At 39.2% G+C, this 141,747-nt stretch overlaps 5 protein-coding genes across 10 annotated transcripts; 1 reads left to right on the forward strand and 4 right to left on the reverse strand.

Moving 5' to 3' along the window:
- Window positions 1–16,508: 16,508 nt before the first annotated feature.
- Window positions 16,509–57,199, reverse strand: map7d1a (MAP7 domain containing 1a). Of its 6 annotated transcripts, none has more exons than XM_085423472.1 (19): window positions 56,781–57,199; window positions 41,199–41,399; window positions 38,453–38,521; window positions 37,802–37,822; window positions 35,164–35,327; window positions 34,769–34,880; window positions 32,083–32,187; window positions 30,904–31,026; window positions 30,638–30,759; window positions 30,403–30,533; window positions 28,787–29,025; window positions 27,995–28,271; window positions 27,169–27,349; window positions 26,230–26,334; window positions 24,054–24,104; window positions 23,898–23,958; window positions 22,185–22,266; window positions 21,568–21,803; window positions 16,509–20,017 (listed from the first exon to the last, which is right to left on the reverse strand). In XM_085423472.1, exons 1-19 carry the CDS (start codon window positions 56,848–56,850, stop codon window positions 20,007–20,009), a joined length of 2,361 nt encoding a protein of 786 aa, XP_085279598.1. In that variant the 5' UTR covers window positions 56,851–57,199; the 3' UTR covers window positions 16,509–20,006. The 6 variants fall into 6 exon arrangements, with proteins under 6 accessions (XP_085279598.1, XP_085279596.1, XP_085279597.1 ...); XM_085423470.1 differs by having other exon boundaries at window positions 30,638–30,783; XM_085423471.1 differs by lacking the exon at window positions 37,802–37,822 and having other exon boundaries at window positions 30,638–30,783.
- Window positions 57,200–63,618: 6,419 nt separating this feature from the next.
- Window positions 63,619–84,516, reverse strand: LOC146659444 (mitogen-activated protein kinase kinase kinase 5). The gene is made up of 28 exons (XM_085423465.1): window positions 83,834–84,516; window positions 83,595–83,734; window positions 82,898–83,085; window positions 82,558–82,726; window positions 82,046–82,152; window positions 81,692–81,862; window positions 81,484–81,596; window positions 80,257–80,416; window positions 79,965–80,115; window positions 79,655–79,759; window positions 79,281–79,330; window positions 78,756–78,851; window positions 76,339–76,423; window positions 74,844–74,977; window positions 74,316–74,443; window positions 72,890–73,026; window positions 72,685–72,790; window positions 72,418–72,575; window positions 71,630–71,816; window positions 71,366–71,534; window positions 70,244–70,409; window positions 68,681–68,866; window positions 68,442–68,547; window positions 67,963–68,206; window positions 67,598–67,710; window positions 66,377–66,474; window positions 66,178–66,254; window positions 63,619–66,055 (listed from the first exon to the last, which is right to left on the reverse strand). Exons 1-28 carry the CDS (start codon window positions 84,171–84,173, stop codon window positions 65,959–65,961), a joined length of 3,981 nt encoding a protein of 1,326 aa, XP_085279591.1. The 5' UTR covers window positions 84,174–84,516; the 3' UTR covers window positions 63,619–65,958.
- Window positions 84,517–85,942: 1,426 nt separating this feature from the next.
- Window positions 85,943–88,602, reverse strand: snip1 (Smad nuclear interacting protein). The gene is made up of 4 exons (XM_085423488.1): window positions 88,288–88,602; window positions 87,960–88,086; window positions 87,064–87,605; window positions 85,943–86,873 (listed from the first exon to the last, which is right to left on the reverse strand). Exons 1-4 carry the CDS (start codon window positions 88,494–88,496, stop codon window positions 86,621–86,623), a joined length of 1,131 nt encoding a protein of 376 aa, XP_085279614.1. The 5' UTR covers window positions 88,497–88,602; the 3' UTR covers window positions 85,943–86,620.
- Window positions 88,603–88,735: 133 nt separating this feature from the next.
- dnali1 (dynein, axonemal, light intermediate chain 1) lies at window positions 88,736–90,776 on the forward strand. Its single transcript, XM_085423489.1, has 6 exons — window positions 88,736–89,193; window positions 89,472–89,608; window positions 89,677–89,846; window positions 89,948–90,126; window positions 90,381–90,545; window positions 90,632–90,776. Exons 1-6 carry the CDS (start codon window positions 89,113–89,115, stop codon window positions 90,665–90,667), a joined length of 768 nt encoding a protein of 255 aa, XP_085279615.1. The 5' UTR covers window positions 88,736–89,112; the 3' UTR covers window positions 90,668–90,776.
- On the reverse strand, window positions 90,767–101,656 carry gnl2 (G protein nucleolar 2). The gene is made up of 16 exons (XM_085423486.1): window positions 101,440–101,656; window positions 100,728–100,812; window positions 100,534–100,628; window positions 100,190–100,329; window positions 97,333–97,517; window positions 97,156–97,222; window positions 96,917–97,075; window positions 96,706–96,819; window positions 94,975–95,103; window positions 94,223–94,327; window positions 93,628–93,786; window positions 92,711–92,818; window positions 92,136–92,617; window positions 91,680–91,762; window positions 91,366–91,445; window positions 90,767–91,209 (listed from the first exon to the last, which is right to left on the reverse strand). Exons 1-16 carry the CDS (start codon window positions 101,501–101,503, stop codon window positions 91,072–91,074), a joined length of 2,193 nt encoding a protein of 730 aa, XP_085279612.1. The 5' UTR covers window positions 101,504–101,656; the 3' UTR covers window positions 90,767–91,071.
- Between the last annotated feature and the right edge of the window lie 40,091 nt (window positions 101,657–141,747).

A 141,747-nucleotide genomic window follows, 5' to 3' on the forward strand; every position in this document is an offset into this window, starting at 1 on the left:
ATACTATAAAGCAGATGTTGTGCTGTGATTCAGCCCTTTCAGAAACTGACACGTGAAATTTCCATCCCTTCTACTGTGAGAAAAAATGTTTCAGCACAGCATCAAAGACTTTTTTTCCACTTTCATATCATCTAATTAAAGACACATACAAATGATCAGACTGAAAGAGGAAGTGTCTTCATCATTTTCATTCGTTTACTTCTGGTAAAGATACGGGGCTTAAAGCTATGACTGTCGTACTGTTCATCTGGGGAGGAAACTATTCCCTCCTGCATTTGTTTATCTGAAATGCACCTGGAGCTTTATGGTGGATAAGAGAAAAACACTCCAACTTCCATCACACCTGCACCTTCTCAAACCCAAAGGAAACATCCCTCAGGGCAGCTAGATGCCCAAAGGATGATCTTTATTTAGGAGAGCAGCTGAGGCCGCCGCTCTCCATCCACAGCTTGGCACAGTCCCTGAGAGCCAGAGTTTGTGATGTTGTTAACTCAATAAAAAATATTACAAGCTCTCAAATCCCCAGCTGCAATCAACAGGACTGTTTGTGTTGAGGTAGGAGGACAAAGACTTGACCTGCTTTGACACTCATGCACGCACCGGGTAAAATTAGTACTTGTGCAAAGCCACCCAACTTTTACTGGCTCATCCTCCTGAACTGTCACTCAGTGTTACAGGCTGTCAACGGTTTCAATTACAGTTAGCGTTCCAGTGGATCACTGGTAACCTGAGAACATAACCGGGAGACAGGCAGCGTAGAGAGCGGCTACATATTCCATCATAAAACGTGCATATATCACATAAATACACCTGAGAAGTTGTTCCGCTTTTTTCCCTCATTGCTTTTCACCCTCCGGTGGTTTAAGAGATATACACAAAACCCATTGGAGATTAGAAACTGCAATATTAAGCAAGAGCTAATGCAACCATGCGTATAACTGAAGTTCAGTGTATCAGTTTTAGTATAGTGCTTTATTTAAAGGCCATTTCTAGAGAAACAAATGCTATCTATGGGTGTATAAGGGCAATTGGCATGATCTGAATTATTTTTATTTGTTGATCTTTTCCTGATGGCATTTAAGGTCATCTTAGTAGCTGTAACTTAATCATAGCAATGAATGTGTGGCGTATTTTATCTTCTGGAGGTAGAACCCTAGGGCTCATGGCCAGACCCTTAAGGTCACTGTGGCAAATGAGTAACATAGAGAGCTGAGGCATCAGAGTTCAAGTGAATGTTTTAGCTACAACAGCTGTCATTTCCTTTAATAATTCTTCAGTATACATCTACTAATGCTTGTTAGTTTCTCTAAACATGAGAAAGACTTAAGATCATATAATTCAAGGAAGGAGTACCTAAAACCTTCTGCTTTTAATATTGCACAATGTTTTGTTTGAAAGCAACAGCCCCACTTGGAGTAAATAAAATTGAATCTGATTCATTAAGTAAAGGCAGATGCCTGCTGCAGGGTTCCCATCAACTTGCACTACTATGAAGAAGCAATAGCAATAGTGCAAGTTGATATGAAACTGTTTGTTCCTGGTTTCCTAAAGGAACAAACTGTGTGAAAATAAAACAAAAACAACGTTTCCCATAATGAAATAATTTAGGCCAAAAAATAGGATTCAGCTGCTTTTAACTGCTCCAAAACTCTTCGAAAAAAGGAATTCAGGAAATGGAGGGCAACAGAGGAATGCTTTTGGAAGACCACAATGACTCACTTTTGGTGAAAAAAAAAGAAAGAGAGAAAGAAAGAAAAGAAAAGAAAAAAAAAACAGAAAAAAAAACTTTGCCATGTCTGCTCTCTTTGAGACAGGGAGAGTCAGTGTGACCGTGTGGCATACATTTCTTTTGGAAGAATTTTATTTTACACTATAAAAATATTTTCAACTTCTGCATCTTTGCTGTGTGTTTTTTATAGTGTTCTGCATGAACAAACCAGGCTCATGCACACTTTATGTTGTTCTAATTTGCTGTTTTCCAGCCTTTTTGATGTATTTTATCTTTTAAAATTTTTCCAGGATGAATATATGTGTTTATTCTACACTGCCCAGCTTCTCACTGCCTGCTCAGTTATAGAAGTGGTAACCTGGGAAAAGTAAAATGGGACTTTTCACACTCAGTAGAAAATGGACCGATGTAGTAAGGTCAAAGTAAAACCCACAGCATGAACTCTAACAACTGTGTCAACCTCTGTTTTGCCAGTAGACACTGTGTTTATGGACAACACTGCTTACTCTTAAGTAATACATATGTTCTGTTTGTTGTCATTTTTAAAATTTTGTCTTGGGTTTTTGGGCAAATTCATTATGCGGAAATATTAACGGGAGGATTTAACCTTAAACAAAAGTATATTTTCTCACTCATGTTGCATGTCGGCAGCACGGTGGCACGGTGCAACGGTGCAGTACAAAGACATGCAATTAGTGGGGATAGGTTAATTGGAAACTCTAAATTGGCCATAGGTGTGAATGCGGGAGTGACTGTGAGCGCGAATGGTTGTCTATGTCTATGCGTTAGCCCTGTGATGGACTGGCGACCTGTCCAGGGTGTACCCCATCTCTCGCACTAAGACAGCTGGGATAGGCTCCAGCGCCCCCCGCGACCCTGAAAAGGATAAGTGGAAGCGAATGGATGGATGCATGTCACATGTCAACAAGCCATGAAGACAAGGTTTCATGTTCTAAGATTTTAGAACTTTGTTTGGGGCATGGAGTGGAAATGTCCAGTTAAAATTATAAAACTCTTTCACAGTTAAAAGGTGAAAATCTTTCAGCATGGCATTTAAAAACATACCATTACATAAAGCAGGGGAAGTACAATGCTCTTTGGTACAGTCCATAAAACAGCACTCATATGTTGGCTGTGAGATGGGACCATGTGTTATTGTACACAGTTGTCAGGCTTCATGGATGACACTGAATGTAAACATAATTGTTCGTTTAGAAAAGAAAAAGCAGTTTCTTTTTCTTTTTCACAAAAAATGTGATCGACACAAAAAGTGTTAAAGAAACCATTTCAGTGAAAACTGTTTACAGTGTGTTCTTTGACTCAGTAGGAAAAACCTCACATGCAACACATTGGGCAGATTTTTTTTCTGCCGTGAGCAACACAGCAAACATTTCTATTCCCTCTTCCTTAACGGTAGAGCTGCAGAAATTCTCACAACTTGTGCAGAAAAGTCCAAAACCACCTGCACAGTTCAGTGCCATGTTTTTTCAATTTACATCCAGCAACCGTTCCAACTCTTCTGCTGTCTTCAGACATCCAACTTAAACCTTCTGCACAGTGTGTGCCGAACATTTAAACTCAAGCTCATTTAGATACTTTCCACTCTCATTAGTAGTCTCTGCTGTTGTTGTTCCATTTACTTTGGCTACATTAATGTGTCATGTAGCTGCTGCAGATTATTAGCTGGAGAAATAACTGAGGTTTCTTTCAACGGTGAAAACTCCGACAGCAACTAAAATAAAATAAACATGAAATTCTGCATCAACTGAAGCTTTACGCAGTATACTCTAATGCAAATATCTGTGCCACAAATTTGAATCATGTGTACCCCCCTTCCGCTTCACATGTTTTACATACATCTGCTACATCCTTTTATGTCCTGTCCTCTTAAAACATCCAGAGCACATTGTCAGTTGACGAGTGTTTAACAGCTACAGACTGTGTGGTTTCTCCTGTCCAGATTAACCAGCGGAGCAAACCTCTCTTCTTAAAGGCATGTCAAGACATTGCACCAGTTGCTGGTGAAGAAACGGAAAATTGCGTTTATTCACTTTGCTTCCAGGACATTTGCAGACTGTTTAAAGATTGAATGCAGCCACCAGCTGGTCACAAGCCCTCGTTTCTGCTTCTGAGGGACGCTGAGTGATTTGCAGGGTAACTTGCAAATTCAGCAACAGAGTTAAGCTACCTTTACACAACGCTGCTGAAAGATCACCATTACTCACCATATAAAGTAATTCTCTGGAGTCACTGAAAGAAACATGCATAATTCAATAAGTCCTTCTAACAGCTAATTTTAAATCTCTGCAGTTGAAATGAATTGAGCAATGTAGTAGAAATTGCTGACTGTACAAGTCAAATGCTTCTGTTGCTGAAAGCATAGCAACCAAATGTAGATGAAGACTGACACAAGGTAAATAGAGACGAAGAGTGATCCACAAAGAATCCTTTTAGTCAGCAAAGAAAAGAAAATCTGGCCTAAATAATCACCTTGGAGGATGTACACATACAGCAGCGCCTGCTTAAACCTCTATGTTGATATTTGTCAATCAGCTGATATTCAAGTTGATAATTTTCCGTGTTATGCTGGGATTTATTTGTTTCCGCTCCCCTCCAACTCCTGTCCTCATATGACTTTGTATTGGCTGTTGATGAGAGACATTACTAACAAGGGACTGACTGTGGTTTGTTAGGACAGAAGGACACCAGTGACTTTAATTAATGTCACATGTCTCAGTATGATAAACTGAATGAAAAAGAACTGGCAGTGTTGAACTACTGGATGTCTTTCATATGGAGCAAAAAGACTCCCAGATAATGCTAAAAAGCCCAGAGACGCGCTCTTCAGGTGGGCTGGGAGAGTTTAAATGCTGAAAACAGTTTGGTCAGTTAATTTCTGTTATTGGTGTCAAAATCATTTTCAGAGTAGCAACATTTATTAACCACAGCTGTTCCCAGGCATCAGATAAGGGGAGTTTCTGAGTGTCAGGGGTGTCGCTGTAATAAGATCAGTCATGTAATTGTTTTTCAGTGTTTTAAAGCCCCTGAGAGGAGACTCACAATGCTCTGGATAAACAGCTAATGAGTAAGCTCTGTGGGGAAATCATTATACTGTATCTTCCATGTGTCTTACACTATCACATGGAGATGCACCAACTTAATGCATGAGGGCTGAAAGGAGTCCCTTTTAATGATTTTTATCACCATGGTGACCTGTGCAAACCTGAGTTGATGTTATTTTATGTTTAAATATATTTTAGTAGATAACTTGGACCAGTCTTTTAGTTATGTTAATAAACTGTAATTATTATCTCTGTGGTAAATAATTAGGAGAGATATGATTTGTGTTTTACCGACAGTACTGTGCTTTATCAAATTTATTATGCGCAAAGAAATTACATTAAATGAACGATGTAGTTCCCTGGTAAAGCTTACCGAACAAATCATTATCCAAGCATATATCAGTATCAGTAAGATGTGTTTTCCAAAGCGTGCTTTTAAAACATGCCCAGATTCCTTTAACATTACTAAACTTAACCAAAAAGCCAAGAAATGTTCAAATATGGACTTGGAACTTGAAGAGAAGAAAGGGAATATTTAAAAGTAGAGGAGAGGGAGCGCTTTGTAGCGTAACAGGACCTCATGGCCTCAAGTCTGCATTCTACATGTTCAGACGAGTCATTTAACCTGTTCAACAGCACTGATTGGAACTAGTTTTTAATGGGCGCAGGGAAAAAGGCGTCTGGGTGGTGCACAGAAAGAAATCTTCAGTTTGGTCAGGAGTACTTTTCCTGGTTTGTTCCCAAATAGTGTAACGTGCCAAAATCCCATCTGGGTTTGATTCTCTCTCACCCACTGTTACTTAACAGAAGATAATTGTCTCCAGGAGACCTATACCCTTCATGCAAAGTGCATAGGGATGGCAAAAAAGTAGTAATTTGCTTCAGATGTATGATAATTACAAAGCTTTTTGTAATAAATGTCATTTATGGGATGTAATTAAATGTTTTAAGTATTATTAACACCAAATTTGGCATTTGGAGTTACAGTTTTGGAAAATTTCTTGGTTGTTAGGACCAAATAAATAGTTAACATCCATGAAGAATTGTTATATAAATGCTGCTGGTGGTTCTTGTTGTTGTGTGAATATAGGTGTTTTGGCATTTTAAGATGGACGGTGGTGTTTTTAAAAGGGACCTTGGTATATTTGTATACTGCTTTAAAGTGTTTCCTGAGCTTCTCTCCAACTACTCATTCAGTTGTTATATTTAAATAGTTGAATGATTTCTAAAGGAACGACAAACAGTACAATTTGTGTGTTTCGGGTGAGTGCAATCTGGGAACTGAGCAGTTAGTCTCTGGAGGAAATGAAAATTTTTTTCAGGTCTTCTCGTTCTAACTGACTCATGTTCAAGCCAAGGCTTTCTAAGTCACTGTCAGAAAATAGATAAGCTTATCTCATGCAATTTGGTGAATGCACTTCCTTTTTTGCACGGACTTGTAGGCTGCTGATTGGTCTGTCACACTTGAAGGACAGATAGAAACCAGAACACTCAAGTAGTGAAGATATATGTGCCTCAAAACTATTTAAATTTACACTCAACTGAATGAGTGCTCTAACTTAGAGTTTTACTTTTTTCTCCTAGTGGTCATTGATAGTATTGCATCCATTATATTCATGCACTTGCAAAACTAGTTCACCATGGACAGGTAAGTCTCTCCACTGTATAAATCTGCTGTTTGCCACTGAAGAGAGGAGCAGCCAACCTAGAGGCAAAACAAGGATTGCAGTGTAAAAAAGAAAGCGACTGAGAGTGAGGATAAAGAATAATCACCTCTGCAGGTGAAAGAAATCCATCTAGGATTGGCCATGACTCGATGACTATAGTTTTTTATTGAGAAAGGTCACTTCAAAAAAGGGGGGAAAATGTTCTTTCAAGAACTCTAACCAAATTGTTTTTGCTTAAACTCAATTATACTCCGCAGACGTCCCACCCATAGTTTTCCCTCAAACACGTCATTATCTTCACTCATCTCCTTTTTTTTAAGAAGTCATGCAAAAGTAATTATTTTGCAAGAGCAAATTTATATTAAGTTAGATTTTTATGTGTGATCTTGTGCCTTGTAATGTGTTTTTAGCTGCCTAGAGACTTTGAAAATGGCCCATAATGAAAATGTATTCCATCAATAGAGGATTGCAGTGGAGCTGGACCCTATCCCAACAGTAGGGTATACCCTGAACAGGCTGCAAGTCTGCTGCAGGGCTAACAAATAGAAACAGACAGCCATTCACACTCACATTCACACCTACAATCAGTTTATAACTTCCACTTAACCTAACCACATGCATAGACTGCTGCAACACACCCAGACACCTGAATTTGCAAACTCCAAGCAGATTAGAATGTACCAGTAATCGTAAAAAAAACCAAACTTGCAGCAGAAAAATAAATACTAATTAAGGGAAGACACTTAAATTGAGCAGTGCTCATTTTATGAAGAATATAAGCAATAGTGTCTTTCATTTGTCAATAAGTTTATATAGGTTGGAGCCATGCACTTAACATTATAACATGCTTTGATAGACCTCAGATATCTACTGTACAGCACGACGGAATGTGCAGTATGCGCTGTAGATGTGTTTATAGCTCTAATTATATATTTGTATGTGTTCTATGCCATCCCGTCCTCCATGCACTTATCTACGTTTGTTGTTTATTGCAGGCATTTCCAAGCCATATTTATTTTTTCATGAAGAAAATGAAATCATTCGTATTTCAAACAAACTCTGATAAGTCTAAACATCTGAAACTTTTAACTTATGACTGAAATAATTGAAAATATAAGGATGTGATGAGTCAGAACCCCTGCTTTGTTTTGGTGCTTATTTTTCTTCATGGGGTCAGTTTAATCAGGAAAATGTGCTTTTTTTGGCTCCCTCTGTGGTTGTTTTTTTTTTTTTTTGGGGGGGGGGGGGGGGGGGGGGGGTCTGATGGGATATATGACTTCAAGATAATATTCTCAGGTAGTCAGTAGTTTTAACTGACAGTCCTCTGTTTGTAGAAGAATGTAAGAGAAGGAGTGACAGAAGACAGGCAGAGTAAAAAGGGTGAATTGATTCTTCCAGTTGAGGGAAATATTTCCAGTCCTCTTGACTTCCGAAAAGAAAACAATCCCACCAGGAAAAAGTGAGGCTCTATCATCTTTAACCCAAACACTTTTTTGTAGCTGTAGAGTAAAATGAAATCTTGTTGCATTCGACTCTAAGACACATATGGTCCGAGGCTACTGTTATAGAAGGAAGAAAAATGCTTTCCTCTCTGTTTTCACATTAATATTTTTTTCTCTGCAAAATCTATGATTGTAAAAAAGAAAAAAAAAAGTGGTCTCATTTTATACCCATTCAAACTTGTGCCAGGGAAAAAAATGGTTTGGTTTGAATAGAACCACTGTTCTGTTCAGCTCTGTGCTGTCCTGCTAGACATCTCTACACGGCTCAGAGATGCTGGATTCAGAGCTACTTTTGTGGCTTTTGGTTGCGCTCCAAGGTTCGGTTAAGCGGTATTTCCCCCTTCTCTGTCTGACTTGTGCTGCAGACACATGCACAGCCTGTCGCTACACACTCTCTTACACACAATGCAAAGAGCAGCCACGTTGTCACACATGTTCCATCACTCTGCGTCTCTCATGTTGACACACACAGCATCTTCCAGCTCACAAACATTTTTTTTTTAACACGACAGTGACGTTCAGAGCTTACTTCCTATTTCTGCGTAGAGAGGAATGACTGTTGAGGGGCAGAGGGAGAGAGCAAGCTGTCTGTCAGCATTACATCCAAGGCTGTAGAGCTTAGAAAGCTTGTGGCGTTCAAGAATAGCAATGGTGACATACTGCACTTTTGTAAACTCGCAAGGCACTCTGAAATTGTTCCTCTCATAAACAGCTTAAAACTCTGAGTGATGAAATCAACAGGTTCATTTGGAAGGACACAAACTTTACCTCCTCTTAAATTGTCTAACCTCTGCACCTATTAAATATTTCTTGCATACGCTGTGCTGCTTTGACTGTTGCTCAGAGTGTTATTGGCACTGCAATAAAACACTTTTGCGCCACTGTATCAAATACATGAAGTCTTGAGCTGTTATATTATAACTGTTAGATTATAGATAGTGTCTGAGAAATAACTTGTAAACAAGAGCAGCCAAATTATGCAATAGCTGTGTGCTGTCCGCAACCTGACCATCAATCCATCACTCAGAGGCTTTGTGGAGCGATCTGGCTTTGCTTAACATTCAGATCAACATGATTCTTATTTTCATCCCGTTGTTAAACTTGTGTATTTTCCCCTGGTCCTTTTGAAATCTAAGATGCTGCATAAGTTTTACATCTTCCGTGTCCACATAAGCAGAAATAGAACTCAGTCTTTGGGAAATATTTGTTTATGATCATTGTGTGCAGAGATAGTTGGCTTTACAGGGCTTGGACACTGGACAAGTCCTGGATGCTGGACCTCGAGATTTCCCTTTTTCTCCAGCTTTTTTGCATCCCCTGCAGCTTACTGAGATCATCTTTTTCTTTTTTTTCAGTTTTTACTGAAGGTTGATTTAGGGCCTTTTTCACACCAGATGACGAACACATGTAGAGTACTTTCAGTTCTGGTGTTCCCCTTTCCATTGCTTTTTCTTTTTTTCTTTTTTGTGGAAAAGGAAAGACAGGACAGTTCTCTTTTGTGCAAAAGGGTGGATTTGTCATGCAGGTTTTTACAGGATACAAATAAACATCAGTTTACTGAGTAACACAGCAGGGGGCGAATAGTATTGACTTGACAAAGAAGTGAATTTGAGTCATGATGACATGCAATTATGTCACTTAGTAGTGGTTGGCCTAGTTCAGAATAAGCAATGTTACTAACGCTACACTCTTATAATTTCACTAAATCCAATCTAGAAAAATTCAATGCTTGAAGTCATTTAATGTGTTTAATGTGTGTTTAATAAATGTGTGTGTGTGTGTGCGTGTGTGTGTGTGTGTGTGTGTGTGTGTGTGTGTGTGTGTGTGTGTGTGTGTGTGTGTGTGTGTGTGTGTGTGTGTGAGAGAGAGAGAGAGAGAGAGAGAGAGAGAGTGAGTGTAGACTACAAAGGCTTGCTCTCTGGCTCACTCCACTCTATCAGGGTTATATTAATTGTTTTTTGGAACATGCAAGTTTGTGAACTAAACTGAGTCCAGTGCCCTTTTCTTCCAAAGTAACCCACAGCTTTGTTTATGCCAATCATCAGTATTTATTTCCTTGTTTGGAAATATCACAGCAAGGACAAAAATTTTGAAAGACTCTTTAAACCCAAGCAGTATCAAACTACTTGAAATAATTACGCAGCGTGCAACCTGACATTATTTTACAACAAACACTGATGTCTTGGGGTCTTTCTTTTAGGCCCCATAGTCTCAGAAACAAATCCTGTGTCCTTGTTTGAATACTGTATGCAGCTCTTTTAATTATTCCTGATTTGCATAGAGTGAGGAGAAAAAAAAATCAAGAAGTTTTTCCTTAATTTGAGATGAATTCGTCTTTTATTATTTTAAGCACGATAACAGCCAAGGTCAGCCAAGGCACTGTCAGTCTGTCAGTTGGTCTACCTGCTCAATCAGCGGCCATGAAATTCATGGTTCCCAGCTGAATACTGCTAAATTTGGCGATCCATACACCATTTTTTAAGTAAGTCCTAGCATAAGGTTCACATTTGTGCTCTTAAAGTAAAATGTCAATTGAAGGATTTCCAGGAAGCATTAATGCTAAGAATGTAATACCGCTGTTGATTCCTTGACCTTTTATGTACTGCCAGTATCACAGTTAAATGTCAGTTTGTTTAATTTTGTCATACATTTTTATACCAGTGGTCTAAGTGGACAGCAAATGTAGGCAAGATACTGGAAAAATACATCAAGAGAAAATGTTTCTGGTTTGTCAGCACCATGTGGTTATAGTAACTTTATAGATTATATCCATCTGCACTGTATGTTCACAGTGTGTTTAAGACATCAACAGTTTAATATTCAGCCAACAACCAGTATATCTATATACTATATCTGGATTTCCTCTTTTATTTCCTTCACTTGTTTCTAAACCATGTGTGCACTTATTTCTGTCACATTTGAACTCTATTTCTTTTTATCTTAGTGTATGCTTGAAGTCCAAGATCCTAATGCTAATTAATAAACTAAATATCATGTTCTGTCCAGGTGGGAGGAGCCCCTGACAATTTCAAGATAAAGTAAGTCAGTGGATGACACCTCCAAAAGGCAAATTTTCAGCCACGTCACACCCAGCAGCAACAAACTGAAGAACCAGACAGTCAACTATTTTGGCAAAGTGGTTTTCTCTCATGTGTGAAGGAAAGAGCAAGAAACTGAAAAAATAGATGAGTACAAAGATGCACAAAGGGGGACTTTCCAACTCAAAGCGAGAACCAGCTGGGCCTCAAGTCCCCGCAGGGAAAATGGACAGAAAATATTCAATAAATTGGGACTTTGGTTGGTTTCTTCAAGATCAGCAGAATTTAAAAAGATTCTTGTGTTTTGTGGTTTAAGTTAGTCACCATACATGATTAAAATGATCATTCATTCTTACAATGTGGACTTGTTGTGTTATGCAAAAGTCTTGAACACCCTCATAATCTTTATATTTTGCTTACAAGGAGTCTGATTTAGTTTTTTAAAGTGGTTTTGAGCAACAGTTTCCTTTCTGATGGTCTTTTTTCTTTGGACACTGGCACATTTTTAGGCAACCTGACTGTTTACAGAGGATGTTTTTATTGTTTGTTAAACCACTTAATACTGGCCTACAAATCATTTGAGAACAAAAAAGGGATGAACAGTGTTTTGTCTACACATAATAGACAAATTAGCATTTTAAATTGTATCTTTGGCACCTTGTTACTACCATTCTATTATAAAAAACACATAACTTGTTCCCACTTAGTTTAGCTGAATCTGTGAAAATTGCCAACTATAACACAGTCTCACAACATAAAATAAATTTTGCCATTCCCATAGAGCTGTTAGCCAAAAACTTGGCATATCTCAGAATCATTTGCAGTGTGTCCTGAAAGAAGTCGAGGAAACTGGACAAGCAGAGAAGAAAATAATAAGTGGCAGGCATAAAAGCAATCTACAGTGCACAGACAGTATCTGAAAGTCATGTTCTCAGGAAACAGGGGGAAAAACAGCAAAGTCTCCTTTTGTTAAAGTTCCTTCTGAAATGGTCCCAGTGGAAGGCTGGCTATCAAGAAGCCACAATTGGGAAATTGAAAGAAAAGGCAGCCAAATTAAGACACGTAGTGGAGACTATCAGTCATGGACTAGCTATGGATTGAGCAGTGTCGAATATCAGAACAAAGGGCAGCCAACATACATAGAAGCGCTTTTTCAAGCAAGCTCTGTTTCCCATATATACATTAATTCCATGTATGTTTGCACAGTTCATAAAGTCCCTGCACTTTTTTCCATTTTCCCAGCAAAGTATAAAGAAACGAGGGGTGATTCAAGACCTTTGCACGGCATTATATTACCAGGAAGTATAAGGACTACAGCAAATATACTATACATGTAGGCACACACACTCTTTTTTTTATTATTAGTTTTGCAGTATAACAGCTGGTAAAAATGTCCTGTGTTTAGCTTAAAACTTTGCTTGGAGAACAAAGGAAATAAAGCCACCTTTCATTATTCTAAGGTACTTCATCTTCTTTCCTCTCATAGCTAAAGAACAATACATAATCTTTGAAACTAGCTCACTGCAATTTGGTTTCTTTTTGCAGCCTGTTCAAATTTTCCTTATATTACATGTGGTTTGTGAATTCAAGTCAAATGAAAGCTACTATTAAGCTATTGTTATACTAATAATGACCAAGCCAAAAATCTTCAGAAAGCATCCACAGACAAATATCTGTAAAGAAAAGTCAGGAAACTTTTTTAAAAACAGGAATGTTATTAACTCCTTTAAGAATAATTGTATTTATTTCTTTTTAACAGCAAGAGTTGCACCAATGCTGCGAATGACACATCTGTCATTTTCCACATAATGAGCCACACATTTTTATCATGTGTTTTACTTCTGCGAAAGATGATCAGGTTTTTTTGTACCTTTGTGAGAACAAAGACGAAACCCGTTGCATCACGCTCACAGCGCATCATTAATTCTCGGAAAAAACGTGGTTATAAAGTTCTTCTTAACAGCGGTTTTTTCAGCACAATTGAAAACTCAAACGCAGGTGTTAGTTGTTGTTTTTTTCTTTTCATTCAGTATCTAAGAAGAATGACAGTTTCAGTCTCTTTTTCACTAACACTGCCATCGATGTGACTAAGTGTGGCTGATCTTTGGCCCTGTGTGGTGTGAAACAGAAACATGTCCCTTTGTGTCCCTTTTTCCCCCCGTTTACATGAATCCTTTTACTGTGAGAGCGCTGACAACTCAGGGTCACTGTGGTACCGAGCGGTCACTGGTTTCACCTCCCCCTCTTTCTCTCTACACACTCTTTACTCTCCAGGGTCCCAACAGCTGTTCTCACGTATCATGCAAATAAACTTTCTTGGAACCTTTTTCACACATTCCTACACTTAAAAAAGCATCTGCGTGTTCACATAAATGCAGGTACAAACAGAATTTGATAGTAAAGCAAAATCAAATTCACAGAGAGAGAGAGAGAGGATGGCTGAAAAATGACTGTCTCAACAACATTAAGTAAACTGACAGAAACCTGATGGAGGGAATTTAGTATTTTCAAACAAAACTCTGTCATTATTATGGAGAATAATAACTTTTATAGAGAAAATAATGTGACAAACCACATTTTAGTTCCAGATGTAATTTCAAATCTGGGAAAGTAGCTCAGTAATATATCAGTCACATGAAAATTCCCAGTGGAAAAAAACTAGTCGGTGTGGCTTCCTCTGATTCCTCCTGTGGCTGTGATGTTCCAGTGTCACAGCAACCAAACACAACACATTAGCAGGGTGAGGATATACTTCACAGTGACATTAGACACTGCAGGTGGTCTATCATGAAGAAGTCATCTATAAGGGTCCTACCTTAGTGAGCCAACACTAACACAGGCCAACAGCAGATCAGTTTTCTGCCTTAAACATATTTACATCCCTATGTTGTGCCTCATGAGCCACCGTATTAGCCTCTTTTTTTTTTCTTTTTTCCAAAATGGAATGAAAAGAAAAGTGCCAAAGGCACATGCTCTGGCTGGTAGGGATTAATTCCCATTTAGCAAATGAACTGAAAATAACCAACACTGCAAGCTAGCAGAACTGAAGCTCTGCGCGATGATTAGCAGGGAATGCTGTAAAACTATCAGCTTGAAAATGAAGAGATAACAGATCTTTGAAATCAAACCTGTGTGCCGTCGAAATGTGAAATCTCTGGGGTGTAATTTGTTACTGCCTTGTTCTAGCCTCTCACCACAGTAGTTGCCGAGCCCTGTGGATGCAGTGTAGGCTGACACTCTGTAGAGACATTTGTGGCCTCAAGAGGATGACGTTTGCTGGTAATCCCCTAAAGTTTCCCATAGTGTCACTGTGAGTTTTGCATTTTTGTGCCGGTTAGTGCAATGTTAAAAAAGTACACCTCATAATCCAGGAGCATGTAGAACCAGAATCGTAGAACCACTTTTAGCAGCAATAGCTTGTGTTCTGTGTGACTTTAAAAGTCTGTTGCATTGTTGTGGAGGAATTTTGATCAGCTCTTCTATAGAGCGTTGCTTCAGTTCATTGCACAGTTCTCTTAAGGTCCGGCAAAGCATTTTAATGAGGTTAAGTTCTGAACTTTCATTGCGCCATTGTAGTACCCTGAGTCATTTCCTTTTTAGCCATTCTGTTATAGATTGCTGCTTTTCTTGGGACCATTATCCTGTTGTATGACCAAATGTCAGCCAAGCTTTAGTTTTCTGATAGATCGTCTCACATTTGACTCTAGAATACTTTGGCCGACTCGGTGACAGCAATGTGCAAAACAAGCCCAAATAATCCCTCCTCGCCATCATTGCTTGACACTTAATATGAGGGGTGTTTGTGCTGATATGTTGTGTTTGCTTTTTGCCAAACATGGCTCTTCATTATGGCCAAACATCTCCATTATGGTATTGTCTGTCATTTGAGGACATTGGCCCTCATTTGTTAACAGTGCATATGCACAAACCTCTGTGTGAATAATCAGAAGTGTCTCTGACTATGTATATTAAGAAATGAAGACCTGGCTAATTAGATTTTATTTGCATAGCACATTTATGACGAAAGTGCAAAAGCTTGAAGGAAGCTTATATTTTAAGCTTAGATTAGACCAGAGTTCTGGTGCAAGGACACATAAGGCTTTGACTGAAACATTATCAGCAGTAATTGAGAAGCAGGCGTTAATGATCTTGAGGGAGTATATGGGTGCAGCATATCTGCCACATATGCAGATGTGAGACGTAGATGTTGCAGATGTAGACTGCAACTACTACAAGTAGTAATAAAAAGATAAACAAATATATTTTTTCCTTTTTTTTTTTTGCCTTTCTTCAGTTGAACTTTCTCCTCATTTCTTGCCTTAGGGGTATTTTTAAATCTACGCCGCATGTATGAGATCAAAACAAACTCCTCTGAACTCCTATGACGTAACCTACGCTATATTCATCACTTTCTCCGTTTCACCTGCAGGTAAACGAGTAAACGTGGCAGGTAGGATGCAGACTGCACAAGCCTGCTGGTTCAGAATGATTACAGTGTGGTAAGATCAAAATAGGCCGGTGCGTATGTTTCATAAATCCGAGTGTCATGTTGTGTACGCACTTGTGGGGGACAGGTTAAAAGCTTTCCACGCACATTATGGTAAATAAGTGCTTGTGGTTTGCTCACATGCATCTTTGCGAGCTTTAGTCGTGCTGCCATGTTGTTTTATGAGAGAAGAGGCTTTCTCTATGTAGCCCTTCCAGCCACTTCTTCAGTCTTTTTCTAATTGTACTATTGTGAGTTTTAATATTTAACATGCTAACCGCTTCCTGTAAAATCTGAAACGTAGCTCTTGGGGTTTGTATTTTTTAAGTTTCTCTGAGGTTTGACCTTTGGGGTGAATTTGCTGGGACATCCACTCCTAGGTCGTCTGTGGAGCACACAGCTGAATGCTCCAGAGCAGCAATCTTCCTTAACCTCTGCGTTTATAGAGGTGCTTACACTTGTTGATGATCAGTTAATCAAGTGTATTTGATTGGCAGCACCTGGCTGCTAGTCGTGACCTCATTTATATTGGAAGTAGTGTAGTTTTTCTTAGGACTGCATAAAGTCCTGTGGAAACTTCCCCTTTCACATAAATTCAAATAGTTAGCATCATCATATGTTCTCCCCTGGGCAATCATCTCAGAAGAAGCAAGCAGTTAGCTTGGCGGCTATTCGTTTTTCAGTTTTTATGTGGAAACTGGATATTCTCTCTGGTCAGTCTGAGAGGGCACGTAGTTGTACGTATACTAGGAGGAATGGAAGGAGTAAGCAACCTCATATTTTTACTGGTCGTAACACGGCAGCGTTTATTTTAAGTATTTGAAGTGCATCTTCACAATATGGGACCTTCATCAAGTCTGCAATTAGCAGAGTTTGCTACTTACAGTCTGCACAGTTTATTGTTAAGCATTTGTTCTGGCACAAATTCTTGACATTAAAAGCCAATAAAAGCCTTCTGTTAGCAAGTCAGTTATTCAAACCTTCATTTTGTTATTAGCTGTTAACAAAAGATTCTCAGTACAAGTTGACCACAAAGCAGATGCTTTATTAAAGTTAATGCCTACTTGTCCAGTAAATCTGTTCCCACTTTATCGGAGCATGCTTTTATTCAGGGGAAACATTGCATGCCCTCAGCTCAAAATAACACAAATGCAGAGTGCAACACAGAGGCCAGACTCTTTAAATACTTGAGGTTTGATGAAACGTCAGAATCTCATCAAAGAGCTTCCATCCGACAGTTTGTGACAATGATCCAACAGCTGTCCATGTAGGCTCAGCTGCTACTTGTCCTCAAAGTCTACCTCTGATGCGATCCAAGTCCCTGGGTCCTTTCTGCAACCTCAGAAAGTTCCATGTTATCAGTTCTCTAGGGGTGGGGGGAGTAGAAGGTCTAGAGCCTGGTTACCCTTAAAACTTTCCATCTCTAATCAGAATAGCTAAGAGGTTGCTCTGCTCCCACAGTTCTGCCAGGGATTGAGAAGCACGCTTACTGTGAGTGCTGGCCATTGTGTGGCCTTTCATTAATACTGCCTGCCATCTGAGAGCAGCTCAGAGAGAGCTTGTTGCTGAGCAGATAAAGATAGGGGTGAGTATAAACACTAAACAGAGGTTAGGCACATGAGCTTTGATGGTTGCGATTGGTGGTCTTATCTGGAGTGGGACGCCATCGTGTGATCCCCTCCCACCCCCCACATCTTATGCGAAATAGAGGTTGAGCAGGCACACTTGCCATTCAGAAACATTTGCAAGATTCCATACAGTCCTCAAGTGCAGAGATTTATGACAGGAAAACAGTCAATGTATGTCCAGTGTTTGGCTGGCTGCATTCTCTACATGGAGCACCTTTCATTAAACGTTTGACACCATGCTTATAAAGTCCTCAGGCGACTGAAGCTGGTTGTTTCCTTTTTGCCGTTGCTGTTAATATGAGCTTTAACAAGGCGTTATTCACGCAAGAGAGTAAAAATATCGTCAGAATTGTGACACCTCCACCTCCTGAGCACACTTGCAGAGGAGATAATACACCCATCATTCAAACAGGTTTGAACACCATATGTTGGTGGTGGATTTAACACGTGGCCTGGCTATTCCAGGACAATCTGACTACCTCAACTGGCACAAAGTTGCTTTATTCATTTACCACTCTTGGCTTTCGGATGACCCTTCCCATCCACACATTCAACTCCTTCAGTTCCTTTTTTTTTTTTTTTTTCACCCCTCATTCTGTGAGAATTTATTTTGAAACTTGGCACTAATCAACCTGTAACTGTCCACTGCTTTGCAACACCTCCCTAAAAATAGTCCCCACTAATCCTCAGGTCCCCTCTGAGAAGTACGGCACATTACCAGGGATTGACTGACAGATCAGCTGCACAAAATGGCAGAAATCTTATCATTATTATTAATGGAAAAAATATAGAGATTTTTAAAATGGGGACATTTCAGTTTGTGTCCTCTTTTGACACACTGCAGTAATAAAGTTTAAAGCCTGAAAACAGAGAAGTCAAATGTGCAGTCCATGCTGCGGTGCTGCACCCTCTTGTGGGGTCGATGAATACAGCTTTTAGCAGCAGACTCATTTGGACAACTTTAGGAACAACAAAGTGAACTAATGAGGAGATGTGGTTGAAGTTAACATCCTGCTCATGCAAGTCAACTGTCTTGCAGATTAAAGCTGTGTCGTATACGAGCTAAAGATGTGTGTTATTTAACACGTTTTAAAAAAAGTTTGAAGCAGTGACGCAGCTGTAACTGCAAAAACTGTTGCTTTAAGAAAGTTTGCGAGCATTAGCTTGACTTAAGAGGCAATTTGTAGCAATAATGAAACCGTAAGAAAAGCAGTTCCCAAAAAAACGTCGGTGTTTTATCAAACAGTTTGAAAAAAATAGATTTTTTTTTTACTTGCATTAAATCTTGATCAGCTACTCCTTAATCATGAATCAGAGAGTTTTCCGTCTTTGGCTTTCGGTTTCATTTTGGTGACAGTTTGGCTGTATTTACCATAGTGATTTCATCTTATGTAGCCCACTGGGGGTCTCTGTTACAGTTTCAAGTTGAAAATCTAATCCCTCATTCTACCAAGGTTAGAACATAGTCACATAATTTATATGATCAGCGTGGCATGTTTTCACGTGTGGTAGAAGGAGGCATAAATTGTGTTTGTGTGCACTTCAGCTGCCTACAGGGCTGCAAACACAGCGTGCCAGATCTCCCACAGGCCTGCAGAATATAGTGAAAGAGGGCCAGCAGATAGAGTGGCATGTACCCCCTTGTTGAGATTTTGTAAAAGGAGACCCAAAGAGAAATGGACAGCTGAACCAACTTGCATGCCTAGCACATTAGCTGCACAGACTGTAAGGCTTGTGGTCCCGCTTAGATGTCGGTTTTCCTTTGCTTAGCATGTGCTCTCTTTTTACTTTCAGTAACAGTGGGCCACTGTTGAGCGTCTGAAGTAAACAAAGCAAATGAAAGTAGAAAACTATTCAACTGATAACAAATGAACTATTTCTTAAGTGTACTAATCTGAATCAGGCTAAGAATAATCTCACAATGCATCAAATCCTTAAACGGTTGGGACATAAGGACGATTAGAACAGAGACTGGACCACTTGTCTTTAATAAGACTTGAGATATTCCCACTGGCCTTACATCGCACATCAAAATATATCTATAGCATATACACGCGCCAGAATTTCAAATGAGAAAAAAAAAAGTCATGCTTGCACATGTGGGGGAGGGAAACGGCTTCAATTGTTAAATAGTGGAGGAGATCTCCGTTTACAGACATTTGACCTTTGATGACTTACAGTTTCTTAATTGTAAAGGTTGCAGATTTATTATTACATCCAGTTATGCATACAATCAATCATAGCTGAGGTTTAGACATGAACCAACAGTATGTTTACACAAAGTAACAAGCCATTCTTTGTGACGTTTAATTTCAGATCTTCTGATTTCTCAGTCTACCTTTTTCAAAAACCGGTACAGGTAGTTTTGTACAAACCAGGATGTACAGTATCTGGGTTTTATTCATATCTACTCATGATAGAGTAGCATGAAATGACTCCCTTTCAAACAGCTTTAATCCACTGATCCAACCTTCCTTTTCCCGATACGTAAAGTTCATTTACATTATACACAAAGTTGTACCCAGTCTTAATTTTTTTCTTTTAGTTAAATAACTAAAGAGCAAAGAAAACAGTTCTTTTTCCGTATACTGTAATCATTACTCAGCTGTACTATAATGTACAAAGGATGATACTGTTGAGTAGCAAGGTGCATGGAATCGGTGCTGCAAAGAGTTTGATGAACGATAGCAACGGTGCCGTATGCGGCAACACCTTTCATCCTGTTCTGTCAGTTGTTTTGTCGTCATCTTCTTCTGTGACCCACTTTATCTTCGGAGGGAAGTATGCTTGCTTTTTTTTGATTGGCACAGGTCACAGGGCTCGCAATGCGAGCTTTGGCAGGACTAGGAAAGGTCAGTGGCCTAAGGCAACAAGCACTTCAGCGCTGGAATATGTCACAGGACCTCTGTGAATGAGGCAGAGAGAAAAGTGTTAAAGGCCAGATGGAGCAGCAGTCATACAAGCTTAATGAACATGCTAACAGACAAATTAAACTATATATTCAACCTTGTTGAAGTGTGTAATGGCAAGGTCTGCAAACCTCCAACCTGGTGACAATGATAAATGCAAAAGGATGCAAAACATGTTGCAATTGGAAGGCCCATAAACCTTTACTGTCGTCTTTACATGCAGCAAACAGAAAGCTCGCATGACTCAAAGAAATGAGATGGGAATGTTACTGTTAACAGCGGCTACCATATAAAAACTCGATCTGACTGACAATGCCACATGTGGGACCGATGAGGGCCATATCCTCAACAAGTATGAACATTCAAATAAACCCTGGAAGCATGCCTCAAAATAAACCGGTCTCCTGAGAAACTGCTGTGTAAAATTAAATCAGTCTGACATACTAAAAGTCATCTCACATATCCAGATTTACAAGAGTGCATATAAGAAGTGAGAATGTTCCCTTTTTAATTACACACTTACCAGAAGTATGCAGTAGTTAAAAAAAAGGTAGTGAAATATTCATTAAAGTAGGGGCAAACAGAGGTAATCGTTCTTTTTGGTTTACATAGTATTTCTGATCACTGGCTTGCTTTCAGGATAACAGGTGAAAGTTAGGATCTAGCAGCAACGGGGAGGACAGGGTGCTGCTGACGTTGCTGCTGGGAAGAGGATGAATGAGGAGTCATATGAAGCTTAATTACTCCAGAGTCCAGTTTCTAACCCCTGGCAGTGAAGCACTTGTGGATAGGGTCTCATCACCTCTGTCATTCTTGGAATTCCTCACTGGGTCCCGGTCCAAGTCAGTGAGACACTTTGAATAAAAGCTGTCAACAGTATAAAGATACCCTCCTTCTCAGCACCCTTCCCAACACTATTTCTTTTATATCCCGTCTCCACCCCCTTGTGAGTGTAGGTATTCTCTCCATGCCACACCTTCCTCTCCTCAGGAGGGACTCGCTTTCACCGGGGTGATGACTTGCACCTTATATTAAGTACACATTCAGGTTCTCTTGCTCCGTGCCAAGGACAATAACCCCATTTATGGTACCTTGTACAGCAGTTTTCAAATTGGGTGATGGGAACTAGGTCGATGCAGATGAATCATGCCTGAATCTGCATAATTTTCATTGGAGATATATTTAGATTTAGTTTTTACCTCTGTCAATAAAACCTCATCTTTTATTTTACAATCCTGAACTCTAGCCTGAACGAGGACTTAAAAAGTTAACTAGAAGGAGAGAAGTGGACTCTCATTACAAAGCACAGCCAGACCTTTTCAGCATGGGTCAGCCAGTTGTGGAAAACACTCCATCAATATCTCATTTCAACAGTGGTGGAACGATTGCTATTGTAGCTTTTTCCCCTGCATCATTTCATCTATTCTATTTATATTTTCATGAATCATTTCAGATTGTGTTAAGTAAATTGTCTTTTCCATGTTTGTGTTACAAATGTTTGCGCTGTTGTCACTTGTGTATATTAAAGCAGTTTGTAATTCTGTACCCGCAGCATGCTGAGGCTTCATTGGGCCTGCCTTTTTCATGAATGACTCCTCGCTTTCGAAAGAAAGGATGGGCTCTGTGGGCATGCTGGTCTCAGACTTGTCCAAGGCTCCGTTAGTGGAGTTGCCGTGATTTGTGAGATGGATGATGTCTTCCAAGTGGACAGTGTCTTCTTTTGTCGAAAGACCGTTTTCAAGCTTCGTAGCCTGGACCCCATTAACTGCTTGGATTGAGAGGCTGTTGGAGAGGAAGACATAAATCATGGTATGGTTCTAGTCAGGATGGGTCCGAATGACTCATAAAACAAATGAGTCATCCCACCACAATAGGAGGATTCTTTTTTTTTTTTTTTAAATGGTCCCAAGAAGCATGATCAAATGCAAAGAGTAAACATTTTTAAATACCAAATCATTCTCCCACTGTTATAACTGTTTACTGTTGGCCAGAATCATGGGGCTTCTTGTGTTTTCTCTTGAGGTTTACAGCAACGTGAACCTCCTGCTGATTTGATTCGTTGTCAACTCCCAGCTTGGTCTCCTGGCACAAGTTTTGTGCTGTTCATGGTGGTCTTGCATCAATGTGCACACAAAGAAGAAACGAAAAAAGCTTTAGTTTTACCTTTCCTTGACATCGGCCTGTCCGTTTTCTGTTTTGTTGTTGGGAATGCCGACCTCAGGCGTTGGCTGGTAGTCAGCAGATGCTAGAGAGAACAAAGCAATACAGTCATTAAGTGTGACCACAGAGATAAAACATCCCACCCCACACCGTGTGTTAACCCTGAGATGTGTCAGGCTAACCTCAACACACACACGTGTGCATCCTCTTTTTACTCTCTTAAGGAGAATCAGCACTTTTGGTGCTTTTCAACTGTTGGTGATAGTACCCACATTTTTTCTGCGTCGCAGTAACAGGAGACTAGTGTATCTGTTAGTAGTTATTTTTTATCGTCTTATTAGCTCCTATTACTGAGCTGGTACTTTCCTGGTATAGGAGGATATTTGATTAACGTAGGTGTACTGCATTTGATTAAACACATGCATGCTGCAGCTGCAACCACCATTAAAATAAATAAACATTAGCACTGTCAAACTAACTGTTAGAACCAAACACAGAAAAAAGAACTAACATTGAAGACCAGGCTTTATCTAGCCTACATGACTCTCTACAGAATAATATATTTGCAAGCAATCCTGATCTTGCTGCTAAATATCCAAAACACTGTAAAGCAACATAGAGAAAATGATCAGGCTGGACCATAATGCTAAGTAAATAAAAGACATTTTTATTTTCTTTTGACATTGCACACCAGCTGCTAACTTCAGAGTCTTAATAGCTGTGGAGAAACACCTCCCGAGTGGGTACTCAACCCCCAAATCTGCATCCTTTTCAAAACGTTCACAATAAAATGCCAAACTCTAGTCATCATTTTCAAATGGTCATTTAAACATTTGGGTTCGAACATTGAGGTGCAGACGTCCAGTTTTCTGACCTCATGTATATCATAAAACGAAGACATTCACACTCACACATGACGAACTAAAAGGCATTTCTGCCAGGTCTCAATCCACTTAATGGCTCGCTAGTGTCTCCTTGCAATGTGAAATTTGTGAAATTTGACACAAACTGCATTTCCATCTTACTCATTTATAACGTGTGATGTTAAAATTTCGCTAGTAAGGATATTGTTAAGTAGGGAGAGAGTAGTTTATGTCTGAAAACTTTGCAGCAACACATGTATCACTGTTTTATTCAAAGTCTCTCTAATGAATGTAGACTGCTGCAGGCTGTTGCCATAAGCTGACTCTTCCACTCAATTCTCCTCAGTCCGAGGGATTGGACAACAAACTAAGGCCACATGGGTCCTATTCTGCAAAGAGCAACTCCAGCTGTACAGGATATGAGGGGAAATGTATAATAGGCCTTTTAAAAGTGCATCCCTCTCTGAATCTTACTCACAGGGGAACTGATAACAAGCATATGACATATCTGTGCTTTGTTTTGTGCAAGCTATGGAAGAGGTAAAAGAGGTAGACTGATATTTATGTGTACATCAGTGGAAAGTATTTTATAGACGCCAGTAGAATCTACCAAAATTGAGTTCTTTTGAGTTTAATCGAAGCAGTAAAAGTCTAAGAGTATTCTGAACACCAGCTGGCCAGAAGACGTCCACTTTGTTTTAAATTCCTTCCTAGATAACACATTAATGGGAGATGAGTTAAGACAATTATCCTTTGTAATTCAAGCAGATTAAAGGCTAGTAGTGGGTAATGATTTCACTCAGGGATGTTTTGTAAAAGGCTGAGGGGAAGTCCAGACTGATGCTTGGCTTACCTTTGCTACTCTCTGCCTGTTTGTCATTGACATGTTCGACTGGGGAGGACTTTGTCTCTTTCTGTGAAAGTGGGAGAGAATTTCAGTCACTTTTGCAGCAAAACTAAATTTTATTTTTTCAATTTGTAAAAGAAGTTTTGGTTTTTTTAAATGTACCTTGTCACTTCCATCTGTCTTCCGTGTCCTCTTCATGATCTCCTCCAGTCGCTACAAAAGGAAGACAAAATGAATAAATAAAGGAATAAAACAGATAATACCCCACAAGGAACCAGATGCTAATAAGCAGACGTACATTTTCTGTGCACTGGTGGACAACAACGCAATGATACTGGCACTTGTGTTATATCATATTACCAGTAAAACATAGGCTTCATGCAACATCTATAAAAAATATTTGGTTTGACTTGATGAAAATTTGGCTACGCTTATTCGGCTGGACTAGACCACACACCTTGCCGAATTGTTTAGATAGAAGCTAAGGGTTCAACTTTCCCTTTTCATTAGTTCTTTAAAGCAGTCAGGTTATTATGCTCAAAATAAACTGAAGCACATCGGGTGGTGGGTTAGACTAATGAGGGTAAAAACGCTGTTGGTGTACTGAGCTGAAACAATAGTGAATACTGAACAACAGGAAACACAGAAAGGGTAAGCGTGTGCTACACTGTGATATAGAGAACGCTGCATGGGTAATTTGTATGCACAGAGGTTTGAACAACATGAAAATTTTATTTGAGGACACAGCTAGCCTGGGACAGCTAGATCATAGCTGCAGCTGCCACTCATAAAAGTGAGACATTTTTAAGATCCAAGATCATATATGGAGCGCTCACACGCTCACAGCTTTGGTATCTAGTTTGGCATCAAAATGTCTGTTTCAGGAGTTGTTGTGCTGCTCGAGGTACCTATAAACACCTGTGCTGAGGTAATAAGACTGAGTCACTTAGGTTTGGTAGAGGACTGTAAAAGGAGTTTTGTGTAGTGCGACTGCGGTGCAAGTCTTTGGGGCAGAGGACATGCTGTTCTTGTGGGCTAATTCCTGCCAACAGCAAAACTTCAGCTGGCGGAGCTAGGCCTGACACGCCTAGATAACAGCCTTTCACACATGGAGAGAAGATGAGGAGAGGGAAAGAAAGGCTTAGATAGCCTGCAGAGGCACGATCTTATGTGTGTGATATACTTGAATATATGTTCACCAAAGGCCCAGGTATCAGTACACATGAGAAAGGATCCACACACAGATGACTGACACAGCTAGCTCGCTGTTATTAGTTTTATATATAGCTTAATGCTCATTCACATTGTAAGCCCTATTAAATCATGGCATGCAGACAGCCGATCCAGGATAAGCCAAAAAACATCATTCATCTTGTTTCAGGGATTCAACTTTCTGCGTTTGTCATGTAAAAAGGGCCGACCTCAGGATGAATGTATCTTGGAATATACCACCACCGGGGGAGGAGAGCTTTTGTAAACCGACTACAAAATTGATTTTGGCATTACTCTGTATCGTGCAAGAGAACATTTTCCTCTTTTAAATCAGCCACTGTTTGGAGATGCTGTATTTCGAAAGGAAAAGTTCAACTCCAAATCGAATGTACTTGCATGTAATGCTACTGATGCATTCAGATTGTTATGTCTTGTCATCAATATAAAGGAAAACGATCGATGGCACATGCCTTGAGGTTTTCAAAGTGCCAACAAATGCGTTTTAAAAACTCAGTAGCAATGTCTCCTTCCAGAAATAATGACTTTTAAACATTGTTGTGAGCAATTTCAACTTCTTTTCATCGTCTGCATTTGGAAGGAAACCAAACATGCAGCACAGCTGAGTATGGACACCGTTAATGTTTTCATCTGGTCTTGCTGCCACTAGCATGAGACTGTTATCATAGGCACATGGACACTTTCTTCTGCAGAATGATATCTCAGTGGAGCTACGTGAAACTACTCACAAGTTGATTTATTTATTTATTAGCCACTTTGTCATGATTGCTGTAAAGAGACAATCACTTCTGAGTTTCTCACATGTATTGCATATATTGAGCACCAAGCACGAGTGTTATTTAGTTCAGTTATATTCAAAAGAAGACAGACATTTTTACAATCTACTACACAATCCAGCTCCCACCAAAAATAGATAAACGGCACTACAGGACAGTTAGACAAAAAAACAACTTTGGACTTTAAAAAAAAAAAATTATTCCAAAAAAATCCAAGCTGGGATATTTTTGCATTTATGATCCTTTACAACCCATAAATATCCATTTCCTTTTTGGAATTCAGTTACTTGGCTGAAAGAAACAACATTGGCAGGACAGATGTATGGCCCTACCTTTTTCCTCTCCAGCCTCTCCTGCTCCTCCTTCTGGAAGTGTTTCTCCCTCTCCAGGCGCTGCTTCTCCGCCTCCTCCCGAGCTCTAGCCTCAGCCTCCTCTTTCTGAAACACACACAAGCAAAAATCCAACCACAACTTTAATGGCAGCAGAAGAGGGAAAAAACATCAGCCAAAATAACATGCCTTTTACGTAACAAGGGTGTGGTTGCTCCCTGCAATTATTGTCTACGACCACAAAAGGGATATTTTTCTGTACCTTTGAGCCAAAAGGATCTATTTTCAACATTTACAGCTTCATGGGGGCGATTCAAAGTGAAAGACAACACTTAAGTCTTTGCATAATTCTACTGAAACGTGTTTGACCACAAATGCCACTTCTATGACAAACCACAAGGCGCCCTGATCTGATAGCAACGTACATACTGCAGTGACACAATTAATCACGACCCCAGAATAATCGATCACTCTGATGAATGGCCACATTCTGTTTTCTGCTTATCAAGCTTCATTGTCATCTGGTTCTCAACAACCACTTCCGCAAACACAAGAAGAATCAATACTGTTCGGGCGGATTATCTGGCAGACTGAAAGGTTAAAGGGGCCACATTCAGTGTCGCTCCATGTTCACCAGATCAGATTAATATTTACCTTTAAAAGACAACAACATCCCAAAATAGGTGACTGGGTTTGTAGGATGAACATGATATCAGACAAGGTCAATGTGAGCAGCACCTGAAAGGGTCTCATTGTTTTCCGTGTACGTTTTGGCATGGTGGGAAGAGTGGAATGATGTGGCAATACAGTGAGTTATCAGCTAGTTATGACTGTTGTCCTGTTTTATGCTCGTCTAACTAACCAGACCTGATGAGTGACTACAAGACTCCTTTAAATACACTTGATACTCTTCTGGAAACCAGGGGCAGGTTGACAGCATACCTGTTTCTGCAGCCGTAAATTCTCCTCCTGCTCAGCTTTGGCCCTTTCCTGAGCCTCCTTCTCCTCTTGCAGCCTCTTCGCTTCATCCCTCTTCCTCTGCTCCTCAGCCATGGCCCGTGCCTCCTCCTCCCTGCGTTGTCTCTCCTCTGCTTCCCTCGCTAAGCGTTCCTCTCTCAGGATCCTGAAGTGTTTGAATACAAGGTTGAGATAAGATTTTTTTTTAGTTAACCATAAAGTCTCTTGAGATTAAAATCTCTTTTTCAAAGACATTTTATCTACAAAGTCGTCTGCCAAATGCTCCGAATGTCATAAACAATTTAAATTGATTTACTCGTAGTGTAAGCAGTGTGAACGAGAAAGGAAACAATTGGAATTAAGAGTGCCGAAAAAAGATCAAATCAGTTTCCAGGGAGTAAATAGTTACTTGCTGTGGTCAAAATCAAAAATGGTTACACATCTGGAGATAATGCAGAGTCATTCATCTTGAATATGCTTGGATAGTCCATCCAGCCCTTCATGATTTGCCTTACATGTAACCATTTACACAGAATTTGCCCAGAAAATAGCTAAATGTCCAGAGTGGGTTTATTCTGCTGCATAAACAACTACTACTCTATATCTACAGCTTCTTCCTCACAATGATATGCAAAATGTTGTTTTTGCCCAAGTATTTTTTAATATTTATTCCCACTTATAACCTTTTGTACAGGTTTTGGCATAGCTGACAAGAAAAGGAGAATATTACATAGTTCAAAAACTTCCCACAGCTTACAGGAGTTGCATAGTCACCGTTTTGTCTTTGCATGCATTTTAAAAACCAGCTGACCTCTCTTTCTCTTCCTGTTCGCGGCGTTCCTGCTCTTCCCTCTCCCTCTGCTCTCGGGCCTGTCGGCGTTTCTCTGCCAGAATACGAGCCGCCTCTTCTGGGTCATTCGTGCCTGCCATGGGCTTAGCGGATGGAGAGGGTGCAGGTGACACTGCACGCACAGAGGGAGAGGAATTGGCTGGCTCGGGCAAGGAGGAAATGGCGCTGGCTGTGACTGGTGTGCCTGATGCATTGGCAGTAGCTGAGGATACAACAATGGCAGGAGCCACAGGGGAACCTAAAAGAAATAACAGTATTGTAAGCGGAGAGTCACAGAAATGTATTTGCTTTCATAAAGAGATGCCTGTTAATTATTATTAAACTGTAAACAACCACAGCCATTCACCCTACAAATGCAGTAATTATATATTTAAGACTGATTAGCACAGCCTCTTAGCTTTGTGCGAGAGAAGACCCCGACCACGATCTCTGTGTGGCTCATTCAGTGTGCGCCCTTTATTTCCATGACTAATTATGCTTGACGGTAATCTTTGACCACTGTTTCAATTTCACTGCATGTGTTTTTCTGTTCAGTCACAGGCAGAGGGAATCTCTTTGGGAAGACAATAAAAATAGAGAGAAGCTGTTCATAATTGAACTATGTCACCAGTCTGCCACAGGGCTAACACAGAGAGACAGAGTCTACCATCCAAACTCACTTTGGACAAATCATTTCACTAACTGCTTGAATTGATTTGAAATTAATTATAGTCCTGTCTGAAGGACATGATTATCACTCCTTTTTGTACTCACTCTTTTTTTCTTCTGGGGTGGCTGGCCTATGGGGCTGTCTCACTCTCTCAAGAGGGGCAGGTGAAGAGGTCCGGTGGTCTATCCTGGCAGGGGTCCTGGCTCTTTTGGGCCGGGCCTTCGGGGTTGACGGGCTTCCGCGTGCTGACGGAGGCTTGGGGGAGGCAGCAGGGCTGGGAGAGGCAGTTCTGCCCTTGGGTGTGGCAGGGGACGCTGGCCGTTGTCTTGATAAAGGACTAGGACTGGAAAAAAGTAAAAACAAAAGCTGAAGGATGGAAAATTGTGTCAACAGTTCTCAGCGTTGTTCTCTCGTACCACATTATATATTTAGACCTGGCCTGAAATGCTTAAAATGGCACATGTCCTTAAGAAACTCTGACATCGGCACAGGATCTCAGCAGTCAAAGCACTCAAACATTGCATCATGCCTTATAGTGCATTATCAGTTAGCATCCCAGCAATGCAGCACTTGGAGGAACAACATCCATTATGCTGAAGATTTTTTCCCCCCTTGAGCCTCTGGCGCTGACTGCTCTGCCAAGCTCTTTGCTGCCTTTTTGTTGAGTCAAAAGAAATTGATTTTTTTTTTCTTCTTTTCTATCCCTTCTGCCATGGATGTCATTTATTCTGGGACCAGGGGATTAGAGGGTAAATTCTTGGGTATTCACTCAATGCATATGCTCAAGCAATGCATGAAATGTGAAGTCTTTGCAGCACAGACCCAAACCAACCCAGTCATTGACCAGAAACAGGCTGCAGGTCAGGTGCATCCAAGGCTAATCTGGTTTACAATGCAGTTTTTGTTTCTGCGTATTTAAAAGAGTAAAAAGGGTGCGTTATTATAACTTAGATTTCTTAACTGGTTCTAAGGTTATGGAATAATGTAAACTTTAAACTGAGATGGTAGCTTTGACATTTTGACTTTACATGGGGGTTGGAGCTTTTTGCTAGGTTTCCCAGAGGCCAGACATTTATTGAAAATGTTTAGCATTGAACTCAGGTTTCTGTGATTTATTTTTGTGTATATGTGCCAAATGTGGATGCTTCCACGCATGCACTACATGGTCCAGGGCCTGGATTAACTGGTTAGCAACATCTGAACTTTAGTAGTATATATGGTGAATATTTTAATCCACCGATAAAATAAATAAGAATAAGAATATATGAAATTGGCCACCAAATATGCTTAACTCGAGACTGTTGCTGATATGCTGACTATCCAAGAAAACTCTACTGTAAATAAGTTGCATGCTAGCATGCTATCCCCTCACTGATTTCTATATAGGTATGCTATACAGTCTGTTGAGTCTTTATTGTTAGCTTCATTTTGTCTTTCGTTTTTGTAATTTCACTGGATTATTCTTCATCATAAGTTATTGATAGCACCAGTTAGATGATTAGATGATTTACTAACAGAAGATTGATCTGTGAGCTGATATCTGACTAAAATGTGAAAAGCTTAAATTTCTCTGTTCGACTCAAAACTTGTTGATATTCTTTTGACATTTTGTAACTAAATGGAATAAAAATGTTGCACTGCAGCCATAAAATATATATAACTCACAGTACTGATAGTGGTGAAATATTCAAGCCAATATTAAATCTGTTAAGTGTTTTACCTTGGATCAGGTCTATGTCTCATACTAGGTAGAGACTGTCTCTTCTTCAGCACTTTTTCTTTAGTGATGGCACTTTTTTCCATTTCATTCTCCCTTTCTTTGTCTTTCTTTTCCTTCTTGTTTTTATCCATCTGTATAAAGATGGAAAATATCAACATGCAAAGCAAAAAGAAGCAGATTTGAAACGGCATATAGATTATATAATAATGTCATATAGGTAATTATGCAGACTTACAGGTGTGGAGCTCCGCCTGCGTTGACGCTGGGTGATATCTGGTGAGCTGGACGTCACCCTCCAGCGGTCAGAGCAGCGGTGGTGCGGCTGATGGCCACACAGGGTCAACGGACTTGCTGAGGCTGAACGAGGGCAGAGAGGAGAGTCTAAAGAACAGAGCAACAAATAATTAAGCCTTGCCAACATTTATATACTAATAGTATTCACTAAATTCACACTGACGGCAACAACTCATTTGAGGCTTTTAAAAAAAGAAGAAAACTTACGACCGTCTTTTCCATTTGTGAGGACACTAGCAGCACTGCGGCTCCGGGCGAGGAAAGAAAGAGTTGGTGTCATCAGCCGGTCGACTATGCTGCTCTCCCACGGACTCAACGCAAGGCTGCGCGCTGCAAGAAGGAAAAATAAAATAATTCAATTATCTCCAAAGATACATGATAATGGGATGCCGTGAACCAGAGGAAGCTTTGTTATATCTCAGCTCACATTCGTGGTTAAACGGGAAATGTTACTCCTCACCCAACACCAAATGTAAAGTGTAGAAGTGTAGTGTAGAACTGCATCTGCAATCCAGAAGAACCATACAATAAACCAATAAAACACCAGTACCACTTAAAGAAGAAAAATAGGCCAGTATATGTGTCCACTGTAACCTTGACCTGCATGGGTATGACCAAGGAGAAGAGGGGTTATTGGTAATTCTTTTGTAGACAGCCTTGTGCACAAACGGAGAAGAAGCAGAATCCTGCGTCTCATTTGGGTGTAAGATGTAGAATGAGTAAGGTTTGGGAGTTTTAACTGTGACGGGAAAAAAGACAAGTGAGGAAGTTACCCGTCGATTTTTTTTCTACCAGTACAGAGGAACAGTACCTGCTCCGAGGAGAATACATTAAGAAAATGCTGACTCACTGACTAACTTTCTTCTCTGACTGTGTAGAAGTATGCAGTGGCCTTGTTAACTGTAGAGCTATAAAAAGCTATACTCATCTTAAGCTTGGAGACACAAACTCGATTTAAAGAAATCAACAAAAACCAATTAAATCAATAAAAACATTTAAGACAAAAAGACGGCTGTGATTCAGTACGTTATGGTGACAAATGGACACAAAAGGACTGGGCACATCAGGAATGAAAAGGCCATCACCACACAATTAACCAACCAAAGGACAGTAAAACGCCACTAGGAATACTCCCATATCAAAATATGAGCATGCAGAGCATGTCAAACAAAACCACAACCCAAAGTTTGGAATGAAAAAAAAACAACTTGTGATTTTTGGAAGATGGAAATGGGTCTAATATCAACCATCAAGCAAGAAGAGGATTGAAATCAAAGGGGAAGAAGTAACTGAAAAAAGACAATGATGGACAGGTTCGGTAGTGCTGGCAGTGTCAGAATGATGGACATTTAAAACAGGAGCGGGGCATTCCAGATGTAGCCTTACTTCTGTTGGGCGAGTTCCAGAGCGTGGCGGAGGACTTGGAGAGTCGCTTGTTTATAACAGAGTCCACGTGTTTGGGCAGGTTGACCGTTGAAACAGAGCATCTGCCTAAGAAGCCAAGAGAGCGCCACACAGATGTTCACACAGGTCACATGGTTTGAGAAGAAGATGTGGAGCTTGTGTGACGTCATGGGCTATGCTGAGGTGATGCCTTTACAAATTTATACCCACTCACTGTAAAGGCAACGACACCAAGTGTAATCCAACCCAATCCAGGGCTATTCTTGTGTGCTGACCGCACAATACCATCCATTGATTGTAAACATGCACACGGGAAGAGATCTGTTCACCTCTGCAAGCCTTCAAGTGTACAGACAGACCACCCGTGGCACAAAACATGCATTTAAAGAATGATATTTCTTTGTGGATACTCCTAACAAAGTGTCACATAACCAAACTCTAACTGTACTGTAGCACAGTATTATTACTCTTACAATCAGATATTGTTTCTGCGAGCTCAATGAAGTGGAAGTGAAAGAAATATTATTTTTGTTTTGCTTCTTCTTGTTTCTTTTCCAAATAACTCTGTACCACTTCCTCTGCACAGTTTCTATCAGCACAATTTTGTTGGTGAGCAAGTAACTCCAGTAAAACTACCACCAGTGATGTTTGTGGATTCTTCAACGTAACCTGGACATGACTTCAATTTAAAAAGTTATGTTAATTTTTAGGTGTTAAGAACACATACACTAAATTTGATACAACTTATAAGCACTCAGCCTCAATTTATATAATCTAGTGCAAACAACTCTCATAGCTACATTAACTAACTAAGGAAATATCTGCATTTATCTACTATTGCAAGTCAAATATAGAAGGAACCTTTAAAAGCCGCCTCTTCAGGCCACTAAAACAAACCCAGTGAAAAGAATGGCACATTAAATACAACCCTGACAAGGAAACATGTGATGGGAAGTGGCTACAGGGAAATGTAAACTAATTTCAAAGCTGCTGACGTAAACTGGCGCTTCAAAAGAGCAACCATCCATGTGCAATACTTGTATCTGTCCCAATTTCATATCCCTTAAACACAGTCCAATCGATGGATAACCTTCTCTTTCTCCAAATGACTTGGACAATTTAGTGGTCACGGAGGTGCAGCATTAAAGTCGGCTGAGCATGACTGTGGGTTTAAACACACAAATCCAGCACATGATGCAGTATGCTCTTTGATTGAGGCTAAGATGTATACATCTGAGCATTTCCAAAGGACAAAAACAAACATCTAGAGCTCTCAAATGTTCCACTGGCGCCTATTTACACTTGTTTACTCCCATCATCTGACCGACAGCAGGCTGGTGAGTGAGGGAGGAAAAGGAGATTGGTTTGAGTGTCCATAATTCCCCTGGCATATGGCTGAAGCGATTACATGGCATAAAATGGAACATGGGACACTTCATGTTCACAGGAGCTCACGGTACAGAAGCATTCATCAAAGCGTACCACCAAGGCTCTGATCTAATTGGCTGTTGGACTGTCAAGACACTTATTAGCCCCAAATTAAGCAACTGCATACAACAAATTGAATCTTGTTGCTAGTCAGCGGTGCCGTGCTACTTACTGCAACACACATACACTTTGTGCAATCAATATAGTCTGGTCACGATCAGTGGCTAAGAGCCGTGTAACAGTGTGTTCAAGAGACAAAACAGTGTGTACTGACAGAAATGCGTTCAAGGAGGAAAAGCGTGACTGATGTAGTAAAGACATATCCAGTTTAAAATATAACAGAGTACTGCTGGCATCATCTGCCTGTCATAACACTGCAAATGTCTAAGCTATTGATTACTGCTGGGAATAAGAAGCAGGCAATAAAATTTGTTTTGGTGTATCATCTAAACAAGGTGATAATGCACCAATTTCATACTGCAGCACATCTAAATGCTTTGGCGGTGTTACCGATATGGTTTCATACTATCAAATATTTGTTTGGTGTTAAATCCATCAAACAAATATTGATGTCTGCTCCATCAAGAGAATGTATGCCAATGTAAAACTGACCACCACGCGAATTGGAAAACTATAACAGCTGTAATATTTTACAGGCCAAATGACCAACTTTAGCAGAAAAAAAGAGAAAGCGAAGGAGAATTTGATGTGCAATTATTTTAAACTGCATCATTAAAGCAGGTCTGTTATCTGTTTCTTTATTTTGTCATCTACATAATGTTGGCCAAAGTTTGAAATGGGATCAGCCAACAGCCCAGACTTCAGGCTGCTTTAAACTCTTAATTTCATACAGCTTTTCTGCTACTCTTTGCTATGAATGATGTCATTGACCACAGATATCTTTAATAAGGCCATCTCAGACACACGGTTCTGAGTGTGAGCGTAGATGACAAACAGCTGCTTTTCCCATCTTCTGTCTATAAGAGGCAGCCAATCAGAACAAAGCTGACTAAAAAGGAAGAGAAAAAGACTTCAAATAGTTTGTTTCAAACAGCAAATGAAACAAACAAAGGTTAATAGGGACCATTTTGAACAATGATCATGCAAAGTTGCTATAGCTGAAACATGAAAGTCCCATTAAAAAAACCAGATCCAAGTATAACTGATATAAGTAATACTGAGGCAAAATAATTTTCTCCTCAGAAAAACTACATTATCTAGGAGGCACCAGTATACTCACCCTCTTTCTGGCTTGAGTTCTGGCTTAGTGCACCAGCCCACGACCATCTCTGCTGTCGGATTTCTGCCCACGTCTTCTTTGTTGACCTGTTGATGGCCGCCTGATACCGTTCCTGAAACAGATACCAGAACAGATATCAGTCTTTAGCATGTGAATTCATTTTAAGTCTATATGGAGGGATGGCATGTATGTCTGTGAACTGAGCAGCCTGAATCCTGTGTAGCTGATGAGTCCCTGACGAAAATCCTAAATCCCTAAATTGAAACTAGCAGCTGACCTAGTTCAGGTGCTCTCCCACAGACAGAGTGCATTGAAATTTCACCTTAAAATCTAGCAGTCATCACTTTCAAAGGTGCTGAAGCATCACATTACATGTATTGCTTTTCCAAACATACTTTGTTTTTCTCTAGTTTCTGTTTTTGTCTCTCCTCCAAGGCCGTTCGCCGCTTTTCCGCCTTGATCCGCTGCTCCTCGAGCTTCCTGCGTCGTTCCTCCAGCTGTTGCTCCCTGAGCTGCCGCGCCTTTTCCTCCTTCTCCAGCCACTGGGTCTTTTTGGCCGCTAAGAGAAGGCAGATAATATAGTCAGGAGAGAAGATATTTTCCAGTTGAGTGCTGAAAAAGTAAAGTCCTGTCTCCCTCCACTGTTCGATCAGAATAATATATAACACCCCAATTCTACTCTCTTTGAGAGTCACTACTTGGCATGTTGGGAGAAAAAAAACCAATAATCCCAACATTGAAGCAATCCCAAAATCAAGCAACTCTGATGTTTTACATTACATAAAGCAGTTTTTGAAAAAGAAATGTTGCTCTTCGCATCAGACCTCTTTTTGAGTTTGGAAAAAATAAATTCAATACTGCATAAAACCAAATTAGATGGATGCAGGACTTCTGAACTGACATTTTTATGTCATCGTAATCGCATACAGCTTACACTTCAGCTTCAGTAAACCACACACTTTGATATGGAAATCACCTCTTTGTCACAGAGCCATTCAAAAACAGCGTGAAGGAGGCTTTTGCAGCTGCCTCTGTGTACACAACTCTTCGTACTTCTTTAAACTACAAACCTCCACAAACAATCGGCTTTTCAAAGAAGTAAAGCTTTGCGCCCTGAAGCACTTGATGCACCAAAATCAACTGATAGTGGATTTCAGACTAGAGTGATGGATAATTGCAGAGGCACTGGAGGCTAGGGGATCTGAAATTTATAAAAGTTATACTGAGGCCCTGCATGTCAGCATCTTGCAGAAAACACTTCTAACTGCTGCAGTGCATATATCAGAGTTCGATGGCCCCGATTTGAGACGTACCTTAACTCTACCTTCCACGGACTTAAAGCTTTAGGGAACTTTAAGTAGAGCACAGTGGAAACTGTTTTATAATTCACCTATTGTGCAGTGATGAGACGAGTAGGGGGAGGAAATAGATCCCAGCGCCTACAAATGCAGTTTTCCACATCCAGTTTTTCCTCCCTTCTCAGAAGGGAAACCTTTAGGTCACACAAGTGTTTCCACTCTTTCCATGCAAGTCAGGTCTGTGACATTTGATGGTTACGTTTTTAAATTTGATTCTCTCACAGTTGCAATGGTTCTTCAGAATATAGGTGTGGGTTGCAGGAGGAAATGAGCTGGATACTGGCTGGGGTCTTGACGGTTACAGTGTACCAGAGTGACACTGACATTCCTCAACTCTCTCCTGACAGTGATCAGCGCTGACAAGCAGCATCTAGACCTGCTACAGTATGGCCATTAAATAGTCATTGCCAAAGGGCTGCGCTAACCCTGGTACATTAAGTATTTATACCTCCTCACCAAAGATGGACAGGGTATGAGAGTAGCATCTATCTATGCAACTATAACAGAACAAATCCAATAGCAGATGAGCTCGTATATGTAGATTTTTTTTCTACTTATACCTCTGCTACTAGAAATGGTTCTGGCGATATAAGATCCCTTAAGCTGATATTGTAAACACAAGCTTTAGCAGGATCGCATCTTTTATCCCAAGCTGGCTGAGAGTATTAGATCAGACCCCTACCATCTGGCGTACCACGGTGATCACCCAATTAGACTGATCCACAGTATGAAGTCTGCTGACCTCATCTTACTGCAATCCAACACAAATTTGGATTAGACAGCAAAGCTTTACAGAAAGTACGAGTGTGACAACAACTAGCTTTAAAAAAAGAACTGCGTTGTGTGACTTTCACGCAAGTATCGCGGTGCGTACAGGCTGGGTGATATACAACTCGGCTCAGTATCTGAACACTAATTTACATATTTTCCCTTTTAAGAACATTTTGAACTTTTTTTGTCCTGTTTGGCAACAAAGTTGTTTATATATAATTTCACAGCCAAGATAAATTCGGCAGCAAACCATCAATTCATCCAGTAAGATGATTATCATGGTGGTTTTGTGGCTTGGTGTTTGTACTTTTTTTTTTTTTTTTTTTTAATCCAAAGAGTTTTGTGGTGACTGCTGTTAGAACGTGGATAAACAACAGTCAGTGTAAGGGCGGGCTTCTCGTCACCCACAACTTCCTGTTAAGTAACAGGGTTTTCACACATAAATGATGATTTAGTGAGTACATGATTTTTGTTTAAGTCATATTTATGATGTTCAGAGAAAGGGAGGATGAAATTTTAAATTTTTGTCACAGGAAAAGAGGAGGATTAAAACAAGAAACATGGGGATTAAATAAATGAAAAGGCTCTAGGGCTGGGTTTTATTACCAAAAGTCAATATGCAAGTTTTGTCTTTGCAGCACTTAACTTGATTTTTTTTTTTTTTAAAGTGTAATTATGCTTTAAAATTTACAAAAAAGCTTTATTTTTGTTACACTATTACTGAAACAGTAGTCATTATTCTACATGCTGCTTCTCTTTATAGGCAGGATAATTGAGCTTTTGGTGCATTCCCCAGCTCTAGCTTTTACTACTGAACTTTATTAAGCTGAAACTGAATGATCAAAAGGGGTATTCATTGGCACCACCACCACCACCACCACAAAAACACAGGTGAGTGGCTTACCTTGCAACTTGCTGAGCTCTTCTGCAGGAGTAAAGGGTGAGAGAAAAGATAGAGGCAGCTGTCAATCATGCAAAGCAGTGCATGGCAAGTAGGCAAGTGATAATGTGAGAGCCACGTGTTAAACAAAAAGAGAGACAACTCATAGGTGCTGAGAGAGCTGTGACATTTCTTGAAAATGCATCAGTGTAAGTTGGGGCACTTTCTCGGCTTTCACAACTCGTCATAAGTTATAAAAGTTATAAAATATTCAGCCCCATCAACGTGTACGTTTTTGTCATTCGTGCAGCATTTTTGAACAATGTAATGTGTATCAGTTGAGCTAAAGCAATGATTTTGTTCATACAAAAACAATAAATAAGCGTCTTGATAGTGCTCAAGACTGTTTCAGCATGCATGCAGAAAACAGATGCTCACTTGTCTCTGGTAAAATGGTGGCTTGGCTTTTACTGATTTTGGCCCATTTTCTGTAGAAGTCCAAACTACCTTTTTATCCTCTCCAAGTGTCTGTGTGTATAATGTTGAGCATGCCTTTTGCAGCCTAAAGCCAACCCAGTAGCCAATCAACTGCTAACAACCTCCTCCACCCTAACACCAGGTGGAGCTCTCTATCCATTTAAAAGAAATGGCCTCCCACCCCTGGTTTTTACTTACCTAGATATTTCGCTTTCTCCTCTCGCCGCTCTTTTGCAAGCTTCTGCCTGTCTTCTGACTTCATGGCATCTAAGATTAGAATGAAGGCAGAAGAAAGAGGATTAATGATAGGTATCACCTTGCATCATCCAAACTGATTAAATCATCTCCAGACACTTTATATATTGGAAATTGTGGTTATTATATAGCGTTTTTCTACTCTACTTGGGGACTCAAAATGCTTTATCCAGCATGTCTTATTCACCCATTCTCTCTCTCTCCCTCACACACACACACACACACACACACACACACACACACACACACACACACACACACACACACACACACACACACACACACACACACACACACACACACACACACTGAATCATTCAGTATCTGCAGATTTCTAGCATTGCATCTCCCAGTACTTAAAATGATACCTATTTGAAACACACCTACTAAGATATCAGTTAAAGCCGACTAGTCAAGGGCACCTTTTGAAGATATAGAGAATACATCATTTAATCATAAGTTCTACAATCTTCTAAAAGCCCCACAGAAAACCACTCCATTTCAAACCATCCTCAGCTGCAAACTGACTTGAGGCATCAATGATGCATCTGACCTCATATAAATAGAAATGCAGTAAATGCCTTCTTCACTGCTATAAAGTCATTGCAGCGATGGCTTTTTAATCTCTAAATGGCTCCACAAGAAAATCCATGGCATAATGCATTGACAGGAAACTTACTGACTGACTGACTAATATCACAATTTCAACACTAATGCACAACCTAGGGCTACAGATAATGTGTATTCTATTATCTAGATTAAGATACAACAGGAAAAAATTAAGAAAATTCTGCCAGCAAGCCAATCCCATCAAAATAGAAGCAGTAGCATGTGGCAAATACCAGAAATCTCGTAGTGTGGGTGACTTGAATATGTTATAACTAAATTATATAAACATAGCTTTCTGACACAGTAATTTAAATTTTGGGCATGTCTAGTGAAAAATGCTCAAACAAGCCAAAGGCACACTTTGTCTTGGTATGTGAGCCTAAGAATATATCAGTAAAGATCATTTACAACTAACAAAAACAGTCAGTGGAACAGTGTGTTGAGATGTGGTTGGTAACCCATATTAAATTAACACTTATAGTTGATGTTAAAACAGATTTTAATTGGGGAAAGGTTAATTATTTTTTTCTGTAATTGCATGTTTTTTTCTCAACAGTATGTATGCAACTCATTTCTGCAGACTTACTCCAAATGAATTACTGTGAAATACCATTTCTACCACAGCCAACATACCCTAGTACCACCCACTGAGAACAGTGACACGGAAGGCATTCTTGAGCCTTTAGTCTACATCATCCTCCTCGATCTTTACGGTCCAGATGTTCAGCATCAATCACAAAGGAAATCACTCCTCAGCAACATCGAATAGGGGGAGGTGTGAATCATGAAGACGAAAACAATCTGCCATGCAGCCTCCCCTAAGAACAACTCCTGACCTACATTGATATTTATAGTATGTTGGAAATGCCATGTGCGTGGCCTTGGTAAGTGTTACTTGCTGATGTTCGCAACTCACCACCATGTTAATCATAAAGTCAAATGTACAAGGTGTCCAAGAGGAAAACAGACTGGCCTAGAAAATACTACGAGGTGCGGCATCTGAGTTTCAGACTGTTCACGCTTGCTCTTAAAATGTCAGTTCTGTTATTTCTTTGGCTCCGATCTTTACAAATGGAGCAGCACAGGATATACGGATTACTGGGGTAGTAGTCAGGATGCAAGAAAATGAGCATGCTTAAGAGACTTTCACTAAGATAACAATTTGGCCTTTGCCACCATTAACATCTGGCATAATCACAACACTGAAACAAACATTGCAAGAAGCGACGCAACCAGAATCTTTTGGACAGAAGTCAGACTGAACCGTCTAGCAAAACTGTTTAAACAGCAAAGGCAGTTTCCTTAAAGAGTCATTTGCATGATAGCTGTGTGTAAGGTGCACACCTTACATAAAGTTTGGAGACCCAGGACAGGGCAAACTTTGGCAAATAAACCAAGAACTCTCAATGAGGTATCCAGCTGTGCAGTATTTTCTAAGATTGGGAGACACCTGGAACTTGTGGGGGTGTAGTCCTGTCACTTTACTCTAAGAGAATAAAGATCATGACCACAGTAAAATGTTATTAGCTGAAAAATAAAAAGAAATAAGGTTGGGGTTTTTTTTTTTTTAAGAGAAAGGCACTTCTTGTACAGAGTCCTAGTGGAACAACTACAGTGCAAACGGCACGTAAACCTCAATGCCTTCTTGGAAAAACTCTTTGAAATGGAAATTTCAATATAGGTTCCATCTGCAGACCGTTCATTGGAGATTAGTGCATAGCAGTGATCACCAATAGCTATCCACTTACCAAAAGCTAATTTGTTCATATTCTGCAGAGATATTTTCCATGCTAATATAGTTCAGGCTAAGCTGTTCTCACATAACATAACATCCTGTGCAGCGACTGTTCCAACACATAAAGATAACCTGCAGCAGCACTATTGGATTTTGCTTTGTGTCTGAAAGCCTGTGGTCACTGTGACTCCAATACTGGCCAAAGAGAGCTGAGTTCACTCCAACTTAATGCAAAAGTGTAATTATACCATTACCAGTCAGCCAAATTCAGCCTCCATTAATTTTAAGCAGCTAAATGCTATCTAAGGAACACCTCAAAAGATAAAATCTTTCATTTTTGCTCACCTCGTTTTGACTTGAGGGCTGGTGATGCTGGTGACGCAGGTGATCGAGAGATAATGTCAGATTTTGAAGGGGTCGTCCGTCTTCGGTCTGTATCTTTCTTAGCTGGAGAATCCATCCTCTCGGTGTTGTCCGTCTTCAAAGGACTGCTTTCCCCCTCTGGATCAGGTCTCACAGGGTTTGTGTTTAGAACTGGGCAGGGAGCTGGTAGAACAGAAAAATACAAAATAAATTTAAGTTAGTAAATGAAGAGCCAAAAGGTAACAGGAATCCGTAACTCAACCTGTTTATCTTCATTCCATGTACTACTGAGCCTACGAAGTAGTTCAGTGTGCATGATGTAAATTTCTTGAAGTGTGAGGTGGAGCCGACTGATGGGAGAGGATCTTTAAGAACAACATTCTCACCACCGAAAGAAAATAATCCAACTGAACACTGCAAAAGTAATGAGTGAGATGTCTCTGTTTCTGTACAAAATTCTTCCAAAGACTGAAAAATATTATCAATTGCAGACATTGCTCCATTTGTCAAGAAGCACGAGATGATAAGTCCAAAGCCTCCTTTTCTGTCTCTACACATAATAGCATTTCTACTGTGCTACCGATTTATTGACAGACTGGCCTGTACAAATAGCCTGAGTCTCTGGCAGAGCAAAACACTGTAATTGCTTTTTGGCATCCTGACGATTCTATTGAGTCACTGGAAAACAAAATCAGAGTAATCATCTATCCAAAAATGGTTAAACTTCCTGTTTTTAATGAAAACGACTCAGGAGCACACAGTTTAGGTTCAGCAGTCATCTGTAGATTTTTTTTTGGGGGGAAGGGGGCTGGGGTGGCCTTTTAGGGCGGCAGCTTCACTAATAGCACTATGACTCACATTTGGCAGGCTGCTGAACTTGAATCTCTAACTCAAACATTAGTTTGCCCAGGCTTTGACGGTCAAACAAAGATCCTCATGGCAGGGACACTTGGCTTTGTCCACTCAGCACTGTATCCCTGCACTCCCCGTGGAACCATGTTGGGGAACAGTGTTTTCTGTATAGTGTCTGAAGGTACACACTGGGGCAACATGCTGTAAATTATTCAGACTTATCCAAAAACAGCACAGACAGTTGGGGGCTGTCACACAAAGACAGTGAGTGCGCTGAAGATTTACTATAGAAATGCTGTGCTGTTCAACAGTTTGCACAGAAAAGGAACAATCAGCAGCGAGGCCAATTCTGTGCAGCTTCAAAGGGAATTGATCAATTTTTGTGTAAACTGTACAGTGTGCCTCTTAAGCCTTAAACGGACTGTGGAACTCAATGCGCGCACACACACACGTCTGTACGTCTGCTGCCTTGTCCATAAAAACCTGAAAACAGTCTGTATGGATGAGTGTCATCCAAGAGCGTTGGTCAACCTTCAACTACTGCAACTGCAGACACTTGGTAGAATTCAAAAAGTAATAAAGACATGGGGCAGAGGTTGTCTGAACTCTGCTTGGCACATAGGCTATGTAAGCAATCTGGGAAATGAAGCCTGTTGCTGATGAACCTGAACTGCACAAAGGCTGACAGGCAGTAAGAGTCTATGAAAGAGTTCAGCTGGGAGACAAGACAATGCAATTTCATTGTCAGAGCATGCCACTATTAAATAAGCATTCCTCGGGCAGTGATGTGCTGTGACAGAGAGGGGCCATTGTTGTGGTCTCTGCATAGCAACGGGACAGCAGCCAAAACACTGCAATGACAGTGAGAGCGGAAAGGAAGAGGGGGATGGTGGTGAGATAGGCGGAACGTAGACGATGAGCACTAAAATCTGTTCGGTGCAAGCCTGCGTAAAAAAGGAAATTACGCAATGTAATACAACAAGAAGGGATATTTTTACTGGATTTGGTCAGGTTAAATCATTCAGATTATGTCTTTGCACAGAAAACTATTCTTGTGATTTAGTAATCAAACCCTGCTACATTTTTTTGCTACACAGAACCTCAGGTGTTGCACCACTGTGAAGTCTCAGGTGATGACGTGAAGTCTCAGGTGATGACTCACACAAACCTTATCTTGGAATTTATCATCTGGCCCTTTTTTCTCACACATCCCAGAGGGCAGATATGACAGCTAGACTACCAAACGTGGCAGGAGCTGGTACAGCTCTAACATTATACTCTGTGAGCACTTTTCCATACACCTGGGAACTGGAACCACAAAGAACTAACTTGTAGGACTGTGTTTAGCTGGTGACAAGGTTACTGTACTGTACATTGGCAATGCTGAAGAGAGTGAGAACATAGAATACTCTGTTGTGTAGGTGGTAGTGACAACGAATAGGAATGAAACCTGAGGTAGAAAAACTGGATGGGAGTTGAGGGAGAGGACTGCTGCTGTGTATCAAGAGACTGAAACAAGGGTTGATTGATACAGCGCTCCTTCTGTACATAGTTTTTGTAGCCCTGCCATTTCTTCTTTGAACCCCATTTGTTCAGTTTTCTCAAATTTAAGGATACTGCACTCTCTGTCAAGATATGTGAAATTTGTGGCTAATAGCTCTTGGGAATCATCTTAATAGTGCAAAAATGCTATTTTATCCCCATCACACCATTTTTTGTACATTCAAATAAAGAAATGGAAACAAATTATGTGTTTTTGTCAAAGGGTGGTAGTTGTAATTGGTGTACACCCAACACTGCTTCATCCCTTGAGTTGGGTGCCTTTTTATGCTTGAATGATTGAGTCAGTAAAGCTAACTCACAAAGTAAAGCTGCATATTTGATTTGGTAGATTTTTATGCTGCATGTCCTCCCTTATGCAACCCCCAAGATATTCATCTCTCCGTCTGGGATCGAACCATGGGGTTTTTTGGGGGGTTTTTTGCAAGGACTGGCCTGAAAATTAGTAAAAATAAATAAATAAATAAAAAAAAAGCAGCCTATGTCCAAAGAAAACTTTAAAGGTTTTTCAGAAAGCTTGAGTAAGTATTGCTCAAGGGCACTGAACAGATAACAAGAAACCTTGGCTTCTTGGAAATAAAATATATAGAAATGAGGGTTAACAGAGTTTTGCACCGTACTGTATATGTCGATGGTTCTGCACTAATTCACTCTGTCAAAACTGCATATAAACACAGGGGACACAAAGCCAGGAACCAAGGATGCACACAATGAATTGTGAAGCGGTGCACAGAGTGTCGGCACAAGTTTGTTCACAAGTATCCTCCACTTATCACCTTCAACATAAAAATGTCAAAGACGTCTGCTAAGTTAGTAGTTACGAAATTGCTCTAATTTATGGACTACTGCATGTCTTTAGCTGACAGTAATGGGTGCCGGTGCATTTGGAAAGCTGTCCATGCAGTGACCCCTAAAAGCAAACACGACGGGGACACACTAATGTGGTGCTTTGAACAGGATGCTTGAGTAATATTTGCACAGATGAGCTAAATGCAATGACGAAACGCATGGCACTAATCTAATTCTGCGGTTTACGAATTCGGTGTTGTAAATGTTCTGAAACTGGCTTGAGCGAAGCTAATGAAATTATCTAGCTCTTGCACAATGAAATGTTCTCATTTGGAGCATTTATATGTGAAATCATTGCCAAAAGACAATTATCCACTTAATTCTATTACATTATGACTCACGTCATGGTGTCTTCAGAACTGTTATTTCGAAGAGGCGACATAGGTAAATGTGCCTTTTTTTTTTTTTACTTTTCAACGGCAAATGTTGAGATAAGGATGTCTTAAAAAGAAAAATAAATAAAATACAAAGTTGTGTTTAATGGCCAAATCATTGCATTTCATATTTACTTCCATTTTAAACATCTTCCCAACTTTTTGGGGGACAATAACAGAGAGACTCTACCACCTAAGGTTGTTCTTAATTAACCTATAACTACACCCTCTCTGTATTTACGTGGCAGTTTCCAACAACCGAAAGCCATTAGACCACCTGCTTGTCACTTACATTATTCATAAATCAATGCACATCAGCTTCCTCTGAGAGGCTGGAGTCTCCACCAAGAACAAACATGGAAAAACACTTTGGTCCATCTTATTATTGGAAGCGCAGAGAAAAAAAATACACAATGCTTGGGTCATTATTTCACAAGCCTGATAAAATCTCACACAGGATGCTGACTGCGGTGTGTACCTCTAGCATCTGTCAATGATTCAGCTTTGTAGTATGAGCATTCAACCCCACATAATATTTATCTTTATTTGTCTGATAATCCAAAATCTCTCATTGATTTTATCTGACAAATCTGGGGCTACAAAGAAAATCATGTTTAAGAGCAACAAAAAGACATAATGTCCTGGTGTGGATGCTTTGTTTTGTTCCCCTGCATATTATATGGGCATGAGAAAACCAAGAGACTAAAGTAAAGTGGGTCAGAGGCCGTTCGGGAATCTGTAGCACGCCATGTATGATTCGGTTGAACATACAGCTCAACCACATCTCTGTTACCCCCATCAGGTCTCCTCTGTGGCCTCTCTAGCTGCAGGTGTTGAAAAAAGCCTACTGCACCAAGCTGAAGCACATTTACATTTAAAAGTGACAGAATGGCACAAAGTATCTATAAGAATTGGCAAAAATGGTAAAGAAATCCCTGCAGAAGTGCGTGTATGCACGGATGCATAAGCACAGTGTGGGAGCAAAATGACAGGTTGAGAATCAGCAGGTAATTAGCAGAAACTCAGTCCCATTTTTCAGTTGGAACCACAGCATGAAACTTCAAATGTTGAGTTGGGAAAGCACAGAGCACAGCATCTAATGACGTCCATTGTACATTCACCCCCAAAGCACAATTACAAAGGAATTTAGCGCTTTACAGTCTGACTGAAGATATTGTGGGTAAAGGGCCAAGTTAAAACTGGGGCAACTGGTTCTACTGCCACACCAAATGTGATTAAGCATAAATCCAATTTCACAGCATATTACTTTGTTAGAGCAGGTGTATAAATACCCACGCCACAGAGCCCTTTTTCCACCTCCTAAACAGCCACATCATAAACTGCAATGCAGAAAAATCCTTCCAGGTTAATTATTTCAGTAACAACAGACTAGAAATAATTTCTTTGTTCAAACAATAAAAAATAACTATTGAGAAATGAAGCAGAGGTGAGAAAGGCTTGTCCTTGGAACAGCCCTTTGCATTTCAATGAAAATTCTTTTTTCTTAGCACAAATATAAAAACCACAGATTCTGACAGGCAGACATGTTTGTACTCTCAAATAATATACCACACAGCTGTTTATTTCTACCTGTTCTAACCTCACAGGGGAACTATGATCCAGGATAACAAAAAATTCTATGTAGCAAAGCAAAACACATGACTCACTATATGACAGAGTCAGCAAACTGCACAAACAACAGCACATTCTTATGGCAGCGACTGCTCAAGGAGGAATACTTTCGGCCAGGAAGAGCTGTAAAACATAAATATGAAACTCTGGCAGGCACTCCTTTGTGAGAAATGCATCAAAGTAGTGGAAAGCTTTAAACATTTTCTTGTCATCCCAGAGCTCTGCCAAAGTTTTTGGCAAGACACAAATTAGAGTAAGAATATAATGGAAAATTTATGAAGCCAAGAGCTTTAATCCTATGTACATCCCTATTGTGCCAAACAGATAAGAAGAAAAAATGGCCAGTGTTAACACCACCTATAAAATGGACTAAAATACAAATAAATAAAACAACCATAGATAAAGAGAGTGGAAATGCAGCACATTCCCAGGAAAATGTAAATGTAAATGGGCCTACCAAGAGCCTTGGAGTATAAAATCAAAAGACTGGAAAGGGAAAGGGGCGGTAACAAAGGGGGGAGGGAGGGTATGGAAACAAGGAGAATGGATCTGCATCTCATTTAGGATGGGCCTGGGGAGTAATGAACTACCTCATTGCTTACTGCCTAACCCATCACCCCTTCACCCCGTTGTGTCCCTCCTGCACCGAATAGGATGATGTAAGAGGGCAAGGGGCCCAGACACACAGGAAGCCTAGTGTAAACAACAAGCACAGGCTCAAAGCCAGACCAGGCCCTGTGTGTGTGAGAACAAAGGTTTAAGTAGATGCGACTGCACCTTAGACTTTACTTATTTATAACTGAGGAAAGGCTCATTAATTAGGGGAAATTCCTTAAACAGCTATAGGCAGAAATCTAGAAAAGTAAAAATATAAATGGGGAAAAAAAATAAAGACAGTAGTCAGCCTTCCCTCAACTCACCATTCAAAGCCTCTGCAACCAGTCGAGCATGTGCATATGTAGGTATTTTACATGCACTAAAAACAGGTCCCTGTTCTTCTAGATGTAGGTCCTTTGCTAAGTATAAGTTTCTATATGGACTCTTTCATTTCCAACATGAATTATGAATTTTGTGATTTTTAACAAGCCCAATGCGTGACTCAGCAACAAAGTGCTGGCAGAAGATAGTTTGGTACATTTTTACTGGCTGATAAAACATGTGAATTTGATGTAATGGACAGACGATATGTCAATCTCTATTTATAAATGTGTGATAATGTGTTTCCATAACAACAGAAGAAAGGAAATGAACGAGGGGGGTGTAAGAATCAACTGTTGTTCTCAAGTTATTAATTGGTTGGTGTATACAGTGTTTTAAAAGTCTGTCGCATTTGAGCTAAAATCTTCAAACATATTTTTGTTTGCCCTACAGTGTAAAATACAAAGACTTTCAATCACATGATAGAAAACATAATATAGTGACATAAGCTGCACACTGACTCATCAGGATTTAGCTAATGTCTGCCTTATAAAAACAAAAAGTGGCCGTGCACACCAAGCAACAAGGCTCAAGACCGTTCAGATCACAGCATTCCTTCCCTGCATAGTAACTGGCCAGTGAATACTAATGTCTCCATCAATGACTGCAGCAGCGTTCATCCCATCACCTGGACTGGACCAACAACAATGCCCGGCATTTAGTTGCTGCTCTCCCCTGCACCAGTGTATGTGCCAAAACTACCGCGCTGATGAAAGGCTCCGCTTATCTGAACCAGCAGCGGATCCCTAGGGATCCCGCATCTGCTGCTGCCACCAACATGCTCCAACATACACACAGGACTAACAAAAACGGTCCAACCAGAGGTGGGACAAAGTGTCAAGCATCTCTACACTAAACTAAACTGCTCTGAAGGACAGCAGAGGACACGGAGGTTGTGCAAAATGCTTTAATAACTGAAAGCAGTAAAGAATGCCAGTCAGGAGTGCCTGACTGGCATTCTTTACCAGCTTTACATCCCTTTTGGGAGTTAGGAAATGGTTTCAATGACTCCGTTTTTCCTTGTTCCCTATCACACTCCAGGACCAGGTTTAGTCAGAAGAGGTTAGGAACAATTTGTCACAGTTTTAGCTTGATCTTTGGGGAATTTAATTATTCCTTGACCCCAATTACTCTAATATTATTATGCCAAAGCCTATTAACAAGAAGAACAATGCTTCACTGTGCCTTCAAGGGCAACAGAGTCAAATTTTATAATGGATTCTTATGACTGACTACATGTCGTTGGCATTTTTACTAGATAGAAACATACAGTAGATTTCAATAGTCTGTGGTTAGCCAGGTAGGATGTCATAAAGTTTATTTGACTCCTCAATGCCACCATGGAAGCTTCTGTAATATGCATTTCTCTAATTTTCTATTTCTGTCACAACCTAATTTCAGTTTCTTTGTACAAGACTCCAGAATTAACACTAATTTGGAAATATAATAAAGACCAAACTGGTTCTAGCTGTTTGAAGTAGTACTGGTGCTTTAGAAACATCCCTAGGAACAATAAATAGGTACAGACAATATAATTGGTGACAGCAGTGCTGTGGACATTTCATAATAGCCTTGACTATGTGTCCTTTAAAATGTAGCTCACAGAGCAGTTTGTCATTTTGTTGCAATATGCCTATTTTTGTAAACATTACCTAAAGTAAAAATCATCCCAAGCAGTAATCTTATGACCATCCAACACACAATTACATCCAAAAGTTGTCATTAACTGGATTTTTGTCTCCCCACATAAGACCCGCAACTTCTTTGCTGGCTACAAGGTCCACTCTTGGGTTTCATAATCACAGGTAACTTCTTAAGAAGAGGCAAACATCATTACAATACTTTCATCCCCAGAGGCCTGCATTGATCTTACAGTATTTTAAAATGTTGCATTTATTTAGAAAGTAAGCACTTTTCTTTTAATACAAATACAAAAAAAGTTCTGATTACATGAAATACGGTGAAAATCAGGAAACTGTAGGGAGACCAAGATGTGTTTACACTATACGAGGTATGCCCTTTAGCTGAAGAGAGACTGATCTAATATTAGCAGATAGGTCTGGTGACTGGACGAATAAAGGGCATGGAGCAGTCTTGTCTGGGATATTTTCAGAGCAGTAGAGTGGTATGAACAAGCAATACAATCCAAATCAAGACTTCCCTCTACTCGTCCTTCCTCTAGTGTACCAGAGAGAAGGGTGGTACAGCTCACTAATAATAAATTTAGGCTCCAGCACTGCCGCATCAGCTTCCTTCTAGAATCTTACAGTCAAGGCTAAAAGACAGGAGGTGGTTTGGGAATGCAGATGCATTCCAAGTAGCACTTTTTTGTGTTGCATTTTGTTTCTTAATGCATTGCATGAAGGTGCATTCAGTTTGTTGAATGTGCCTCGTCATTCTTAGGTCCAGTAATTTAAACAGCTTTTGCACATTTTATTTTTAAAAAATATATATATATTGACTATTAACAGTGATGCAGGTAAATCCCTCTAATCAAACTGGAAATGGGGCATCCTACCAACAGATCTAAAAATCTCACCAATATGCTTAACAAAATCCGTTGGACCTGGCTGGGAGAAAGGTTAAGTACAGTTGTCTTCATTTTTGTTCAACATACCTCGTAATCCCCAAATAATAATGAGCTCTGAGACTAGCTTTAACTCCAGCAGCTCAAAGTCATCACAGATGGTCCTGGACAAGTTGTATCTGTCTGGATAATCAGACGTATTACATATCAAAGGGTAGTGTTATATGGAAAAGACCAAAGGACCCAATGAGATAAATACAGGTTTTAGTAAAGCTAGTCTTCAAATTTATTTTCCAGAAGCAAATGGTGTTGGTGTCACAAGCATTTCATTTTAGAGGGAAGGGTATTAAAACTACAGCCTCAGGTCATTTTTATGTGTGACTAACAGCACATGTAATTGGACTGTGGAAATTAATAATAATAATAATAATGGATTGGATTTATATAGCGCTTTTCAAGGCACCCAAAGCGCTTTACAATGCCACTATTCATTCACTCTCGCATTCACACACTGGTGGAGGCAGCTACGGTTGTAGCCACAGCTGCCCTGGGACAGACTGACAGAAGCGAGGCTGCCATATCGCGCCATCGGCCCCTCTGGCCATTGAGTGAATTGAGTGAATTAGTAGGGAATCAGGAATCAGCAGAGATATTTAAGTGACATTAATCAAAATGTAGGAACTACTATTTGCACACAAACCCTGGCGTTTGACATGCCATGCAATTTAATTTGTTATAGATGGTTCAAAGATAGACTGGTTTAACTCTAATCCTACCTTAATCCATATTTTCATGTTAAAGATACTATTTGTCTGTTTTTATAATTCAACTGTGAATTTCTGAAGCTCCGTCTATAGTTCTGAAGCTCCGTGTATCATGCAGGGTTGTGACACCGTTGACTCAGAAACATTTCCCAAAGTATTCAAAGCCACCTTTGTAGTTGTTGCTGCAACAGTTGGTATCTGCAGAACCACATTTTGCTGTGATGACACATGCAAACACACACAGGGACTCACAACGACAAAATAATCCTAGCTACACTTTGATGGCTGGCCATCACTGTATATATTTAGACAGCATGAAGATGATGATTATGATATATGGGAAGTTACAAATAAAAATAAACAAAAACACAAAAATATTGAACACCACACCCAACTTCTAACTCTTCCAACTCATTTTGATCATGGCTGTACACGTGTAAACTCACCTGACTGCATCTTTCAGGGTTTTAGTGTCATCACATTGACAAAGTCTACCCACAGACAGACATAAAAATGCTGGCCCACGTGTCTCCAGAAACACACAGACAAACACACAGTTTCACAAGGTAATAACAACAAGCCAAATTGTTGCAGCTGGTAAATAATGGTGTCTGTATGCACTTACTGATCATTGCTATATCCTGGAAGACTACAACAAAAGTTTAATTCTTACATCTGTGCAGAATCTACGAAGAACCCACACAACCAATATAAGTGGCTGATGCTGTTGACCCTATACCTGTGCATGGTAAACCCCTGCTGGTCTGCAATTTCTCTCTTTAAGTCAATTTGAAAAATAGCAACAGAAGTAGTAGTAGCTGGAAGTGCACAGGAAGAAACACTAGGACCGAATGGCCTAGTTAAAGTCATTGCAAGCTGTGTCGACATGTAGTTACATTACAGATTACCACCCAAGTTACAGCACAGGGTTTGAGGTCATTGTGTACCTATGGCATAGATTTAACGCACAAGCATAAATCCATGCAATGCTTGTTAATGGGGAGGGTTTTCCAGAGACTTCTCCCTTATAAGTTTTTTTTAATATAGATAAACATGTATATACAAAAACTTTTAAACATTAGATAAACCAATAAGGGCTTTTATTCCTAAAATAATTATCTTACTTTGATTGTTAGAAGGGTAAATTATTACAGATTATTCTGTGCACATCTTGAGTATTTGGAGAATTTGTCTCTGGATAAAATATTTGACTTGAAATTAAAGGTTAGCATAAAATGTTCTTTAACTTCTAAAATGAACTTGAGGATATTCGCACAGAGAAATAGCATACGAAATATTTATTGCTCTTGCTGCTTTATGTAAAAGCTATGACACTGATAATACTCAAATCATCTTGGTTTCTACAGTGTCAAACACCCTCAGAGCTGAGGCCCTTGTCACTGTCTCATTGCCAGTCCAGTGAGATTTTTGGCTCTTCTGTACTCAACTACAAATGCATCACTGTCAAAAGACTGCACTGTAGCTTTAAAAGCAGACCTCAGTGCCACAGTGTTGGCATGACTTCAGTCGGTTCTGTGTGACTCAGATGTTTCTGTTTTTCCCCTTTTCTCTCCCAACTTAAAACATGGCACGAGTCCCATTATAAAGTTCACTCAGTGTAGAGTTTGAAAATATCTGAACATGGCCACCCACAGTAGCCTTAGAAGAATAATCAATTAATCTTGATACCAAAAGAAAAGCATCATCTTCTCAAAGTGTGTGGTAAAGTGTTACAGTTCACTCCGTTTGCCAGTTTAATCCTTTCAAGCATGCATGAAGTTTGGCATTTCTTGTTAAAAAGCCAGATTAAGATGCCTGGAAAAATCCATTAAATAGACAATGTAATCAGTGATTGCAGCCACATATGCTGAATTAATTGGATTATGTAATATGGAGCCAGCTCACTGATTGGTCCTTTTGTACGCGCACCAAGTAATACAAAAATGAGATGGAAAAAAACAGTATAAAAAACTGCAGAATATCAGAATCAGGTTTTTAATGACACTACATGAACTGCAGAACATCTTGAGACAGATCACCATTCATTGCTCCCACCAACACCTATCACAGAGAACATTACACACTGATAAAACTGATGAAAATGCGTCATTAATGGAGTTAGAAATGCAAAAAAATGGAAATGACTGCACGACGTGGGCATAAAACGGGAATTCAGAGTCAGCAATCGAATGAATAAATCTGCTACAGCAGTGGAAATATTCTATTCAACTACTGAACATGCCAACATTTTTCACAGTAAATATATTTCTCTATTGATAGAGTGTTTTGGTCTCATCTGATCAGACTATATACTCTCAATAGTTCATTGGCTTGTCCAGATATTATGCATCAGAAGTTTAGATATACGTCTGTAACTGATGCTATCGGTATATTTTGCAACAATAAGCTTGCAACAGTTTTCAAAGAACTGTTTGCTTTTACTCATCATGAGATGTTTCTTGTGTGACACCTTGGAATTGAAAGCATCGATTAGGACTGAACTACCTGATATTAATTTGATCGTAACAGAAATAGATTTCAACTTGTTCATTGGCTTCCCATGGCTTTTTGCACCTCTGTGTTCAAAACGTATTCCCTGTGTCACTCCACTTTATAAAACGTACATATTTGTTTTATATGTGTGAATTACTTTGACTGTTACCGATATCAAGTGACTAGCGGCTAGTCACTTGATATCGGTAACAGTGACTAGCCCCATCAGAAATATATTTACAGAAAAACATGTTGAGTTGTTCAATACTTATAAATAATTTCCCCCAGGGATCAATAAAGTATTCTGATTCTGATTCTGATTCTGAATACTTATTTGGCCTACTTTATTTGTTCATGGTCAAGACATGTACTAGTTCTGTTTCAGGCAATTTTTCAATTTTTTTTTTTTGATTGTTTCCTTACACCAATTTAGTAATCTGTCTCCTTGAGAATCCAATAAGTAAATACTTAATTTGAAAAGTGCAAATGCTGAATGGCACCATAAGGTGATGTCTTCTTCTTTTTTATTTTACTAAGATAGTATTGGGAGTTCTGCCCATACACTAATGAATACTTCCATCACATGTGACTAGCAAATGTAGTGTCATGAGCACTGGTTACTGCTAAGTTAATAATAAGTACTGGTGAAGGAAGCACCAGTGTGAAAGTTTCCAATCCCGTGTCCCCCAAATTCCAGAGCTAACTAGGTACACTGGAGCCCATAGAGGGTAGGATATAAAGATATGTCTTGGTGGCTCTTGGTACAGGTTGCGCACTCGGAGTATTTAATAGCATCCTGTATCTTTGTATCTTTAGAGACTACAAGCCATTCTCCATCTAATTACTTTACTTAGATCATTTAGATTGTTAATTAGCTCCAGTTCACACTGATAGTTTCACTGGAAAATTTTAACATTGTCCAGCCCTAACAGGAAAATCAATGGGCCACTTGGCCCTTCTACTTCCAGCATCCTTCACTCCTTTCTCACCTGCATTTTTATTCCACCTATGTACGTGTAATGTTTTGTCGCTGAATGACGCAAAGTTGCAACATTAGCACAGACAGACATAGAAACACAGTCAAAGTACTCTAAACCGGCTTTGTGGTAGTTTCTGTACAGTCTGGGACCACATTCCTGATGACATGCACACAGAGTCAACCTGCTAAAACTGATAATGGCAAGTTGTTTTTTAAGTATACTGCCAATAAGCCACTGCTCAACATACAAAGTAAAATCCATATCTTTTTTGATGTATATTCACAAATGTTCTATCACAATCTTTGTTTTTTAACATGGTAACAGATATGAATCTTAATATACTCCCAGTTGGCCACGTTAAACATTAGTGCTTTCACATTTACTCCACATATCCTCAGAAACCCATGAAAACATCACCTTAAGACATCATGACATTGCAAACAACGACTCCCCTCTGATGTTAAAAGAACCCACATTAGTCAGTTAATTTAAAGGGGCGCATGTGACTCTGCCCTCTGTTAATTTGCAAACAAACCTAACAACCCCCCCAAATAAAAAAGTGCAGCACAGTTGATTGCATGCATTCCTTTGATTACATAATCACCCGTGCAAATGTGTAGCTGACAGATCTTGTTCACTACACGCTTGACAGGCAAAGCTGGTGGATTCTCCCTTATTACACAATTGACAACACTATGAGCCGTCTTCTATTGACTCCGCTTACGCTTTCAGTTGTCACTGTAGTTATAGTCTGCTGTCTGTGTGTTAGTTCAAACCCTCTGAGATGCCAGTAAATGTTCTAGAAATTGCAGGTAGACGTAGAACATAGAGCTTGTTTTTTATCTTAACTGGTCACAACCTTGTTGTTCAAGTTAAGAGGACAACAAAGCCCATCTGTTAAACTGTGAGGGAATGAAGAACTCAAGAAGATGAAAGCCTGAAAATAAAAGGGCCCAGACATCTGACAGCCTATTTTACTGTAATCCATGCTTTCGCTGCCTTCAGTTGTTGTGTCAATTATTTGCTGAGGAGCCAAGAATACGTGTTTTTTGGAGGACATGATGAAGCAAGACATTTTAGCAACTAGTGTACCCTTTCTTCACTTTCATAACTGAGCTCATAAAGAGGTTAAATGTTTATTAAAGCAACATACTGGATTTAATGTAATATCATGCTTGAGTCGAATGTAGCAATGCAAGATTGCGTTGCTCACAAGGAGCATTGGATCTCTGATCATCAATGCATCAAAGAAACCTGGGGGAAGAACTTTTGATCATTTTTAATAAGCGTGGGAGCATAATAGTCTGGCTGACTTCATTACATGAAACATTAGAGTGGCCTGAAATCAGTCTTCTTCTTGTGAGAGTGAGCTAGCCTTCAATGCAAGCTTTATTCAGAACATTTTGAAGGCACCTACAATCAGAGTAAAGCATCTGTCCCCTCCTGCTTGAGACAGAGTCAAAACACACTGACCTCCCCCCACAGAGGAAAAGGAAGGAAGTTTTTTGTTATCAGACACATTGTATGTCCCCTTCTATTTCCAGAAACGGGCAACATGTCAATAATATACAGTAGTTTAACGTGGAAACCAAAATATTAGACCAGACTTGGTCGATCTGTCTTACATGAGAGATTTCACATTGGCAGACTTCCAGCATGGATATTCCATCTTGTCTCAGGCTCAGACATTTGTTACGACCGAATGGGAAAACTGTCTTTGAACTGCATGATTGTGGGATCACACCGTTTGTAACTGCACATATAAATCTGTAACTACGGCAAAGCTGGCCAGAGTGTGTTGCGGACTCTTCATCCTGCACTTTGGTCGGCAGCTGATCTCATTAAAATGTTCTAGATTTTAGGAGTTTGTTGATGCATCGCGGCACCAGCAGGGAGCATGACTGCACCTGTGCATAAACTATTCACTGAATTTGGAAAACATGCTCTGCTGGAGGAGAAGAGACGCAAAGAGGAGACGGCAAATGATACAAGACCGCCTGTGACTCCATCGTGTTAGTAGAGAGCTAAACATAACGTGAGGCGGGGGATGGGATGGGGTGAGACTAGTGAGATTACCTCATCTAGTGCAAATTGTGTTGTTATTATAACCCTTATAACCTGAGCTCTGTGCAAAAAAAATGGCAACAGACATTCTTTTCTTTTTTTTAAGAGACAACAACGGTCAGCTGATCGCACCGGTGTTTGACTTTTTCTCTACATTAAGATCTGCAAATTGATAAATCACCTCACAACACAGATTCAAATCTGCTCTGGGACTGAGGTGTTAAACTAGGCTGCGTTATCTTTACGCTTTATGAACGGTCTGTCTCCCTCTCTGCTCCCATAATAGATCAACATTAATAATTGATCCCACATTCATTATTCTCCATCACACTGTCGAGCCCGCAAACATTAATGTTTCCTAACCTCTAAATCTGACTCGACAACTATGTTGCGTCTTAAAACATTTCGTTGCAGACTGACAAAGGACGTGGATGACAAAGCACTTGTGCATGCTTTTGAATTCCCAAATTCCTGTCTATACTATGACTTACATGTTGCTGCAGGCAGAATATTTCCCTCCATTCCGGGAGCGATAGCCTCGCTTTCTGTTCTTTTGTTCATTCAAACATGCGAGTTTCGGCTCTTCCTCTCCAGCAGTCCTCTCATTCCTCAGGCAGGGATTCGGAGGTGGGGTGGGGTGAGGGGGGAGTTGGTCGAGTCACTCCAGTTGCATGAACTGGAAAAGGAAATCCTCCGGAGAGCGTCCAGATAGGTCAGAAATAAAAAATAAATAAACAAACGAAACCCTCGCCTGTACAGCCAGCTGCTGTTCACCGGTCACTGCGTCTCTGAAAAGTTAGATGACAAGGTGTCCGAGGGAATATGAGAAGAAAGAGAGGCAACAAGGAGGAGGGAGAGAAGTTTCTCACTCCACGACACGCCACAGCTGATGCTCTGCTGGTGCGAACGATCCCTCACTGGCCTCCGGATCGGACTGTACCACTATCAACAAGGGGGACACTCTGGTATTATTTGTTAAGTTATCCTTAACGATACAGAAGACAAGAATAATTACTGATACATTCGAATGTGCTTAGCGCAAGATTAGCACAGATTTCACTGACATCCCTGTATCTGTTTTCATGTTAAAAATATTTTTTCCCTAACCTCCCCCCGACGTTCTGATTGGTTCTCTCACCCACAAAAACTACAAGACTCGCAGCCGGTTCACAGTTCACATTCAAATAAACCTTTGACTTGTAAAGCGTACCTGTGTGCCTGGATGATATAGTTTAGTCTCTAGCTTGTCTAATTCATGAGTTGGTTAAAGCATTTTCCCCACATAAAAATGTACCTACATACTGAAACCCCACATAGGCGTGATCAGTACAACAGGTTTTCACGTGCTGCTGGGTAAATGCTAGTATATCATTTTTAACCTGCAGAATTCAAATGCCTTTCCGGGATTATAATCCAGCATGCGGCTTTACAGGTTTATCTAGGAATCAGAATAAAAGGAAAGGTGGCTTTTGTGTACTTTTAACCCCAGTTAAGTGCAGAAGGAAAACACCCCAAAGAAAAAAAGCTGAGTAGTCCACGTGATGATTATTGCAGCCTCCCAAATACTTCTTCTCTTCCTATAATCTTTAGAGACACGTTAAAGAAGATTCATCTGAGATTTCAGAGTCTAAACGAAACCAGACATTCCCAAGCACACACTACAGCAGTGAAACAATAGTAGAAGATGAATTTCCATAAGACAGCCCAGTCAAAATACATACATAAGGTTTTATTTTGGAATCTACTTCAGCCTACTGCATTGAGATAATAAAATTGTGCAGACTTTGTGTGCAGCTTGTGTTTTTTAATTGTGGCAAAAACAAGTCCCTAAAAATGGATCTTGATTACACAGCATTTCTAAGAACTCCACTGTGTCTTCTCATCTACCACCTGTGGATCTCCTACAGCATCTGCCAAGGTGGGGGCTGGGCCAGGCGCCCATCGGCACGCTTGAGAGGGGACACCCTGTCAAAAGGACCCCATTGGGATTCTTTTGTGCAGCTGTTGAGTTGTATTCACCCAAACCCCCAAGAGCCACCTGTCACTGCAACTTGAAAGTGGGGGGTGCTCAAGAAAGTGGGGGTTGGGTATGCTGCTGGAGTGTGTTGGTTTTGCCAAATTGAAGCCAAAAAAGTGTGACCACGTGTGTCTTAAAGTCTCCATGTACTTGTAATCATATTATTCTTAATCATCCTTGATAAATTAATCATGACTTAAATAAGTGGATTTCTCCCAGTAACCCTAATGTCATTGAATTATGTTGATTCAAGAGCTATCTATAATTAAATCACAGATTAGCGTCTTTTTTTAATTTTAAGATAAAAGGAGCAGTTAAGAGTTCAGTTCTTATTTCCTTCAAGTCAAGAACACATGGAAAGCAAGCAGAAAACATATTTCTTTGCTTTTAATTAAAGATCAATGGCTCCATTAGTCAGCCAAAAGCTCAAGAATGCTCAAAAATGTCATGTTTGTTTACGGAAGATAGAAGCCATAAGTGTGTACCAGGAACCTTAGAAATGTGTAAGCCCTTATTAAACTCTTTCATGTCATAGGACAAGGAAGAATTCCCGTACTTAGTGTAAACATTAACATCCTTTAACTAAACATATATCTGAAGTCATGAACAATCTCTGATACTGATGTGCTCTCCACATTTTGTTTTGACTATGACATATTGACGCAAGGAGACTTAAAAAATGTAGATTTCCTGGGGAATAAAATATCTTAATCACTCATTTCATGCGAATGTCATTGAGGTCATTACCTGTTTTTGCAGGAAAGACATAAGAAATAAGAGTGTAATAATGTATTTTATATACAATCTATGCAATAAACAAAAATACTGAATGATATTTTTTTTACTTTTATACCGCAACAAAAACAAGGTACAGTAGAGCTAAACCCTACACACAACACACTGCACAAAAGACCTAGTATTGAAGGCAAGCAGTCTGATAGGGAAATTAAAGCATACCTCAGTATCAGGAGCCATGTGTCCATTTATCAAGCATTCTAAGTAATGAGCCATTCAAAGTGACATGGATGCAAATCAGAAACTAAAAAACATCACATTTGGCCACCGTTAAATTTGTATTACATGTGCTGAAATGTTGCACAAATTCAGGAGGTTCAGCAATTAATGGCTCTTAGATCCTTTATTCCGTTTCTGTTGTGAATTCGTACCACTGTTTCAGTAACCCGTGAAGCTGTATATAAGCTAAATGCATATCTCATTAAAACTAACCCTGATCACTGTAAGCAGTTTGTGCACTGAAAATAGGCAGAAGAGTGAGAATATGAGATTAAAGGGCATAATTGCATTAGTAAACACACTCCAGAAAAGCAGAAGAACAAAAGCTCAAAGTAATTTAAAGATATGGTTGAGAGCCTTAACATTCAAGGAACAACAGATAGTGCTGGAGAAAACAGGGCTGCTGAGGGGTTTCTGTGGAAACAGTAGTCTGCACTTAGATGTGCAGAATAACCCTAACCCTTTGTACCAGTTTGAATTTAGGTTGTTTGAACATGACCCAACAGGACCCCTGCTCTTGAAAGGGACAAGGTTGTTCAAAAAAATGATCAAAAGACTAATGTAAACCCAAACTGTTCAGGCATGACCGCAACATCCTGGTGAAGCTGATCTCTAATGCTTGCTTTTTTTGTTCCTTTGTATAATGGCTATATCCCTCTCAGGCACGCTATACATGTGTGTGTGTGTGTATATATATATATATATATATATATATATATATATATATATATATGTATATATATTTATATATATGCAAAGGTCTAGTAGTTCTTTGTAAAATAAGCATCCTAGCATTTTTATATTGAGATTGCTACACGTAGTTGACCAATAAATAGTAACCGTTTCTTACATAGAGTAAAAAGCAAGTAAAATGTGAAAGTGAAAGAGATGCATGAGAACTGAATCATCTAAACAGCTGTCCATCAATCACCTTTGCAAATGGAAGAACTCCAATCTCATATTTTTGATTCTAAGAAATGGGGACTGACGCAAAGTCTAGAGGTCAGCTGCTATGAATGGCAAGGGCAACCCTCATCCTAGTAATGAAATAACAATAGCAGGAATGTTCAGAATGTCCCCAGAGAGCACTGACCCATCTCTATTTTAAGAAAAGGATGCATTTTAAGCAGCAAGGGAAGGTAGAATAAGGAAAGGGTAGATATGATTTATTAATGGAAAATGTTTGTTTGCAAGAACATATACTGTTTTTGCACAACACTGTAGCGATGTCACTAAAGCTGGAGTAGCTGTTTCAGATTGCTTTCAGGTTTCAGAAAGCAACACTGTTGCTTTACTGCACCATTGTCTAGACTCAACAGGGTGAAAGGGCGAAGGCACCTGCAGGGAGCCTGTAGGTTCAAATAATTTACGACTATGTTGTCTTTTGTTTCATGTAGTGTGATTTAATCATGTCCTACATTACATGTCACATTGAAAATGTGTGTGTGAGCCCTTGCAGAGTTACAGGGCGAGACAGAGTGTGGGAGAGTTGCTTCTGTCTTTGTGTGTGTCTCTGGGGCGCTGGGAGAAAGATCACTGTTTGGTCTGAATCATCTGAATGTAGTCTGCCTCTTATTGTGGGCTGGAGTTTTAATTGCCTTGGGAGATCTTGATATATTATTAAGTTACATATCCAAGAATCTTGGAATATGTATGTTTAAGATACAGTGTGTGCAGACATCTATATTAAAATAAGATTAAAATAAACCTAATTTCAGGGTTTAAAACAAAAAAAATGTCCCAGTTGATAACATATAAACATTGTCCTTGGTTTGAGTCTAGGTTGGTAGTCAGGTGGAGGGCTAACACAGAGAAACAGACAACCAGACAACATGTAAGGAGAATAGTTAGTAAGTATTTAGACTAAAATTTGTAGACTGAAGGAAATTCCCAGGAATTCCCCGGGTCTAAGGAATTCATTGTTTCTAAGATCAGCCAATAAATGACAGAGTCAGTCTTTAGATCTTTTTACACGAGTCTGTTGTTCAGTCACATTACTTTCATCTGTTATATGACATATGAGAAAATCAGCAATGCTCACTACTCTTTGAACAGTATCTTCCTACTATCCCAACAACAGGTGGCATTACCAAGAGTTCATTTTGCCATCTTCCATGAGGAATGAGATTCCGCAGCAGTGTGTCTCAAACAGCAGAGCCTCGCAGACCATGACGTAATGGCCTAAAACGTGCAATCAGTTAGAAACAGGGCCAAAACACGTGGAGTTGGCTCGTCTCTCCGCTCACCCCCGGGGCCCCTCTCTATTCTCCTTTTCCTCGCCTCTCTCTCCCTCACCCCACCGCCCTTCTGCTCCAGCGCACTCTCTGTTTATGAGTGCATGAATCGCTTCATTTCACTATACCCAACTCCCTGCCCACTACCAAACCCACAACTGCTTCAATAATAGAAGCCCCCCCCCCCACCCCAGCTTTCATTTCCATGACAACCCACCGAGGACAGGGAGAGAGAGGAAAATAACAGAGGCAGGAAAAAGAAAAACTTGAATTATAGGGGTGGGAGTGCCTTCCCTCGACCTCTAGTTCCATTTAAAGGGAGGGAGACCATCACTACAACAGCCTGAGTTTCAGTGAGGTTAAAGTGACCAGCCAAGAGAACACCAGCAACATCACCGCAAAGTAATCAGGAAGGAAAGGAAAGGAAATAAATGAAGGGAAAGGAAAGCTAATTAACGTTTTTTTAATAACAGAATAAACAAAAGGGGAGAAAAGGTCAACAAAAGTATAGAACATTCTAAAATTATGCTGCACTGGCCAAAGCACATAATTAAAATCATTTTTATATTCATCACAGAATTATGTAGTAATTTTGAAGATACCTCTGATATATACTCATCAGCCACCACATTAGGCATGCCTGTTAACTTAAACTGAACACTGAAAGTTTCATTCTTTCCCACTGCATATTATACCCAATGATCACAATAATAAATGATATTAAGAGTCACATGAATGATTTGCCTTCACACTGACCCCCTCCCCAAACAACAGACACAAACAAAGAGTGATATGCTCTTCAGGTCAAGCTCCAACTGAGCTCTGTGACACATACATTTACACACATGTTCTTACTCATGCTGATGCTCACAGGATTAGTTTTTTTAATGCAAGTCTCTAGATTAGACAGGATTAATCTATATTGATGAGAGAACATTTCTGTCCAGCTGTAACTATCACAGCTGTCTGTCTTTTGTGTCCATGTTATGTCTTTTCTGTAAATACTATAATAGCTTTAAATGCCTTACAGGCTGGCCCCTGAAGCAACAACACTTTGTCTTCCAGTAAAATTGCTTCTAATATTATTTCCTCTTCCTGAGGTTCAAGAAAAAAAAAATCCAGAGAAATACAAATACTAATCAACAGTTGCAAGTTTACATGAAAAATATATATCTATGAATCACATTTACTCTATATAAACAAATTAATTATCGACAATTATCAAACCTCCCTAGGATAATATGAAGTAAATCATGCTATTTTTGTGCAGGTAAAAAATACACAGTAAAGTGTCATCATGAGTGTAACAGAAATGCAAAGAATGTGCTCATAACCTGTCCATGTGATCACATTGCACACATCTACTGCTCTTTGAAGGGAACGTGTGTTGAGGAGACGTGATCCTTTCATGCATCTAGTACTGTATACATAAGTGTGCGCGCACCTGCAGGCATGTAAGCAGTTGAGTGCGCACTTTAAACAGACTTCAGGGAAAATAACAGTAGTCAGCTTGTTAGCGAGCTCTGTTGTTAATATGTCATAAAAAAAGTGATGAATTTTTAACTAACCTCCGCTTGAAGTGGTGCTACATTTAGAAACATTATTTATTCTTCAGTGCAAGCGCAAAATGTCTGACTCATGCTGCATTTTTAATCATATCTCACAAGAAATGGTCAAATTTAGCTCTTTACCACGCATGCATGCTGCTGTTCAGGACGGGGGGTGTGTGTGTGAGTGTGTGTGTGTGTGGGGGGGGGGGGGGGGGGGGGGGGGGGGTGTTACCTGTCCTTTGGGGGATGGCAAACAGGGTGAGCTCGGTAATCCCTGGAGCTTCTGGGCCTCCCAGTGTGTCGTCCTCAATCCCCCCCCCCCAAGAGCCTGCCAAAATCCCCCTAACAGTCCCTGTTATTTGCATATCAGTAGTTTAGCTCCACCTCCTGACAGAACAGAAATGAAGGGATTAAGAAAAGAGAAGAATGAACAGTGATAAGGCAGCACAAACATGATTCCTTTAGAAATGCAGGAAGCACAGACTAAAGGATATGCAGCAATTTATAAGACTCATTTGAGAAAAACAGAATTAGATTTATTTGCCAAATAGGGGTGTACAGATACAAGGAATTGAGCTTTATTCATTGCTCTTAATATACTTAACAGAATAGATAAACAGACAGTGCAGAAATAACAACACAAATAGTATATTTCAGATTTATATGACTGTCAGTGTGAATAATGAAAAACATAATGTAACCTCGACTTTACTCTCTCCACACACGGCGTACTGGCTGATTAAAGCCAACAGTTTGCATGCTATTAGCTGTACAATCCTAATGCTACTGTGATTTAAAGCTTATTCAAACAAGCGAGACTCAGGGGGATACATTCACATTACATCCAATTATGTGTATCAGGAAATGAATCTAATATGGCCCCTGCTGCCTGTGTTGTTTCTTTAAGGCAATGTGACTCACTGTTAAGAATTCATGTGAGTGTTAGTGTGCCAGACATAACAGCAACCACCTTTTGTCATTTTACCTAAAAGAAATACATTTGAACACTCAAATCTCAAAAACAGATTTATTTAAAAGTCGAGGTGAATACAGAAGTTATAAATACATATATTTTAAATATCAACTATAAAGAGAATCCTTCTTTGTGTATCTTGCATGCTTTGATAAACAAATAATAGGTAGCAAGGATCTGGAGATAGGAGATGGTCAAATCTGTTAAAACTGGTTGATAATACTCGAGCAGGGCGATTACTTTTCTCTGAGGCAGCATCCAAGGACACAAGAGAAAGATGCCTTACTTGATTTACTGATAAACCTTCCGATTTGCTGAGCCCATTAAATTAGTCCAAAGGTAAATCAGAGCTTTTGATCTTTACTGCCAGACAGACGTAATCAGTATTTTGGCCAAGCCTGTGAAGAGCTTTTCAGACCTTATGACAACGAATAAATGAAGCATATCATAAATCTGTGAACACAGGAAAGGGAAATGCCAGTTTTGAATTATAGTACGAGTGATATATGAGCTACAGTGGATTTTAATTAGTATCTCGGTAGTGTTTAATATTGCAAGTATACCATAGAAAATTGTAATTATAGTTAGATGTTCTGATAGTGGATTCATCCATTCACATTTTTTGCATTTTCTTTTTATTCTTTATTAAGGGATTTTCTCTTAAACTCTATGCAGGAGGTATCCACAGATCTCCAGAGAGGACTGCCTTTCCATTCTGACTTTGCAGATTGTAGGTCAAATACCACATTTGTTGTGTATTGCATATTAATGTACATCACTCTGTGGAAAATGCTTTTATGTTTGCTATAGAGGGTTGGACTTAAAAGCAAATACTAGCTATTATTTGGCAACATGTATTTTTGCATATCATTCGAATAGTACTCACAATAGTGAGTACTATGGCTAGCAGGAGCCAGCCCAATGCTTCCACTGAAGTCACATCCCTACTGAAAGAGAATGGAGTTAACAAGCATATGACATTAAACTGCCTTTCTGTCACTCCTATTAAAATAAAGAACATCCTCAGAATCTCCTCATTCTTCTCTAAAGATTGTTTGCCTAACTTATTCTGAAATGTTACACTCCTGATCTTTTTCTTCATTTTTTAAGTCTCGTCATTTTACTCGAGCCCAGTTTCTCATGTCTAGACTTAAAATTTAACTCTTTTTCATAAACTGAAGAACTAAGTACTAGACAGCATGAAACCACCCAGAACAGCAAAAAGTCATACAATAGACCTTCTCAGACACATGCATCACACATATCGACCAACACACACAAAGTTCACGTCACTGTCTCTAAGGAGACGTCAACACAGTGAAAACAGATGAGGAAACGCGTGTGGAATTTAAAGACTGTTCACCACTACATCACACCCTGGAAAAAACCTTCTCCCTGTTAGAAACAAAGGACTGTGTGGAGATAACAAGCCAGTCTGAATGACTGTTAAAAAATGCTTCCTGTTTATTATTTGAATTAATTTATAAGGGCTTATAGTACAAATAACATTTGTTTTCCAAACCAGGAATACAGGTTAGTCTTATACATAGTCTCTAATAACTTCAAATCCTGCTTAGCTTTCTGTGAAACAGGAAAACAGCGTCACTAGATGAAATATCTTCTGAAGATACAATTAAAGCTCTACCTTCTGACACCCGGATAAAATGTAAAAACATAATATAACAAAATAAAATTTTGACATGACTTAGCTTTTCAGTAAAAAGCTTCTGATGCTCCTTTATAGTACATTCACAGTTTAAAAATGTTTTCAAAATTTAATCTGCTTTACATCAGCAACCTGAAATGCCTCTGTTCCTCCAGACCACACACAGGGCCAGCCTGTCTATGAACCTGCCCTTTGATGTGTAACATCAGCAGCCATTAAAGAAGGGTGTCCTCGCTGTCCTCATTGTGCGTGCTGAGCTGGGTCTTCCGGTAAGCTGTTACAGCTGCCCAGATTCGACACAGCATGCCGCCTCTGCAACAGCAACAGTGGACTCACATTCATGTGCAATGTCACTTTGCTTAAACTTATGATGAAACTTAAAATAACGGTGTAGACTTCGTGCTTTGAGGGGGTGATGCGTGGAGGCAGCTCACCTTATTCCACAGTACATCAAGTCATCCTTGGCGGCCATACGGAGGAGACAGTCCAAGGTGAACTCATGAGCGAGCAACTGGAAAACAGGATCACAGAGGTGTGGATTAATACTAGGTGGATGAGTAACACGAAGTAGCCTTAGGGGTGTAAAAAAAAAAAAGAAAAAAAAAGGCAAAGTTGAGCTTTTGCTGAATTTACCTTGTTGATAGTGTCTTGATCTACGGGGACAGTCTTTAGCCAGCGCGCTAAGGCTTTCTTCTCTGGTCTGGAGCTTTTCTGTGAAGCCAACTCCACATCTATAATGCACAGAGTTACAACCATTAGGTTTTCTCAGACACTCATAAACACATGGTGTATTTAATGGTGTTAATGTTACACACAACAAAAGCGTCTTTGGCAGCCAGCCCGTATAATCATTATACAAACTAACAAGTCAAGTTTGAGCACATTAGCAGCTGATCTGGCAGCCAACGCCTCTGACAGCAACTAGCCAGGCAGAAATCCGCCATCAGCCTGTAGCTAAGGTGTGGTAGGGATTGCTTGGCGCAGATGTTAAGAAATAGTAATTAGAATCACTGAGTGTACTGATAATCCAAAGAAGGCTTGATCCCTTCCTATGATACTGCTCATGTCGCAGCTTGTGTTGATGTTTGTCTGATAAAAGGCGAGAGAATAACTTCAGTGCTCCTCAAATAACTATTAAACATCTTTGTTTACTGTCTCATATCTAGTAGAAAATTTTTTTTGCAAAACTTGAATTTTCTAGGGTTAGAGGTTTGATTGTGGTGTACAAACAGAATATTCAAATATTCAAGAAAATTTCATCATCTAAAGGAATGGTTCAGATTCAAGTCTAATTTAGTTCAGGATATAGCAAATCAGGAGAATACACTTCAATGATATAGCCTTTTGTAAATATTTCAAATCAGGAAAATAAAGCAGGCTGCCTTTATTTTGCACAACTCAGCTTGCAGAAAAACGCACGATCACAGACACAATTCAGTTCAGTTCAAGCTTCTTTATAAACCACAAATCCACAATAACAGTCACCTCAATTCCCTGTGTACTGTAAGGTAAAACCCATAGTATTGGCAAAAACCCCAACAATCAAGCAGTCCCTCATGAGTGGGCCCTTTACGACAGTGGGAAGGAAAAACTGCCTTTTAACAGGAAAAAACCTTCAGCAGAACCAGGCTCAGGGAGGGGCACCCATCTGCCATGACCAGCTGGAGGGTGAGGAGAAAGAGAAGGGAGCAGGGATAGACAGGAAAAAATACACATTATGAGAGAGAGATGACAAAAAAAATGACATGCGGGAGAAGAGAGTGAAAAGAGGTGAGTGGGGAAAGAAGTGCTTACTGTAACACAGCAGTTACTGTGCTAGTATTGTAACAAGTTTTGGCATTAAAACAACATTACCCTCATTGACTGATTCTTTCCTCAGTGCGTCTATTTGCTGTTGTTTTCTCCAGAGAGAGTTCCTCAGTAGCTCCTGATACTCTGTCTCCTTCTCGCTTAGATGATTCAGCAGTCTGAAACACAACACAAATAGCCTTAACATGCAGCAGAAAGCCCTGCAACCCAAAATTAAATGAATCACTGTGTACACCTAATAGGAATGTTAGTCACGATTATTCTATTTTACAGGAAATATGAGGGGGATATGAAAAGAAAGCTGAGAAAACAAAAAATAAAAATGTATTTTATGTATGTATGTAGTTTGTTCAGAGAATCTAATAAACCTGTAGATTCTCTGAACGATAAAGGTGACAGGCGAAATAAACCTTCTGGTCTCCAGTCGCAGATCTCTCAGGTTCTCGCTGAGTGGCCAGTTGGTGTTAAGGTTGAAGTCTGCAGGTTTAGGGTTGGCTCTAGGCAGCACATCATTTGCTGGATCTGGCTGCTGTGTGTATGCTGGTGCCACCAGCTGGTCAGGGACTAGAGCTACAGGAGTGTCTGGATCGGCAAACAGCTCCTCAGAGGTGTTGTCCTCACTCTCGAATGAGGACTGCAGATGGAGTCTGAGTTCTGAAAGGCAAAGGGTAAATTAGTATCAGAAAAACAGATAAGTAAGAAATATAAATGAATAAATTAAAAAAAATCAACAGGCAAGAAAATAAATAAATTTAAATGTAAATGAAATAAAAATACAATGAAATACAATGTTCCTCTGGCAAACACTCTTACCACTATGTTGTTGTTTCTTTCTACTCAACAAAAAAATGTTAAACAGATTATGGAATGAAGCACATGCCTACTTTACCTGGCAGTAATACAGTTATGGCATCCTGTACTGCCTGTCTCAGCAGATTGTCCAGAGCAAACATCCAATGAGGTTTAACCTTTTGTTGCTTCAACACTTTTTTCACCTATGGTCAGAAGGCTTTGTATGAATATAAGGAGGCTTATTCTCAATTGTGATGTAATTGCTAAATAAAAAAAATCTTGAAAGTGAAGTGCAATCACCAGCAAAATCTGGCTTTGGGCTCCGAAGTAACTTACTGCATCTTGGAAGTTAAATAGCACCACCTGTAGGCTGTTCAGAGGTACTGAGGCAGCTACGAGCATAGCTCGAAGCTCCAGCAAGCCGCTGGTAAGCTGCTTCCTGTCCGGGGAATGGATGTTGTCACGCAAACAAATAACGAGTTTGGTGATGTGGTCTGGAGTGATCGAGGAGCCATCACCATACTTTTAACAGAGAAAGGCAGACTTTAAAATCAGGATACATTCTGCAGTTCTCGTTTTCAAAGTATATAAACCCATCTACTTCATCTCTCTGTAGTTCTTTTCAGCTGGAGAGTAATGGTCTTTTTCACTGTGATCTGTTATTGATAACAATGTTCCTATTAATGGTCATTTCTCCTTTAGTAATGACAAAAATTTCAGGATTATAAGAAAAAAAATGCTCTGCTCAAAACAAATTCTAACCTAAATGCATAAAACGAGATACACTAACATCTTTTATTAACTCTTATTGTAAAAGTATGGTTAAAAATTGTGATGCAAAGAAAAATCTGAAGGTTTTTATAGAGGAACAGTACATAACTGGAAAGAAGTAGATGGAAAGAAAGGAAAAAAGAAACATAGAAACTTTATTTATCCTCAAGAAACATCTTATCAAACATAAGATAATAATATAAGAGCATTTAAGGACCAAAACCCTCATGAGGGAAACTCCCACAGGTAACCTTAGCTTGTACATTCTTTGGCTTTACATTCCTATTTCTCTAGTTTGCAATGTCGGTGGCGCAATACGTGTAAGGCAATATGTTAATAGTAGATTACAAAGGAATCGGTTCATTTGGTATGGCCTATACACTCACCAGGTACTTTACTAAATATGTTTGCTACTGCTCATTTACTCAACTATCTAATCAGCCAAACACATGTCACCAATTCAATGAACTAAGGCACACAGAAATAATCAAGATGACCTGCTGAAGTTCAAACCGTGCACCAGAATGGAGAAGAAAGGTGATTTCATTGACTTTGAATGTTTTTAAATGTTGTTGCCAGACACGCTGGTGTGAGTATTTCAGAAACTGCTGATCTACTGGGATCTACCATTACACTACCATTTCTAGGGTTTCCAGAGAATGGTCAGATAAAAAGAAAATATGTGTAACACGAGACAGAAATTGGGCAGAAATTTTTTGGTGATGCCAGAAATTAGAGATTGACCAGATAGCCACAACAGCAAAAGACAGGTACCACTTCTGTCGGCTAAGAACAGGAAACTGAGGCTGCAGTTCACAGTAATTTTTCTGCTTTGATATTTGGATTTTAAGGTCAGAGTTTGATGGAAACAACATGAAAGAATGTGTCAGTGTCGGCCAGATATTAATCAAATAGAGCACCTTCGGAGGGGACTAGTATCACAGAGTCCCACAATCCCGTACTGTCAACGTGTACCTAATAGTTTAAACATGCAGATATTGATAAGCTTTCAAATACTCTATTATAAAGAGCTATTCATTATTAGAGAACTAAAATCCATCTCAGTCTCAGAATTGAAGAGCAATTCTATAACAGAATTTGACAGTGCGGTAACTTTTCTTTACCCACCTGAGGCACAGACTGTTGTATACTAGACACAACATGGCTTATGTAGTCAGTGAGAACTTTGTGCAGCGTGGCTCTCCTCTCACTGTCCTTTCTCAGCATAAAAAGGCCAGTACTCTCCTCTGTTGAGGATGGACTGCTCATGTCTGATGTGGAGTCATCTGGTATTCTGGAAAAATTGAATGCAAACAAACATAAATGGCACAGATAAGCCACGAACATGCTGCAATTGTCAGGGTCTGCGGAGGCAGACCGTGCGGAAACGTGTGTGGTGGACCCAGGTGCGAACACAGGCGAGGATGCAGGAGTGGATTTAAACAAAAGCGAGCCGTTTATTATGGCTGATGAAAAGGAACAGAACAGAGTGAAGGCAGCATAAGAGTAACCGTTCAAACGAAAACCTAAACTGGAAATAAACTAAGGAAAAGCTATGGCTTGGAATACGGACCACAGAGGTGGTAACACAGACGACGCGACACAGACTGTATGAAACACAGAGACTAAATACACATGAGGGATGATCAGGGGAAGTGGATGCACACGGGGAACACAGGTGACACTGATAATCATAACAAGACACGGCAGGAGTGAACGTAACACTGATGGGAGATGGGCAAAGTAAAACAGGAAGTACACAGAGGTTCAAACAGGAGGGGAGAGAGCACGGGGAGAACACAGACATAACGGGCTGGGGAAAACATAGAATAAAACACAAAGAGAGACGAGGGCTCATAAATACACAGAGGGGCACACAGGGGGTGAGAGTCACGAAGGGAAAACACATAAGGAACAACGTAACAGATCAACCCAGGAAGCATGGCCTAAATAAAGAACAAAATACAAAAATACATGAAAACTAAGAATACTGGGCCCACATGGCCCAGGACCATGACAGCAATAACCATTGTATGATAGAAAAATGTAGATATGGCTATCAGTAACACATCAGATGTATTATTTAATAATGGCATGGGGAATTTTGCATTATAGCCTTTTTTCACAAGTTATAGGACTGTGAAGAACGAACCTCAGTGTGGTTTACCAGTAAAGTAAGATTCAATACAATCATAGTTTGCGCACAAATGAAAAGGTTTTGAGTTTCTTTTGAGGAATAATCTTACTCACAACAGGAAGCTGTTGGTGCTCGGTGGGCTCTCTGAGATTTCTTCTGCTCTGAGAGAGGACTGCGACCTCGTCAGGTCCAGAGAACAAGACAGGTCAATCAAGTCAGAGTAAGAATCAGTATCCTCCACAAGGATGGAGATAGGCACAGACATACTGCGCTGATAGTCAGCTGTAAGAAATAGGGTTTAGATACTCTGCATCATTGCTATAGAAAGCAAAAATGGGTAAGAGGTGAAATGTGTGTATTTTAAGTGTATTTCTCACTTATAGACAGGGATTCCTGAACAGCTTTAGCTTTTTTCTTCGTAGACGACTTTAGGAAATGGTCCTTAAGCAGTTCTGCTGCTGTGGCTCTTTCATCTGGATTTGGCACGAAACAGTTCATGATGAAACCCTTGGCCTCATCTGACATGCACTCTGGAACCTTGGGGTGGATCTTAAACATGCCAACCTAGTTGGGAATTTTTAAAGTTTCATTGAAACATTCTGCTTTGAGATTCTTGTGCTGTGCTAGCTCTTACGCTATGCTGATAGCTCTCTTTGTCTGGGTTCATATGTATTAGGAGGATGAGTTTTGAGAAAATTACACAATTTTTGTCATTCTGCTTCTGGACCATGTTATTGTGTGTCACTGACTGCAAATGATTTTCATCCAAGTGTTAAAAAGGAGTTTGTATACTTAAGTTATGTTATTTTGTGTAAGCACTTGGTCTGATAGTGGGGGGACTATATAAAAATGTGCACCACTGTCAGGCTGTACAGAGGCAAAATTACACAGAATTGTGTTGTGCAAATAATTATGCACCTAAAGTGTAACTGAATTTAAAACTTTGTATATCTAATCAATCTAATATCCACCTGGTACTTGTAAAAACTAAATAAACAATGATCATGAAATGTAAAAGTCTTCAAAGGAAAAGTCTCCCGAATGTTCCATGAAATATAATTCCAGGCATTCCACAATGCCGCAATCTGCCAAATTTCCTTATGTGTAAAGTCCACTGTGAGCATTTTTAACTTACGTAGAAAACACAACTCCTTTTTTTTTTTACCTTGAACATGGCTGCCTGGGGACTTCCCAGCTCATGAAAGGGTGTTTTGCCTGTTGCCATTTCTATGATAGTGCACCCTAGAGACCAGATATCTGCCGGCTTCCCATAACCCCGAAGTCCTTGGTCTATAATCTCAGGGGCCATGTACTGCAGAGTTCCTATTGAAAATCCACCAGAAAAGTGAAAGTTCGACTACTGTGAGGAGTTCACGTGTAAAAATGTTTTAATAATAACAATCTTTTAATAATGTCATAACTGTCAACTTACCAGTAAATGTTTCAGTACAGGGGTTAATCCCTGCTAACCGTTTGGAGGTTCCAAAATCAGATATCTTCAAAACTCCACTATAAGTGTTGATCAGTACATTGTCACCCTGCATAAGGAACAAAACCAGTGAATACCACAAAGCTAAACTTTAAGACACAGTAGACCAGAAAACTATTTGCCACGAAGCCAAAGGTGATCTGCTCACCTTGATGTCTCTGTGGACTATCTGATTCTCATGAAGGTACTTTAGACCCTCAAGTATCTGCTTGGTGTAGAAAATGATGGTGGGCTCGTTGTCTTTCAGAGGACCCCATTTCGAGCGCAAAAGAGAAGACAAGCTACCTGTAAGAGGAAATGCATAATTTCACAAGGTGACCCACGCCACTGATTTCGAGCCACGTCCCACACGGTCACCCGCTCACGCACTGAACTAAACCAGCGCCTGACAAGGTTATTAGTTTTAAAAAAGATGCAATAAAGATGCACAACTAAAATAACTGTTTCTCCATTACATTTGGCACAATCAAACAAAGCAATGGATTAGGACTGTGCACGTTTCTAATCAGAGGTTCAAGATGTTTTTCACACAATCACACCATTTTCTGTAAACATTTTCCTCCACTGAACAGGATGTCTTCAGAACCACCCACTTCTTTAAAACTGGCTTCCAGTAGATGTTACATAATCACACATGCATTACAATTCTGGTCACATGATTTCCCTGAAGCCCACAACAAATAGCACACAGAAAGCAAGGAAACAGACTTATTGGGAACATCAAGGCTTGTGTGTGTTTAAGAATTTCTCAGGAACCTGTGCTTGACGCCATGTCTCTGATTTCCCAAACCACATCGCTCCACCCCGTGACCTAATTTCATTACGTCAGAGGATAATTAGCTTTCTTGGCTGCTGCCTCAAAGCACATTGTGCGCTGTCTATCTTGCGTGCTGCACAATATCGTTTATTATTTAGTATCTACTGATATCTACTGCTAGCTAGTTTATTGTGATGGTGCCATTTTTTTTATTATGTTGCTCTTTGTTGTTTGCTTTCTCTTCTGTTTTTTTTTCTCCATACAGGTGACCCAGGTGTTTTTTTTTTTTTGTTTGTTTGTTTTTTTCTTTCTTCTCCCCCTTCTCACAGTCTCTTCTCCCCTTTGGTTTTCTTTCTCTCCCTCTCTTTCTTTCATTCTTTCTCCCTGTCCTATCCCCCAGTCATGTCTGTCCCGTTTGTAGCAACTGAAAATAAAATAAATTCATAATTATAATAAAGGTCAATCAAATGGACCAATATGGCAAGGCCATGATGATCCACTTGGTAAAATAAATCCGCTTGGCATCTTTCTTGGCCTTAAGACAACAATTCTGATGGCTAAAGATCCAAACGGGACACAAAAAAAAAAAAAGAAAAAAAAAAAGAGGATAATTATTTGCTTGTTGATTACATATGAGCAAACTGATTAATTACACATTTACATTTGTGATAACAGCTCTTTCCACAAACAGATGTGAAATTTAAAAAAATCAAACAAAAACTTTTTTGAAGCTTTGATTTATATTACAGTAACGATTTAGTAATGACAGGCACTCTTATTGCTAGGAGTGTTAGAAGATCAAATGTCATCTTTTTACCCCCAGGTACTTCTTCCATGAAGATCTTGATGAAACCATCCTGACTGACAGAGCCCAGGTACTGGACAATATTCCTGTGTTTAAGCCTCTTGTGCAGAGCAATCTCCTCATGCAGGGGCTGAGAATACCTAATCAACACAAAAGAATAAAGGTGCTGCTGTGAGATTGTTGTGTTTGTACAAGTGATTTGCATTGTCTAATTTAGGCCTCTTTTCATTTCCATCATTAAAAAGGAGTTATAAACAATATACCACAACTAGGTTTGGATTTTGGATGTATAAACAAACTATTTAAAGGGACTTAATCGCTTAAACCTTTGCCTTAAAAGTTTGCAAAAGCAATAAATATTTTGCTACATATAGAAGGTTTTTTTCCACGTCTGTCTAGAGTCGACAGTGTATTTTTCTTTTCATGTGGTTAACACTACCTAAACGCTATCATATTATTACTGTAACTGAGCAGATTTTGTTGACTACAGCGTAATCTGAAAGTGTCAACATCAGAAGGGTAACATATGTGTTTTCTTACGTGCTGTCCTTCTCGGGGATCTCTTTGATGGCGATGCGTACTTGGTTGCTCAGGTCCCTTCCAGCATACACTACACCATAAGTTCCTTTACCAAGTATTACCTTGTCACCATTCTCATTGGTCTCATAGATATACTGTAGAATGAGAATCAGTAAGAATCAGTATAGAGTGAATGGAAACAGAATTTTAGGAACTTAAGGAGACCTTCATTCAGAGGTTTAAATAAGGCAAAATGCGACATCTGCTAAAGGTTTTACTATACTCATGAACTCACAAATACCTGATCAATATTTAATGCAAATATGTCATCTGTCAATAACATGGCAGCAGCTCATTGCATTTTATTACGCAAGCATGGTGAAAACGACATGATGTAGTAGGAAATGAACACCAGAATGTGGAGAAATTTAAGTGACTTTAAAAAGAGCATGGGCGTTGGTGCCAGAAAGGCTGGTCTGAGTTTTCCACAAACTGGTGACGCACTAAGATTTTCCTCTTTAAGGCTTACAAAGAAGGATCTGAAAAAAGAAAATATCCAGTGAGTGTCTGTTCTCTGGATAAAACGCCTTGTTGATGCCAGAGTTCAGCAGAGAATGGCGGGATTTGCAGAGATGGAAATGACTACCTGCTGAAATTCAAACCAAGCATCAGACTGGGGAATATATGTCATATAAGTGATTTTGAAGTCAGTATGATTCATATTTAGACCAGCCTTGTCTGAGTATTTCAGAAACTGCTGATCTATGGGGATTTTCCTGAACAACCATGTCTAGTTTGCACAAAATGGTCCAAAAAAGAGAAAATATTGAGTGAGCAGTAGTTCTCTGGACAGAAATGGCTTGTTAACGCCAGTTGTCAGAGGAGACTGTCCACACTGTTCTGAGCTGATACTAAGGCAACAGTAACTCAAATAAAAACTCACTAAAACAGGAAACTAAGAACCGGAAACTTAGACTACACTTTGCATGGGGTCCCCACCTTAAATTTCTTCCCACCAATGTTTTTCTAGTTTACCCAGTTACTCTCTCACTAGTACTACTTACTACAAGAAACATATGAGTTTCTTTTGAATGCAAAAGGCAAGGATGCATCTTGCCTTGCACCAGTGATTCAAGCTGGTGGAAGTGATTTAATTTTTTTTTTTAACATATCTCAATGCACTAGAGCACCTTTGGGATGTGGTGAAATAGGATGTTTGCATTGTGGATTAGCCATGTGACACTATCATGTCAATATGGAGCAAAATATCAAATATATTTGCTTTGTCATGAAGAGTTAAGGCAGTTCTGACAGACATAGATTTGATATATTCTTTATAAATAACACTGGCTTTTCAAATTTTAACTTTAAACATGGTTTTATGAGAGTGAAACACACGTTAAAACCACGTCTGCAAGAGTAGCTCAGTTCTAACTAAAATGGCATTCACTTTTTTTAGCACAGACCTAAAATAGAACACATATTGCATCCGGATATAGAAGGAACTGTAACTGACCTCTAGTATTTCTCCGAGTGTATGTTCTATATCTTGAACATGGTTTTCAGCCTCCTGGAGAAGGGAGTTTACCAACTCACAGAAACTAGGTAGAGAAGAGACATACATAAAAATATTTCTCACTGCAGCATAAATTTAAATATACTTTCAGTAAACATCAGCTCAAGTGAAGAGGTCCCTGTAGATTTCTGCTGAGGGATTTACTTATAAACAGATTGATAGGTTTTTGGCTGTTAGCCACACTGGTTCACACACACCAAAATACACAACTGCAAGTAGCTACAATAAAATTCATATTTATTTTCAATGGCTGATCAAATTTGAATAGATGTGAATGAGAAGCCTGATATTGTCTCTGGTAATTAAAAAAAACAAGTGATAGAAAAGGTTGATGTGAGACTGAAATTAGAAAATGTGGATATTTTGCTTACAAGTAATCCCTCATTAGTTCTATTTATCACAGTTTGTTTCATTTTAACTTAATTTGTTTAAAAGAAAACATACCAGTGAAAACAGGAAAAGCAGGATGTTATATTTGGCAGTGTGTTAATAGGAAAAAAACAAACAAACTCTATTATATGCAGCTGTGGTCAGAAATTCATTTACACTCATAATGGGCATGGATGTTTGATCATATTGGGCTTTTATCGATTTCATTAAACTATTCTGTTTTCCAGGGTGGAATGACTGCACAGCATGCATAACTTTAAAAAGCAATAAGTGGGTGCAGAAGTTTTGAATTCATTTGGGATTTTTTCTCATCCAAACAGAGTGAAAATTAAACATACAGGCTACACATACTGTACACCCCCCACTGATATTTGGTTTACCAGACACTTTTGGCACAAGCTTCTGGCATAATTCTGGCTGGATATATGACCACTCTTCCTGGCAGGAGTGCTAGAGTTCATTTGAATTGGTTGGTTTCCTGGTATGAACCTGGCTTTTAAGCCATAACTTTTCATTACGGTTAAAGTCAGTACTTTGGGAAGGCCATTCAAAAGTTTTGTCAGCCTGCTTTATCCCTTCTAAAACCAGCTTTGTGTGTTTGGGATAATTGTCTTGCTGGGACACCCAAATATGGTGAAGTTAAGGAAGGATTCCATCCACTTTTTTCAATGTACTGGTACCACTGGTAGCAAAACAGCCTTAGAGCATGATGCTACCACTACCGTGACACTGTACCACGAGAGCTGGTACAGTGTCCCTCTCCTATACTCCTACAAACATACCTCTTGTCATTGTGGCCATCTAAGTGTAAAAATCCTTCTGCAGAAGGCATTTGGCTTGTCCATGTTTGCAGCTGCAAATTTCAGCAAATCTTGAAGGTATTTAGTCTGGGGAAGGGACTTTTTCTTGGTTGGAACCCACTGAGTTCATGGTGATGTAAAACTCCATTTATTTTGGAAAGTGTTTAGTAGTTCCTTAGCTGTTCCTAAACAGCCTAAATAATTTCCTCTCATTTGAGGGTGACAGCTTGAGTCTTCTTCGGGACCATCTAAATAAGCCTATGCAAATAAGCTTTACTTAGATACAATTGTCTGAATCTGCAGTTTTTTTGAAATGGCTCCAGAAGACCTCCTCAAATAGGTTAAATCTAAAACTCTCCTTATTAGGTCGTCACTGAGCTTCTAAGATTTTCCTGTTGTTCTGAGTATTGGTCAATCCAGTGAATGCTGTCAAATAAATTCTTACTACCAAAGAGAAACTACTAGTTATAGTCAATCATGATCACTGACAAGAAGTTAAGACCTTGTTCTTGTCAATTTAAAAGACCTTCGGCACAACGTGATAAAAGATTTAAGTGCGTGAATGTGTATATGAGCCTATATGTATATTTCCCACCTTGTGTGAATTACAGAATATCTAACATAAATTCAAATTTCTTCATTCAATTTGTGATTTTTAAAAGTCATTAGAGATGCATGTTCTACAGTCATTCCACCCTTGGAAAAAGAACAGGAGAAAGAAACCATTAAAAACTCTAAATTAACTTGACATTCATGCCAGTCATGAGTGAATAAAAATTCAAATTCAAATTTTATTTGTCACGTACACAGTCATACACAGTACGATATGTAGTGAAATGCTTGAATATAAGCTTCTGTCAAAAACTATAAAAATATGGCAGCAAACAGAAAACTGAAACTTGTGTGGTAGTGCAGTACTAGATGTTACTTCAGCTGGGAAGGGTTTTTTTTTCTAAATTATGTCAAGAGGTTTCTGAAAAGCAAGTAAGGACAGTACAGGAAATATGACTCATACCAAGTAATAACATCCAGTCATTGACTACTTTCATTTGCATGCCGACTGTTTTTCTGCACCCTGTACACGCAACCTGTTAGATCTTATCTAGCAAATCAGTTGATCTGCGAGGATGTCATTCACATGATCTCACACAAGTGTTAATCACTCACCCCTTACAGTGAATCTCAGATGGGAAGCAGAGCTGGAAATCATCCGAGTTGTAGTGGACATACAGAAAGCAGCTCCGCTCATCAATCTTTGAAGCACTGCAATGAGAAAGACGTAAACAGGTTTTAATCATTCAAACAGGCAAACCTTTATGTTTGAATATGTTGAACATAAAACTGGCACAGACGACATCATGGCTGTATCTCTTAATCCTTATTTGTTCTATTGAAGGAGATAGCTATTGTTTCTAATTCAGTGGGAGCTATAGGTAAATAAAAGTAAATCAAATGTATTAAGTATTAGTGATAAAGAGCAAGGCCCCACTAGGCTCTAATAGAAAATGTGTTTTTCATCATCCCCCCTATGATACCACAGCCTGATAAAACGATTTATTGTTAAGTCACCCAGCAGATGACTTTTTCTGGAATATTTGTCTGGTAGACGGGACACAGCTGAAGTACACAGTAACACTGACCTGCAGACACAGAGGAATCAACAAAAAGGTCACATGCTCTGCTCTATTTTACCTCACTCCCCGAATTTCAGATGCTTGGAAAGTCCACTGGTTTAAGCCCTTCTGCAGAATTAAATACAAATTTAGACACAGGTTAAAAGAGTGTTTTACAGCTAATACAGAGTTTGTCACACACAGTAAACCATTTTTACATACTAATAAATACATATGCAAGAATAAAAGGAACAAATATTGATGTTTTAAATGCACAGTGGCTCTAAAAGAACATGCCTACTCACCCAGCCGACTGTACACTCAGACAGAAAACTTGTTTATTACATAATATGATATACATTCATACACACGTATGTATGACTTGTTCAAAGAGTCAAATGTATTCCAATCAGAGAGTGGCTCAAAGAGTGGGGGCCCAGACAGTTTACATACCTTTAAGCGTGTGGCGTGTTTTAGCTGGACAGTGCGACTTTGGTCCTCCTCGTTCACAGACACAATAGCTGGTTGGAAGAGTTTAGTGGGCTCCAGAATGAGCACCTGAAAAACACCAGTTCCAGTACTATCTATTTTAAATATCTACGTGGCTGTTTAATGCATTTCTAATGGCAGGGAATCTCCTGCTTTGTTACATGTTAACTTTACAATCCAAATGAGCAGAACTGAATCCTGATCAATAGTTACTCCGTGAGAAGATGAGTGTCCTGTTTATTATTTACAGCTACAGTAAGGTGTTTGGTCTTACTGGACAACAGTTTGATGAGGCAGTGGGTTTACAGGTCTGCAAAAGCAGCTCCATCCAGAAGTCCACTGTATCTTGTTTAGGAGATCTCACTTCAGGTAACTTGGCAAACCGGCGGTACAGGATGTATGTCTCCATAATAGATGCCACATACCTAACAGAAATTGAACTCGGCAGTTATTTGTTATTTGCTTTTCACACTTTTAATAAAAACAATCATATAAAAATACATGTGGCTTAGTAACTGATTAAACACCTTGATACTGCTCATCAACAATGGATGATTAAGTCTCACCAAACAGGGGCCTTGAGTCTGTAGAGCTTCTCAGAGGCCTCAATGACTTTCCTGTATTCACCTGCAAGAATGTTTGCTCCAAGGTAGAAACCTACATCCCAGTAGTCCTTCATCTTCTCCAGACTACCCTTTCTACCCAGCAGGGTGCTTAAAGTCACACCTAGACATTGACATCATAAAACAAAACAAAAGAGGTTACTAACAAATCAACAGAGGACGACCCTGACCACAGTTACAATCTCATTTATGGACTAAGAACAAAATAAATAATTGAATACAATGTAATATGCCTTTATAATACTATGCACTGTCAAAACATGATTGGCCAACAACTGAAAACAACATGATATGATGTGTACAGCATAATGAAATGCATTTTCTCACAAATGGGTGAGAAATTACGGGAAAAAACAACTTAATTTTTACTCCCTGCAGTGATAGGATCTGGTGGCTCTGTGAGCTGTGGCATTTTACTGGGACAGTTTGGGGTATATTTGACAAGTTGGAGACAAGAATAAAAGCAAACATTTCTATCCTCTCTTCCAGGATGACAATCTCCCCATTCATAAAGGTGCAGTGTTCACTGACTGGGATTAATGAGTATTACAATTACGTGACTCATATCCTGTAGCTCAGTTGAACATTTATCGCACTAATGACATGGTCTACTTTTCAAAGTTTTTGTAACAGGAAATACGTTTTAAAACACAACTAATAACTGTTTAGTATTAATCTAATTTTGACTGAGCTTATGATGAATCCTAATAATATATTTTCTGGCACTGCACATCATCTCAGACATTTAAAACATCAAAAAAATGAATTTCAAGGATCAAATTCAATGCATGACACAATAAATGGTAAATGGCCTGTATTTATATAGCGCTTTACTAGTCCCTAAGGACCCCAAAGCGCTTTACATATCCAGTCATCCACCCATTCACACACTGGTGATGGCAAGCTACATTGTAGCCACAGCCACCCTGGGGCGCACTGACAGAGGCGAGGCTGCCGGACACTGGCGCCACCGGGCCCTCTGACCACCACCAGTAGGCAACGGGTGAAGTGTCTTGCCCAAGGACACAACGACCGAGACTGTCCAAGCCGGGGCTCGAACCGGCAACCTTCCGATTACAAGGCGAACTCCCAACTCTTGAGCCACGATCGCCCCAATAAATCCACAGACATTAAGTTTTCTCTGATGGAAAGGTAAAAAACAGAAAGCACCTAGTTTGCGCAACTCTATAGACGTCTCAAATTCATGGCCAGCTGCTATTAGGAGGACCACATTGTTGATGCCTGAGTGAAGAGTTGGCTCTGTCTCAAAGGCTTTCCCATACCTGGCAAGTTATATAAAAGAAACAGTCTGGAAAACATGACATAAATGCCACTTTTCTCAAATGTGGAAAACTTTGTATGGCCAAACTTGGCGTACCAATAGCAGGCCTGGTCTCTGCTGGACTCATCAGTGAACGCTGAGCTCATGAACATGTCCTTGTAGATGCGTCCACACAGGCAGTAGACGTCTGATGCCACCTTGTTCCCTGACTCCACAATTGGCAGAATTTCTTTCAAAGCCTTTTCACGATCTCCGGACTGATTCCTCCTAGGATGGGTATATGTCATAACAGACCACTGTGATGATAAAAAACTTCATATCTTGGGTGAATATGAATTTACTAAAAGATCTCTGCAAACTGACAATGACACAAAAGCACCTAGCGTGAACCAAAGATGTCAACAGAACTATACTGACAAGCTCAAGATACAATAGCAGTCAAGTTGGTACCTGTTTAGAGCAAATATATAGTGAAACTTGATATTCTGATGCTTCGCCACCTGACACATAGGCAGGTTGTCCAGAGTCTCCACCAGTTTTATCATGGCATCGTAATCCTGAGAAAAAGTGGAAGAGAGTGAAATATAATGATTATCATGCTTGAATCACACCTGACAATTTTAATAATTTACATTGAAGTTTATTATATAAAAAATATTACTATTTACAAACAATTGTGAATAATTTCACCCCCCATAGCTATTTTTGTTAATGCTCATATGTTCACTAAACACACAATCTGATCTTCTTTGTTGATACAAATACTTGTGAAGGCTCCCAGATTGAACAGTAGCTCTTTTATAATGAAATATGGCTAAACAGATATGCAATCATATGATCATAATAATGTTAAAACTGTTTGAGTTCTGACAACAATACGCTGTTTTGTTTAATTCAATAACATAAAATAATGTGTTAATAAATAATCACTAGTTTAGACACACAGATTTAGAAATGCATACCTGAACGTCCCTGTAGGACAACAATAGGTTCATTACAATATCTGGAGAAAGCAGATCTACACTATCCAGGCGTTGCTGGATGTGGTTTAACTCCTCGCTCAAGGCTCTGCCGCTGAACCGCTCCCGTGCCATGCGAATCTCATGCCTAATTGACTCCCGGAAGTACTCACTGTCAGCAGATAGTCCGGTGTTGGTATTACATTCCACAATTTCACAATCCTTTGTAAACACGCTAAGTGACATTGCATACGTGGGAAGCTCAAGAACATGCATTCACTGTATAATAATGTTTAAATAAGTAATAATGTTTAACCACACCCTGCTAAAGTTTATGTCTGACCTGGACTGAATGTGCACATTGTTCAGCAGGTGCACCAGTTTCTCAACCAGGGGGATGAGCAGCGGCTCCAGCTGGAAACTAGGTTGCATCAGGTCTTTGATACAAGTCATCATGGCAACGTCACAGGCAAACACTTTGCCCTGAGGTGACACTACATATGGGATGAAGGTGTCACTTCCACACTGCTCCTGCAGGACAACAATAGATGCATCAAATATCATGCTGGGACAGCTTGCATGACCACAATGGAACCGCAGCATCATTTGACACTAGACAAAGCAGTCACAAGTGTGTTGCACAAATGACTTCAAGGCTAAAGCTTTGTTATGAATGCACTGAAATTATTTTAACAAGGTAATATGTACACTTATTCAATAATGAAAACATGAATTAATGGCAGCCATAGCTTGCTTTACATTGCATAACAATTGCTATAGCTTTTTAATTTTGGCTCCATCTCTCTCACTCACATTAAGTACAATGCACAAATTAAAGTTTTAACCCTAACTGGTGTTTTGCTGTTAAATAAGCTCCATCTCTAAATCAAATGTAGATACAACAATATTTTAGCCCTTCAGGAAAATATCCCACCGTAGTTGCAGTAATAAAGCAAAGCCTGTTGAACTATTTTCCATTTCCAGCACATGAGACTGTATACAATAAACAATATGTAACAATAAATGGGAGCATGTGTTACCTTATGAGCTTGCAGATCACTATCTTGCTTAGAACAATACAGAATGATGTTATTAGTCATGCTGAAACTTTCCCTCACTCCAAGATGGTAGAAAAGGGAAGGCTGGCAAAAGGAGTCGCTCATTTCCACCACTGCAACATCTGTAAGGGGGGATTATAAAAGTAAACTTGCGTAATTTGGTATAATTCTGTGCTCATATATCCGCTACATTACCCTACAGTCTGCATGCCGTCACTTGCCTGCATTGTAGAAACTATCCAGAATGTCTGTCGTGCCTTGGGAAATTCTGTCAAATGAAATCGTTTTGAGAAGAGCGTGTGCGTCCGCGCAGGCTTCCTTCAGACACTTTAGTGATAAGTTTTCTTCGGTGTGCGGCACTGACGCGTCCTCGTTGACAATGTATGCCACTGACACTGCTCTGGTTCGACTCCGCGGAGAAACGATCTGTTTACCCGAGCCGTTGCTGGCGCTCAGCTCTAACGCCAAAGAGTCCTGCCACAAACTTCCAGCGGACACCCGTACTGGATCCTTCCTCTTTGAGTCTCGCAGGCTCATTCGCCTGCGCTCTGTCGTGTACATTATTTACTTCGCGTTTGTTCCGCAGCTAAAGCTCAAAGCGTGCCCTTTAGTAGGGACGACTTCCAATAGCAACATAACAGCGCCGCTGATCAAGGTAGATCCGATCTCTTACCACATACATTCCCAGAGCTCGTCTCCATTTGACCCGCCCACGTCGGCTCTGCCCTGCTCCGCCCGCTGGTGTTATGAGGATATTCACCTATACTCTCGCATGACCTCTGCAGTAGGACCCAGCAAGTCCTTCTTGTCCTCTATGAGGAGCACGAGTCTGAGACGTCTAAGTAAAACAAAATTCTCGCAGTCCCAATGTAGTGTCAACAGAGCACCCTTGGCGCTCCGGTGATGGCGCAGTTGTGGGTGTTTGACCAACAGACCACATGGACTTACTTTTCAGATGACGGAGTGTGCAGCTTTCAATTTGTATGGCGCACGTGAGTTTAGGTGGTATTTTTTATTATACAGATATTATGTATTATTAGCACAAAAAAAGCACAGAACATAACAAAGTGATTCATGAGATTCTTTTATTTATTTTAGAAGGATTTCTGAAATCTACAGTCATTTTGGTAGCACTTTATAATACGGCACACTACCAAGGGCGTAATTTCCCCGTGATTAAATGGAATTTCAGCGTGTTTTATTTGAAATTAGAAAGTAATTATAAATAAATATTTAAAGATAGGTATAGCAGAATAAGGGAGCAACGAGTATTTTTTCCAGGAAACAAGGAAAAAAATATACTGTAATCTATGTAGAGCACAAGCAGTACAGTGTAATTTCCTGGTTATTTAGCGGAAAAATAAACAACATTTCGACATCTTACATTGTAAGTACGCTGTACTTTTTAAAAAATGAATAGAATTGAATAGAACTCAACTTTATTGTCATTGCACATGTCACAAGTATACTTGTGACCCCCCCCCAAACTCATGGATCGGCCTCCCCAGAGCCAGATCCTCAATGTTGTCAAACAAAAGGCAGGCAACATACAAAGAAAAACTTAGGGAAGTCTTTCAAGAAGCCTAGAAAACTGCTTAAAGAAGTGTCAAGAGATTTTGCTGTGCTGGGGAATAAAGGCGGTTCTATCAAGTATCGACTTTTAATAGTACAGAACTGTACAAACTATTTTTGCCTTACTGTACTTTTTTTTGCATGTCTTTCAGTAAATTGTTGCACCCATTTTCCTAGCACAATATAAAGAAATGAAGGGATACTTCACATTTGGATTATTGCAATTCTCTTTTAATAGGGGTTGGACAGGGACAAGTTTATTTGTCTGATTTGTTGAGGCCTCGTGTCCCTATTCGTTTGCTTCGGTCAGCTGAGCAACTGTTGCTTTCAGTCCCAAAGTCACAGCTAAAGCTTAGAGGAGACCAAGCGTTCTCGGTTGCGGCTCCAATGCTTTGGAATAGCCTTCCTCTCCATATTAGAGAAGCTACATCAGTGCCAGTTTTTAAGTCCAGATTAAAAGCCTATTTTTATTCCCTGGCTTTTAAGTCTGTGGGTGACTGACATTTTTTTTAAATTAATTTTATTGCTATTTCTGGTTTTTGCTATTACTATATTTATATTGTACAACACTTTGGTCTACCAGGTGTGTTTTAAAAGTGCTATATAAATAAATGATGATGACTATTAGAGAGTACTGTAATTAAAAGGCTTAAATTATCATAAACAAATTGTATTACCCACTTGTTAAATAATTATGGTGCCTATTGTCCTCCTTAAAACGGGACATTTTATGAAACAAACGGACACCAGTTTGCTCCAATAAAACTCTTCAAAAATTTATTTACAGTACAAAAATGAAAATTTACTATGAACTTCTATGAATGGGCAAAAATAAGAATGGCGCATACAGATTCCAGTAGTGCGAGGGAACACAACAGCGTTAATAATTTTTCCTGCACTACAAGCAAAGACAAAAAAAGGAAAAGGAAATATCCTTACATCTTATACTGCAATGTTTACTCTGACAATAAAAATGCTTTTTAAACATGAATCTAGAGTTCACATTCCAATAATGTAATGTACACTGACACATATAGCATGGACATAGACAATTAGCTATGCTTTGCACTAAGTGCTGTGGTGCAAAAAAAATATAGAATATATAACTATAGATTGGTGAGATATCTTTATCTGTCACTGAGCACATCTTAATGTAATGCGAGCAATGTGAGATGTAAGATCCGTCACTTATCACATAGACATTATACAACCTGAGAAAAAGTCTTGAGACAGCTGTGGCAGGTTCAAGCAAGAGATCAGTAATTACACAATATACACCAACAAATCCTGTTCCATTACTTAAATCAGTTCCTGCATTTACCAGTTCAAACTTATTGCTCCATTCCCTGCAGAAACAGTTCTTTTTCTGTTGTTGTTTTTGATGATGATATTATCTAACCTGAATGAACTTCGGCAATCAAGTACTTTGGAACAATTTACTCATCAAGGCCCTCGTCTTCCTCTTCCTGCTTGGCGTCTACCTCGGTTGTGTCTGAGAACTCGTGAAGCAGCACGTATTCACGGCTGCTGAAGCCAAATTTTATGACATCTTTTTCTTTGAGTTCATAGTACCGCTGGGGCTCGATACGCTGGTTGTTCAGATAAGTGCCATTGCCAGAGCCAAGGTCAATAATGTAAGGCTTTACCCTCCGGCCCGTGGTGCCATCTGCCCGCGTAAACTCCACCAGTCTGTAGAAATGAAGACAGAATGGTGGACATGATCTATTTGCAAATGGGGATCACGACTAAAGAGTCATTCAACATATTGGACAACAACAATAGTAAATAGTAATCACCACAGATCGAGCATGCTTTTCAAACAAAAAGAAAACTAGAGTAAAAAAATAAATAAAAATGTGCTGATGACTGTTCTTCCTACCTGTACTGGAATACTGCATGTTGCTTGGAGCAGGATGGGTGATCAATCGGGATATCAGCAATTCTTCTCTGTCGCCCCAACAAATAGGCACTCTGTCTGTGAATGTACATGACTGGAAGAGCCTCATCATTCTTGAAAGGGTACAGTCGCCATCGGCGCTTCGGAATCCGAGCCTCAGGCGGCTCGTTGTACTTGATCACCACTCCCCGAAATGTGTTTGTGTCTTCTGTGAGTGCCCCTGAAAGTTCAAAGTTTGGCTTCTCTTTCACAGCAGGAGCAGCGCTTGCCTCATCACCCTCTTCTTCTGACCTCCCCAAGTCTCGCTCTTGGTTTTCTTCACGTCGCTGGCGATTTTCCCTGCGTCTCTCATCTTGCTGCTGTCGTTCAGCTTGTTGAGAGGCAAGAGCATTTCGCTCCCTATGCCTCTCCCCACCGCGCTCTCTCTCCCGTGGCCTATCAGATTCCCACCTACTCCGTCTGTCCTCTGGTTGCTCATTTCTTCTTCTTCTCTCGTCGCCGCTAGCTCTATGCTCATCCCGTTCCTGTGACATATATTTACAGAATACTTACACAGTTACATTTTTGAGTAGTTAATTATGTTGTACTGCATTACCCTTCAGTATGGAATAGTGGGCTCTAGTTTGTTTGACATATATTGTCATTACTGCCAGATGCCTCTGAAAAACATTAAAAATGGGACAACTGTAGACCAATGTTGGGTCTCTACACAGAAAACAGACTGCCTCAGACTGTTAGTACTATCTGACTAGCACTTGGGTTACACAAGCTTCTGTGTGGTAAATTCCAGATGAGTACTTTATACCACCTAGATCACTTTATACTCCAGTGGTGCTGCTGAATTGCAAAATGTTTCCCAATAATTTGAAACTAATCACCCGCTTTACTCTGACATCCCCGTGGTGAGGACTACGGCTTCTCCTTTTTCTCGGAGATCTGCTGCTTCTTCTGGCGGGAGAGGTTCCCCTTCTACCTGGTGAACGGTCCCTCGTCCTTGCAGGTGACCTAAATGAAGAACACAAGAGAGTATTAAGCGACCGTCCACACGACATTTCCCACCGTTGAGATGCAACTAGTGGCTGTAGCTAGCCCAAGTAAGTACTACAGCGATATACTCAAAAAAACTGACTCTGTCACGGTTGTCAAGTTGATCAATATGACACATGTGGCAAAATTAAGGTGGTATGATAACTTTAGTGCACACACCGACTCGTTCCTCCTCTCTGTGGACTGGAGTTGCCGGGGGATCTCGACCTGGAGCGGCGTGATCTCTGTGGCCTAGCAGGGCTCAGTTTCTCCTGCTTTATCTTTACTTCGGCTTCACGCTCCGGACTTTCTCTTCTCCTGTGTCGCTTCTCTTTGGCCATGCTTAAAATAATTCTCTCAAATCGACCGTTGTATAACCTAAAAAGCATACATTTTCAACCACACCACTGTATGTACAAAAAAAACAAAAGCCTCGGCATGTAACAAACTTCGCCCGTTACGCCGAGATCACGCACTTCCGCTTCCCGAGGTTCACCGAGAATTAAGCTCCGCCAGTGTCCATGTCTCACGTTGGTTCCGACATGAGATGCCGGCCAGTTTATTTCCTGTACAGCCTAAATATTTAGTGTATTGAAAAAGCTGGCACATTCTTTCATTATTTACATATTCGTTTAACACACATTACTTTTACTTGATGCAGCCAGTAAACACAAAACAAACAAAAAAGGCATAGTAAAAGTAAAAGATACACAAGGTGGTAAAAGTAAAAAACAAACAAACATCCCACTTGGCTCTTTTAAATAGATTTTTTAAAATACTGATAAAAATGCATTTATCTCAAAAGAATTTTTGAAAAAAAAAAGTGTCACTAGCCTGTACTCCTGGAGCTAAGCGCTGATTCCGCTCGCACACATTAAAACGTAACGGACATTGTTGCCAAGACAACCCAAACAATGAGCGTGAACTTTATGTAACTAAACGCTAGACCAAGAAGTTTCAGGTTTTACTGTATAAGTTTATTCTATTCCTCTATTGTAAACGACAATGATTCCTCCAGCTGACACGCTGCTGAAATACGACAATCCAGTTCTGGTCAACAAAAGCACAGACAGAAAATCACCAAAGGTGAGTTTATCGAGCCAGCCGTGTTTATGGCACAAGTCTCAGGGATAGATTTGAGATTAATGTAAAAGTTATGCTATCCAAGATCCCGAGAGTCTGATTAAAGCTTAATGCAATTATACTTACATCCACTAATATATTTGCATGCATACACAGTTACAAGGTGGTTCTGTAAGGTGTATTTTATAATAGATTTACGAAAATGTATCAGTCATTTAAAAAAATCTAATCAGGGTAATAATATGTTTGTCTGATAGTTTATGAAACATCTGTCACTACAGGGACGCCCTTTGAAAGTAAGCCCTCAGCAGCCCATTGACTCTACACCTGTTCCACCACCTCCTAAACCAAAATCAGCATCTACTGAGGCTACTAAGCAGGAAAATGAGGAGCTCCTCAATTCAATCCTCCCACCCAGGTAGAGTTTTTTCTATCCATAGCGTGTTCTTCAGCAAGTTCAGAACTTTACAAATTTTCCTCTTACAGGGAGTGGATGGAGGGAAACCAACTGTGGGTGCAGAAAGTATCCAGTACACCTTGTACGAGAGCAGATGTGTTGCACCTAGAAGAACTCCTAAACACAAAACTGCAGCAAAGACAGGCCAAAGAAACAGGAATCTGCCCTGTCCGCAGGGAGCTCTATTCCCAGTGTTTTGGTAAGGAAGAAGCTGAGATGTTGCTGATTATAGAAGGTAGAATCAATACACATAAATACAATAAATCACATAAGTTTTTTTGTCATTCTTTTTCTTTTGAGATGAATTACTCAGACAGGTAACCATCAACTGCGCTGAGAGGGGTATGCTATTGTGGCTGGTCAGAGATGAGATTCAGATGACCATTGCTGCCTACCAGACCGTGTATGAAAGCAGCATAGCTTACGGCATGAGAAAGGCACTGCAGGCTAAGAAGGGCGAAGCTGATATGAAAAACAGAGTAAGGATATCAGGTTCCTTATGAGTTACAAATACAGGGTCACAATATATATTTTTAATACTAAGCAATTTATAGATGCTGGGAAACTTACTTCGCCACTCATGTAGTTCAGCTGTCATTTAGCTAGGAGTCCAGCAGAGAGCACAATTTCTCTATTTTACAGTTACTGTACAATGACAGTGGCTGCAGTGCTTTTTACAGGATTGACCCTGCATCAATAACAAACTCACACGTATGCGTTGTTATACGGGCAGATTTTGGAGCTAGAGAACGAGAAACAAGAACTGAAGAAGGCGCTGAATGAAGAGAAGGCTAAATGTGAAACAGTTGAGAAGATAGAAGCTGAAAAGCGACAGCTAGAGGAAAAGAGGCACGATGACGAGATCCAGTTCCTAAAGAGAACCAACCAACAGCTTAAGGTGACTTTTTCAATTACATATCAGAGAATAATTCTTGTAGATTGTGTTGTCTAAAGATTTCTTAACCACCCCTTTTTTCTTTTCAGGCTCAACTGGAAGAGATAATTGCACCAAAGAAGTAAAAAAACAAAAACAAACAAACACTTAGCTGGCATTTCTCTGTACAAGATTGTGTTCACTTGTAATTCATCTTATTGCTTAATGATACATTAAAGTAAAAACTTAGTGTAATTTACAAATGTTTTATTGTTCTGGCATAACAAGTACACTTCAAACAACTACTGCACATTGCTCTTGAACGTCAAGAGAGCAGTACACTTGTATATGATGAATGAAATGTCATTCAAATACAGTTCTGCACTGAGGGGACAAAGTTACAACAGTCATGAAGATAAGGCATCAAGTTGATTAAGACCACCTTAGTGTTCCACCTTCTGCCAACCTTTTTTTATCCCAATAAAAATAGCTTCAGGCTAATTTAGATACAGATTTCTTACATGTGTGTTTTATTTTATTCAACTCCAGTCTAGTGCTTCGATTTCTTGGTATTTTGACCTTCTGTGCCTGATGCTGGGATTTTTTTGTTCTTGTTCTTCACATTGTGAGTTTCATAATAACGTACGCCAACTTTCTTCGTCCTCTGAGCACGATCCATTGCTCTTCTCTGTAGAGAAAGAAAAGAGAAACAGAAGAGGAAAAAAAGTGAAATCTTCTTCTAAAAAAGACCAGAGCTTTTCATTTCCAATGTTACATCAGTAAGAAGAACATTCACCAGAGAAATCTGGCCTGTTTGACATCAGAGAGAACAAACACCGCATACCTGTTTAGACGTGAGTCTGTTCGGCTGGGCCAGGTCCTCACCCTCCTCAGCTTTCCTCTTTTTACCCCTCTGGTTTGGAGCTGAATTCAAAGAAAGATGAACAGATCTGATGTCACTGCCTGAATGTTAACTTGACGTACCCATTCAAATCTAAAGTTTGTGCAAAATATCAAGTTGATAAATATCAGTAATTGATTATTCTGTTGGAACTGCAGAAGGTTTATTGGACCTTAACCACATCTGATAAAGCCTTTCCCAAATTATTTTTACATCCAGAACCATACAAAGTCATAACAAACAAGCTGACTGACTACCTTTCTTCTGTGCTTGCTTAGTCGCTGCTGACTGTTTAGTCTTGATGTCTGTGAACACTTTGTCAGAAAGCGCCTTAGGTATCCTGTCCAAAGAAATGGAAAAAAGTAAATCATTACAAAACAAGGCAAACAGTTTATCCCTGTTGGGGTCAGCTGAAATGAACAGTAATTAAATTAGGCTCAGATTAACTATACAGCGGTTACTTGACTTTGTTCTTCAGTGTGTGCTGAAATTCAACACAAGCATTAAAGAACACAAAAGACACAAACGTTATGGCATCAAAATGATCACTGCTAGTCATCAGCAGCTTCAAGGCTGGTTAGCACGGACCACCTAAAATGCGTGGCATCTCTATGTCTGACAACTTCACATTACGTTACTGGACGAAACACAATGGTGGCAGTACACAAGACAAAGAAAATATGCGAGTGAGGTTTGGGCTTGAGCAGACTGACCGGATTGCAGAGAAGCGATTGGATTTGGCTCGGTCCAGAAACTGCTTGTACTTGGCGATTTTCACATCCAGCTCACGTATGACCTCCCGTGAACTCTTGCTGCCGTTTGTCTTTTCAGTCTGAGAGGTTGTGGGCTCAGAGATGTCAGTCACTTCATCAGCTGGTTCAACGCTTGTCGCATCTTCCTCTTTGCCTTCGTTTTCCTCTGTGCCCTCATCTTCCTCACCATCAGAGCCAGAAAAATCTGACATGTCCAGATCAGGCATGTCCATGGGAACTAAGTCTTCCTCGCTGAACTCTGGAGCCACACTGATTTTGCCAAAGTTTTGTCTGACATTAGCCAGAATCTTCTGGACCTGTTCCTTCTGTCTCTGCTGTTCTTCCTCACGTTCCTCTGAGATGGCGTCCGGATTGTCTGGTTGTTCCTTCTGCACATGCTCTACTACCTCCGACGGTCCTGCAACTGGCAGTGGCTTCTCATCCTAGCGAAAACACAGCAATAAAAACAGGTTTACACTGAGGGCACAGTTTGGTGCGCTTAAAAAGCCCTAGAGAGAAATTCAGTGTAATCTTACCTCTTGATCTCCTTCAGGTCCAGGGGGTTTCACAAAGAAGGGGATACGTCCTCTCTGCCAGTCATTCAATACCATTTTAGAGACTGTGGCGAGATCTGGCTCACCGCCCTGTACAAAAACAAGAAGAGATTGCTAAGACATCTTAAGACTTAGTGATTTAAAGCTGAAGTAGGCAGCAATAAATAAATACATTTAAAAAATATATATATATCTAGTGTTTCAGAGGCAGCTGTAGCCCTGCAGCTCTTCTGGACTCTATTTTCAGACTTAAACATTTGGCAGTGAAAGGAGAGAGTCCAAGCAGAAAGAAAGTTTGGCGGTACAATCAGTTAAGCAGAGAGTTTCCATCTGGTAAATAAGAGCTCATCGTGTCCTATGTGGAGAATGAAGTGAATGTAACTTTTTTAAATGCATACACAGCACATACATAAGACCCAAGCTCTTCAGGGGGGGAGGGCTGTTTTTGTTTCAGTCCTGCCTTCTCTAGATTTCTGCCTACGCCATATTTCAGAGAAAATGTCAAGACAGTACAGCATTTTTAGAGAGAAATAAGGCTCAAGGAGAGTCCTAAATTCAAATACATGGGAGAAATGTGCAACAATGAAGTTGGTAGGAACACAACTTTAAGGGGAAAAATGTTTGTAAAACCTGCTTTTGCAGCAAAGTCAGCAGTCATTAACTTCCCCACAAAACTACACAGAGGCATTAAAACACTTGTTTCTAGAAAAACAGCACAATAAATACCCAAGCTGAAAAATAAACCTTAACCATTACCTCTTACACATACAATGAGTTAAAATGCTCCATTGTAGCTATAAAATTATATATTTTTTATATCATCAGAACTTATAAAGCAAATGTTTGGAAAAAATATACAAAGCAGTTTTCAAGTATAGCCTCTAAATAAGAAAATGAACCTTCAAAAGTTTCCCTGTGCGAAACGCCAGTTTCTCAAGAAAGTCATCAGCACAGTTCCAAGTAGGGATGCGGTAGGTCTTCTGAATGTATTCTGGTTTGGCCCGCTCCAGTACTGCACCGATGTGCTCCTCTGGGTTCTTGATCTTTTCCACTTGAACCTTTGCAAAAAGGGGAAAGAAAAAGATGAGTACTTTAAGACGTGAACGCTGACTTTAAGGGTGAAATGCTGAACCTCGGATGCCCCACAAGGATCCCGAGGATCAGAAATAGAGCAGATAAAGACATTTTTAAAAACAGTTGGGTATTAGTATTATGAAGCCCAAACCACTTTAAAGTCTCAGTTCGTTATTCCCCGAATCCTCGAGACTGTTAAAAATACAACATTAACAGTTCGGTGAATTATACTAAGTTACCAGGACACCATTTCTCGGATCTGTGCTTAGATTTTCAGATGTTATTGTTTTTCCTAGTTTTATGGGAAGTCCAAATAAATTCACCCTTCTTATTATACTGCAGTGGCAGACATTAAAAAAACTCAAATTAATTAATAAAAAAAAAAAATCAATTGGAATAAACTTTAAAAAACAGACTTACTACTCCTTTCAAAACAATATCAGATTCACTGTCTTCTGAGGGGTAGACAACACCAGGGCAGTCAATGAGGAAGATGCGCCTCATCAAAGTGATGTACTGCCACACCTTAAACAAAAGAGAGAGAAAGATTAACGCTGTATGTGTGGTCCATGAAATTCTGTTTCACAAACGATGAGAAACACATTTCACCTTGTTGGTATCATTTGATATAAAATCTTAAAACAAGGAAAAACTGCTGAAAGAATTATAAGTGGGAAAGCAAAATGTACGTGATCTATGAAAGTGCTACGGATCATAACCTTGTTTGGCTTTCGTAATTGCTGAGTATGTGCTGAGAATAAAACACAAGGTGGGAAATAAAGCACTGCTGGCCACAGGCCTATGAGAGTCACTGGATAGGTGTGCAGAAAAACTGCTCAGTTACAGTCCAAGCTTACAATTTTGGCTCTAAACGTAAAGCCATTTTCCCCTGACTTTCCCCTTGACCGGTCTTTGTACGCCAAGGTTTCAACCCTTCATTTGTTTCCAAAAAGGATAAACAGATGAAGAGAGAGGAAATGAAGGATAAAAAATGGTTGTTTTTACTCTTTTACTCTCCACTTAGTTTTTCAGTTATATTTTTAAAAACAGAGGGTAGACTGCTTCTGTTATTGAAGCCATCAACATTAAGCAGCAACGGGACTTTGACTAAACCCAAAATATAATCATGTGAACCTAACTACTGTATAGTTAATACGATACATTGATTTTACCTTCGTTTCTCCAGCGAGGGGTGCAACATTGCAAACCTTCTTTGACCTCAGAGTGTTGATGATCGAGCTTTTTCCAACATTTGGATATCCGATGAAACCCACACTTATTTGTTTTTTGTCTGTGTGGAGCTGCGTGAGGGAAAAATAAAGTCAGGAAGTCTTTGTCTGTCCTCTTTGAAGGGATGTAATTCCTCTGTTGTCTCTTTCAAGCTTTTCTCAAGTATGCTGCCAGGGCAGTCAGGGCAATACATAATCTAATGTTATGGTTGTAACTGTGTGGAACACAGCACAGTTTTGGGACAATGAAGCATTCTTTGTAGTTTAGCCTCTGTAGACCACCACAGTGGTGCTTCATTTCAGCTTTAATTCAAGTGGTTTAACAAAAATGCACCGAATTAAATGTTCAGGAATTACTGCCATTTTTATACACAGTTCCCCATTTTCAGAAGCTGAAAAGTAACCTCAGAAAGACAGCCTGAAGTCTAGAACTAATGGACATCACCAGATGCTGCATGTCCTTCTTTCACATGGTGTACCAGGCCTTTACTGCAGCTGTCTTCAGCTGCTGCCCTCTTTTGAAAAACAGCTTCAGTTTTGTCTTCTGTAACTCAAAAGCATGTTCATGTTGGGTTGAGATCAGGTGACTGTCTTGGCCAGTGAAGAATATTCCATTGATTTGCCTTGAGAATCTCTTGGGTTTCTTTTGCAGTATGTTTTGGATCATTATCCATTTGCGCAGTGAAGTGCAAATTCATTTTGCTACTTATATCAGCAGTCACACCATCAGTAAACACAAGTGGTCCATGTCCACTGGCAGCCATACATGTCTATGTTATGACATTGCTTCTACTATGTTTGAAATATAATGTGGGATTAATCAGCTCATGCGCTGTTTCTCTCCTTCTCTATACTTTTCTCTATCCATTACTCTGATAAAAGTTCATCTCGGTTTTCAGTGATTTGTTTTCCAGAACTGCGGAGACTCTTTCACATGTCCTCTGATATGGTCTAACCTGCCCTTTTAATGTTTGTAACCAGTGGTTTGTACCTTGTTGTAAATGATCCGAATAAGTTATCTGTTTAATTTGTCATGGAATAACAAAGGAACGGGACTCACCTAACCATGAAACTACCTTTCAGTCAATTAGCCAATTACATTTGAGCCTCTGAAAATGGGGGACTGTATATGGATGTGATTTATAAAAAGTTAATGCAATACTTTTGGTAAACCCCTTGATTTAAAGCAGACAGCCTGTCAATCTTCAGTTACAGCTTGATTGAAACTCCACTGTGGTGGTTTACTGCAGCTAAATTAATATATTGTGTCAATGTAAACTACTTAAAGACCTAAAAGCATATTTTACAGTTTAGTAAAGTGTTTAAAAATCGAAAGGAAATATGATGCAAAACAATAATAATGCACAATTGACAAACCAATGTAGCTTGTCATCAAACAGATATGTTTATTCCAATGTTTGTGATTCTAACATTAACACATTAAATACTGCTCATTAAATGCCTACAGTGTCCCAGCTAACCTAATTAAGCATCAGATATTGTGTTCACAGCTATATACACATTAAGTTGTTACAAATTACTACCAGTTGACAAATCTATTATCTTGCACAACAACATGATGATAAATGTATTTTTTAAAACTCTATATAATAAAACAACTCAAATATTTTATTTGTGAAAGTTTTTGCATTTCGAACAAAAAGCATTTCTTACCTTGCCAAACTGCCTGAGCAGCTGGATGAGAGAGCCCTTACCAAATGAGTTTGTGAGGCTGGCGTGGAAAGCCAAAGTGGGATATTCTTGAGACAGAACAGCCACCCAACGTTTCTGGTTTAACAATGAGCAGAGACCAAGTTTAATACTAAGAAAAGCAACTACAACCAGTAATACAGGAAACCAGGGGGGTGTGCTGTAAATATCTTACCGTGACCCAGGTGGGCACAAGGTCACACTTGTTTAGAACAAAGATCAGATGTTTCCAGGATTTCTCTTTCTTTAGATACGTTTCAATGCTCTTAGACCGTGTTCCCATAGGATCTCGGGCATCCAGCACTTGGATGATGACATCAGATGAGTCAATCACCTGTAAAAATAAAAGAGGACTCGAGAATGACCACACAACACTTTACTGCACTAACATACTACACAAGGTGGAGACGATACCTTGTAAAGTTCTCCCCAGATTCTCTTGGACTGACCCTTTTTGAAAATCTCCTCACGTGCTTCCGCCCTTTAGTGAATAAAAAAGTAGCAGGGATTTAACGACACTTTAAATGCATTTAAAAATGCATTTAAAAACAAAAAAAACAAAGAAAGAAGAAACAAAAAGAAAATTCTTACCGGACCCCTGTGTCCTCGGTAACCAGGTCTTTGTCATTTTCTGCATTATAACTTAGGGCTGAGGCCTCAGCTTGCTCTACAAGGTCCTTGACATCGCCCACAACAAGACTGGGCCTCTTCCTTTGAGCCTTAGGTCCAAAAGTGTTCTCAAAACCCTCCGTGTCTAGAATGTGAACCTTAGAGTTCTGCAATTATAGAAAGATAGAACATTTTGTGATAAAAAAAAAAAAAGTTTTTATATTAACAGTGAATAGCTCTGCCAGCAATATACTTACAGCAGGACCTTATATCATTTATTTACAAAATCAGATAGAATTATGACTGTGGTTTTATTAAGTTTGGACTTTGTTCTTTCCAGCATGAACAACACACTTAAAGGATCCAGATGTTGAAGCTGGACTGCAAAATCCATTTAAATTTAACATTATCATGCTGTATTTAAGCAGAGAGGAAACATAAAGCTCTTTTTTTTCCAATGTTAAAACACAGTTTGTGATACAGTCACAAACAGCTCTCCAACAGTTTCAGTCAGAAACACACAATAAATGAATATATTAAACAGAACACCCAAATATGCGACAAAGCCAGTGAAACAGCAAAGACTATGCCAGTGCTGATTAAGTGTTCCAGCGATCTTAAAACACACGCCATACCTCTATTGCAAAACTGCCACGAGGGGTGGAGGAGCAGGTTAGTCAGAAACAACACTGTTTACAGCCTCAGGTCACCTCAACTATCTGCCAAGAGGTCCTACAAAGCACTCTGGTTGTTTGAAAACACATTTTTCTGACTGAACCACTGGCTCTTGCTTAATTTGTCTGCCTTTTGGAGCAATATCATTCCACTGGTCATTCAGTGATCATACATTAAGATTACAGAGCACTTTCATACTTTACTAGCACTTCTGTGCCATTTAGTTACATAATTGTAATATTAATAAAAATAATAAAAGGTCATCTTCTGGTAACCCGGTGATGAATTAAGAGATTATTTTGAACTCTTTCACACTCTAAGAAATGCCTCAACTTCATGAGGGACTATAGCACATGGCACAAGAACAAGAACTGGATTTTATTTAGAACTGTGTTGGTTATGTTGAAGGGAAAAAAAATCCAAGTCTGGATGAAGGCAGCTCTCTCATGCCTAGCGTAAGCCAGTACATTCAGGTTCACAGTAGGGCAGAGGAAAAATTGTATGAGGATTAAAGTGAGTCCTCTTATTCGTCTCACCTCATGAAGCCTCAAGAAAGAGTTTACTCACACAGACGAAAATAGCTATGATCTTTATCTGCATTACTTACTTTAGTCATTATTAAACGCATTCCACTTACTGGTTATTTCCTACTCAAATTTTAAACATGCCACTTGTTAACCCCTTTAAAAGAATCACTCTCTTAATCCCACTGTCGTAAGCAAGTTTAGACCCATGTGCAAAGAGCTATTTATATTTAAGCTTACAGAACACTTTAAATCACATACTTTATTTATTAATAACATAATCTTTGATTTTATTTTTATTTATTTATTTCTTCTTGGGGGGGGGGGGGGGTTAAATCCCGTTTTTACTATGCATCACTACGACTGCCCCAGTCAGCTACTGTATCAGAAGATACACCAGACCACAACATCTTATAAAGTAACGTGAAGAAGTGTGTTTGCTAGAGCAGTTTCGGTTGATTTCCCCCCCCCCACATGTAGCCCTTTACCTTTGATGTCTGTTTGCTTCGCTGAAATAAAAATAGGATACCCCAAAATACCCTGCAGCTGATTTACTTCAAATCCATGGAAACTTTTAGCCTCAGCACGAACCACATTATTAGTTTCTCTTTTATTGAGGGTGCGTTGCTTATTAATGTTTGAAATAATGCAATGTCTAAGTTATTTTTAGACTCCTTACATTCTCAGCTGACCAAACAGCCTTACTTGCAAAGACAGCTATCTAATATTAAGTTATTCCTTTCTTCTGCGGCCTTGTTCTTTAAACATTAATTTTGTCACAGGCTCTGTGCCGACTTTCAGGTACACTCCATCCACACGGAAATAGAAAGCAGTGTCAGATGAAGTACACTCCCTGGCATCTGCAGTTTCAGAATCAGAATCAGAAGACTTTATTCACCCCCAAGAGGCAATTAAGAAGTTGCCTGTAAAACTCTGAGAAAGCAAGCTTAATAAATGCTGCCATTATACTGTTATCAATGCAATGCACTTTATTTTGCCAGGCTATTAACACATACTTGGAAAAGTGATATATTACATCCATCCTTGCTGACCTTTATTAAAATTCTGAGGTAGCCGATAAAGACTCGCCTCCACACCACAGCTGGAACCACCTAACTCCCCATGTGCTGCTGTTAGAGATCCTGGAAGGCTTACTTGTGTTTTCTTACTGCAGTAGTTGGCCTTTGTTGTCTGGGTCCCTACGCCCAGTAATGCCATGGTTAGACATCTCAGGCAAGCAAACTGTGTGTCCTCTTTTAAATCTCTTGTTTTTGTTTTTTACCCTTGTTGGCACAATTTGTTGTTTTGCTATTATTTTGTTATCATGTTTAGATCCCAAGGTTTGCATTTTAATTATACAGTTAGGTCTATACCTGACAGCGTTTCACATCCAGTTATTATTATTTATTTTTTCTGAGCCTCTGAAAATGGAAGACTATGGATAAAAATACATGTAATTCCTAAACAACAAATTCAATATTTTTTGTTAAACTCCTTGAATTAAGATGTCACCTCTGCAATTCAAACACATCTCAACTGCTTCATTTTAATTTCAGTGTGTTGGTGGTGACTGTTCATAACAATACATACATATATAATAAAAATCTTACAAGAATAAGCTTTAAAGCCTTTATACTCACATGGGCTTTGACTCTATCGTGCAAAAGGGACATAGGCAATTTGCTTTGTCTCATCACCACACGATATGGATCCTTCTTTACTGCCTCCATCTCCTCCTGGAATTTCTGGAGGGATGACTGCTTGATCACACGGGTATTTGCTTAAATACAGAGTATAGAAATATGGGATAGTCATATAATAAGAATAAAAATGATATGGTATTATTGTAGTGAACATTTTATTTTTACAAATTCAACTGACAATATTTCAAACAAGAGCAACATATGAGCAAATGGTATTACCTCCAATTTAATTAATTTACAGTATACACTATAACATACACAACAGTAAAGACATTTCTCACCAAACCATTTGATGTTAGGTTCAACTCTGGCAACAGTTCCCGGAGCTACTGTGGACTGGTACTGTAAAGGTTTGACGACTTTTCCACGGCTATCACTGTGGACAAAAGATCTCTTTAATTCTTGACACATCACTTACGTTACATTGTAACAGTAAACTATATCAATAAAAAAGAAAAGAAAAATATTTGCTTACCATCTTTGTTTTTGTCTGTACATATTCAGGCGCTTGATAGTGGCTCGGTCCCTCATGTTGTTTCCACCAGCACCTTTGGCTCGATCTGTCGAATAAATTTATGTTTACTTTAACGGCTCATTAACGAAACCCACATGTTATTACAATGCACTTACTTGTTAGTCAATTTATTGCAAGGGAAATACCATATTTATAATCAACTAAGGCCTCTGATTTTTTTTTAAGGACCGTGCAACAACATTCATGTTTTATTACCTTAAACAGTTTTAAATGTGCTGAACAAATGACTGGGTTTCAGTGTAAGGTGCCGGTATAGTGCTGTTAACAGCTTATACAAACACGTAACTTTATAATTCCTATCAAGATATACTGCATTGCTAGTTATGACTACTAACCAGACACACCGTACACGTTCATTTTTAAAGGAGCATCATTTTCCACCCCAAGATTGCAGCTCAGATTTTACCGTAAATATGTTTAACTTTCATAAAACAGGTGTTTGACACGACAAAACTTAAAAGGCTATATCTTCCTACAGTACGCAACAGTGTAAGTTAAGTTTTAGATTCATCACACCGCTGTGAAGTCTTATTTTGATACGCAACGCTATTATTATCTAAAATAACGCAAATATGACTTTCTCTGACAATGACTAGCAACAATTAGCATTAGCTGTAAACAAGCAGTTTGGCTAATGGGAGAGTTAGCTCACCGGGGTTGCTGCTGGATGTTGAGGGGTTTATTGAGCTTTTCCCCTTGTACCGTGTCTTCACCATGTTGCCCTCTTACTCGGTAAAGCCTTCCACAGAAAAAAAATACGAAGGTGTCTGAACGGCGATGTTTTGTTGCCGTTATTCCCCTCAGCTCGAAAATGTACACCCTACACGTGTTCTTAGGGTGAACAGGAAGGACATCATCAATAGAGCGACGGAGGTGAGAACCAATCAGAAAGCTCCTGCGTGCGTACTTAGGCTGTGTCCCAATTCAGGGTCTGCACGCTTGAAGTACGCGCACTACGCGTACTACGTACGGTGCGTACTATAAGTACGAGAAGTGCGGAAGTGAGAGTCTTGTGAAATGGGACGGTCTGGCCTTCGTCGCGCTGTTCAGGTTGCCTAGCAACCATGATACTAACCGCGAGAAACGCGAGATAGTATGACATAAATGAAGGAGAAAAATGTTTTGTTGGTCATTTGGTCATTCATTTTTGTCATGACATAACTTTGATTAGTTGAGTATCTGAGGCTGAGACTACGGGACTGTAAAACATGATTGTTGGGCTTCATTTCTGTACTGAACAGTCAGTTCAAGAGTAGTTAGTAAATAACAATTAGCTCTTGTTGTTCATGAGACTAAAGTCATCTCACTGTGGTAATGTAAATATAATATGGCCAATATTATAGTATTGTCAGATATATATATATATATATAAAACAAATTTCCCACGTGTGGGACTAATAAAGGTTATCTTATCTTATCTTATATATATATATATATATATATATATATATATATATATATATATATATATATATATATATATATATATATATATATATATATATATAAGCTAGGCGAGTGGCTCCAGCAGATCCCGGGAATAACATCGGAGATCTCTGTCCAGAAGAGCGCAGTCCTGGGAACAGCTAAGATACTGCGCAGGACCCTCAAGCTCCCAGGCCTCTGGTAGAGGACCCGAGCTTGAAGGATAAACCGCCCGCAGGGGCGTGCTGGGTGTTTTATATATATATATATATATATATATATATATATATATATATATATATATATATATATATATATATATATATATATATACATATATATATATATGTGTGTGTGTGTGTGTGTGTGTGTGTAGAGGCTGAAAGTACAAACATCACTAATGTCACATAACTTTGCCGACATGTGGCCAACAGCAATGTTTTAATGTTCTTCATTATTAAACATTCGCACATAAATAAGTGACGTCATATTGAGTACTTACAGTTCACTCTTCGGCCGCTCCCTTCTGCCGTATTTTGCGGCAAAATTATCCACACCCACCGCCGCGCTGTGAATTGTGGGATATATGGGACCACGAAGCGTGCACGGACCACGCTTGATATTTGGGGAAATCGACGGCGCATTTGGAGTATGCATTTGAAGTACACTTCGAATTGGGACAGCCGTCGTCGCGTGGCGGTGACGTAATCACACTTAAAATGCGTACTTGAAGCGTGCAGACCCTGAATTGGGACACAGCCATTGGCTGTAAGTAAAGCCTGGAGGGAAATTATGGTTCTGCGGTGGTAACGCGTTGTCAGTCCGTGGACAGCTACTAACTGTCTACCTGCAGAGGGCGTCTGTTGAAGTACAGGGTGGGCCATTTATATGGATACAGCGTAATAACATGGGAATGGTTGGTGATATTAAAGTCCTGTTTGTGGCACATTAGTATATGTGAGGGGGCAAACTCCTCAAGATGGGTGGTGACCATGGTGGCCATTTAGAAGTCGGCCATCTTGGATACAACTTTTGTTTTTTCAATAGGAAGAGGGCCATGTGACACATCAAACTTATTGGTAATGTCACAAGAAAAACAATGGTGTGCTTGGTTTCAACGTAACTTTATTCTTTCATGAGTTATTTACAAGTTTCTCTTTGTTCACAGCCATTGACATGTCGAAGAGGTTAACACGTGAGGAGCGGATCGAAATTGTGTTGATATCTGGTGAACGCAGTAACCGGGTCATTGCAGCAGATTTCAATGCAAGACACCCTACGAGACCACCCATCTCCAATGCTACAGTTAGCAAACTGCTTGCTAAGTTTCGTGAAACTGGTTCAGTGTTGGATTTGCCAAAATGTGGACGCAAGAAAACTGTCACTAATGAAGAAACATCAGTGGCTGTCCTAGCTTCATTCAGCAAGAGCCCACAGCGTAGCACTCGCCTCATGTCACTGGAGAGTGGCATTAAGTCGAACATGCATTCAGCGGATATTAGCTACTCACAAATGGCACCCATACAAACTCCAGCTACTGCAGCATCTCAACGAGGATGACCCAGATCGGCACACAGAATTTGCAGAATGGGCAAAACAAAAACTGGAACAGGACCCTCAGTTCACGCAGAAGATTTTGTTCAGTGATGAGGCAAACTTTTATGTGAATGGTGAAGTTAACAAACAAAACCACCGCTATTGGTCTGACACTAACCCACATTGGATGGATCCCTCCAAGACTGTTGGAACAACAAAAGTGATGGTTTGGTGTGGTATATGGGGTACAACCATAGTGGGTCCATTCTTCATCAATGGAAACCTCAAGGCCACTGGATATTTGAAATTGCTATATGATGATGTGTTTCCCTCTTTATGCACTGAAGCTGGCACGTTCCCTGAGTTTTTCCAGCAAGATGGTGCGCCACCACATTATGGGTGCCAGGTCCGAGCATTCCTAGATGAACAGTTTCCTGGAAAGTGGATTGGTCATCGTGAGCCAGTTGAATGGCCCCCAAGGTCTCCCGATCTGACCCCCTTAGACTTTTATCTTTGGGGTCATCTGAAGGCAATTGTCTATGGTGTGAAGATACGAGATGTGCAGCACCTGAAACTACGGATACTGGATGCCTGTGCTGGCATTTCTCCTGCGGTGTTGCGATTAGTGTGTGAAGAGTGGGAGAAGAGGGTTGCATTGACAATCCAACACAATGGGCAGCACATTGAACACATTTTATAAGTGGTGAGAAACTTGTAAATAACTCATGAAAGAATAAAGTTACGTTGAAACTAGAGCTGGGCGATAGAACGATAACGATATGTATCGCGATATAACTTTTTCTCGATAGAAAAATTCAACTATCGCGATAGACCTCGCCGCTCTTGTCCTCTTAAAAAACAAAAAAACAAACAAAAAAACCCCCAGCCAATCCAAATTAAGTAGCGCAGAGCCGAACCAATCACAGCCGCAGCGTCACGTCACGTGACTTGTTACGTACAGCACAAGTGCCAAGCCGTTTGGGAAGCAGCCAGCCACCGTACCGCCCGGGTAATGGAGGAAATGAGTGTGCCGACTAGAAAAATCAACCGAGCGTGACCGAAGGTTACCGAAGAGAAAACAGATGATGGTTCCAATGCCGGAGAGATTGTTGAACGGAAGAGCCATAGAAGTTCCGTAGTGTGAAGGTATTTCGGCTATTTCAAGTCTGACAAAAAACAGAGTAGCGTGCACTGTAAATTGTGCCGAAAGCAAGTCTGGAAATACAATAAACTGGTGCATGCTCAGGCTACGTCCACACGTACCCGGGTATTTTTGAAAACGCAGATCTTTCTATGCGTTTGCACCTTTCGTCCACACGTAAACGGCGTTTTTGGTCACTGAAAACGAAGATTTTTAAAAACTCAGTTTTTGCATTTACGTGTGGACTAGAACAATGGAGAAAACGCAGCGTCAAAGGTGTGCGCATTTTTTGACGTCTACAACACTGTTACTGTTAATTCTACTCTCTGCAGTGTTTAAATGCTTACATATACACACAGTTACTGTCCCTCCACACATACGACTCGGTTCTGCTTCTATGCCTCAGCTTTGTTTACTTTTTCCCACCGAGGCTTCTAGACTTCTGATTGGCCAACATTTCTGCACGGTTAGGAATCTAGCTCCACCTGCTGCTTTGGCATGTTCATAGCAGCGTAGCTGCCTTTATGTGTGGACGGGATTATTTTTAAAAACGAAAACGGAAAATCTCCGTTTTCAAAAATACCCGTGTACGTGTGGACGTAGCCTCAGTCTCTGACTGGAAGCGCTAATTCGTCATTCGGCTTTTGTCAGACTAAAGTAACTGTTAAAACTGTTTGAAAAGCTAAGCTATACAACAAGGAGAGATTGAGAATTTCCTTTTAGTTCTCAGTTTATTTGATATTGACAAAAGTTAGTCAGTTTTGTCTGTTCTGTAAAACAAACTAAGATTTATTTTTAGAATTAATATTTTGTTTCTAAGTGGAATTGACAATTTAGTAGTCTGTTTCGTTTGTTCTATTTTGAAACTTAAATGCTTTAAGATAAGATAAGAGATAAGATAGAACTTTATTAATCCCTCGGGTGGGTCCTCTGGGAAATTCGATTTCCAAAAAAGCACAGCACCGACAGAAGTTACAGTTACAGAATGTTATATATATATATATATACACACACACACACACACACACACACACACACACACATATATATATAAATACAGAGACAAATATAAATAAAATATACAAAGGGGATAAATAGAATAAATAGGAATAAAAAATAAAAATACAAGTGAATTGCACTTTAGCGGCTGCCTTTTGTGTAGTTTGCAATATTTGCATTTATTTATCTGAAAAAGTCTCATGTTCCTTAAGTACATCTACCCTGTTGAACTTATTATGGGAAATAAATATTTAAATAAAAACAAGCTGCTGATTATTTCACATTTTACTTGTGAGCAACGGCACATTTAAATCTTACAAATATAGTTATTTGGCTCATATCGTGATTGATATCGTTATCGCCTGAAATGAAAAAAACATATCGTGATATGAAAAAATCTTATATCGCCCAGCTCTAGTTGAAACCAAGCACACCATTGTTTTTCTTGTGACATTACCAATAAGTTTGATGTGTCACATGGCCCTCTTCCTATTGAAAAAACGAAAGTTGTATCCAAGATGGCCGACTTCTAATTGGCCACCATGGTCACCACCCATCTTGAGGAGTTTGCCCCCTCACATATACTAATGTGCCACAAACAGGACTTTAATATCACCAACCATTCCCATGTTATTACGCTGTATCCATATAAATGGCCCACCCTGTACATTGAAGTTTCTTAAGTTATCTACAGGCTGGGTGGATAGAAAGAAAAAAGCCCCACATCAAACAAATGTGCTTTTTTTTTTTTTCTTTTTGCGCTCCTGTGCTACAATCAACTGATTTCAGTTCCTAGAGGAGGAAAAAAGGTTGAGAGATCTGCAGAGAGACATTTTGATATTACTTTTATTTTTACTGCACAAAATGACAAGAGCGCAATGGCAAAGCGCAAACTGCATCCAGGGCAGAAGCAGCCGCATTAAGCGTGATTTATTGTAGTTTGTTGGGAGAGTGCAGGTGTTCGACTGCCCAATGTTGATTGGTTGAGAACGATACACACACACACACACACACACACACACACACACACACACACACACACACACACACACACACACAAAAGAAAAAAAATCTTCAAAGATCAAAAATTAAATAATGAAAAACACAGACAGTGGTCGCAGGGACACTTTTCAGTGTTTTCAATGCTCATGGACCAGTAGTAACACCAGCAAGATTGGCCCAAAGACTGGTCACATACTTTGTACACTGTCTCCATCTGACAACAGAGCTCACTGCATGTATACGGAAAGCGGACAGCGAATGCACTCTCTCTGCTCTACCATAAATTCTGCTTTTTATTGCTAGAAAAACTTCAGCTCTTTGCAAGCATCTGCACAGACAGGATGCTACAAAAAGCTACCACGGATCCCAGAGTAATGACAAAGCTCATTAATGGAGACCACAGTAGCCAGACCTTTAACTTCCAACAGGTAACGTAGGTTTTCTGTAGGGCAGGACATGCAAATGGGCATAATCCTGAGATGATTAACTAAGCATTTCAGTGTCCGCGAGCTTGCTAAGGTCCACTCTTTACAGATGTCCATTCGCCTTGTTCATGATAATACAAGCACTGACTATTAATGTTAAGCTAGCCAAAAACCCAGAGTGATAATAAAGCTTGAGTGAATGCCGACCTCAGCCCAGCAGCCAGACCCTGAACTTCAACAGGTAACAAATGGATAAACAGTCAGGCTGCGGCCTCTGTTCATCCATCCACCTGTTCATGTTTCTAAAGTAGAATCACTTTAAGGTTTTTAAGATCTCTTTGTGCTGGTTTTCATCTTTGCTTTGTGCTTTCAGCATTGGGTTCATACCTTAATACTAAGAGAAGCACCGTATGTGGGTCCTCATTGGAATCGGGATTTTCATTGGTGTGTGGGACTTTAGCCTATAGGTTAATATTGTTCAATGGTAATTATGAGACAATGAGTTCCAGGTCATTTTATGGAGAAAGTGATGTAACAAGTAGTGTACTATGTGTAACAATTACTTTTTTGAGTAATGGCTCCAACACCAATCACAACAAAAAGGGGAAATACCTCCAATGTGTGCAAACATTTGATCACACAACACATAATTAATTTGCACGAATGTGATGTCTTTTATATGCTGGTTAGCATTGGTGAAGACTCTCAAAATGGAACCAATGAGAACCAAATAAGAATCGATAAGATGATCGATAAGGAATCACATTGATAATGTCATCCAAATCGCTAAATCCTTATCAATTCGCATCCCTCCTGAGGTGTTATGTAAACACTTCATTAGCAGTTTTTGTGGCTTGAAAGTGCTAAACCTATTACAATAAAAATAAAATTTGTTGTTAAAATTATTCATGGATAGTAATGAAGTAATGAAGAAGTGAAAACTATATGCCTCATATCTATTCGTGTTAATGCTATGTTGCTATACCCGATTTAATCCAGAAGAGGGTGCAATGCAATTTGCATTAGGACATTGTCACCTGCCCTATCTATGGCCACATGCCAACTAGCCCTTTAAGTGACTACTGTCTGCAACATAAAATGACTAATAAAGCTCAAACCATGTATCAGTAGTCTGGTCCAACTTTACACAAGTCTTTTTGTTTTTAATTTTTATTACATCCATATCTTATTAGTTCAATTAAACGTGAAATCAGGTATTTTCTGAATTTTTTTTCATAAAGATCAAAATGTTGATTCAAAGCTTTCTTTACACTTCAAGAAATTCGATTCTAGTAGGCTAAAGTTTTCATACTTTGTGACCAGAGAAACTTATCTCAGTGGTGGCTGTGGACCTACTTGTTAAGTGCAAATATAGTCAGATTTCAAATACACACACATGCACACTCACACACCACACAAATTTTAATAATGTTCTATATCAATTTCAAATAGATCTGAAAGCAATGTGCATAAGAAAAAAAAAATACCACAACGCTGGACTTTTTTTTACCAGCAGCAAACAGAACTGATGCCAGCTTTCGCAAGAACTATTTGATACTAGCATGTATGAAGGGCAAGTTTTACGTGGTTGTGATGATGGTGCCTTCACAGTGTTTATGGTACATTACACAAGTGTGGCTCAGTTCCAAGGTAGGGTATTTCATAGAGACTTTGGTCTGGAGAGGCGCCATTCAGTATTCAGTTTATACACCCGGGAGACTGAGGAATGTTCTCTGTTCATTTTCATACACATGAAATTGGAACTGACTGAATGCTATAAATGATTTTTGGAAATTGGAATTTTCTTTCTTCTTTAAGTTTAAAATCTAAGCCAAAAATCGAAGGACAAAATATTCTTCTCCGTTTTACATAGTTTCTTCAAACTGGGAAGAACAGATATAGCTAAACTCTTCATTTAATTTAAATTCCAGCTGTTGCAGTTACAGACAGATATTTTGTCTGTAACTACAGATGTCTTAAACATTTTGGTCTTTTGACTAAATATAACCTTTTTATTTTGCAAACCTTTCAAAGCATTAAAGTGGTATTAACATTTGCTGTGCCTTGAAAGGCACTGTGTTAAAATATAAGACCATTTCTGGATGTATGGCAACAGTCTCTTTGCCTTTCTCTGCACCTTGTGCTCCTTTTCAATGATTGTGGGATATATTCTGTCTTTCTGTCCTCAGAATGACTGTAGGATATATTCAGTATGTCCTCACATTTGTCTACAGTGGCTGAAAACTTTATTGCTACATTTTATTGCTGCTAAACTAAGCTGAACTTGCTAACTTCTTTGTGTTATTTGCATGAAAAGTTTTGGTCAGACACAACCAGCACAAAGAATTGATTGGAAAAACATTATTCAGACTTTGCACTCAACCAGAAAAGCACTGATCATCCATTTACCATACATGATAGATGGACCACAATTTATGAGCAGCAGGAAAATCCACAGGCTTGGAAGGCTTACAAGCAATTTTAAACCAATAAACCCCCTGACAGGATACATGTGCAGCTTAAAACAGAAAAAAAATTGCTTACCAGAAAGTAGAACATCCAGTAATTTTATTAACGTTATATCAACCACTTATTACTTCTTTACCACCTATGTTTGTTACGTTAACAGTTACTTCCTTTGTTCTTTTCTCATGCAGGCACAAAATACATAAAAGTAGCTCTAAACGTTTTACTTAAGGGATTCTGATTCAGAGAGATGTTTATATTACAGCACACACACATTTTTATAGACCCATAAAAAATAAGAAATGTTGAAATGATGACGTGAGTATCTGGAGTGAGAACACTTGACACATGATTTGAAAATTTCTCTTATGTGACGCAACTTGTTGATCTTCTTGCTGTGTTTCGTGGCAGAGACGGTTTGCCTATTACATTGTAAAGATATTGAGAGCCAACCGTTAAAGTAACAGCATTTGTCTTTAAGGCAGATATTTAATCAGCTCATCCATCTCTGTAGTTTATAACCAAGAACAATGGAGTCGTGGGGAGATGGGCATCAGCGGATAGCATTAGAGCACCTGTGTTTAATAAGGTTAGCACCAAACTTTGCACAGAATGATATCTCAGTCCCAGCATGTGTTTTACAGATTTGATATTTTCATCAAAGTAAATGATGAGATGTCCACTGAAAAAAATGACCTATCCTTTCAAAGTGATTAATTGTGCAAAAAGCATCAAAAGAAGAGGAGATGATTTAAGTCCAAAACAGAGAATAGACCTGAGTAACAGCTGCCTGAATCTTTTTTGATTTATCAAATGATCTTCCTTAAGAGGGCACACATATTAAGAGGGCACACACATTACTCCTAAAAATATGTTGCGTTGATCATGTGCAGTTTAAATAAAAGCATACTAGTGAAAAAAGTTACATAAGAATCGGGAGCAGAGAATAAAATGCAAAAAACACCCCTCAGTAAGCAGTAAACTTTGTTTTAAAGCGATGTTTTTGTTGGAAAACTGTGAAAAACTAACAAGCTCACAACAGTAACAAATTTACAGGTACTCGTAAATCAGTGCCACCCAAAAACTACCAGGTTGTTTTATCATAAACAGTACAATTAAGCTATTATTTCTTCAGTGTTTCTCACTGAGGCTGTAATGTGCGGTAATTTCCTTTAAATCCCTTTGCATCCCCACACCACTTGCTGAGAAACACCAGATGTACAAGATTCATAGTGGAGAAAGTCACTCAGGTTACTCTTTTTTTAAAGTAAAAATCTACACAGTAAGACAGGAATCAGTAAAATAGTGTTAGTGTGACAGATGCTGTTTCACAAATCAGCAGCAGTGCACTGAAGCGCTCCATAACTGTTCATGTGAATGCATGCATTTGTGGATAATATTTCAGCCTGGCTCACTTTCTGAGTCCCTGCTCTGAGTCAAAATTTGGAACAGCAGTTAGATGACAGAGTACAGACTTTAGTGGGCCTAACTAAACAAAAAAGTGAAAAGGGAAGGCCTAAAGGGCACTTCTTCTTATAGTTTTGACGTTGAGAGTGTTTGGTATAGAAAGCTACCATATCTATTACTAAAGTTTGCTTGTGTATTGAACACAGGACCATTTAGTTGATGTTATTCCAGAATAATTTCCCGAATATTAATCTCTATCAAAATAGGGTAGATAAGACATTTTGAAATTTTGAGATTCAGGTAACCATTTCTGACTCTTATCAGCAATTTACTTTTGTTTTTAGATAATACTACTGAAGACTTACAAAGTCGCCAGTTTAAAAAGATTTCAATCAGAAACGAAACGTGAGAACCATGAATTAAAAGACAAATGAAAAGCTAGTGTTGGAAAATCCCAGCTGGTGATGAAGTGATGGAATATGCTGCTTTATAAAAGAATATGCTTCACTAATGCATAATAATCTCTCTCTGTTTATTTGCACCAAATCTAAATCTTCCACTTATTTTGTTAACAGCTTGTCATGGCCACATTTTCACAGTTGTTTCACACCAAATAAATCATCGCATAATCTGTTGGCAAAAGTCTTTGGGAGTCTCTTGCGGAGCCCTCTAATGAATAGTGTTTATGAGTGCTAATCTGTGGCATGTAAACTACCATTTTTGCTAGAGATAAGCCACAATAAGGTGAATACATTTTTTCAGTGTATTCCACGCAGGCTGTACGCTGTCAGTCTGACCTTCAGTTTGAGTTATAGTATAAATACAAGGAAATTTTTCTTTTTTGTTTGCTACAAGTTTAGTTTTTTTATGTTGAAGAAAATCCACATAATTAGAAAACATTTACAGGTTTTAACTGGCAGTTCATACATAATCACTTCATCATTGACACTCAACCCTGAATCATTTCTGATGCCTGTGAAAAAGGAAAAAGACCTTGACTACTTTACTGCCAGGCCTCCAGGTGAAGTTAGTAACTGAATGTGGTTTATGGAAAAATGAAGTTTTACAAGAAGTAATTTTGTTATTTAAAACTGCTTCTTAATCACTTTTGGTTAGCATTTTGCCCTATGAGATTGATATCTCTTGCAACACATGTGGCAACTATTACAGGGAAAATGGCCTAAGAGGTCTAAATAACCACAATTTGAAAGGATTTTAATGGAACAAAACTAAGGGTAAACCATATCACATGACTGATCTAACAGAGACAGGATTGTGTCTTAACATATTACATGGAAACTGAGGATTAGAGAGGAGCTCTTGAAACAGTCTTAAGAAAGAAAAGATAAATCAAGCCTATCTGTCTTCCCTGGTGGCTAAATACAGTCTTGCATGACACATAAAGTGTGCCAAAAAAGCTAAGAATGCAAGTTATCCCATGCTGTTTAACGGAACAATAAAATTGTTACCTTGTGATAAGAAAAAACTGTGTCGAGAGTTTCTCAGAAATGTAACGCTAATCTTAAGTAAAGGCAAGAATGCTTCCCGTCCTGCAATCCTGATGAACCAAATCTCTCTGGTTGTTGCCTCAGCACTTGTTCATAGAAGCTGGCTATAAATCCATCACAAGTTTTTCCAAGTCAAACATGAATTTCTCACTCCAAAGAGCAAAGAAGAGCCGTCATGAAGCACTAAGACTTTACATCCGATTAGCAGAAACTTGATTATTCATGCAAACGCGGGTTTTACGTTTACTACACAGTTTCAGCAGTGAAACCAGGGGTTTTCTATGATATAAACTTGAAGGGTCAGTTCAAAATACATGTTGCTTGGCAAGGTTTGCATGGGTCCTATGCCATAATGCTACTTGCCAACAGTCTTCCCCACTTGAATTGAAATAGTGTTCACTGGAGGTGGGCACCACCAAGCCTCTCTCTTTTCACTGATTGTTTGTGTGTGGTTTACCCAGCAGCTTGTCTCTTGCGTTTATCTGCTGCCTTTTCAGTTAGATAGGGACAACAGAGGAGGCTATTTGGACTGAGGTCTGTGTCACCACATGGATATGGTTGCCACTGCTGAGGTCATGCTATGAAAGGAAAATGGAGCACTACTGTTTCCCCTAAGCACTTTGAAACACAAGTGATTACGCTGACTGATCTGTCCAAAGGACCCTGGATGGTGAAGATCAAAGGCAGGCTGCAGACCACCTTGAACTTCTTTTGGCAGTAGACCTGGTTTGTAGGGGAAGGAGACGCTCTGGGAAAAGGAGCAGAAGCACTGTGCCTCTCATTCCCATCCTGATCTTCGTGAGAACACTGGCTCTTTGAGTAAGGATCCTCCCTTACTTCCAATGTGTTTTCTCTAAGCTTTCAGTGTCACATTTAAATCTATGAAGATGAGTGATTGGGGAAAAGAGGCCTCAGTTCAAAGATAAATCGGAGAACTCAGCATGTAAATCCTTGCTTCACTAATTCACTGCCTTACTCTTGCACAACCTAAGTAGACTAGTAATAAATTAGGTGGGCCACCACAATTAAGCAGTTGATCTCTTTGGCCTTGGCATTGTGGTAAGTCTTCCTTCACCATGAAAGCTGAATGAAACTGTTAGAAAGGCATAGAAAGGCCACTGGGAATTTAAAGAAAATGCATAGCTAAATGTTATATGTTATATCCATGCTCTGCACTCACTGAATTAAAAAAAAAAGTATATGTTATGCAGCAATAATTCTGTACCTATTACATATATGGTGGTTTCTTAATCTGTCTTCATTTCTTAACTGTTGTATATTGCAGTTTCCCTAAAGTTCATTTAATTCTCTGTAAAATAAGAAATATGGAACATCACAGAGGGATGTAACAAGAGTAAGTAAAATGCTGGAACAATTAACTCCTAAATTCCTATCTGTGGGCCAGTAATGTGGTTTGGCCAACACATTACCCCTCTTTCTACCCATGACAAACATATGCATGTGTCCTGCAAGACACATTTGGTGCTGAGTTGTAGGGTGGGTCTAAATGGCACAAACTCTTTACAAACCAGTTAAAAAGAAAAGAAGAAAAAATTAAATATTTATCCCACACTAAAAGAAAGAAAAAGGCAATCAGGCAGTTGCAACATTTAAATTACTCATCTAAATACAATTTAGTCTTGTGCTTTTCACATATTCTTGAAGTATGTTAAGTCTTTTAGAGTTAATCATGTCGAACTGAAAGAAAGTCATTATGCTTTCTCCAGAAGCTCCGCCCTCTGGAAAGGTGTTTTGGAGAGAAAAGGGCTGCATTAGCGCCATGCTAGCCAAAAATGCCATGATATGGAGCTAGTGAGACATCTTAAAGACCTGGCTTTCCTTTCATTTTGTTGAATAGTAAATAGTATTAGAGGCTATGTGTTGGTAACATTATTTCTCACATTCTCACCAAAGGAAATTGTTTACTTATTACATGACCGAACCTACATCTTCCAGAAGTTACACACAGTAACACTGGCGGATCTGTAACAGTTTAAAACAAAAACAAGTTCATTAAAATAAAAATACAGTGACTTTACTTATAGTCAGTTTTACCGTTGGTATTTAGTATAACTTGTTATTTCTTGTGTTTCTTTCTTATATAAGATTTCATATTTACCCTGGTGACAGGTCTTGAAGTCCATCTAGAAAGGCTTCTAGTTTGCTTTAGGTGCTATATAGTGGTTCTATGTAGTGGTTCTATACTGGGCTCTTGTATATTACATGTTTTATATTTTTCTGTGAATTTCTAGAGAGTTAAAAGCTATTTTAACAGAAATTGGTTTAATTATGAATAATATTCTAAGCCTGATATATAGTTTATAGAACACCTTACTCTACCATTCACTTGCTAGTTGACTCTAGCTAGAGTCTTGATGCCATCATAGTTTTCATTTGGTGCACAGCTGAAACCTCTAATACATAGTTATGACATTTTACTATCTTCACATTCAAGGATCCACTTTTTTCACATTCAAGGATCCACTGTGAGATCCTTTCACACACAAAGAACTCACAGAATATTGTACATCCCACAAACAAATGCCTGTTACAAACCAGAGGACATTAGAATTGTCCTTTGGTCTTACAAGAGTCAGATAACTATGGGTGTAAGCTACTGCTGTGTTATTTAGACTGCTGCACACTTACTTTGTCCCTTAGAGTACTCTTCCAAGTTCAAGGATACCTTTGAGGGACTACAGCTGTTGTCCAGCTGGTCTTTGAGCTGCAACAAACTTTCAAAGGCAACAAATTTTCAAAGAAAACATTAAAGACTGAGCAGGCCAAGTCATGCTTTACTACTTCACTATGAGATATTTTACTAATTTCAAATCCTTTTGCCACAGCATAGTATCTTCACAATGGATATTAAAATCACAAAATCCTAAGCTGATTTTTGACATAAAGATACCTCAAGGATTTTGGTTGGCATTAGAAGTCCAGCAGTATGTACTTCAGTGCTGTGTTATATAACATTTCAAAGAAGTAAGTTCTTTGTCTCACCTGGTTTTTGTGTTAAATTAAAGTCCAGTTTTCTAACTATTGACAAATTACAGATAGAAGTATGCTTTTGTTTATGGCCTAACTGGTTTTAACAGGCTTAGAATTGATATTCTATTAGATTGTATTAGTTAAACAAGTACATGGTAACTAATGCATATCAAACAGTGGGTTAGCAAATATATAATATAATTATTAAGATAAAATAAAATAACTACATAACATATGGCAACTGAATATACATTTAAAATAAAAAGTTTAAAAAAATAAGAATTTTATGACTTGAATTTTATGAGATTTAACATTAATGGAAAACATAATAAGAGCATATAAAATCATATTCATTCAAAAAAATTGCAATTATAACACACACAAGTAAATGTAACTTCAGCACGTAATATACTAATACTACATTCATACTAGCAGTATTTGTTCATATGAAAATGGTATACAGAGTCTTTACATGTTCACAACATTTTGTGTTGTCTATTAAGGTCATATGACTGACAATAATATGTGGGCTACATTGTATTGTGGCTTGACATTCGTGCTAAACATTCTCTAAAATACTTGTGGCAAGTTCATCAATTTATGCTGTAGTAGATATTGAACTAGGTTTGTATCGCGGAACAGCAGTGGTAAGTAAATGCTTAATATCCTCATGAGTTACCATTGGAAAAAATAAAGTGAATGAAAGTTTCTACCATACCGTGCATTTTTAAAATCTGCGTTGTCTGTTTTTGTGAGATGGAATTGTTTCACAAAAAATATGACCTTTGCAGTGTTTCTGTGGTTCAAATCCTACCTTTAAAAAAGAAATCAGCCTAGACGGAACTAGGTTACGTTTTCGTTCTACATCTCCAACACAAATGCATCAACAAAACAGAACAAATAAAACAGGAAGGTTTCGATCATGTTATAAAGCTCTAAACCATGTTTAGGAAAGCTGTGTCATGGTTTTGTGTAGCTTTTTGTTGTTGAAACAGGGTCATTTTTCAGGCCTGGAACAATTTTTCCATCCATCCATCCATCTTCATCCGCTTTATCCGAGGCCGGGTCGCGGGGGCAGCAGCCTAAGCAAAGAGGCCCAGACCTCCCTCTCCCCAGCCACCTCCTCTAGCTTATCCGGGGGAACACCAAGGCGTTCCCAGGCCAGCCGAGAGATATAATCTCTCCAGCGTGTCCTGGGTCTGCCCCGGGGCCTCCTCCCGGTGGGACATGCCTGGAACACCTCACCCAGGAGGCGCCCAGGGGGCATCCTTGTCAGATGCCCGAACCACCTCAGCTGGCTCCTTTCGATGTGGAGCAGCAGCGGCTGTACTCTGAGCCCCTCCCGGATGGCCGAACTTCTCACCCTATCTCTAAGGGAGAGGCCAGCCACCCTTCGGAGGAAGCTCATTTCTGCCGCTTGTATCCGCGATCTCGTTCTTTCGGTCACTACCCACAGCTCGTAGCCATAGGTGAGGGTAGGGACGTAGATCGACCGGTAAATTGAGAGCTTCGCTTTTACACTCAGCTCCCTTTTCACCACGACGGACTGGTGCAGCGTCTGCATTACTGCAGCTGCAGCCCCAATCCGTCTGTCGATCTCCGGCTCCCTTCTCCCATCACTCGCGAACAAGACCCCGAGATACTTGAACTCCTCCACTTGGGGCAGGAACTCATCCCCGACCCGGAGTGGGCACTCCACCCTTTTCCGGCTGAGAACCATGGCCTCAGATTTGGAGGTGCTGATCCTCATTCCCGCTGCTTCACACTCGGCTGCGAACCGTTCCAGTGCGAGCTGGAGGCCCTCACCCGATGAAGCCAACAGAACCACATCATCCGCAAAAATCAGAGATGAGATTCTGAGGCCACCAAAGCGAAAGCCCTCCGCCACTTGGCTGCGCCTAGAAATCCTGTCCATAAAAATTATGAACAGAACCGGAGACAAAGGGCAGCCCTGGCGGAGCCCATCACCCACCGGGAACGAGTCCGACTTATTGCCGGCAATGCGAACCAAGCTCTTACAACGGTTGTATAGGGATCGAATGGCCCGTAGCAATGGGCCAGACACCCCATACTCCCGCAACACCTCCCACAGGACACCCCGAGGGACACGGTCGAATGCCTTCTCCAAGTCCGCAAAACACATGTAGACTGGTTGGGCAAACTCCCATGCACCCTCAAGTATCCTCGAGAGGATAAAGAGCTGGTCCAGTGTTCCGCGACCAGGACGAAAACCTCCTGTATCCGAGGTTCGACTAGCGGACGAACTCTCCTTTCCAGCACCCTGGCATAGACTTTCCCAGGGAGGCTGAGGAGTGTGATCCCCCTGTAGTTGGAACACACCCTCCGGTCCCCCTTCTTAAAGATGGGGACCACCACCCCGGTCTGCCAGTCCACAGGTACTGCTCCTGATCTCCATGCAACATTGCAGAGGCGTGTCAACCAGGACAGCCCTACAACGTCCAGAGCCTTCAGGAACTCGGGGCGGACCTCATCAACACCAGGGGCTCTGCCACCAAGGAGTTGTTTAACTGCCTCAGTGACCTCGCCCCCGGAAATTGGCGGGTCATTCCCCTCATCCCCAGACTCTGCTTCCTCCTCAGAAGACGTGTCAGTGGGATTAAGGAGGTCCTCGAAGTATTCCTTCCACCGCCTGACAATTTTCTCAGTCGACGTCAGCAGCGCTCCGCCAGCACTATACACAGTGCAGGTAGAGCACCGCTTTCCCCTCCTGAGACGCCTGACGGTTTGCCAGAATCTCTTCGAGGCAGTCCGAAAGTCTTTTTCCATGGCCTCTCCAAACTCCTCCCACACCCGAGTTTTTGCTTCAGCCACTGCCCGAGCTGCATTCTGCTTGGCCTGTCGATACCTGTCGGCTCCGGATACCATTTATGGAGAAAAGGAACATAATTCCTTTTCTCCATAAATGTCACTCTAGTGACCCTTCTTTTCTTCCAGCTGATCAAATAATTAAGATTCATTTAAGAAGGATATATCTTCACTCCAGCATTGGCAAAGGTATTCTCATAAAATACACTTTCTGGCAAGCTTGACTACAAGCCAAGACTACATTTCAACAAGACAAAAATTCTAAAAGATACAAAGATGCTGTGTCATTCTCTAAGCTGTATACATTGTGCATGTACTCAAGGTAGTAGGTATTAAATGCATTTATACTCAGCAATTGAGTATAAATACATGGTGAGTGAATAAGGTCTGTGAAAAAGAAACACTCAGTGGGAATGCCCCAGCAGCCTAGACCTATTTCAGCATAACTAAGGGAGGATTCAGGGTCACCTGATCCAGCCCTAACAGCTTTATCAAAAAGGGAAGTTTTAAGCCTAATCTTAAAAGTAGAGAGGGTGCCTGTCTCCTAAATCCAAACTGGGAGCTGGTTCTATAGAAAAGGGGTGTGAAAACTGAAGGCTATATCCAGGAACGAACACAGTCCAAAGAAAGATTGGTGGAAGTTTTTAGTAACATGTTGCTAACCTTGATATTTTGTGTATAAGTGTTAAGTGGCATCAGATTTGCAGGCTTCTTTGAACTTTTTTATTTGGTATAATTGTCAGATGCCACAACTCATCTGTTTTTTAAGAGAATAAACCATGGCTGATATGCAATCTAAAAGATCATAAACAACATCTTGACATTCATGGCTGGAGCTCAGAGTGCTGTCCATAAATATTCAAAAACAATGACATACAGCCAATGCCCTCTGACACGAGGCCAAACACAACTTTTTATACCCTGGTGTGTAGATTTATTTTAACTCATACATGGGGATAAAGCTTTTCTTGAATTTTAATTGACCTTTTCATGCAGAAGTCCTTATAACAGCGGTCAAAAATTGCTCTGAAATGATAAGTCGGCCCCCTGCCATGTACTATATGAGACCTGAAATACTGGCTTTGACAGGGGAGTTAGAATAAAAGTCTCCAGGAGGAACTAAACCTGAGTCTGTAGGAATGTTCCAGACCACAGAGAGATTCTCTGGTGCAGATCAGAAACCAGTCTCGTAGACCATTGTAAAGGGATTATTTGTTCCTGTGTAGTCCTTATGCCCTGTAGCCCACCCTCTTCCTTCTCCACACTCGTCTTTGTATTTGACTTTACTCCCTGGGTCCACTGAACTGGGAAAATTAGTTTTTGCTGTTTGAAGATTCATGTCCATTTATTACATGACTCAGACTCCCGTTTTTTGATGAATTGACGGATGCAAATGGTGTTTTTATCCTGGCAAAGAAAAACAGAAGATTTAGCATCATCCAGACTGTCTCACTGTGCAGGGTCCCATAAATATTGTGGCGTATTTTGGTGTAACTCAGGTCAATTTGCCTTTCCGCTCACTCAGTACATCTGGAGGATGAGGGGAGATGAAGACATTGCTTGCTGCTATGTTGTTTTGCACTGGAATAGTGTTGCATTGAACCCTTCCAAAGTCCTGAGCCTGGTAGCCTATTTATGGGCCCTTTCATGCCTCAGCTACTTTCAAAAACATTCCTTCATTTGTGCACCATTAAATCTGGTGTAAATGGATGTGAGATTCCTTGGATGACTCTTCCAGGTCTTCTAATCTTGGATGCAATTTTGACACTTGGCATATCTCAGGCCTATATGTGCCATTTATGAGACAAATTCTTCTCTATCCATTCATTTTCTTCTGCTTATCCAATTCAAGGTCTAGCCCAGCAGTTACAGGAGGGGAAAAAAACAAGGTATACCGTGCGCAGCCCACCAGTCTATCACAGACCCCTACAGTAGCATGTGAGAGTGGTTAAGTTAATGTCTCTTGTCTAGATGAAGGCTCAAGAAGGATCAATAGCAAGGCGTAGAGATTCAGTATCTTCAGTCTTCAGTGGACACTCCATTTCTGGCGCAAAACACCTGTAAAAGATGGTTGATTTAGGAGGTGACCCGACAACTTCAGCCTGTCAAACATAGCAATTGAGCAGTATGTTAAAAAAAAACAAAAAACTAATTAAGCATGCACTCAGTACCCTAAGAATTATTATGGTAGTTAAACACAGTGATAGTCACATATCACTTCAAACAGAGGTGATCCAGTAATGCACTAATGAATTACACTAAGTATTCACTTTAGCTAAAGTTATTAAGTTAGCTAAAGAGTTGGGATGCTGTGTAAGACATAAATAAAGCTAAACTACAAAGTTTTGGACACTGTTTTGCATGTTTCCCTACTGTAGGGGTCTCTGCAAGCATACAGGGCACTGAGAGGGTACAAGATGACAACTTTGGAATTCTACTAGAAACAGTCGATCATATTTGTTTGTCAAAGCTGAATCCAACACAAACTACGCTAAATTAGCGTTTTTAGCTAACAGCTACAATAAGCATAAAAGCTATTGTACGGCTATCATTTGTTAACATGACGCTTGTTCTTATACATGTAATACATTTATTACCAACCTGACAGTTTATCTGCTGGTCATGACGGCATGACGAAACGCCCACCCCCGGACACAAAGAACCACCAACGCCCCGATGTCTGAGGGAGTCCGCCACTGGCAGGGGAAGTGGTGGTAGCTTAAATCAGCTCAAGACGCTGTAGATTCCCGTCAGTAACACTTTCGGTCCACTACTAAAACGTAGTTCTATTAATCTCCGCTCGATTACTCTTGAACCGGATGTAAGTCCCAAAAAACTGAATTTTGGAACTGAAATTGAATTGTAGAACTGAAACTGAATGGTGAGAAGTGAATCTACAATTATTCGAGAGCTAAATTTTTAAAGGATAAAATACGGTTTCAAAGCAAATGGATTCATTTTCAAACTATGAAATTCAATTTCAATTTAGTGATGATCATTTTCAAACCAATAAATTGAATTTCAAATTAGGCTAATTTAGGGCTGTTCGATATAACGATATATATCGGATAACGATATAAAAATGTCTATCGTTTCATTTTACGCTATCGTTTGTTTCGTGGTGTCGCAAAATAAACTGTTTACGGCAATATTTTTTCATCGTTTTGATGGTCACTGTAGTGGCTAGGCTATATTAATTTCTTAAAGTTCACTCTTTCTCTTATATTTAATTTAACCACACTATGGACGGACAAGCCACAGTTTTTATGCGTTATCGTTAGCAACAATGACGGTAAAACCATCGCGTGTCCTCTTGTTTATCTTCCACATAAACCTTTCACAATAAAGCTCAAGATCCTGTTGAGACTTTCCAAAACAAACTTAATCATGTAAAAGAGTATGCAGAGTACTTACGGATGAGAAGCAAAAAAGAGCCGCCAGGTGCTAAAAAAATAAACCTTAGACTCAAACGTTAGAACAGGCTTTTCCCCGCAGCACGCCGTGTAATAGATAGCGGAAAACGGCGGCCGTTACAACTTATATCTAAAAATGTATAGTTTCATGCTTCGGTTAAAACACCCGACTACAGAAAATGTAAAATTTTTGTGATTTATATCGTTATCGGACGATAGATGTCTTATATCGGGATATGAGATTTTGGTCATATCGCACAGCCCTAGGCTAATTCATATTCAGTTTTTAAAAGCATTTATTCAAGTTACAATTCAGATTCAATCCGAGCAATTCAAATTCAAATTTAACTTATTCAAATTCAGTTTCTGATGGCACAGATTTCTGCCCATACACGAATGCCTTTTGAACTGTGGGAGAAAGCCAGAGAGAGAGAGAGCTCTATTGAAAGGAGGGAGATTATTATAGTGATTGCTGGTTAAATAAATGTCTGAGTACAAACTTGGAATTTAGAAAATATCCCTAAGGAGATTAACAAGACTCCATTGTATTAATTGTTTAAACTAATTAGCCAATAAATAATATTATTTGATTCATTCCAACCCTCTAAACAAACTCTGGTTTTAATTTGTGCAGTTGCAAAAACTTTGAAGCAGGGAAGTCAGTCTCAAATATTTGGCATAATTTCAAAATGTGACTGGCAAGTTTAAGAATAATGGTGTACACTTAACACGCTAGTCCATTAAGTGGTATTCATTTTGAAAAATATTATAGTAGACCTTATTAGTAGTGAAAATCATCAAAAACTTTTGCATGTGTGTCAGAACATTACGATTTGTGTTTGTTACTAAGTACTCATGAGCTCCTCTCTTCTATGTACTTTGGAGTTGATCACGCCAATAGTCAGTGGTTCCAGGTCATATTGAAACAAAATGTTTTTGAACCATGCAGCAACAAGGCCAAGAAGTTTTCTGTGATTGATCAAGATGTGGCATGTCTGCATTTGTCTTGACAGTGATTGGGCCAGCAGTAGAATTTAGTCATTTTCAGAGGGGATCATTTTTCAATTTTGTGATTTTTATTGTATTGGTTTTTTTTTTTCTTAACAAGTTAATCCATGATTCCCACAGAATTTTAGAAAAACACTGGACATGAAGCTCATATCTTTGCCCTTGTTTGTGTGCGACCCTTTGAATTCACTGCAAATCTTTTTGAATGAAAATCAGGAGACAGGGTGGAAGAAAGATATTTTTATGTAGTTTGAGTATAGAAAAGCACATTTTTGTTTGTGCGCATATAAGTATGTATATGCCTTGCTTGCTCACTCACCTTATGCTTAAACCATCTGGAATAGATCAGCTAACTGTATTGGAAACTGTGAAAAATTAAGAACTATTTAAAACAGAAACAAATTTAGACTGAGCAGGCAAAATATGTGAACTACCCTCCTCGCACTACAGGAATGTGGAACTGGAGAACCCATGGAAAAGTCATCCCTTGCCTCCTTTCTCTGCCCTGCTTGTCCTTCTTAATGTTCTTTTCTAATGCACACATTATTTTAAGGCTTTCCAAGTCCCTGGTTGGCTTACAATTTATATTACTGCAGTCAGTGAACAGAAAACATAACTAGGACATCTCTGCCAAATGGCTTGATTGGCTCGGGAGTAAGAGAACTAATGAAAATCAGGTAGATAACTACACAGATTTAGAATTGGGGGACAAGAAACTTTGCAAAAGTAGCCTAAACGGAAGGCAGATATGTGTAATCATTCAATATGTCAGCTCAGTGGCAGAACAGACAGGTGGTGCAGCCATCCCAAACACTGACTAGACTTACTGAACCACCTAGGTGGGTGGATGGCCTAAAGCCTGAACAGATAAGGGTACAGCTAAGGAGGATGGCCTAAATACTGGGAAAAACAGAAGGCTGGCTTTAGTGCAGGCCTTACAGGTAGAACCAGCAGTAAAATAAACCATCAATAAAGACAGAAAACTCTTACAATCCCTCTTTAAAAGTAGCAGTTTAAAAAGTAGGTGTGTTAAGGTCTCAGCCCCTCACACTACTCTGATACCAGGATGCGAGTGGCAAGAGACTGGAAACCAGGGCAGCTGCATACTTAGTAAGTGTCAGGAAATAGGACTGCTAAGATGCTTGGGTGACTCGTGATCTGGCAGGAGGTTAGCTAGAAGAGTTGACTTGGAAACAGGCCAATGTGTTGCGAGGTTGGCGCATTTACATTTGAGTATATGATGACAGCTAACTCATCTAACTCATCCAACTAACGAAGGACTAGAAGAGACAGCAAGCTCAAGAAAAGAGCTTCATCAGGAAGTGGACAGCTGTCACTCTCAGATAAAAGAGAACTCAGAAGATGTCAGTCAGTGCAGACTACGGAACAGAGTGTGGACCTGAGGAGTCTTTAGCTAACCCCGGGCAGGATGTTGGCTTGGGCACTGAGTAGTATTATGGCTCTGAGCAACAGAAACTCAGTGCTCCTGGGAAAGATAGACAAGCAGCTTGTGAACAGGAAACCACAATATCTTCTGAAACCACACTTTCTTGTTAGGGTTTATTTGTAGGTAAAAAGTATCCCAGAAAAGAGACTTCTGCAATGTAAAATGCTAACAGACCAAAGACTGTATGAAAAGTTGGTGTGAGGAAGTGGTGTGTAGGTGATTGGTTGAGTCTAACAGGTTGGAGCCAAGAAAGAAAAGGCTAATGCCTGAATGCTATAAACATCTAGCATTCAGCCTAACTACCTAGTCTTCCATTTGGCAGCTGTTTGGCTTAAAATCTTTTTTAGGCATTGAGCTCACTGAGACACAAGAACTACAGCTGGCTAGAGATGACAATAGTCGGGCTGGCTGGAGTAGGCATGATTAATGCTTGCAGGTCTCGCATTAGTCTTAACTTAAGGATCCCTTGCATAAGTGATCAAGGCTGAAAACTTCTTTTGAGAATTTACCATTTCTGGAAGCAATTCAACTATACATGTAATGCACAGAAGTATTGACTTATCTGTAGAAACTCAGCTGGTTGTCCATTTCCATGGTGTCCTCTGTGTGAAAATCAATCTTTTTTTATGCCAGCTCCTCAAACTCCTTCAAGTTGAATCAGTTATTCATTGACATGCTGCTCTGTGGCAGAGGATCACATCTAGTAACCCATATCAATTCAGATTTATTTTGGCTGTTGTCTTTAATTTTCTTGTAATCCTCTTTCAGCTTCATTAAAAAGCTGAAAAGCTGTATGGTCTGCTTTTGATATCCAGTAAACATCATATTATTTTTGTGTTGCATTGGCTCATTTGCGTTGGTCCGGTTCCTCTCGTAGTATGGGTGAGCTGTAGATGACCCACAATGTAAAATGACTTTGACATTCCTGATCTAGACTATAGAGCCATGCCATTCAAAGGTTGATCTTGTGACTACTTTTGTTAAAGTAGAAGCTAAAAAAGAGGGGTTCTGATTATTTTGATTTTGAGTTCAAAGTACAAATGTTGAGTACACATAAAAAGAGGCACTTCCTCAAAAACTTTCCACATTTCACAGCTACGGTCCATAATTGGAGGTGTAGGCCCAAGACTTTTAACCAGGAGATGTGAGTTCACATACATGTGGGAGCTCTGTATTTAGATGTACTTCATCTATTATTCAGATCTCTCTCTTTTTTTTTAAATTTTTTTTTAATTTTTCTTTTTTGATTGTTCCTGGAATATTTCGTTTTGAAACCCTCTTTGATAAAGATGAATCCCTTTCAAAAATGTGTCCACTGTTGCGTTTGCAAAGTATGTTGCAGAGTTCAGTCTGCAAACAACTGTTAAAACCAAAACCAGATTCCATTGAAGGTATTATTATTCACTGGAAATTGTATCAATGCTAACGGTCAAATAACAGCTTGATTCTAGAAATGCAAATCAATACTTATATAAACAACAATTATATTATGGCAATATTCCTGCTCACTTTCCCAAAACATTCATTTAAAGATTTGGGTAGCGTGTTTTGGGTTGTTTTTTTTTTTGTTACACAAGCTGATATTTTAGTTCCTTAACAGAGCTTCGCTGGTATCCTCAATTTCTTTTCCCAAGTAATCAGTTATTTGATACTCCTTGGGGTCTCTCTTCTACAGCAACACTCACTGGGCTGTGAAGAAGTTTTTCAATTTACAAGGTTATATGTATCAGAGCATATTAAAAAATGTCTGGGTGATACAAGGTTCTAAAATGAGGCAAATACAACTTCAGATGAACAACAGTGCATGATTACACAGTGTAATTATATATTTAACAAAAAACTAAGCCAAAATGCAGAATCACTGTGTCAAAAAACAAACTATTTGTATTGATTTCTTGTATCACTTCCTGTATAATTTCCTATATGGCCTGTATGACTAAGGTTGCTTCATTTATTGACATTGGTGGGCTTGGAGTCATTGTTCTATTTATGGCCAAGCTTTAGTCAGAGAGATGCTCTCACATATGACTCTGAATTATTTTGGCATACGGAGGATTTCATGGCCATCAGTGACTCAAAGGTGACCAGGTCCTGTTGCAGAAGTCTTCCAGAAGTCTTGTAGTTTGGTCAGATGCACGTTTTAAAGTTAAGCTGTGCTGCCAAGAGTCACATACAGTACTATAGACACCATTCCTAGTCATTTAAATAACTATCTCTTAATCTCATCTATATTTACTCTAAAGGATATATGTACAGGACATCAGAAATGCAAAAGCCGTGCATGTGGGTTGTTCCTTTAAAAGTGTGGAAAAGTATATTTGTTGAACTAAGGTTAAAAGAGTTGTTTCAGATGTTTTTGGTTCATCTGCCAGATTGGACATCTGTCTGGCCCAAAAGAGAGAAGAAATTCCAAAAATGTGTTTATTTTGGAGTGCATTTTCAGTGACCTCTCCAATCCTAACAAGATGTCAAGTATATAGCAGGTATGGAAATAGATAATGCTGGCTTTAGACCTGTTCAATGATGTGATCAGAATTTCAAGCAGGTTACACATTTTCGGTCAGATTGAAAACTCAAATAAAAGTACATCAAAAAAGCATTTTATGGTTGTTTTGCAGGAGATTTCTACTGCTTGGTAATAATAATAACTGCCTGTTTAAACAGTTATTAGGATGTTATTGGTGATTATCAGGAAAGGTAGAATGACTCAGCAATTTTCCAGCAATTTAATCCAAATTTAGCTTTACGTCTTCCGTCAGAGAAAAGCATTAGTGAGTCACAGCTTTCTTCATCAATGTGTAGAGCTTTTTTCTGCATGAGCAGTACCATTTCCACATCACTATTATTCATTCCTTATCACTACATTATCAACAAAGTGTGAATAGGGGAAGTGTTTCCTATGATTAATAGCTGAGTTCAGAGATAAATAAACATTATGCTATTATCCTTCAGTCCAAAACCTGTTTTAAGGGAAAGTTATGCTCTTTACGCAAATGCTTCCCTAGAGAGAGACAAAAAGATGCAATGACTTCACAGAAACACTAGCCTTTAGTTGTTTTATAATTGAGCGACTAACTTGATGAACTTGAAAGAATTCATTAACTTAAACCAGAAGTTTTAACCTAATTTTTCAACTGGAGGACAGTGACTGGATTTCCGAAACAGAATTGGCCTGAAAACTATAGAAATAAGTGGAAAAACTTGATGGACAAATATTGTTGCCCATTAAAAAAAACTGACCACAACAAAGAGTGGTCCCAGCATTGTATTTGCTTCCATTCCCTGGCACTGCATAAATACCACAATGCCACACAAGCATAACTGCCCATAACTGCCCGTAGGTAAGGTGGTAGGCTCTACAAAGCGTCCCTGCAGAAGTATCGATCACGCCTTAGGTTAATTTGTGATTCTCAAGTAGACGTAACTTGATGTGAATGCCAGTTTTCGTCCGTCTCTATTTGTTAGCCCTGCGACAGACTGGCAGCCTTTGGAGTACCCCACCTCTTATACTGTGGTAGCTGTAAGAGGGCCCAGCCTCCTCAAGATACTGAATTGTATAAGTGGAAGAAAATTGATGGGGTGGATGGATGGGATCAATAAAGTTAGTAGGAATTGTTTTCCTAGGCTCAAATATATCTGTAAAAAATATTATGGCAATTTATTCAATAATTGCACAACATTAGTTTTTGCTAAAGTGGTGGACTGACCAACAAGCAGACTAACAATGAAAGAAGAAAAGGAAAAAAAAACCTTGTGAATTTAACCAAAATGTGTCCTTTGTGTTGTATTACACCAAATAAGAATGGAACATATTTAGATCTGGCAAAAGCCACCTGCTTACTAATGATCTCGTGTCAGCTTCAATAAACAATTTAAAGGATGAAATGACCCATTTTTTTAAAATATGTTTTGGTTGACATTCTAAGTGACTTTATAGTGGGGTTTTTCTTTTCTTTCTTTCTTTTTTTCTGTTAAAAAAAAAAACGGCCTGTGAAACTGTTTTAAACAGACTTTTTCATCGATTCCACTGAAGTTAAAAGAAGCAAAGCCATTATTCTGTAATGATCTTCTAATACAAAGACGATGAAGTCAGAATGATTAGGGTCATCCCAATAACCGATACAGTGTCTCTTGCCAAAGCTTAAATGAGCTCAAGACCACTAACACATGTGAATTAATATTAGGATGCTCTTCTATTTCCTTTTTTATGTGGGGTTAAAGCAAAATAAGGGATTCCCATATATAATAGGATTTTTCTTTGAAAGTCCATGGTAATTAGAATTCCATTGAAAAAGGCAGAGTTAGCAAACATCTATTGTCTTATGTAAAAAATAAAATACACGCATTGTAAGGTAAACTGATGGCTCTCTTAATAGGAACTGATAACAAGAAGATATTAGCTAAATGCAAAGCATGTGAAAAGCTGCATTTGTGTTTGCTACTTCTGGATATTATCCTTAAGAGTTGTTGAGAGTCAGTGGTTTATTTATTTTGAGAATGGCTGCAAATGTGCAAAGCATGTGCCATAACTGACTTCAAACATTTTCATAGTGTATGGATTTGTCTTTTGTGAAATAAGTGATGCAATAAAATCTGTTCAACAGCACAATAGCTGTTTTCTTTGCAACATAAATGTTTATATTTATTGTTGATTATTGTTGACTTTTATATAGTGTATATCTAGTATAACTTGTACAGCACTTTGGTCAGTGGAGGTTATTTAAAACGAACTATATAATTAAACTTTCACTTGACTTATGAAAGTATGCCCTGATTCGGATTAGTTAATATATAAATACAGAGCAAAAATCTTTAATATGCATTGAAGAAAAAATTGGTGAAGAAAAAATATGTAAACATATTAATATGTCTGCTTTGATGTGAGGGTTAGTCTTTATATATATATATATATATATATCATCGCTCGAAAGTACTCCAATCAAAACCACTGATTTCTTCAGAAGTTTCATTCAAACTGCATGCCTCTACAGATCCATTTAGCCTGCTGCTGCTGCTGCTGCTTGTACATTTTGTGGTGGTCTGTCCACACTTACCACAGCCATGACAAGTCCTCAGTGTTCCCTGAATTTCTGATCAACCCTAATGAGAGCAGTTCACAGACATGTCTAACAGAACCCTGGTGACCATCAGACCTGTGGCTTTTAGTTGCTTTTCAAACTGGCAGAGGGTGGAGGTTACATATCTGAAGGCAATTTTGTAAAGTCACGCAAGGCAACTCAGTTTCTTAATGCTGACATCATCCAGCCGTGCTATAGAGATTTTCAGGAAACCCGGTCCAGTCTTTGGTGTGTTTGTGTGTGTTGCATTGTGAAACTGCACTTTTACTAAAATCTCACAGTTGCTCATGTTTTTCAGTTTACTAACTCTATAAGCCAATTATCCAGCTCTAAACACTGAAATTAAGATTATTTATTTGGATTTTTTTTTGGTGAATGTTACAACTACAGCCCAAATGTGTTCATTTGGGGAGTGGCTTAGCAGTACTATATAACAGCTTGACATAGACATAGGAAATATTTGCATTATTTTACTTGTAATTACACAATTTCTTTATATTCTGTTATGTGGGAATCATCCATCCATCCATCCATGGCGGCAGTCTAAGCAGAAATGCCCAGATCTCCTTCTCCTTGGCTACATCATCCAGCTTTTCTGGGTGGGCACTAAGGCATTCCCAAGGCGTTCCCAAGGTGTTCTGGGTCCCTCCAGGCCCACTCCCAGTAGGACATGTCCTAAATATCCTGCCCTAAATATCCTGCTAAGGAGGCACCCAGAGGGCATTGTAAAAGGTCTGAATCACCTTGTTTGGCTACTTTTGATGTGGAAAAACACTGGCTCTACATTCAGTCCCTCCTCAATGACGAGAGGCACTGTACCCAACTTCAATGTGAAGCATGTCAAACAAGACAGCCCCACAGCATCCAGAGCCTTAAAAAACTCACATCCACATGCTGCCCAAAGTGATGGACAAGTCATCACCTTTGTCCCCAGACTGTGCTTCCACTATGGAAGGCGTGGCAGCAGGATTGAAGAGATCCTTGAAGTATGACTTCCAGTACCCCATAATACCCTCAGCTGAAATCAGTAGCACTCATCCCCACTGTATACAAGAAGCATCATTTCCCTCCCGAGTCCTCTGACAGTTTGCCAGAATTGCTTTTAATTCTCACAGAAACCCTTGACCTCATTAAAAATCCTCACACACCAATGTTCTTGTGTTAGCTCCTGCCAGAGCCACTTGTCCAATTATATCTACTCAGTACCTTTCAACCTTGTGTGCTCCTTCCCCTCCAAAGCGGTAACATCCCAAGTCCTGATGCCCAGTTTTAGAAACTAGGAATAAGACCTATGTCTGGCTGAGTAACTGTATTCCTCAATTCTTGTTTCTTTACACAGGTTTTTTAAATATTGCTTAGTATCACTCCTCATTTAGGACCAGTCTGTCTTGTGAGACTCAACCAGGGGAAAATTGCCCCCATCGCCATTAATGTTTTGCATAAAAATGTTTTATAGTAATACAATACATAGTCTTTTATCTAGTAAGTTTAGTGCCTTTCAGAGGCCTCTTTGAGTTTGACGTGGTAATGAACTCATTAGCCTTTGGATGAGAAAAACACACCACCCTTATAGAAGAGTTTTGGGTTGAAATCACGCCAGGCTCCTTTACACCACGGAGGACGTTACTTGTGATTAACACCCTGGACAGTTCCAGAACATCTGTGGGAGGCGAATCGCGGTTGAGTGAAACATAAACAATATCGGTCAGAGAGAAAAAGCATGACTGGAGATGTGTAATCCATGCACCACGCGGTGAAAGTGACGAAGGAAGACAGCAGATAGAAAGAAGTAGCAGAAAAAAGAGAGGTAAAAATTCAATAAAAGGAGAGCAAAACTGGGATATAAAACTATTAACTTGTTATTTTTTCTCTAGTATCTCCATAGGAATAACATTTTTAATACATCAGATCAAAATGCAAGTTAGACATTTTGATTAAATAAAACACTGATGGTTGTCCTGGATGGCATCTGAATACTTATTCTAAAAGAAAAAATTTTTATTAAAAATTCTGAAATGCAAGGCTTGTAGTCACGGAGGCCATCATTCACTCTTGATTTTATCCATGTGTGAGAGAAATCAGCCAAGACACAGTGGGATTTGGAATTTTGTCTGGATATCGCAGTTATTTATTTAATTACTAGCTTATTTATCGGTTCACAGCTCAGTATATCTGTGTATATGATTTGGCATTGGTCTTAATCTTAATACAGGATAAAATGACAGTATAGATTTGTAAAATACACAAATAAAAGTGTATGGGTTATACTCTTGTCAGAAAAAGCCCATTCAATGAACAATGGGCTGTGAGGTCATTGTGCAAATGTACAGTTTCTAAGGTTGGACTTGGACGACTGACGAAACGTTTCTGTCACTGAAAACGCTACGTCCAGATGAACAGAATCAACCTTTTGGGATTTACTTACCTGCATGCAGACATTAAAAGTGCTGTGTATGTCAAAAAGCATGATATAAAACAAAGCACTGTTTGAAAATAGATTTTGTTATAACATGAGACTGTCACAAACTGGGACATGGGCAACTATTTAACTTCCCTGGCACATGGGATTGCAATGACAAAGAGAACAATGGGAACAAGTTTGCAAGACCACTTAAGCATAACATTCTTGAAATCCAAAAACACCAAATGCATCATTATCCTTGAATCTGATATATCAAACTGTCTTATGTTTTTAAACAGCTGAAACTGAAACCAATTTGTGGCTATGTCTGCAATCAAAAAGAAAATCAGTTTTCAGTCTAACAAACCGATGTCAAATTCCCAGTTTGATCCTTTGTAAAAAACTTGGATGAACACTGCACTAGCATTTTTGACACTGTTTAAACCCCATTCAGTATGACTTTTACAGAGCCATATTTCTTCTGTTATATTTGTTTTGTTGTTACATAAAAGTGATTATATGGTATATATCAAGTTTTTAGTTACTTACAGGACACATTCAGTTATTTTGACGATATTAAGGCAAACATCAGACAGAACTGTCGTAGCTACTTCAGGAACAGTGCACTGAATTTTGTAATTGATTTTAGATGAGTGGGTGAGAATGGATCACTAGAGACCAAAGGTTGACTATAAAGAGTTTGTATGATTACCAATCTCTTCATTTTAGAAACAATATATTAGACACTTACCTTATAGTGCACTTGGAAAATAGAAAATAAATATATTCATTAAAGGGTTCGTCGGGGGACTCCCTCAGACTAGCTTCTGGAGGGTATGAAAATGAAACAAAATTTACTGATATGAGACTGTGTGGAATCTCAGCCAGCAGCCAAGTTGTCTATTCGTGTGTTTCTTTTTATGATCAATGGAGTAATGTTCACTGTTCATTAGCTGTACCTTCATCAATTTTGCATAAAATCCCAGAGAGCTATTGTTTTATGTTCCACTGGCTAATGTAGATCATCTTCTTGCGCACCTGCCAGTGCACAACAGCAGGTTTATGGCACTAACCGCTACGACCATGCTCACCTTAAAATACCTTTGCCTTGGCTTTGGATGTGTCAGCCAAACACAAGTGCACCTTGTATGGGTTTCTCATACTACTCTTTTTAGTATTTCTCTGTTATAAAAGAAAACAGAAATTTACATTAAAGTTTTGACAAAATGTTTGCATGTACACATTCTGTACTTCTGTTTCAGAGCAACCTATCCTTACATTAAAAGTAATTTGTTTTGTCTAGTGGGAAAATGTATTTAGCTGCAATAATAGACACTGTGACCACGATAAATCTGCTTTGCCATTCTAATAGCTGCTAGCAACAATTTTTCCTGTTTGCGAATTCAAAAGACATATTAGCAATAATTTGGAGTAATATTTCTCCCTTTAGCTTTGTTTGGGTGTCCACCAAGCATGGGGAATAATAACTGTCTTTCCATAACGCTTGGCTGGCCACTCACTATTCCAGGTACTCTAATTTCTCAGGCAGTCCAAAAACATGCCTGTTTCGTTATTCTAAATTGGCTGTAAATGTGGCTATGAGAATGTGTAGTTGTCTGCCTCTCTGTGTTAACACACAAACACACACAGTGTTGGGAAGGTTACTTTTAAAATGTATTCCACTACAGATTACAGAATACATGCCCCAAAATGTATTCTGTAACGTATTCCGTTACGTTACTCAATGAGAGTAACGTATTCTGAATACTTTGGATTACTTAATATATTATCATGCTGTTTACAACTACGTTAATATACTATTGCTGTGATATTTATTACTATTACTGAAGGTCCGCGGCTCCGAACCGTAGTAAAGGGACCTCTGGCTAATACATCGGGTTCCCTGTCGGGCTCGTAGCTGAAAACTAGCTTTACTTTGTTGTCTGGGTCAACTTTGCTAGCGAGAGACAGAGAGAGGCGTTGAAAGGCTGCTCCAACGGAACTTATTGTTTTCGGAGGAAAACACGAACACGGTGTACAGTCGAGTCTTAATCCGGTTGTTCAGTGATGATGCGACGAATCCTACTTCCGGGTCTAAAGTAGTCTGCGTTTAATATGGCTTTTGTGTTGTTAACATGTTTAATGTTATGTATTTTCTTCTATTTGATCTCAAAAAGCTCCTAAAACAGTCAGTGATCACTGTTGACCTCCCTCGGCTTTTATTACCGCTAATCATTTATTTAAGCTCAGTTTTTAAAACCTTAGGATGTAACTACAGCCCAGCCCATGCAGCAGTATATGAATGACTAACCTCGTATTGTGGATGGATTATCTCAGTTGTTCTCCTGGCTGAAGTTTGGTCCTTTTACAGCATCCTGCCATGCGATTACATTTGTTCCTGACCACCGAGAACACTCACGGTAACTTTTATCGAGTGGAAAAACAGTTAGCTTGTTTATATTATGATAACATAGCTGTGTCGCTAGCGGTCACATAGCACATCATTATATACCAGCTAGCCCAACTTCAGTAACCCTACAAACGTCACTGCTGTTTAGTTTTCTGTCTTCATTTATGCTGGAAGTGATAGCAGAGCTGTACGTTTTAATTTGTTTCCAAAACCCTGCAGTCAGGGCATGCTATATTGTATTTAGATAGAAGCTAGCGAGCTAACTCCCTGCTAACTTCTAACTCCGTTAAATGTCATAAATTCCGTTTTCATGGATGCCTGGGTGTTAAACTCAATTGTTACACCTGGTAGAGCAGAACGCTGATCATTTTATTAAAGATGAAAGACTTTAGACAGTTTTTCAACTCTCAGTAATGCCATAGTGATCGTTTGATATATGGACCTGCAGCGGAGTTTAGACCCAGACACGGCTAGTGACGTCAGACTGAACAACCGGATAGCATACTTACAACTGGGCTCGTCAGGCACTCTTCTTGGCTGCAGTGGTTATTATTATATTTACATGCTTCCAGCTCCCGTTTTTGCTCGATGACAGCTCGTACTTTTCCTTTTTCTCCCTCCTCTTGCTCACAGACACATAACGGGTATGGCAGTCCATTCTCCCTGCAGCACGGACTATACTGTCCATGAGGCTACGTTCTTTAGGGCTATGTCTGTAGCATTCTGCCTATTAGCTTAGCGCAACAACAACAACAAAAAGGCGCTCTCTCACCCAGGAAACACGCAGAGAGAGAGCGTCACCCTGTAACCATGGCAACCGTAGTGCTGCCGCCTGGAACAACAGAACGTAGCTGTCAAACAAAACCCAAACAGTCCTGACCTGCGACAATATGAAACAGGAAAGTACCGCCGTGTAATCCATTTATTTCAACAAAGTAACTGTATTCTAAATACCACCTTTTTAAACGGTAACTGTAATACAGTTACTCATATTTTGTATTTTAAATACGTAACAGCGGTACATGTATTCCGTTACTCCCCAACACTGAACACACACACATATATGTGTAGCGAAAGACAGATAGAGAAAGAGGGACAGAGTTGTTTCCCACCAAGTACACACAACAGTGTATAGAAAATGCCATTTTGGTACTTACGCTTTCACATCTGGATCCTTCAAACATCTGTTGCTATTTGCCTCATGCATTTTGAGGCCTCTCTGACTCTCTTTCTCAGTTATACTATGCCTGAAATCTTCATGTTATGGGACCGCATCTTTGACCTAGACTTTCACATTAGCTAATTCCCTGAAAATAAAACTTAGCTTTACTTTAATTCGAATCGTATGGACCAAGGTCAGGTTACAGGTGGATATTTCAAATGCTTTGTAGTTAGTAAATTAGATTGAGACTTTTCTCATAGTTGAAATCTTAGAGCATGCAGTTCACCTGGTTTAAATTGTCTAAGTAGAACGCTAAATGTTTGTGTCATTCAGGCCTCCAAAAGGGGGGAATTTAAAATAAATGACTTTTGAAATATACTTCCTGTCTTATTTTCTCTGCCCTGTATAATTAATCTCTATTGAATTCACAGATTTTGCGTACACACTTTAAGAACTGAAATATGTTGATGTTGTTTACATTTGGATTGTAGATAGGGGGCAAGGTTTAATAAGAATATTTTCTTCTTCCTGCTCCTTTTCACACATGGTTGTAGTGCTTTATTGATAGAAAGTGTGGTTGGTTTGTTTGATCTGTTGTACCAAGTGTGAAATAAATAAATAAATGAAATGAAAATGAAATGAAATGAAATGAAATTTCATACATTGTTATGTTGATTACAATAACTTCAAACTCAAAAATATTAACGTATAGAAAACCGAAGAAGAAAAAATCTGAGGATAGTCACAGCAGCAACATACATTTGAAACTGACTCCTTTCTTTATAGTTTAAATCTTTAGTTATGTTAATAATTTAGGTGAAGCATGTATTTCTGTCAAATGTGCACCCAAAGAAAGAGTACATAAATTTCACTGGAGTTGTTAAAAGAAAGAAAAAGTTGGATTATTGATAAATTGATGAATCAAAGTATTACTTTTTCATTAATACACTTTAAAAAACAAAACAAAACACAGTATTCTGTGTGTTCTATGCATTTACGTCATAGCTGTTATTCACTTGCTTGATTGCTGCCTCCTAAACAGTCCATGTGTCAAAGTAGGATGGGAATCTATACTAAAAGTAGTATGTGTCTACTTAAATGAAGATTTTGACTGCATTCTTAACAAATACTTGGTAAGCTGCAACACTGTTTTTAAAGCACAGCCCCAAAACAAACCTGTCTGTGGATTGGTTATCCTGAAAATTGCGTAAGTCTTTGAGTAATGACAGAGTAGTGTTGTCACGCTTAAATGTCAATACTGATAGTACCCATCAAATCTTTCAAAGTTTTTCCTTAAACCAAACAGGATTAGAATTTAATTTCAAGATTAATGTTACTTATTTATATTTTGCATTATTTTTTGTGGTATCATTCTTGATTTATGACTGGTTAAGAACAGCTCCCCCCCCCCCCCCCTTTTTTTTTTTTTTTTTTACATCTGCATTGTTTAATTTCAAATCTACTGCAGCATACAAAGCTAGAATTATAAAAATTGTGTTGTTGACCAAGTATATATGAAGCTATTTGTATTTCTTCACTATAAAAATATTTAGATAATACTTTACAGACCAATCCAGTGCCCAGTGATCTCCATTAGCTTTCTGTGAAGTCAGACAAAATTTACTAACAAAGAATGTGTTAAGTATTTTTCATATATTCTAATGTTTTTATTTTTCTTCATTTGGATTATGATAATAGTTTAACTACTTGTAATTTTATACCTGTTTAATACTTGTATTTGTACACATGGTAAAAGTAATATGCCATATAGTTTTGTTTAAAAATAATTTAAAAAAAAATTCCACTTAATGTAATATAGAATGAACAACTTGCTGGGCAATTTTATAAATCCGAGCAAGTTTAACCTTTTTAAGTTTAACCAGTGCAATGATGTTAAGCTAATGTAATGTAACTGTTTGCTTTAGCATTTCATTAACAATATAATTAAATCCATGTAAAACATATTACTACATTTAACTGTATATTACGTTTCCCAGTAAAATAGGCTGGCTGGATAACTGGATTAAGTAAATACAACATTTCATTTCTTAGCATGCAGGAATTGTGTTTGGCGATTAAATAATGACATGGAAATAATTCAAAAGACCTGTGACCCATGCCATTCTTATCTAAGAGTGCATACTATCAATCTGGCATTACTTAGGCAAGTTTATAATGATGGAATATGGTGTGTATGTCTTGTCTTTCAGATTGACTGACATGCTGTAATATGTTTACTGGTATTGCACATCCTCTCAAAATGCCTTGACCAATCTGGCAAACACATGCTAACCTTCTGGGCACATTGTTTCAGATGTCATTAATCTTTATTTTCAAGTATTGGGACTAGAGTCAAAGAAAACACTTCCCATTAACATATGAGCTTCTATTCACTTGACAAGAAGGGTTTTATTTAAGTTTACATACTCATAATGTTGATGTAGAATAAATTAATGTGATAAATTGTGCACATGATGTTTATGACTTCTCAGATTGTTATGAATGAATTGTATGTTCAAAAATGAAACGGTTCCCCTCTTTAGTAAACATAGCTTTGCTAGGGTTTCAGCGGAAATGTAGTCGCAGTAAAGGCTGAGGTTCAACAAGTTCTACGCAGTTAAAACAAAAAAATCACATGCGGTTATTTAGATGGCTTTAAAATACAACTAAGACCAAGAAAATATTGTGCCTCTGGACAGCCCTCACCCTATTATGGAAACACTAGAATAGATGGCGAAAGTTTGTTTTCTTCCTCATTTTCATATTATTAGTTATGAATTTTTCTTTAATTTTACACACTCATTTGTTAGTTTGTATATATTTGTATAGATAGATAGATATCCAAGATGCTGATTTTGTGTTTGTCTCAGGTGTAGCTGAAACAGCTACCAGAGTACAATAAAACCAAATGACAACAAAAAACTCTAAAGTGTAAAATCACAAAAGTTTTTTTTTTTTTAATCAGGAAGATCCAGGATTTTCTGAAGAAAGAGTCTACTCTCTTTAAAAAGGAGCAAAAATGAATTCTTTCTCCCTGTTTGAGTAAAAGGGAACTGAGGCACGTGGATGTCCATATATTTCTTTAGTGGAAAGCTGTAATCAGAATATGATAAACAGTGCTGTCTTTTTTTCAGTTTTTTTTTCTTTGTGCAGTGACGTGAAGTTGTTCCATACACAACAGTCTTCCTCACAAAAACATGACGTTAACACAGCAGTGTTCATCGATCTCTGGTTACAATATTTAACCATTCATCTATCAGCACCACTGCAGAAATGGTGTGTGTTTTCCCAGGAGGGATTATTGTGTCTGCACTTTACCATGACAAAGTAGACAAGAAGCCTAGTGTTACAGTAAACAGCAGGCAATGGTTCAGGATATCTTTCTTTGTTTACTTAAGTTATGATAGGGTTTCACAGCCGTAATTAAACCTTTTACTTTGTAATTCCGTAATCATAGTTTTTCAGTCTTATGTTGTTTGTTAAACACAAAAATGACAACAGTCCAAAAGAGGAGTCAAATTAGCCTTGAGACATAGACAAAGAGACTGACGCCAAAAACACTTTTTTGCTTTCCATAAATTGTGTTTTCATTCTAAATTTCCTTATTGTTCTCCCAGGCTTTTTAATGGCCCTTTGGTGATGAAAATAAATTGCTGGGTCAATGAAATTAGTCACTTATACTATTTTAACTCCTATATTTTTTGCTTAAAGAAGAGAAACGAAACGGTCATTGAATCAGTCTTTTGCACAGCTGTGACCAACATCTGCTCAATCACTGGCCCATGAATAATTCAGTCACATTTATCTCAGTCAGCGCCACATCGTTTCACAATTTAGTCTCATGTGTAAAAAAAATGCTGAGATCAAATTTAGCATTTGTGCAGTGGTTCTCCACTGGATAGGACCAAATTAGATATTTGGGATGACTTTACTCTAGGCTATGGTGTGAGTGTCTGCAAAAGCAAATTTGGATTTTGTTCTGTGAACATTTTGTTGAGCAACAAGCTTTATGGTTAAAGGTTGGGAAAAGGCCAATCTGTTTACAGTAATCAGATCATTTGCCAACTAACACAACCGTAAATATTTTAGCCAAAATGTTGTCACTTTTAAAACAACAGAAAACTCTGTAAGAAGTGTAAGACTCATCATGCTGATGAATTCAGGCAGTTGGTGACAGTGGGTACTGAATGTTCTGTGGAATAATACACCATATTTAATTTAGATTTTAAGCTTCCAAGTACAAGGACTGGTGATGAAAAGTCTGGCTTTGGAAGTTCATACAGCATTTCCATCATATTTCAGAGTTCCTGCTGATCCGTCTTTTTCTTGTTATTCTTTCTTGATAGCTGAAGTATTGCTCAGCTCTTTCTGTGATATGTAACTGTCATTTTGGTCCATAAGTTCTAAAGTATGTGATAATAGTTCATGTGAGCGCTGAATAATGCACATATGGTAAGTTTGTATGTACTTTGGAATTGGCATGGGTCCTGACGGTTTTTGCACTGATGACTGGCAGACATTGGTGCAGGCCTGAAGAGTCTCAGACAGTTTAAAGTTGTGAACGGTGTGCACACACACACATGCACATGTGTCTATTTACTTTTGACACATCCAGCAGTCAAAGTCTAAGATCTTTTTTTTTGCATGAAAAAGTGTGTCAGAGCTTGGGTCCTGTAGGACTTGGAAAGTTAGGTATCTGTCTATCACCTTAGCTTTTGTCTGGAAAGCCACCCCCACTATGTGTGTGTCTTTGACAGCCTATAGTACTCTGTTTATGACTGGTCAACTGTGACTTTGCATTTGGTTTTTGAATGACATACTACAATATGTCAGTCAATCTGAAAGACAAGGGTTTTATCAACCACCCAACTTCTTGGTCTTCTTAAAACTGCTCCAATTGCCAGACATTACTGTCAGATGGGTTTGCCAAAACTAACACAGCTCCACAGGTTCATTATTAATATCCAATCGAAGTTGGATTAGGTTGTTACTAATCATTAAAACTAAATACTGATTACATGTGAAATTGAGGCCTCAAAACTCAATGAGACTTTAGACTCAGAGGCACAAAGCAGAGGAGAAAGACTGAGCGACAGCAATGTAATCAAGGTACTCTTTTTATAGAGGTTGAAGACCTGAAACTGCCTGAACAAAGAAAACAACACTGACAATAAATAGATAGAGGGTATCTTGACATAAATACACCACCGGAAACTTCGAACAGGCTGTGTTTTGTTTGTTTTTTGTATGATCATTAATAATCTACCTATAAATCACTGCATTTTGCAGAATGGTTTTAACATCATCTCACTTTGATTTACATTTTTAGGGACAATAGTAACACTTTTCTTGTATATCTTTTTCAGCATTCTCAGTGTTCTGCACAGTCACAGTGTTGGAGTCATAAACCTATCATTAGTCATTAATAATTCCCTCTCTTTAAACTGCTTGCTCTGGAGTCTACCCTGGAGGTATTGCATTGTCCAAAACTACCCTTGGCTTTTCAGCTACGACAGAAATTATGACCTTAATAAAGTTGACTTTGTAATATTTGCATGCATAAGCATCTTAGAACTGATACAATAATGACTGTCTGGCTCTGTTTTAGTGCTCCTGTGGGATATCACTTGGCAGTCAGTGGATGTCCTCATGACTTTACAGCCTGTCAAAGTCACTACAGAACTTTAAGAATAAAGTCTGACTGTCCAATTCAGAAGTGCTGCTTGTCACTAATCTTCTTGTTGTAAAATAGTACCTAGCATTAGACAGTTTATATGATAAGATGCATTTTATTCTTTGGATTTGTTTACACTATCTATCTATCTATCTATCTATCTATCTATCTATCTATCTATCTATCTATCTATCTATCTATCTATCTATCTATCTATCTATCTATCTATCTATCTATCTATCTATCTATCTATCTATCTATCTATCGAAACACCAGCTGGCAGAATAATATGATCAACTGCTTTAATATCTAACCTACAGTATCATCCGTTTCAGATGTTATATCTTTGTCTACATCACTGGCCATCATCATGATGACGTGATCGCATATTGTTTGGGTTTATTTCTTGGTGACTTTGAAAAAAACAAACTCTCTGGACTGTAACTTAATTCTCATGATAAATCCTTCAGCAAGATGAGGGTAACTGAATGTGGCTGATGTTTAGTAGTTGTTCACATAGTAAGTGTTCATAAACGCTGCAGTCTCAAAACAAGGAATTCTGGTCTCTGATCTCCAAGAATTGTTGTTTATGGCCCCCTGTTGGATAGCAAGAAAACGAGGACTGCTCATATCTAATACTT

The sequence above is a fragment of the Rhamphochromis longiceps genome, linkage group LG11 (assembly GCF_057381845.1).
Source record: "Rhamphochromis longiceps isolate RC_006_pf linkage group LG11, R_longiceps_female_GT1.1, whole genome shotgun sequence".
Lineage (NCBI taxonomy): Eukaryota > Metazoa > Chordata > Actinopteri > Cichliformes > Cichlidae > Rhamphochromis > Rhamphochromis longiceps.

Coding starts and splice junctions, on each gene's coding strand:
- map7d1a (XM_085423470.1), bottom strand. CDS start 56,850: ATGAACAAAAGAACAGAAAGCGAGGCTATCGCTCCCGGAATGGAGGGA. Junction 38,522..41,198: donor AGCCCTCAAGTCAAAACGAG/GTGAGCAAAAAT, acceptor TTCTAATCTTAG/ATGCCATGAAGTCAGAAGAC. Junction 26,335..27,168: donor ATTTACGGCTGCAGAAACAG/GTATGCTGTCAA, acceptor TGTGTGTTTCAG/AAAGAGGAGGCTGAGGCTAG.
- LOC146659444 (XM_085423465.1), bottom strand. CDS start 84,173: ATGTACACGACAGAGCGCAGGCGAATGAGCCTGCGAGACTCAAAGAGG. Junction 72,576..72,684: donor CTGTACTGAAACATTTACTG/GTAAGTTGACAG, acceptor GATTTTCAATAG/GAACTCTGCAGTACATGGCC. Junction 66,056..66,177: donor TTGATGTACTGTGGAATAAG/GTGAGCTGCCTC, acceptor TTGCTGTTGCAG/AGGCGGCATGCTGTGTCGAA.
- snip1 (XM_085423488.1), bottom strand. CDS start 88,496: ATGCTTTTTAGGTTATACAACGGTCGATTTGAGAGAATTATTTTAAGC. Junction 88,087..88,287: donor CAGAGAGGAGGAACGAGTCG/GTGTGTGCACTA, acceptor TTCTTCATTTAG/GTCACCTGCAAGGACGAGGG. Junction 86,874..87,063: donor CATGCAGTATTCCAGTACAG/GTAGGAAGAACA, acceptor TCATTTCTACAG/ACTGGTGGAGTTTACGCGGG.
- dnali1 (XM_085423489.1), top strand. CDS start 89,113: ATGATTCCTCCAGCTGACACGCTGCTGAAATACGACAATCCAGTTCTG. Junction 89,847..89,947: donor GCTCTATTCCCAGTGTTTTG/GTAAGGAAGAAG, acceptor TTTTCTTTTGAG/ATGAATTACTCAGACAGGTA. Junction 90,546..90,631: donor GAACCAACCAACAGCTTAAG/GTGACTTTTTCA, acceptor TTTTCTTTTCAG/GCTCAACTGGAAGAGATAAT.
- gnl2 (XM_085423486.1), bottom strand. CDS start 101,503: ATGGTGAAGACACGGTACAAGGGGAAAAGCTCAATAAACCCCTCAACA. Junction 100,813..101,439: donor AACATCCAGCAGCAACCCCG/GTGAGCTAACTC, acceptor TTTATTCGACAG/ATCGAGCCAAAGGTGCTGGT. Junction 91,210..91,365: donor ACAGACTCACGTCTAAACAG/GTATGCGGTGTT, acceptor CTTTCTCTACAG/AGAAGAGCAATGGATCGTGC.